The sequence below is a fragment of the Diadema setosum genome, chromosome 2 (assembly GCF_964275005.1).
Source record: "Diadema setosum chromosome 2, eeDiaSeto1, whole genome shotgun sequence".
Classification (NCBI taxonomy): Eukaryota; Metazoa; Echinodermata; class Echinoidea; order Diadematoida; family Diadematidae; genus Diadema; species Diadema setosum.
The window spans coordinates 48,378,001-48,507,954 of NC_092686.1; the positions used below are offsets into that span (position 1 = coordinate 48,378,001).

Sequence of the window (129,954 nt, forward strand, 5' to 3'; positions counted from 1 at the left end):
GATAGAAATCAACTATATAATCAACTACAGTTTGACCTCGATTTTCCGGCCTCCTTTTATCCAGAAATCTCTATTATCCGGACGCGTTCACGCAGTGAAGGACTTTTTTTTTTCATCCAAAAATTGAGAAAAAACAGTGAATTTCATGGATCTATTTCACTAATTTCAAAAGATGTGCATGATAGGTTTCTCAATATCTAATGAGGTAAAACATGTATGATTTTCACATAAAGATATACTTTATTTTTGTGAAGAAGGGACTACAATTTTGCGCAGGCTAGCATAGTTTACACCATCGTTGCAGGATACACTACCTGCCTAGCTGCCAGTGCACTGGGACGGCAGCTTGGATGGCAGCTATATACACACTGTACATTAACATTGTGTCTCCCATATCCGGCCAATTCGCTTATCCGGATGAGCACCGGATAATTGAGGTTGAACTGTATAACTCTTCATAAGACAGGGCCAAGAGCTTTATATGAACATGACACAATGATTGATCTTAAATGTTCTCAAGATTTATGCAAACATTCAGGCTGTGCTTATGCATTTACTGTCAAAGTAAAATTCATTCTGATGATAGTCAACCATGAAATAAGTGGTAGGGATTGCACCAAGTTTAATAAAGCTATAACACACTTGTGGTCAAGAGTCACCTCTATGATCATTACAAGTATTTCAAAGAACCATAAGCTATTTTGACCCCTTCAAGGCCCAAGGGGGGCACATTGTGTCCCCCACCTGATTTCTTTACTATTTGATGTACCACTGTCACATTTGACACATGAGTAGAGCAACTCATACTCTGCATGGTGCAACATCTGTGCTTTCTCAAGTTCCCTCATTGAGGGCGCTATACACTGGTGTACATAGGAAATACTAGTACAACTATATGCTACAATCATGGGTTTTCTTTATAATTTTCTTACCCCAGATGTATATAGATCTTTATTTCAGACCAATCATTTCCATATTTGCCACAAAAGGAAAGCAAGTCAAACTTCACTATCATTTATGGTTGAAATTTCTCAAGGTTACCAAATGGGGGTGCTATTCATTACAATATAAAGAAATGTATACTGTATACGCCGAATATTTCGCGAGGTGTTTATTTTCGCAAATTTCGCGAGTCAGCTGCTATTTGCGAAATTAAAAACACGCGAAAATATTGACTCTTATAATGCCGATACGAATGTGACGTACGCGTATACATTTCTCTGTTCAGTACAGGACTCCATGATCGTGAATTTAACCACTCACAAAATTGTCGGGAAGTCCCGATTCGCGAAAATTTAGACTCGCGAAATATATGGCGTATACAGTATTAGCTTTATAGGGTAAATGAATCATTCATGACACAAACAGTTCCTGGTACGATTCCATTTGATAAAGATGAATCTTAAAAGTGGTACATCTCTGAATTTTGCAAACATCTGCATTCAATCTCCAAATGTGTGGTGATTCTCTTGTTTCCTCAGGTGTTGAAATACAGGAAATTTAACATAGTAAATAAAACATGAAATCAATGTATTAAGAGCTCTGTTAAAAGAATCCCTCTTACATTCAAAGTGTGATGCAGCCTATCACAAAGAGTAACCTTGTATTTGTCCTGAAATAAACCCTTGAATGACTGCTGTCAAGTTCTGCATCAAACTTCCCAGATTTCCAGCAAGGGGAAATGATATGTTGATGGATTTCTATTTTTCTCTGTAGGAAGGATTTTCCTCATACCTTTGAAAGTAGAAATATAGGCAATATACTTCCATTCAAACTAAAGCATTTTGATCTAAAACTCAATTTTCAGACAAGATTGTTACAGTGTTCACTCTGTATGCAATGATAAATTTTTGTTCGAGATGCTCACAATGCTCTGAAAACCAGAATTACCACAATTCACATCTGCAATGTAATAAAACACATAATTGATTTCAATTGTTTATATGCCTGCTTCCATTTGTAAGCAAACAAATTATGCATATTTGCTGCATCACAATTAAAGACTAAACAAGACAGCCAGCTTGACAATATTCCAAGATAGGAGTACTGATAGGGTATATTTGATATGAGACATCACATGTTCGTAGTATACTGATACATATCAATCATAATACACAGACACAATGACAATCACTGTTCGTACTTCAATTTACCATCTCCAAATAAAGTAGCACCATGAAATCTTGCAACATAACAGATAAAGATAAAAGAACGGAGTCATTTCAAAAGCTTTGTGGTGCTTGCCTAACATAGTCTATTCACCTCTTGGGATAAAGAAGGAAGGAGAAACCCAACAAAAAGAAACACTTTGTTGCACTGGACGGCACTGTAAATGAGGCATCAAGAATAAAGAAGGGGAAAGAGCAAAGTGGGTTATGAAAACACTGCTGCTTTTGAATCCATTTTGATGGATATTGAACTACATTAAGAAGTCTACATGTCTGACAAATTATAGAAAGGAGTTCAATATTCCTGCAATTCAGAAAAGGCAGAAACTGAAATTTATGACTTCATTTCATTTGCACTCATATGTGAATCCAATTATAAATACATCTATTAAAAAATTTAATCAATATGTTGACTAGTTGGCCTTTCTGCTTTGTATTCCAAAGTAAAGTTGCAACATATAAGAAAGGAGATTTAAACTCCTGTCCACGCAGAATCTGTATTACTATTAAAGTGTTCACATAAATAACTTGATGCTCTACTGATAATGGGTGCAAAGTGGATGCTAATACATTCTGTCTGTATTGAATGTATGTGTCTACCAAGAGCAGCATACATTTCCACCAACTCTTCAGCAAAAAAAAAAAAAAGAAGCTCAACTGTAGTGTATTAGATAACTGTAGTGTGCATCAAATACCTTGACACGCTAAAATTGTATGTTTCTATCATTTCAAAACTTTCCTAATGTATCACTGCAAATTGCTGTTCTTCAAAGACAGGGGGCTTTGATTTTGTACATGCTGTGGCAAAATGTATGTACATGCATAACTCTTACTGAGGAAAAATTACAGATTGGCTTGAATTTCATTTTTTTTTTTTCAATTATAAATGTGTACTTCAGTCTTTCTCTAATGGATATAAATTGTCTTTATGTGATAAACATTTCCTTTAATGCAATAAGGCTGTAATTCATTCAGCAAATCAGTTTCATGTAAACATACATGCAATTTTAAACATTCAAGCAAAAAAAGAAAAAGAAAAAAGAAAATACAAACTGTTTTCATGAAAAAGATGACAAATGCACTTAGTACTCTGAGTTTGACTCTAGTCTTCAAATATCAATTCATTTGCAATTACCATCATACTATGGACATTAAATGCCATGACAATATCTATTTAATACTCAAGTACTCTTTTAAAAATAGAAAGAATCACACAGATGTTACAATCTCCTTTGCCTACAATCCATCTCACATCGCCAGTCCATAAGAGCCTACATACTCAGGCATAAATGTGTGCAGTAGTAAAACAGCATAAAAATGCAGAGTACATGTACTTTCAGCTTTGGTTACGATAGTGCCTACAATACTTTTTACAATCAACCTTCAGTGGCTTGGTGCATTGTGTGATATGTTCACCCATAAGATACATAAAAAAGTTTAGCCATGCCACAAGGATGCACCACTACCAATACCAGAACATATCTAACATATACAATGAGAAATATGGAAAAAAAAAATCCTCTACAATAAAGTATTGCAAGTTACATATAAGTCAGTTGCAAAGTACAAAAGTATCACGTTTTAAGCCAGACGCTTGAGGCTGTGCTATTACAAGAATCCTTTTGACTTGCCTTCCTCCTGCAATTCATCCATAAGCCAGCTGCATTGCTTTGTATCATGGTGCCTGCTCACAGGAGTGATAAACATACCAAATTTTCCACTTTGGAATGAGTAGTCAGCCTTACATCTTACATTACATCATATCTTAACAGCCCTTCACTGAGCAACAATTTACAATCAATTAGGCTACCCCAACACTCAACACAAGTCATCAATATAAGCTTTTGTGATGAAATAAATGTGCACTGACGTATCGTCGCTGGGGTGACAAGACCTTGTATCTGCAATTTCGGTGAAAATGACTTTTTTGGATTAATGGTCAAATAATGTGTTAAGTGATGTCCTGTCCAAATCCCAACTGTCTTACTCCAAAAATGAAGTCACCACGGCATGTCAAAGGAAAGGCTTTCCCATTCGCTACAGTGCATTGGCCGCCATGTTTTTTGGCTCTCCTGAACATTTGACATATTGTAGATACGAGGTCTTGTCGCCCCAGTGACGATATACACTTGTGTTCTTGCTTACCTGTAGAATGCATCTGGCATGCTTTTATTGCACTTAGAGTGGCATGGCTGGAACGGTTCATCACTACTGAAGGAAGGACAACATACCACACAATTCATACAACTTACGCAATTCACATCATTATTTTTTTTTTTTTTTTTGTAACTATTAAATTTGGCAGCACAAGGCAAGAAACACCTCCAAATATGGCACAAGGATCAATGTCAAAGATAGGTTAAGTACATAATGGCCTTTAAGACAAGCTATATCAACAAACAGCATGATACGTGTGTTTCTTCTTAGACAAATATGTAGTGTGTCTACATCGAATCACTCTAACATGCACCTGACTAAACATAATACCAGCATGATGCTGTAATATCTTAGTAATAATGTTCAAGGAAAGGTAAAATAGCTTAGTTTAGACATACCACAGTGAAAAATGAATGCTAAGATTCTGCGAAATATTACATGAAATTTCTCCAATTATTGCATTAGTTTACCTCTTGTGTGTGAATATAATTTAGTGCCGTCTTACTCATGTACACAGATTACTTCAAATTTTATATAAGCTTGGCAAGATTGTATTCAACATAGGCTACAACATTAATGATGTCAGGTATATGCTATGGTAAAAGTCTCATTCTCGACTTCAGATAATTTCCATTGAGTCTATCTTATTGCGATGCTTCCTGCTGATTGCACAATCCCCACAGTGTATAAACACATCACAATAATGCACAGGTGTGTGAATCACATTTTGGCATTAGGCTTCCCTCATACACAAATGTCATGCTTTTTTACCAGTCCTTGGCATGTAATAATATTTTGCAGGTACATTGGCAACCATTTGCTAGCAAGGAAATTAGGATTTCTTTTCTTTGCTAAGTACTAGACATAATTGTACTGCATTACATAATTTTCTGCATATGACCGTGTCTTGAAGTACTATCCAGATATACAAACAGGTGACTAAGAAATTGATGTAGCTGCAACTATGACGGTCATGTTACCTCAATCCTGCAGAAGGTGTACAATTGATCAAAAATCTTGTCACCTTTGCTCTGGCATTATCATGTATTAATGAACAATTTGACCCTGTCACAGAAAAAACAAAACTCAAACTCAAACAACCCAAAACAAAAACTACATGTTAAATTTGACACAGCCAAGTGATTCAACACTCCAGTAGTAATAGGTAACTTGAACCACTACACTAGGATAAGTACAGTGTGTTTGAGAAAACTTAGTAATTATCCATCACTTTAGTCTATGGCTGCTTTGGCCTGCCTAAACGAAATGATTATGTCCACAGGGTTATGGCCACACGGTCATTTACACACTATGAGGGGTACAACTTTTAATCTGTATTCCCTCTCAGTGTATAAGTGACAGAACAATTGAAATGAGAGCAAGCTAATTTCAGAGAAAAAAGAGAGAAAGAGAGAGTGGAGACAAACAACTTTGAGCTTGGATTTCACAGCCAGCTTCAAACTCGACACAGTTGCCATGACGACGAGCCTTTGTTGGTAGCAACCTGGTAGTCTGTCTCTCAGACATCGACCACTGGTGGAGTGAATCTCAGCTGGGGGACATCTGTGCTTCCAGTAGGCTGCAAGGCAAGAGAAAATATGGGAGACACCAGCATTTTATCATAACATCTCAATATGCCCCCTCAATATCACGATCTCAATATTACAACACAATATGTCCCCACTCCCGGGAGTATAAGGTTTAAAGGCACATAAACCCGGTGGTTTAGTCGACTGCGTACACGGGGGGCGCAAGGTGCAAGTTTCCTACAGAGACCTATGCCATCGACTCCTCTTTAGCGCTTACGCTTTGACCCATTTCCATGAGTCCGAAGAAGTCCAATCCACTGTAGTTAGTGGTCCGATAACAGTTTGGCTCATAATTCGGCTGAGGATGACATCTTTAGCAAACTTCTTCTGTGATGTCATACCAAGAAGCATGCACCCTGGCATCACTACAGACTGCGTGATGCGCAAAGACAATGAAGGCAACGCTACCTGGCAACACCTACTCTCTTCACACTTGATGACAGCTCAATTTCGGCAATCTTTGTATCAATGCTGACGGTGATCGGCACTATCATCCAACAACACCCCTGCAACTACCAGGTCTACACACCTTTAAGTTATCCCCCAAACAGACCCCAACTCAGACCTCTATCTGATCTATCCCTTAAAAAAAGTTTTGTCATCACACTCTTTTACTAATCTTATATTTACAAAGTTTCATCATCCCTAATGTGATATAATTTTTTTTTTCATTGCAGTGAGACTGGGATTTTGTGTCTATCGGGTTTTGATCAGTTGAATACTGAATCAATGTCTGTTGTACATACAAACAATGAAATATCATGATTTATACGCTGTCTTACATGCAAACTTCTATTAATCAATTGTACAATGGTGGCAATTTGTTTGTAAACAATCCCAAAGGATCTGGAATAGCAGCTCTTGTTCAAGCGGAATTTATTCCTGGCTCATTTCAATGAATTTGAGATGCATTTGATTCAAGAAAGCTTTGAAACTGATGAAGGATATGGCCAGAACATTAAAACATTTTAAGGCTGGTGAGGTTAGATACTATACTGGTCATGGTTGTATGAAGAAGTTTTGCTGGACCCATGCATGGGACTGTTTCTTGTATGTAAGCCTATGGGGGGCTAGAGGAGTACAAACATAAGGTTAGTATGAAAGAGGGCTTTACTCTGGATGCCTGTATGGCCTGTGTCTGGTGGTTTGCTTGGGTCCTGGGGTCTGTCAGTAGCTCAGTCTCCCAGTCCTCCCCCTCAGCTGGGTCAAAGCTGTACATAGGCATCAGCTGGTGCCGTAGCTTGTCCAACCTGTAAAACAGTTAATGTTAATGAAGGATAATGTGCAATCACTACTGCAATACCAGCACCCTGAATACGAGACACACTGCCCAAAGTGGAATGAACCAGAACATGAATAAACTGGCAAGCTAAACACAGCAAAATGAGGCAGCTACTTTCTCCAACTTTTCTAAAGGACAGCAGGCTATAATAGGTCTGGATATCTGGGGAAGAGGAGGCCCTGCGGGTAAACTCTTGCAGCTTTACATGTGATAATTTCAGAAAATACAAGTTCATGCAGTTATCTCTTGCAAACTAATTACTTTTCAAACACTGTTGTGCTTTAGGATACAAGAATGTGCAAGCTGCAATATTTAAAATCACAAATATATGAAACCTGGAGAGAGGACATGTTTATTGTCTGCAGCGCTTGCTTTAACAATGACCAAGGAACTTTTGATACATCATGGGCCATGCACTCTATGGTGTATATTTGATAAACAGAAACTTAATCATATAATGACTTTACCTCAGCTTTTTGCGGCAGTATTTCCCAAAGAGAATAAAGAAGGAGATGATGAGACCAATACAGACTGGCACCACAAGGAAAACTGCAATGCTAACGTGTCCTTCTCCTTCAGACGTCTTTCTCGTTGGGTCCGCCGAGTGTTGGAGGCCGCCTTCCGGAGTTGTCAGAGTCACTGTAGCTGAGCTGCACTTTGAGCAAATGGACAAGGATGATGATGAGGGTGACTGGGATGACGATGACAGAGACGTTGAAGGTAATGGTGAGGATGGCTGTGATGATGATGGCAAGAGAGAGCTGGTTGCTGATGATGCTGCCAGCGTCTGTGGTTCTGAGGCTGATGTGAGTGTTACTGTGGCTAGCGTTGGTTCTGTGCTGGTGTAGTTGCTCTTCTCTGTTACGACCGAAGTGTTTGCCTCTGATGGAGGGTTGAAGGTCACACCGACTTCTGGTGGCATGATGCCTTCAGGCTGTACAAGATCTGGTGTAGAACCATTACTGAAGAGTGGCGGCCATGTTGGAGTGAGTTTGGGTGGACTGCTAACAAAGGGTAAGGTATCCTTTATCTCAGACCCAATGACTTTATCAAGCAACCTGGTCTCATTCTGGCTAGCATCAGCAAGGATGAAGACAGCAAATATTCCAATGAATGTTAATACCTGTGACACTCCCATTCTGATTTCTTATCTGTGAGGATCTTTCATCATGTAATGGCAGCCTTCATACAGCAGCACTGGAATATGAACAGCAAGAAAAAATAGTTACATTTGTACTAACTGTATATCTATATCCATTCATTACACATTAAAATGCCATTATCTATGCATGTGCATATAGTTGTTAATTAAAGCTAAGGCCTAAATATCCTTAAGCATACTGTGATCCACAATAACAAATCAATAATGTTACCTTACACTGTTGAAAGCTATCATGGGTGCACAGTATGTGCTCGGTCACTGTTGTGTTGATGTGGGCCAAGTGCACATACATTGAACACTTCCAGTGAACTTTCAAAGGACTGTACAGTATGAGTAGGACCTCGATTATCTGGCCAGCGATCATCCGGATTCTCTGTTATCCAGATGTTGACTGGCTGACATTAAAAAAAAAAAAAAAAAAAAGTTCATGTATTTTCAGTGCCAAATCTCACTCAAAACAAACACATGTTCAACCATTATCGTGCGAACAGGACATAATCCAATCATCACAGCAGACTGTACTTTTTAACTCAGTTAGTGAGATGATGTCAATGACTGGTGCTCATCACTGGCACTGAGCGCACAGCAGTGAATATAGTACAATGCAGCAACAACACTCGACGAGTCACAATTACCATTGTGTAGTGAACTGGTATAGTAGGCTCTAACATGCGTAGTCTACCCCTAGCATGATCCTAGCATGATATGCTAGAATTTAGAAAGTACTGTATTGGAGCAAATCTCTCTTAACCGACTTTATTGATTAACCAGATGCCCACTTGCCCCCGACATGGCTGGATAATCGAGGTCCTACTGTGCACTGCATTTAACACAGAGTTCTTATTCTATCATTTTTTGAATCAGAGAGTTGTCAATAGCTGCAACAAACTACAGCTCATACGAGCTGTAACGGTTAGTTAACCACCACAAATCACCAATTAATGCCCCCACACTCCTACGCTTCAAATGACCATGAATTAGATCTTTCAGATCTGGATTTTCAAATGGGTCCCATACCACACTATCTACAATTCGTCGCTGGGTTGACAAGACCTCGTATCTCAAAAATGTCAAAATTTTTTTTTTTAGCTTAATGGTCAAATAATGGGTCAAGTGATGTCTTGGCCAAATCCTAACTGTCTTACTCCAAAAATGAAGCCACCATGACATGTCAAAGAGAAGGCTTTCCCATTCACTATAGTGCTTTGGCCGCCATGTTTTTTTGCTCTCCTGAACATTTGACAATTTTGAGATACTTACGAGGTTTTGTCACCCCAGCGACGAATTACTGTACGAGCTGAAATTTTCGCGTACAGATATTTTCGCGAATTGCTAGGAGGACATTTTCGCGTGTTGTTAATTTCGCGGTTGCGAGGGTCTAACTGAACTTAGTTAGGCCTATTCGCGCATTGTTATTTTCGCGTGTTGTTTACCTTTCGCGGTTCAAAGGCGATTTGCGAAATTTGCGAAAATAAAACCACCGCAAAAATTTCAGCTCGTACAGTATGTACTTTCATGACCGTAGTAGCAAGGTGTGACCTTCAAGGTAAATCATTCTGCAATTAACCCGTTGAGGACGAGTCCTGAGTAGGTTCGGCAAGTGTCTATGTATTGGAAATGCACGTGTTCTGGCAAAATCAGCTCATCCTCAACAGGTTAAATTATAGTTAGGCCTAAATGCAGATCAAAAATGTTTTTTATTTTGAATTTCATAAAAAAGGTACATTGTTGTAGATGCTCTACAGTCAGGATTGGCATGCGTCACTTGCAACTTGATCTCGCTTTTTGGACATTTCAAAGAGGCATTGAAAGAATATAAACCTAAAAACATTATGAGGGTCTTGCTTGGTAGGGAGGACTACTCGCTCAGATTTAAAGGGTGTGTACAGTGCAGTTCTGGTTGAGGTGAGGATAGTGGTAGCTTTTAACGTTTTGCGAGATATTCAGAAACCACTCTCTCTAACGTTGGATCTAGATGTCAATTACAGCATGCAATTCTAAGGGGTATCAAAAGTTTATTTGATGAAAATCGGTTTTGAAATGGCCGAGATATCCAAAAACAAGGTGAAACAAAGCAATCCTAATGAAAGGCGTGGCCTGTCGCCTTTTAGGTTTTATTATCATTGACATTGCTTTTTTTTTTATATCTCAGCCATTTGAAAACCAATTTTCATCAAATAAACGTTGAATCCTTCTTAAAATTAACGTTACATGCTCTTTCAATTCATATTTCATAAGAAGAGGTTTATCATTATCTCACTTAGGAATGTTCAACTTAACAATAATAACATAAATCAACATCAACATGTCAATGATCAACTAGTGCAGTGGTTAGCTAGCAGTGGTTAGCTAGCAGTGCAGTGGTAGACCCTACTCAACTGTACAGTCCCTTTAGCGTGTTAAGTTTCGGCCTGAAAGTGAAATTAGTGATGCATGAAATCGCGATGACCTATTGTATTGATGTACCGTACCCACCTGTACAACCTGCTGTGTGAATAATGGGCGGTTGATTTACTACATGTCCGAACTGGACACACATGGGACACGGCACGTCGTTGGATGGTCACCCTTCTTCCCTGCTGCTTTTCCAGCGAGACTGGAAAACACCTTTTGTGCGTGCGTACAGATTGAAAACCGACGAGAGATCGAATACAACCTGTTTTACCTGTCCACACTGATCCCTTTATAGGAAATAGAGATCTCAGAGACTCAGTGCCTGTCTATCTTCTAGACTAGTCGTGCGAAGTGAAGACATCGGGGGCCATAGGGCGCATCGAATTCAGATTCTGAATGTTTTTGTTAGGGTTTTTAACTACATATCGTCCACCCATAGATAATCTATAGTCACAGTCTACAGTCTGTGAGGTACTAGGCCTAGTGCGCTACTAAAAGACAACTTACTCTAGCGTCAGTAGCGATTTCACACGCAAACATGGACAAATTGCGGCCATTTTAGCAGCAGGCCGTTGAGGGCGTTGGGTGTCGCGAGCCAGCGTGTTGATAGAGCGAGCGTGATCCAAAGCGGAAATACAAATGAAACTAAATGAAGATTGGAAACCAGAAACACACACCCTCTTCAAATCCCACTGAGTCGTTGTCACGCAACTTACGCTCGATTCGCCGAGTTCTGTACGCTCAATAAATCGAGCGTAAGATCAATCGCAACTCTTTCTGAAACAGGTCCCCAGAGCTTGTTATACAGATTGAGTCCAAGTTGCAGAATGAAGGGCTAAGATGAGAAACCATAGCAATTGAGGGAGGTGAGGAAGGAAGAAAAAACGGAGGGAGCGGTTATATACCTACGATGTAAGATAATCACCAAGAGGGCCATGCAAGTTTGTCATTATTGAGATGCAGCACATTTGACTACAGCAGTAATAATAACAACATTTTTTTTTTGTGGGTACAAAAATACACAATCATCAATCAACCAAGATGCAATTGCATCCTCCTTAAGGAGGTGGGGTTTTTTGTTTTGTTTTTTGTTTTTGTTTTGTTTTTTGTTTTTAGTCTTTGCTTGAATACATAATATAAACTTGGGGCAGACAGCAACTGGTAAATTATTCCAAAGCTATAGGACCAGAATAAATAACAGTGTTTTGTGCAAAGGTGGTGCGTGTACGAGGTATATGGAACAAGTTTTGCTGACGAGTGGAGTAATTATGAACGTGATTGTTTTTCTTATCATAAAAACTGAGAGGGCAGTAGGAGATTCACTCACGTATAAACATCAAGGATCCAATGAAGATGAAGAAGATGCAAGTCATATATTTTCAATGATTTGTTTTCAAAATATATATATATATGTATATATTTGAATTGTGTGACGAATTTTCTTTCCAGCTACTACATTATTTTGATTCAGGGCGGATCCAGGAATTCCGTAAAGGGGGGGGGGGGGGGGGCAAAAAAAAATACTTCTGGTGCCACTTCCAGGTTTAATCACCAGACAACAAGCAATTCTGGATTATCACTGGAAGTAAACCGAGGTTATACCTTTCACTCGCACCGGCCAGCCTTATGGCCGAAATCTTACAGGGAGTATGGAAGAGTACGAAAACGAAACAGAAGAGGTCTTCAGCAGTCCTGTCATGGACTTCTAATCACCGCTGTCACCAGTCGAGCAGCCAGTAGAAAGAAGCAGAGTTCAAATACTCGAGTAGTAGTAAATAGACCTACCAAACACCAGCAATGGCTCTAACCCATTACTGTATAGAATAAGAGGAGTTGGTTTCGTTCCACCAGGGTACTGGATTTTTTTTTTCCCGGTATGTGCGTGAGGGTCTTTTCAAGCTCTTGGTATACATAATCTGACTGTCTCATATTTTCGCTGTAAAGTTGACATACGAGCCCTGAATATCAGCCTCGAGGATATTTTCCGTAAAAAGCTTTGTCGAATATGCTTCGTATTCACTTTTATCAGCTTTATTGAATATCATTCTACTTACACGCTCATCTTCTTTGACCTGCCTCTTATCATTTTCCTATACTTGGACTCTTGATGTTTATCATTAAATGATCACTTCCATAATAATTTTTTTTTTTATTGCTTATGTTTATGTACACTTTAATGCCAATCGGGGTGGCTATAAACCATAGGGTTAAATCGAGGCGAGAAAACTTGCCCGATGAGGGGTCGATTCTGGTATGTTCTCCATCTTCAAGAACAATTAGGTTTGCCTTATCAAGGAATATCCCACTCAGTGTCCGATTTTTGTCTGTTTTGTCGCATTATACCCCATAAAACATTGTGGATGTTAAAATCCCCGCAGATTACAGTGTTCTCCTCTATGTATGTTGATTATATTCCATCGTTTTTTTGTGAATATTTTACAAGGGTTGTAAAGATTAATAACTGATTTGCTATTTTGATGATGCACATCATAATTATTTTTGAATCTCAGTTTCTGCGATATACCATCATTATACAAGTTACTAGTGGTTTCATGGGATGTATATAACTAAGATAATTATTTCCTTCAATGAAACGTAAAGGGCAATTCCCTCTCAAACGAAAATTCAGGAATAGGTTAGGCCTACTGACCTGAATAATCGCATCGAGTATCATTTCATTTTTTTTTTTCAGTGAGCTTAGTGGTGATGATAGTTTATATCTTTTGACGAAAAATGCGAATAAGCATGATTACCAGTTTCACGTTCCTGCTTGGGGGAAAGCTATATGTTTGAGGCTTTAAAACTGTCTTGTGTCTTTCTTTTCTTTCAAAGTTTCGGCGATCTTCTTACTTTTCTTGGTTGTTGACTTGTTTTTTTTTCTTTAACTTCTTTTCCGGTCTCGTTTTCGCGACTTAATTAGGGATGTGTTGAAAGTTTTCCTTTATTTGGTTTGCACATTATTATGCTTTACATGCATCTGCGGAATCTTAAGATTGTCTTCTCGCTTTGAATTTTCTTTTTTTTTCTTTCTGAATATTTTGGACAACCTTTGTATATCACTGGATGAAACCCCCACAGTTTTACACATTTTGGTGTTTCCTTTTTCTTACTGCATTCTTGGAATGTAGCTTCTCCTATGTTCCTCTGCATGCAGAGGGGGCATCGAACTTTTGTTGATTAGCGGCAATACAATGCAATGGCCGAAAATTTGGCACTTGAAACAACACTGTAATATATACTAACCTTGTTCGTTGTATATGATCTGACTAAAGTATCTGATCATACCCGAGTTTATAATTCGGCTGGCATCGTTTTTGTCCTTGTAGTGAGCAATCTTAGGCCTACTGCTCTCGTAAGTAGGCCTACTAGTTTTCCGTCCGTACTCTTCACTTCAGTCTCTTACACAAAGTTACTCATTGCCTTCTCGCTCGCGCTCTGTTGTATTTCTGCCAGCATATTCTCATCACCGCGAGGCCTACCATAAAATTATGTCATCTATAACCTGGCCCTATAGCTTTTGGGGGTCTTGCGTGTCCATGACTGTCATTTTTTTTCTACTCCGTGATGCTTAGAAAAGCATTGACCTGCCTATAGTTACAGCCAGGCGCGCCGGAAGCAGTTTTGGATTGGGGGGGCAAACACTGGAGGGGGCTCACGATAGACCATACATATGTTACACAATATACACATACACACACACACACACACACACACACACATTATATACACACATATGTATGTGTGTGTGTGTGTATATATTATATATATATATATATATATATATATATATATATATATATATATATATATATATATATGTAAAGTGGCGTACGATGGGTCGGTCGAAACATTGGGGTGGGCACCTTGTGGAAAAGTAATTTTGACGGTGTGTATGCATGTCATGTGCGTGTGTGCGTGCGCAATAATGGGACTACACTACATTACGGAATGTGATACATTCAACAACGCAGTCATTGAGCAGCATTGTAAGTTTTCCTTACATGGATTATGGAATGACGGTGTGAAACGACAAATTATATACTGTCAGCAACATCAGGAGAATTGCATAACAATAAAATGCGAGCGAGCGGAGCGAGAGAGCTTGAAAATTTTGACATTTTACAGTCCCAAAACTGCCGTTTGTAGCTATATCTTTCGCTTTGGAAATTAAGGGGGGGGGGGCATCGGGCGCAACTGCTGGCAATTACTGGCGGCAACATTAGGAGAATGGCATAACCATTCAATGCGAGCGAGCGAAGCGAGCGAGCTTGAAAATTTTGACATTCTACAGTCCCCAAACTGGCGTTTGTAGCTATATCTTTCGCTTTGGAAATTAATGGGGGCGCATCGGGCGCAACTGCTGGCAATTACTGGCAGCAACATTAGGAGAATGGCATAACCATTCAATGCGAGCGAGCGAAGCGAGCGAGCCTGAAAATTGTATTATTTTGACATTCTACAGTCCCCAAACTGGCGTTTGTAGCTATATCTTTCGCTTTGGAATTTAATGGGGGCGCATCGGGGGCAACTGCTGGCAATTACTGGCAGCAACATTAGGAGAATGGCATAACCATTCAATGCGAGCGAGCTTGAAAATTTTGATATTCTACAGCCCCGAAACTGGCGTTTGTAGCTATTTGATTATCTTTCGCTTTGGAAATTAATGGGGGCGCATCGGGCGCAACTGCTGGCAATTACTGGCTGCAACATTAGGAGAATGGCATAATGATTCAATGCGAGCAAGCGAAGCGAGCGAGCTTGAAAATTTTGACATTCTACAGTCCAAAAACTGCCGTTGGAAATTAAGGAAATTAAGGGGGAGGCGCACCGGGCTCAACTGCTGGCAATTACTTGCTGCAACGTTAGGAAAATGGCATAACGAATAAATTTGACGATTAATTTTGACATTTTACATTCCCCAAACTGCCGTTTGTGGCTATAAATATATACATATATATATATATATATATATATATATATATATATATATATATATATATATATATATATTTAGCTTTGGAAATTAAGGGGGGCGGCCCAGGCGCAACTGCTGGCAATTACTGGCAGCAACATTAGGAGAATGACATAGCGATTGAATGCGAGCGAGCGAGCTTGGAAATTTTGACATTTTACAGTCCAAAAACTGCCGTTTGTAGCTATGTTTTTTTCGCGTTTATTCATTTATATACATATCTATCTTATTTTATCTATTTTTATTTATTTGTTTATTTATTTATGTATTTTCTTCTTTTTTTTTTTTTTTGGGGGGGGCTTTTTGGGGGGGCAAAAATGCGTTTTGCCCCCCCACTTTTTGGATTGGGGGGGCGGCCGCCCCCCCTGCCCCCCCACTTCCGGCGCCTATGGTTACAGCAGTTCCGGTCAGTTCTGTGTCTTCTCCGCTTAGAGATCTTATGTTGACAAGCCATGCAAAGATTTTCTCTAGACTTCTTTTGCTATTTCTAGTGGGCGCCTAGTTTGATTGTGTTGAAAATTCGTGCGCAAAAGGAGCGAAGCGTTCCCCGCCCCTGGCCTGTCAATCACGTCCCGCGTCTTGTCGACCTGTCAACCACGTCGCCGGTCGCATGCGCACGTCCTGTCAATCAATCACGTCTTGTCAAATACGTCCGTTCATCAGCGCCACCCTACGATCACGAGTAATCTTTGCCGCTTGATGTTGGCGATTCTACCCCGAAAACTTGTACGCGCAGTATGCCCGAGGGAAAAAAAAAAATACTGCTGTATTCGGGCATACAACGTGCAAATTCTCGGGGTATCTCGGTTGTGTGCGCTATGAAATGGGTTACTCTCGCGATTTTGCGTATAGTACGATCATGGCAGGCGCCATTTGGGTAACAAAACCTGAGGGTGCATAATAATTGCGCAAAGAGATTTCCCCCAGTGGTGGGAAGGAGAAAAATCTCTGACATTACTTGACCCTAGCAGTATCGCGCATGCATACGGGCCCTATGATACGGAGCGATTTCTTTCTCCCTTTCATTGTCTTTTTTTTTTTCCCAGGGGGGCATACAGAGAAAGAGATGTACATAGGACCTCATATTTCATACAGAAGTATCATTCCTGTCTAAGCATGAAATGCAATTGAAGAAAATGCCCTTTTATTTACATTCTGCAGTGACGTCCCACAAAGTTTGAGCTAACTAGGCCTTCTAATAATTACCATAATATTATGGTAATTATTACTGAGTAGTAGGCCTAGTTTGCTCAAACTTTGTGGGACGTCACTGCAGAATGGAAATAAAATGGCATAATAAACCATCATGTTTCAACGTTGTATCATTCATGATGTGCATGTGGCAGTGCTCACAGAGCCCCAAGTTTGTTTGTTTGTTGTTTTTTTTTCCTTTCGCCCCTTCTCTCTCTCCCTCGCTCCCTTCCCGTTCCAGGTCTCTTTTAGCAGTAAAGGAATTTTGATTCCTTAATTCGTATTCTCTCCGTGGCCCCCCCTTTTTTACCCTTCTCTTTAGATATCTTAATCCCACCATTCATATTTGGGGGTCGTCTGCAAAAGCTGTTTTTGTTTTTGTTTTGTTTTGTGTTTTTTTGCTACTTATTATTATTATTATCATTATTATTATTATTATTATTATTATTATTATTATTATTATTATTATTATTATTATTATTATTATTATTATTATAATTATTATTATCATTGTTATCATACTCGTCATTGATATTACATCATAATCATTAGCATTATTATTATCATTATTATCCTCATACGTGTGCAGTATACGGATCTAAACAAAGAGGGAGAAAGATAGACGGCGTTTGTCAACACAAACTTTGAGGGACTACAGATTGAAGTAAATGACATTACTTTATATTTCATTTTAATGTCTCGACAGAAAAGACGCTTCTGGATGACATTTTGAGGTCTGAAACACTACATACTGCTGTCTGCCTCCTCAAAATGGAAAAAATGAAAGGAAGGCAAAGTTCGCTCATATAAATTTTAACAGTAGGCCCTACATTATGTTCCAATCATTATTGTTGTATTACGTGTAGGTGGAATGCACACTACAAGCACTGCTTTTTAGCATTATGCCCATTTCCAACATTTTCGTTTTCTGTAAACTTATATTTTAGTGTGTATTGTGATGTAATTTACGTATTAAATTTCTGTAAAATATTTATATATTTCTGTTGGAAATTGAAAAAAAAATGAATGAATGAATGAATGAAAAGTCCAATATTGAGCGTAAGTCGTGCTTCAAGAAAAAACAAACATAAATTTAACTTTCAGTAGATTGAGCATTACTTGCGATCAATCGCACAGTTGCTCATGAAACGCAATTTGCAGTTGATTGCAACTTTCGCTCAATCTTTATGATTTTACAGACCCCTGCTTTTTTAAGGTCCCACACAGCATTCCATGTATTTATATACCTGTGTCAATTTTTTAATCATATACAAAACAAAGTACATGTCTCCACGAGGTGTTTGTGCTATGTGTAAACGATTTGTGAAATTTGATATTGAATTGAATTGAATTGAATTGAATTGCATTGAATTGAATTGAATTGAATTGAATTGAACTGAATTGAATTGAATTGAATTGAATTGAACTGAATTGAATTGAATTGAATTGAACTGAATTGAATTGAATTGAATTGAATTGAATTGAATTGAATTGAATTGAATTGAATTGAATTGAATTGAATTGAATTGAATTTAATTGAATTTAATTTAATTTAATTTAATTTGATTTAATTTAATTGAATTGATAGCCCAGTGAAAAATAGCCCGACTAGACGCCACGTGAAGCGCCTGTCGCAACTTCTGTACAGCGCGCCCGACAAGGACAGGGGAAAGACTGCACACCGCATCGCAGCCCACCGTACATCTACTTATCAGGGCCTCAGACTATCTCATCTGTTAGACACGTACACATACTGTACACAGACTAACGTTAGTTTGGCAATGCTACGTCAACGTTGTTCGTATACAAGTGAGTTGGCTCCCAGGCCCACCGAAATGTATCGCTCAAAGGTAAGTTTCGTCTGAGCTCACCTTGTTTGAGTAATTAAACTTCTCAATGACTTTGATGTTTATTTAAACGGGCTTATTTTAGAGATGTGATAAAGGTGTTGTATGTGCCAGGTATACCAAAATAATTCATATCACTTTTTCAAAATTGTGGAATTAGATTGGTCCCACATATTTCCCTTTGTGTAATGTTCACTTTCAATTCAGTTCAATAAATTTATATCTAGATTCTAGAGCCTACTTATCTTTAATTAGGCTTAGACTGTAGTGATGACAGAATTCAATATGAGTCACTATAAATTTCTCCAAGTGCTGTATTCAACAGCTTCCTTTATTTCTTTATCAGTGCATGTTTGAATGTATCCATAATTATAAATTACTTGTAAATAAGATGAAGAGTAAACATACAGCTTTCTGCGATATGGCAGTCTGTCCCTTGTGGTCATCAAACTCTGAGTGTACAAAGTAAGTGTCCAGGCATAAGGTGACCAGATGATCAGGTGTTTGCATAATGCAAATCCATACATTTTCAGATGTAGCAGAAATTAGAGTTCCCACTAGGACAATCGAATATGATTATTTCAAATAATATTGGCAAAAAGGCTAAACATATGGGAATAAAAAAAAAATTCATGAGAGAGAAATGGAAAAGAACAGTTATTTCTGATGTTAATCATGCCAGCATGTCTTTTTCATTTTTACAGTATCCGGATGATCCTGGAATGCACAATGCTGGGCGTGGTGGGTCTGTGCTGCCATCAGCCTTTGCTAAAAAGACTGACTTTACATTTGTGGAGCGTGTCAGCAATAGCTTCACTGGTTCCCTGCTAGGGATTGGATTGATTGTTGTTGGTGTTTTCATTGTGGTCCTGAATGAGGTATGGAGGAAAGGGATTGAAAAAAAAGTGTTTTTTTTTTTATTTTTTTAATTACACTGAATGAGTGTCACATGCTGGACAGAACACTGTAGTAACTCTCAAATGTAGTGAAAGGATTTATGTATGTTGATTTCTATTTCCTTAATCTGATTTTGTTCGGAAGATTTTTTTTTTTTTTTTTTTTTTTTTTTTCTTTTTTTTAGCATAACTTCGCTGGGGTGACAAGACCTTGTATCTGCAATTTTGGTGAAAATGACTTTTTTGCATTAATGGTCAGATAATCACTTAAGTGATGTCCTGTCCAAATCCTAGATGTCTTACCCCAAAAATGAAGCCACCACGGCATGTCAAAGGAATGTCTATCCCATAGGATACAGTGCTTTGGCTGCCATGTTTTTTTGCTCTCCTGAACATTTGACATTTTGTAGATACGAGGTCTTGTCGCCCCAGCGACGATACTTGAAATATGGTCAGTTTTCAACTGAACTATGAACTTGGTCTTCAGAATAATTGTTTTGTTTTGTTTTTATCTGCCGAGGTTTACAGCCTCGCATTTACTCAAAGAGAAGAAAATTTCATTTGATGCCAACAATCCAATTGCTATCTTTTTGGTTCAGTATTTATGATTGTATGATTCTGTATGATATATAAAGCTCGGGGGAAAACACTGAGGATTTATTCAATATTTAGCTTGTAGAAGCCAAGTAACAAGCTTTAAATACAATGAAGATAGAGCAGTGATGCTAAGAAGATTTCCTATTTCTTGGTGATGTACAATTTTATACTAAAGCATGAGAATCATTGTCTTCATGTGTTGTTAACATCTGAGCAAGTATTATAAATGTATGGAATTACTCATGTTGGTTACTGTTCCTTGCATTATCCAACTTTCAGGGCTTGGCTGCCCATGTGTCATGGAAGCTGGAGGAAGGCCTTAGAAACATTATACCTCTGGAGTCCAGTCAGGTGGTGTTTGCAGAAAACAACAACAAGCTTGTGCATGCGACTGGAAAACTGAGAACAACAGAAGTGAGTATAATACTATGTTCTGCTTCTAGTCCCTCTCTCCTGAATGGGGAGGTTTACACAAATATATATGTGGATTGATTGAATGCAGCAACATAAGTTGAACATCAGTGAAAGTTTGAGGAAAATTGGATACTCTGTTCAAAAGTTAGGAATTTTTCATGCTTTAGTGCCACTATGGCTGGATGAGTAGGTTGGAACAGCTTGTCACATCACACCAGAACAATGATATTTATTTTTAAATAAGAACAAGAATTTCACTATATGCCATTTTTCTACCATAATGAAAGAGCAATTGACTTACCTCTTTTAGAAACCAGGGGAAATAATATTACCCTTGATATATGCCAACAAGTCAAAGGGTATACTGTATTATTCATATACATGTTTTGAAGTCACAGATTCTATATTATTAGATGTATTGTTTTATTCTATATGTACATGCCATTGCAAATGGGTGTTATATATATGCACTGTCATTGTTTTTGTTGATATGCTGTTTTGATGTTTATGAATATGTGTTTATTGTCCACGCAGGGCTCTACGAACAACAGTGTTCAACTCACTGATGGACCCACCCAGTGAAAATAGACTAATGAATGAATAGATATAAATGAATAAAGGGACTTGTACTTTTATTTTTTTTAATCAAATTTTGTGAAATTCTCTTCATATCTTTTTAAATTGTTCTGGTGTGATGTCACAAGCAGTTGTAGCCTTCTCATACAGCCACAGCAGCACTAAAATTTTAGAAGTCCATAACTTTTGAGTGGACTATCCAGTTTTCCTCAAACTTTCACTGATATGTTCTACTAATATTGCTGAATTCACTTAATCCACATGTGTATTTTGGTAAACTTCTCCTGTAATGATTCATTTTGGACTCTTTGCACTTGTGGTAGCTCAATACTAGTTTTTAGATACCACCATTATGTACACAAGTTACTCATAATTCTGGTGTTAAGGTTTGGCGATGAAACTATACATATCAAAAACATTCGAAGTATGAATGCAGATATTGATTTTGCAACTTCTCATTTTTTCTTCAGTTCTGGATTGTGTTGACCTCTGTATCAATTGCCAGAGAAGATTATAAAACAATTTTGTAGAAATATTTTCTGAGAAACTGAAGTAGCAGAGGTACTTTTATTTTGGATAAAAATATGTTTGTATGCAATTGACAAACATTGGTCATAATCTGTCTTAGCTGAAAAAGCTTCTAACCACCTTCTTTCACATATTGGTAATTTTAAAACAGGGATTTTGGCCATGTTGATAACAAATCTGATTTCTGTCAAAGAGTTCAACAGAAGAAAAAAAAACACATCTCACATTACTTTAGATCTCTTCAAATTATCAAGTTATACTTTGGGAATAGAAAAAAAAATAAATGTGGGAAGGGTTGTTAGTTCAGGGAACCAAACATTTTCACAAACTGTTCAGTAGAGACAGATTACTCACTCATTTTTTTTGACGTCAATGTGAAATGTGCAAGAGCACAGTATATAATTGGAATAAATTTAATGTCCTTCAAAAATTGGTATGTGTACTCAATTTAAAGACTTCCTTTCACAGTTATCTGATTTGACATCATGTAGAGACAAAGTAATTGCAAATTTTTGTGGATGTATACCTGTATTATTCATGGTAATTCATTTCATAATATGTTCTCTTCATAGCCATTGGTCGACACAATATATGGCATATCTGTTCAAGCAGTCAAACTCCGTCGGCATGTTCAAATGTATCAGTGGGTAGAGCACCGGAGGTACAGTGAAGATTCAGATGAAGAGGTGCAGTATACATACAGTGAGTTGAACATTGATGTCCCTGTAGTTATATCTTGATGCTTGTCCACTTTTAACTACCGGTAATTGAAATCACCTTCATATTCTTCCTTTTTTTTTTTCTTTTTTTTTTTTTGAACAAGATGAATTGTAACTTATCTTCATCTTATGCCTCTAGCAATTATATTGAGAATCTCTTTCTACCTATGTTTCTTTGATAGTACAATGTAATGTGTTACTGTGAATGTCCAATTTCAGCTAGTTAACACTGATGAAGTATTCCATCGTGCTTCAACCCTTTTCATGTTGCTGTTACATAACATTCCAGGTTTGTTGTCTTATCCTGTGTTTAGCCAAAGAATGGAGAGCAGAGCTGATTGACAGTGACACATTTGAGAATCCTGCCAGACATACCAATAAGAAGTAAGCTCATATTTCTAATATCCCTTTTATTTTCATGATATTGAAAACAGTTTTAGCCTTAGAAGATTTTTTTTTACTTCATTCCATTGTACTTCATTCCAGAAAGGACTGTAGGTTATTGTCCCGTGAGAATTATATAAAAAAGGACCTTATACAGCAATAAATTCTGTTGATGCACACATTTAAAAAAAAAGAGAAAGAGTAATAATGTGAAAATCATTTCATCCTGACCTTTTGCCCTCTATATACAATCAAAGTTTTTTACTTTTGAGTTATCTTAAGATTGGAATTTAGAGCAAAAAATAATGAGGTGAGAAGTACATGTCTAGATAGTTTACTGGTTACTGCTGCATCAGTGCTACTTTGGCACAAATGGTACAAAAGGCATACCAGTAACTTCCAGTGCCTTATCTGTGGATAATAGCATCAAGGAGGTAGTGAGCATAATTACTTCTTTGTACTTGTGTATAGTGCACTACAAAGAATCACAAGAAAACAACTTATATGCTAAATATGTGTTCTGTCTTTTCTCTTATCTATGTCACTTGTCATTTTTTTTTGTCAGAGAGTTTTCCATCCAGGGAACCACATTTGTGGCCATTAGGGCATACCTGGGCAACTTCCAGCTGAAGGAGCCAATCAAAGAAAAGATTGACAACTTTGAGGTGCACATGGCAACCCAGCAACCCACAGACAATAGGATCAAGCTTCACAAAGGCTTCTACTACTCCTCAGTTGAACCAACCAGACCAATGGTATGTGAGGGGTCTTGGCTTTAATACTCATGCCTTGTTTAATTGGTGAAAAGATGTGACATCTGGTTGAGTTTATCTAACTTGTGCACTACATCATAGAAGACATGAAGGTTAGGCATATGGTTAAAAAATATATATATAGAAAGCTAATAGGGTATGTTGATTTGGCTTTGTTTTTAAACATGCCACTAAAGTGACATTAGTCTTAACCCATTGAGGACGAGTTCCCAAGTATACTCGGGCAGGTGTCTATGGGAAATGCATGTTGTAGCAAAGTCAGTTCGTCTTCAACGGGTTAACACAGGGTCCTTAAAATCAAATCAAATTACATCTATTATTTTATTGTGAGTTATGTCTCAGGTGCCTGCTGTGGGGTATATCTCTTTCCTTGATGTTTGTCTGGCTTGCTCTTAGTACTGTCTGAATTCTGTGACATATAGTAACCTAGGGCAACAGAAGCTTTTTTGAAGGACATTAAAGTGTGATGTCAGAAAATAGACCAAGAAAGCAGGAATGCTTATCATTTTAGTCAAGAACTACTCTCAAATCCCTGACACAAGATTGAGTTCATATTCCAATATTCAAGCCAACTTTGATAATCCCTGTGTGAAGATTTGCACTGCTGTTGCAAAAGAGCTTACTTTGTACACTTCCCATCTCCTTGTAGCAGGGAGAGATAAATGATATGTGTTGATCTTTGATATGAAGAGCGAGTACATGATGTATGTCATGGAGCTTGTTGAGGAGAGATATGTGAAATTTCTAAAGAGGGAAATGAAGCAACAGATACACAAGCAGCACAAAATGATCAATTTGAAAAGAAAAAGTCATGAAAATGTCATATTATTTTTCCTTGCCCCATGTAGATTGGAGATGTCCGTGTGACGTTTAGCTACGCTGGAGTGAGTGGACCTGACACTAGTCCATTAGGACCGGCAAACAAGGTCAGCATTACAATCTGTTTGTGGTGATACAACTTACAGGGTTAGAACATGGAATTCAGGTCTTATCATGCTTTCCTGGCAAGGCTGTTTTCCTTTTTTTTTAAAGACTAGAACAAATGAGAAAATCAAAGATAAAGAAAATCCCCAAACACATGGGGGGGGGGGGGGAAATCATTGTGGAACTGAAGTACTATCAGTTTTCAAATGCTTGATTTCTTAACCCATTGAGGACCAGTCCAGAGTATACTCGAGCATGTGTCTATGGGAAATGCGTGTTGTAGCAAAATCAGCCCGTCCTCAACAGGTTAATGAAAAAAATGGGTCAAAGCTGGAGTGATATTACATGACTTGAACCTGAAGGGTGAAGTAGATACAATGGAAAGCACATTTCTTAAGCCAAAGAAGCAAAAGGAAGCCATGTAATGTTATGAATTGTCTCAGGGATTTGGTGAGTCACAGGTGTTGTGAGCATATAGTTTTCTGATTTTCATGTTTATCATGGGCTGTATGCAACTTTGGACAGACATGGATTCAGGTATATTGTATAATGGTACACTGCATACCATTATGAAGCACTGTTATGATAAAGGTGTCTTTTCATGTAGTTCACTTTTCTTACCCATTGTTTATGTTGTGATAAACTTGTTACAGGTTAGCATCATAGCAAAGCAAACAGGGGCTATGCTTACCAGCTATATGGACCCCAGTGGAGAGTCAAGAGAGATGGTGTATATGGGAGAAAGTTCAGCAGAAGTAAGCACCTGTCATCAACTTCATTGTCCTTAAAGTCACAATGTGGGTATATAAGGCATACATATTCTGAAACAATTTTTGTCATTGAGTTTTGAGAATTCCTCATCAGGGAGTTTTACAAGGGAACTCCTCTTCACATTCAAGAGATTCTGAGATCTTGGCTGTGTAGCCCGTGACGGCTGTCGAATTCTACCTGCATATTGCCTTGGATGTATTCTGCAAGATTGTGTAGTTAGATTTCCTTAATCAATTCATTTCTATCATTGACTAATTATGCAACTTTATGTACACAATAGCTATTTGGGCCTGTTAATGCTCATGTTATCAATTGGAGTGGTGGAAAAAGTTACTACAACAATGTCTAATATTGTACAACTTGGAAAACTGCTGTTCTCAAATATATATTTTTATTTTGTTGTTTGGTTGTCTTTGCAATTTCTTACCTATCTCTGTGGTTTGAAAAATGTAACAAGAAACAAAAATTTTAGTGGACAACACACTGTGACCTTGACCTTAAAACTTCTACAAATATTCAGGCATGGTAAATACATGATTATATAATTGAAAAACAAACTTACAAACATAAAATGAGTTATTACTATACGAGTAGTTCTTCTCATTCCATGCTAATTCATGCATTATACAGATGGAAAATTTCATTTTGGGGCACATGCATGACTGTGAAATGTCCTGAGGCGTGATACTTGTCAGTCTAAAATGTTAAAATTTGGTATCAGAGGATGTACAGGACTCTCTAGGCTCAAAAGTTATGAAAGGCGAAGTCGCAGGTGATGTAATTACAGAAAAAACATGGGGGGGGGGGGGGGATTCCGTTCAAACTTGATGATTCATATTAAAATTGTAACCCCCCCAAAAAAACAAACCCCAAACATAACACATGTCCCTAGCATGTTTTTAGATATCAAAATATATTTTTATTTCTTCACTACTTTCACCTCATTGGGGTTAGAAATCATCTGGAAGTCTCCTCTAAAGTACTGTATACGCCGAATATTTCGCGAGGTTTTTATTTTCGCGAATTTCACGTGTCAGCTGCTATTCGCGAAATTAAAAACACAGGAAAATATTAACTCTAGTGCCGATATGAATGTTACGTACGCGTATACATTTCTCCGTTCAGTACAGGACTCCATGATCCCAAATTTAACCACTCGCAAAATTGTCGGGAAGTGCCAATTCGCGAAAATTTAGACACGCGAAATATATGGCGCATACAGTATTGCGTAGTGTGTTACAGATCTTCATGCAAAATGATTCTGTTTATCAGTCCTAATCAGTTCTGATCCTGGTGAATTTGATTTATTAGGAAATGCTGCTGAAACACTTCAAGATAAAGGATAACTTGACGTGGTCCCTCAGGGTTGGTGGATGGCTCATGATCTTCCTAGGATTCTCTTTCATGAGACTCATCACATATTACATCAGTAAGTATTTCAAATTTGCCTGTGTTGAAGTGATTTTAGTCAAGCAGTGCTTGACATTAGCGGTATCCCGGTGGCCCAGGGTCATGGGGACCACTGAAAATTAATGTTTGGCCACCAAATTTCCAAAAATGCTATTTTCTTTGGGCTAAATCTGGCACAGAAGATTCAAAATGAATTGTTATGCTTCTGTTTATTTTGGGCCATTGCATTTCTCTTTCAGGCCATCAAAATGTCAAATTTATAAGATTCTAGTGGCCCAAATGGGCCACTATATAGAAAAGTTAGTGAAGAGTCGTGTTGAGGGTTTGTTGATATGTTCAATCTGTGTTCTTTGTCAGTGAAGTCACTTTGAATGATGAGCAAATGTTGGATTTCAGTGAATTCAGCAAATGAAAGTTTGATTTCATCAGATATAGATCCTGAAAAAAAAAAAAAATCTTCTAATGTTGGTACCTGATGGCAGAGTTCGTATATGGTAGACACACGTTAATACTCTGTTTTTGTCTTAGGATGATACGCCATGATGAAGGTATCCATCTATAAGTGGTGGTTTCGTGGTCAATTAATGAACCCGCCATGCCATCCCTTTCTAGGTCTCTCAATTGCTGCGTAAACTTGAAGAGAACTTCATGTACAAGATTTAGTCATTACATTATTGTAGATAACCTGATGAAAAGTTCCAATACCATAGCTATTTCTAAAGGGAAACATTAAGGAGAACATGATAGGTCACGGGAAACATTAAGGAAAACATGGAGAACATGATAGGTCACAGCACACCATGTTGCTGATTACAGTCCATTATTCTGAAGTTTCGTTAATCCGAATATGAAATAAGGTTCGTTGATGCGAAAATGAAAAAAGGTTTGTCATTCTGATGGTTCATTAATCTGAAAATTACAGAAGATTCGCTATTCTTAAGGTTTGTTAATCCAAAAATGAAACTTGGTTCGTTTTTTTGAATGTTCATTGATCCAAAAAATGATATAAGGTTCATCATTCCAAAGGTTCTTTAATCCCAAAATGAAAAAGGGTTTGTTAGGTATGGTAGTATGCAATGTCTACAATATATTTTTGGATTAAGGAACCTTCGGAATAGCAAATCTTATTTCATTTTCAGATTTATAATGAACCTTCGGAATAACAAAGCTTTGAAATAATGCCACAAATGTTTGGATTAACAAGTCCTTTTTCATTTTTGGATTAATGAACCTCTAGGTTTAGGGAATTTGCATGTGTTGAAATAACAAACCTTATTTTGTTTTCGGATTAATGGACCTTCGGAGTACCGAACATCACTCCATGGGTGTATGCAAGGGGGGGGGGGGGGGGGGGTCGGGAGGGTCGTACGACCCCCCCCCCCCAAATTTTCAAAAGGTCCACTTTTTGTAAAAGACAGTTTTGTTTTTTGAGGGCTTTTTACTCTATATAGGCTTACAACGGGAAAAAAAAAAAGTGACCAGGTGGTGTTCCAGCAAATTGTCAAAAACTTCGTAAATTTCGTAACTTAGTTTTAATATGCCATAATTTACCTTATTTCTAAGCCGCACTGCCATGCCGAAAAAGGTGGTCACTTTTGTATGCACCAAATGGCCCCATTTTAAAATATAAAATTCAAAAACTCCCTACCGTGGGAGGGGGGGACACCCCCCTCCCACACCCTCCCCCCGCTCGGTCGCTCCGCTCCCTCGCAAAGGTAAAGGTCCAAAAAATTTGATTATGACCCCCCCAGAAAAAATCCTGGATACACCCCTGCACTCATATTCCAGTACCTGTTGTTGTGAAGCCATGTATGACTGTATGTCTGTATTTCAAGGGAGTTTACCAAGATTGCCCCGTGGAATGTGCATTTCAGACAGACAAGGACCAAATATTTACAGAGAACTCGATTAGCCACGTGTTGAACGTGAGCTGCTTTGCTCCGTGTGAAGCAGCAAAACTCTCCTTCATCAAGACTAAACATGCAAGGGAGTCTGTGTTAGGGACAACAACAATCTGTGCCCAGAAGAGAGCACACTCTGTACTTTTTGTGAAGGGCAAGAATGGATAGTCAGTCAAACTGCAAGCAAGACACATGCTGCAAAAATGGGTATATGATACCTAAATTTTATGGTGAATTCTGATATCCAAACAAGTTGTGTGGCACCAGAGAAATAGTTTGAAGTTAAATTGTTGTGATTTTTTTTTTTTTTTTTTTTTTTTTACTTTACAATAGGTATTGTGCACAAAAAGTTAGTTTGAAAAGGATTTGAAATAAATGAAACATATATGAGCAAACAAACAAACCAAGATGACTAAAACTTAAATGCCACAATCTCAGTTTTACCAATGGCTACATTTACTCTCATTAAAAGCGTGCAACTTCTAAAAGTTGAGTCTTTCAAGTACTGGTTAATTGTAACAGCTTTGTGAAATGCAGTACACGGCACCTGTTGATGTCAAATATTATTGAGAATTCTCATGTGTGATTGAACAATTTATATGCAGCTTTTAGAACAGCTAATTATTTGTCTTCTTTGTTTCACCCTTGCAGTGGATCTAATTCCAGCGCTTCAGAAGATTGCTGCCTTTGGTCTGACGAACTTCAACCTATGTCTCTCCTTCTCCCTGGCCATGTTCTTTGCTTCCACTCAGTATGTCATGACAAGACCTCTACGTGCACTAATTATGATGACTCTAGCATTACTGCCATTCATTATTGTCTTTATGAGGCAAAGACTATCAAAGAAAAATAATCTGAAAATATGAAAGTGTCCTATGCATGTTTTTGATAGTATTCAAAGTAGTGACATTTGCTATTTATTTCATGTTAACAAATACAAAAATTTACGTTTCCTTGTGAAGAGAGCCAGAAATCATTTCTTATCAAGGAACCTTTCTATGCGTTGCTTCCTGTTCCCTGCTTTAGTTGATTTTCGGTGATACTGTAAAAGTGGAGATTTTTTGCACATGTCATGCAACATTAAACTACCGCGAAAATAAAAGCATGTGAATTTTCTTGTTTGTCATATGTATACTATTCTGTTTTGATTCTGCAGAATTAAAAGCATGCGAAATTCGTCTTACTTATCCTAGCGTGAGTAATTTTCCACTTTTACTCTACAGACGAAGTAAAAATATTGTACGTGCTACGTATTTGACATGAAAAAGAAGGTTACACTTTCAGTGTTGGATCAGACTGTCTGCAATCATGTCAGTCTTTCTAACTGGGTTGTTTGAAGTATGGGGAATGGGAAATTTGTAACTAACAGACTCATACACATGTAGCAGGAGAGTTTTGTGTCAAAAACAAATATACAAATGAGTAGAATAACTTCAGTAGATTGATAACATTCATTAACTTTTTCCCCCTGTTTTCAAATAAACCTGACAAGCATCATAGAGCAAGCCTGCCAAGGTTGATGCTGTGAGCACTAGGGTAATACCAGATACTATGAGTATGTGGTGTTGACATCCATCATGAGAACTATAAAATCATGGAGAAGCTCGCTCTTTTTTTTTTAATTACTCAAAGTAGTTGTTTGCATTTTTGGCATCAAGAGTTTGTGAAGTGATGCTACATACATGTATTTCAAGTCAATATTAAATGTTGAAGCATGAATAGTACTCATATCATAATCATATTATGTTTTTTTTAACTTTATATGTGACTTCATGTAAACTTAACGGGGTTCAGTCTGCAACTCAAAGTGTATGAGACATGCCTTTTCACTGTGGAATACATCCTGTGAGTGTTATGATATAGGTGTACAATGTCCTCCTTTGAGTGGTGTGACACATACTCTTATCATGGTGTATATGACAGAAGTGTTTTTGGTGGTTTTTTTTTTGTGTGTGATATAAACAATCATGCACATAATTTTTAACCCGTTCAGGACAAGTCCCAAGTACAGTGAAACCCCGTTATAACGAGGTCCGTGAGACCGTTGATATTGTCTCGTTATAAACAGTTCCTCGTTATAATCGTACACACTAAAAACAAAGAAAAACATAAGCATGGAATCACATACCAATCAATCAAACTTATGAGCAGTCTTTGCGTTGTTATTACACAAGTTAATGGATCATTATTATTGAGAAAGAATAAAAAGGAATCATTTGTGAGTTGATACCAAAAGAATAAAAAAAGAAGGGGTTGAAAACGCGTTCTTTGTTTTCTTCCGAAAAATCTCTTCGCGAGTGTTGTGCATGTGTTCTTGAAAAGTGCACGGCAGGGTTGAATTTGTAATCCTTTCTAGACCTATCTCTTCCTCGAGTATTGAACCATTCTAAAAGAATAAAAATATCATTTGTGAAACACAGTATAAAATTTTGATAAACAAAATCACATTGTATTAAAAACGTTTGTTACTTTTTTTTTCTGAACATGGGTGCAAGCAGAGTAACCTGCATTATTCAGTTTATTTCACCCTGTGTGCGCCCAGTGGGATCGCGATGATTACATTTATTATTTAGGCTGTATTCCATGATGTTTGCACCAGCAGGGGATGAAAATGCGTTTTGTATTTTTCTCCCCAAAATCTCTTCGCATTTTGTACATGCGTTCTTGAAAGGTACACGACATGGTTGAATTTGTGATCCTTTTTATGCCTATCTCTTCCTCATAACGGACCATTCTGAAAGAATTGAATTATTCATTTGTAAAATACAGTGCGAAATAATAATGAACATCATGATGATTTCATTAAGTATTTCTTCTGTAATCTCTTACGTAGTGTACACATCAATGTTTCCCAACCAGCACTAAACAACTGGAAGTCGGAACTAATATGGAAAGGATTATGATAAGCTGCCCATGCATTCCAAAAACATTTTCCTCCATGTTCTGTCACCAGTTTGTTTCACAGAATGAAACATTTTTGAATGAGTATTTTTTTTTCACATTACGGACTGGTTTGAGTTAGTATCAAGTAGGCCGCCTACGCGTATCTTGAAAAAAAAATCAAATAATTATGTTCAAAGACTGAAGAACATCGGGCGGTATCCGTGTGTCTTGTCGCATGGTTTATAAGAAAACATGCAAAGAACGGTACTTAGCATTATTTTGTCACTGATCAAGGAGGATAAAAGAGGGATAACGGCGGGACGACTGAGCCTAGCACATTTGTTTCCTCTTCCCGCCTCGGATCATTCATTGATAGAGAGACGGCATGAGGATCGCTACAATAAAGCTCACGTGTTTATGCACATATAAAATCGTGATACACGCGCGCGCTATGTGGTCAGAATGACTCTGTAGAATGAGAAAGAGAACAGAAGGATAGCATGAATTCGGTTTTCAATGTTTCGTCTGTCGCGTGTTTGAAAGCGGCAGGTCAAGAAATGGAACCTCGTTGTATCCGATCAAATTGCTTATGTGTTTCTTTATCATGACGCACCGAAGATGTCCTCGTTATAACCGGAATCTCATTATAACCGAACTCGTAACCGATCCGTTTTACCATAGGTTTACACTCAAAGAAAATGGGACCGACGTGATTACCTCGTTAAAAGCGGTTCCTCGTTATAAGCGAACTTGCTATAACGGGGTTTCACTGTATACTCGGGCAAGTGTCTATGGGAAATGTGTGTTGTAGCAAAATCAGCCCATCTTCAATGGGTTAAGAGGTTGGATTAGAAACTCTTCTCCGTGTACATGTATATTGATAATCATTGTGTTTGATGTACCCAGTTGGTCTTCAGGTAAAAAAGAAAAAAAAAAAGAAAAGAAAGAAAGACAAATCAACAGTGATAAAATCATGATTTTATGAAAATGAAGTGCCTATTGATATACATTGTACAACAATCAAGAAACATGACAGCAAAGAAGATAAGTTAGAGCATTGCAACAAAACATCCCTGTGTGAAATCAGGCTAAAGCATTGTTGACCCATAGACAGTAGAAAGTAGTATGTATGGGACACTGTCAGACCAGTTTGTGTTTTTTTTTAATGTGTGTAAAATGTCAGGCTCTCTGCCTGTAAAAAAAAGAAAGAAAGAAAAAAAAAAAGAAAGAGGATTAGGCCTCTGTCACATCCTCCATTATCGATAATGTTTTGATGGTGTCCTTCAAGTGAAAATCAGGAAGCAAATTTCTTTGCCTGATGTAGCACTTCTATATCACTGTGATTTTTCCATATCCTAGGACCGGCACACACAAGTGCATCATATACATTGTGATCATGATGTGAATATCCTTTACATGTGTATGGAAATGTATATCAAGTGCTTCTAAGGTCTTGTGCCAAAAGGCTGTTGTAGGCATTAAAATTGCCTACAGGTTATGCTATTTTTTTTTTTTTTCGGGGGGGGGGGGGGGGGGGGGAGGACATAAGAGATAGGTATGTATGATAGCCATGTTGTTTATTGTCAAATGTTTACATAGATTACATGTCATATCAGCAGGCTGCCAGTACAGAGTATTTACTGTTACATTCAATTTTGTCACATTTTATATTCAAGGTAATGGTAGTGTCACAGTGAAAGCAACACAAAACAATAAATAACTAGTCTGCGTTGCCTGTGTAACCATATCCCTTGACAAGACTACACGGCTGAGCATTGAATTATATGACTGAAATAAGAAATCAATCAACTGAAGGGTACGAAGATAATGCCTATCAGCTGATAGTCTTGTCATTTTCATTTCTGTATCAAAAAAGTTCAGCATCAAAGCCTTGACAAAAGGCCAGTGTAACCAGGCTTTGATGACTTGTTCCAGAGAAAGCAAGCATTCTAGCAGTATTTAGGAACTAGCCCAGCAAGTTTTTTATTCTCCACATACTTTGGTATGACTTTGACTTTGTGATGTATTTTCAGATCCAATATTACCTGCCAATTTTTTAATGTCATTATTTCTATGTACAGAGAAATGGCTGAAATACTGTGTGTTACATGAAGGATGGTGTCAACTTATCAAGCAGTACCAATCTTTAGAGTTTTCCTTAGATATCACTGCTGATTATACGGCTTTGTCATGACGCCGACACTTTCTGGACTAGCTTGAAAACTTTTTATTTTGACGGATATTTCACTGACATGAATGTTTTTGAACCATGTGAATGGATTATGTGTATGGTTATTACACAATTTTTCCCCCTCGCCTTTGCTCAATCCTCTTTTCACTGTCCCTTCTTCATTCCTCGGTTAGCCATTTTCTGAATTCTAAAGATTAAGTTGAATTTGAGGACTTTATGGTGATTGTCTTTTTTTTTATATTGCTTGCATGTTTTTCCAGGCAAGCGTACTTGATGTCTTTCATTTGGATTATCACAATGGTCTTGTGGTAACTTATCATGTATATCTATATACAGTCTAAAGAATTTGGGAAGCTAACCCAGTGAGCATAGTGAGGTTTTAAGTGTTGTACTTGTATCTTGACTTGGTGACAACTTACATTGAAGTGGAACTAAGTCAATTGACTCTGATCAAATCATAAATGTATCAATCTGATCATTACACATAATTGGACTTAAAGTTGCATACTTGTGGTTGTAAATGAATAAATGCCTCATAATGCTCTGCAAAGAAGCATTTGTTGATGTGCCTCCTTTCTTTTATCAGAGTTGCATTGTAACATTCCAGATGTCAGTATTTCAGTAACCATTTTACAGTGTCCTTGGAATAAAAGACATGAAAAGGAAATTGAAAAAAAATAATCACTTCATGTTCACATTGTAACATTCATGTATGTATATCATAGTAAGCAATTTATCTGTTGATAATGAACTAAAGAAACACAATATAACATAACCACACACATGGTACACATTCAGAGGACTTCAAATATAGCCTTCTCCACAGTATAGTCATATATCACCTAATTCTTGCACCTTTGGTCAAGTATTTTTATGGACAGCTTTGAACATAGGCCACTTCAATCCACTGTACACCATGGCTCAAAACAAAACAAACAAAAATCTGAATCTGAATAAACCTGATATACATACACGTTGTAGGTGATTTGGTCTTCTGGACTGGTGTCTCTACAGTTGTGTACATAGTCATTCTCAGAGAAAAAAAATAAAACAATAAATTTGATCAAAGTCTGCACATTACATTTTGGTCTACAGCTTGAATTGGTCAATCAATACTACGAAATTCAAATCGTCATCAGGGGTGGATCCAGGAATTCCGTAAAGAGCGGGGCGCCTTTACAAAATTAAAGGGGGGCGCACACCCCTCTCCCAATTTTTTATAATTCCTTTTGTTTTGACAAAAAAACAAAACAAGGGGGGGGGGGGGGGGCGCGTGCGCCCGGTGCACTCCCCCCCCCCCCCCCCCAACCACTGGTCATGAACAGCATCTAGTGGAGATTGATTAAGAGGTGTTTGAATGCTTTGAAAATACATGTACTCCATGTTTGTCTGTCTGTCTGTTTTTTTTTTTTTTTTTGTGCGTGCGTATTTGTTAGCGTAAACAGTGAACTGTTATATATTGTGGACAGAAGTATGTTTGAAAACCAAACAAGGAGATACCGTTTTAGGGACCTTGGTATGTTCAGGGAGGTGAGCCCTGGTATGTTGAATCAGTATTGTCACAAGTGGCTGACAAGATATTGACAGAAATCCTCCCATTGAATGACTAAAGCTGATAACCATGGTACTGTATACGCCATATATCTCTCGAGTCTAAATATTTCGTGAATTGGGACTTCCTGACAATTTTGCGAGTGGTTAAATTCGCGATCGTGGAGGCCTGTATTGAACGGAAAAGTGTACACAAGCGTACGTCACATTCACATCGGGATCAGAGTCAATATTTTTGAGTGTCTTTAATTTCGCGAATAGCACCTGACTCGCGAAATTTGCGAAAATAAAGACCTCGCAAAACATTTGGCGTATACAGTACAATCATAGTTTGAGTGTAGCTGTAGGAAACGAAATGCATTCAGAGATAACAAAAGTCTTATCATATGTTTAACACTTTCTTAAATAACATGTCATGAATGAGGTGTACTGTACATCATTTGCAGAAATCAACTTGGGAGATCTGACCTGTGTATATATACATGTATATATTATATGTGAGTATTACAAGTACATGTAAAATAACAGAAATGTGGCCATATCTCTCTTTCAAGGAAAATTATATTTTTCTTCATCAATATTTGCATAGACACAAATTCACACTCATATATACAAACATTTCTTACATTCATATCAATTGTGCTTATAATACAATACGTTGTACTTGTTCATGATAGTTGTTCAGTTTCAAAACTTGTGATCAATTCATTAGCAAACAATAATAATGATAATAAATTGGTGTAAACTTTTCACCTAGTTCTACAGATCAAAGTGACAATAAATTAGATTTCGAATGCCCGAACTTTTTCAGCCTTTAAAATACTTACATGTATGATAACACTTTAATTAATGATACTTTGAACTCTTGCAGTTTTCGTTTATGTTCCAAGGCAATTCAACAGGATTTGAAGTTTTAGAATCATCAAAAAAGACTATGACTGTTTTGATTTTTCTGTTCCCTTGGAAGTTTAAAACACTAAATATCATTCTTGACCTAAATATCATTCTTGACCTAAGTAAGAGATCTTCTAGAAGGAAACCTTTCAGCTTTCTGTATAATGCTGCATGCAGCAAATAATTATGACAATGTAATATAAACTTCTTTTTGCCTTTAAGATGTAACTCTTCATTTACAAACAATTGCTATTCAACCACATACGTGTTTGAATAAGCATGCATACAACACTACATGTATTATGCTAGTTCTTTTCCACATGTCATGCTCACTGAAACAAAATATTGCTTTATTGATAACATTAATCGGTTGTTGGGTTTTTTTTTTTTAAATGTGTTGAGCTTTATGCTAGCTGCTCTATTCAAGTTTTAGTGGTCTGAGAAAATAATCACCAAAATGGCAGTTACACAGAATACAGTTTATACACGTACATACAGCTATTGGTACACATCCAATCATATCATTGGAGAATATACCAAATTGGACAGACTCTGGATGGGATATACCCTAGCAGCCATGATAAACAAAGCTAACTGTATTACCAGAAAGTCTCATGGAACTGGAATGGTGTTGGTGTGCTCGATTTCTCTTCACTGATTAACTACCACAGTTGGGAAGATATCAAATGGGAAGTCTGGATCTATGAATATCAACCTCACAAACATCACAATATGCAAGTCACACATTGCTAGTGATATCAACCAAGTATTTGCGTTTGATATTACTTTCATCACAGTCAGATAATGCATGGTAAAAGGCTGGGTTTATCAATTACATTGTAGATATGACCTTTCGGGACATCATCAGATTGCATGGTAGTTTGCGATTATCACAGATGTCTAAATGGTGTACTGTACCATTTACAACTTTCTTCATAGTGCATGATTGTCCCTAAATCAGCTGACACATGCTTAATAACAATCATTGTATGACCTGCACACAATACACAAATAAAACATTTAATACTGATGAATGAAAATCTAATGTTCTCATTTCTTTCAGAATGTCAATAAAAAAAAAAATGCTTCAGTGCTCTCACATGAGATTAATTTTGCTGTGCCATTTTACACAACCTTCTGCAATAACTTGTACCACAGGTTTGTAGTACATTGTAAGACATGATGTCTTTGGTCAAAGATTTACAGAATATATGGCACCTTGAAGCAAGATCAAAACTCTGGTATCACACATGCAAAGTGTTCCATGATACACTGTAAAGTTCCATATTTAGAAATATCTGCAATCATCTAATCAAGCAGCACAGATGAATGGAAGACATACAGTACATACAACGGTGTACACACATACATACGTACAAATACATGTACTGTACGTTTGTATTCTAGCCATCCACCAATTGTGTGTCACAGAGATCTCCATGCTAAATGTCAAACTTTCTCACACAGTGCCACACAAGACAGAAAGTGGTGATCACAGTTTCTATTTCTATCTTAAGAGTGAAACAACACAGCAGAGCTGACAGCACATCATGATTTTTTCCCCTTTTCATGGCACACTCTGTATTAACCTCTATCTGAAGAACACATACCTGTACAAATTAGTACATAGCAGTATGCATAATACATCTACCCACTTTTTTTTTTTCACTAAAAACAAGTAAACACACATGTACATTAAATGTTTCATCTAGAACATCTGAGAGTGATTCCAGGTACACCATGTAGAGCATGAAACACCATAATGAAGAAACTGGAAACAAGGGATAAAAATGAAAATGCACCAAACACTTTCAACAAATGCACAAACCTCCGCTGAACACATGTGAAAACCATAAATGATGCTAACATCCATTGCATTGCAAGCTTAAAAAGAAAGGAATATTGAGAGACTTTGCTTTAACAAAAGTTATGTATGCATCACCCACAGCATTCTGAGGTTTATGACAATCAAAAGAACCATCAGACTCGACACATCAATCCTTCTAGGCCAAACTCTCCACTGTAGCAATCTGTGGGACCGTTGTGCAATACACACAAATTTTGTGCATCCACACCAGACAATCTTATCATGACGCTAATCCTATTTATGTTGTAATAACCAGCAGCTCCATGAACTTTAACCGGCCACACCTGACTGTGCTTTGTTTGTTCACTAACACATCCCCTGGTGTGCTTTCTTGGCTTTTTCAATGCAGATATCACAAACTTCCACAGTGAATAGAAATCAAATATCGCAAAATCATATTTACACCCATTCTCTCGCATGATTTTCCTTTGTACTGTCACACTGGCACATGAGGGTTAAATTTTTACATTATTATCTGAATACTAACAGGCTAGCATATCATAGATTATTCATATACCACAGCAATATAAGGTTACATTGCTCTGAGGTTTTTAAAATACTTGTGCAGTGTTAACCATACATACGTACTTAAAACCTATCTGTAGTTGATGTTCTGTTAAGTAATTCATTATTCTAATAAATTTCCGTAGTGAATTTTCTCACTCATTTTGATGAACACTAGCCAACTTGTCACTGTACCATGATACAATGTATTAATTATCCAGTCATGATTGTCTTCATATTCAAGGGATTGTTTTTTCCAGTCTGGTGAAACCATGTCAATTTAACCAACTGACAGAAAAGTGGAAGCAAAATGTAATTCACTGAGATACAATATATTACCCAGATATGTGTCCAAGGTTCATTCCTCTGGAAATGCATAACTGTATTAGAATGTTCCCTGTTTTCATACATGGTTCATTATTACTACAGAATTTTGCAGTTTTAAAAAATGAGCAAAAGCTGACTTTGCATCACTGTGGCACTTGGACCAGGTACCTGACATGATAATTAAGAGCAAAGAATTGACAGTTCAAGATTATTTCCATCGAGTAGGTATATGTCATGACATGCCTCTCTGAAAAATAATCAGACACTGGCACTTGCTATGTACACTGACTCAACTTTAATTTTACTGCAATGTAAACAGAAACACAAACTGATAAACACGCAAAATCAAATAAACAACAACAACAACAACAACAACCAGAAATAAACAAAGAAACAAAACCTCAGCCAGATAAATACAGTTAGAAAAAATAGAAAAAAAGTTCCATTTACAACTAATACATACATGACTACATGCTATTGCAACTTGATATTTGACTCACAGATGTTCTGGCCTTCAAACATGGCATGGGTTACAGACTTGGTACAGTAACATAACAAACAGAGAGGAAACGGAGGGTTGTCTATCGTAGTGATTGACTCCAGTTGATTGGATTGTAGCACAGCAGCTCACGTTCCAACTTGTGTTGGTTTCTTCTGTTTATTCGCTCATCTTGTTCTTTGTTTTCCATGATCTGTGTATGGTAAATAAAATGAATACATATGCAAAGTATTGAGTAGAATCATAATACTACATTGTATGTTGCACACTGGCACTGGTCTGACGGTCCAGGACCAGTAAAAACCACTGTTGGACCAGTAACATTTTCAGGAATGGACCATTAAAATATGGAAAAACTGTGTACCTACTGGTCCGACAGACAGGTTGGACTAGTACAAAAAAAAAAAAAAAAAATGGGTTAGTATGCAGCTCTGATTAATAGATGGTCAGTGCAGTATAAAGAATGGAAGTTTTACAATGCTCAGTGATCTACTTATGCTGCACACATTCCCTAAACATTTGTCTCATTCATTACACTGGAAGTTTCAAGCATATTTGCTCGAAATATGACATGGAACACAGATTTAATCTTTTACATTTTAATAAACATAATTTACAAACTTCAATCTATCATGGCCTCTTCTTACTAGCCAATCCCGATATACCGGTAAATCATACATTGTATCTCTGTAGCATTGTACAATGCATGGAGCCCACTGCTGATATTGGAGGGGGGGGGGGGGAATATCAAGATATGCTTTGAAAGGAACAATATCTATGCAGGATCAAAGTGACTGCCAGGGAACCAAAATCAACAATGATTGAAAAGACATTTACACCAGGTACACACATGATATCTCTGTAATTCTCTCTGGGAGCCTTCTTAAAGGTAGGGGATACCTTTTACAGAACTCCTAAAATGCAGCAAAACATTAAATATGAACCTCAGTGGACTTGTTTAGGCCACTGCTTAGAAATTTGGAAGTCAACAGTTATCTACGATTTGAATAATGCACAAAACTCAACTACCATTGTACTCAGTAGTTCTGTGTGTCAGCCACACTTAAGCCTTTTTGTTGCAGTCTTCTGTATTTTTTATCTAGAAACACAAATCTAAAGTATAAGAGCTGATGTAATAACATATAGAGTGTGTGGCAAGAATGTATATAGAAATGTTTGTAAGTTTTGATGAACTTTATTCACAAAATATACATGATGGACACACATGCAGTGCATGGGTCTTCAAAGGTAGCCTAGTAATGTACTGGAATTTACGGTGAGCCCCGAAAAAAATTCAATTCAATAAAAACGGTCCATAAAAATGTACTAAATATTAACTTCCACTTTCAATACTTTATGGGAGTTTCTAAAATGATACTCTCTTCAACATACCACTGTGTTTATACAACTCTTCATTTAAGGCATGCAAATGGGATTCCCTACCTTTAAATCTGGGTGTTTGAATCTGTCAAAGTGTTATGTCAACAATGCACTGACATGCCCAGAGGAATGCATCTGTGAGGAATAGCACCTTATCAAAGCTATGTCAACAAACACCTGATAGCCTAATTACCTTGTTAAACAGTCTCATGGCCAAGTAATGAGACATGTCTGGAAAATGATGATCTTTCCTTTAATTTGCTACAAGCTGTAATGGGTCAACGTCCACACTACTGCAGTGTTACAGGAACTCAGTACAAGTTGTATTACCATGGACCTACTGTAGGTCGATGTTCAACCAAGTGACCCAACTGTTATAAAAGCACATTAAAGAACAAAGTTCACCTTCATAAACATAATGATTGAGAGAATGCAGCAATATTAGTAGAACACATCAGTGAAAGTCTGAGGAAAATCGGACAATCCGTTCAAAAGTTATGAATTTTTGAAGTTTTTGTGCAGTAACCGCTGGATGAGAAGACTACTGCAGTGTATGATGTCACATGCGTACAACAATATAGGAAAATATAAAGAAAATTTCACAAAATTTCATCTTTTGAAAAAAGTACACATTCCCTTGACTTGTTACCGACATATGTTATGGATAATATCATTCCCTCTACCTTTAGAAAGAGGCAAGTCAAGTGCTCTTTTATTATGCGAAAAAAGTGAAAATATGTTGAATTTTCTTTACATTTCTTTATACTGTTGTATGCATACGACATCACAAGCTGTAGTAGTCTCCTCATCCAGCGGTTCCAACACAAAAATTTTAAAAATTCATAACTTTTGCATCAATTGTGTAACTTCCCTCGAACTTTCACTGATGTGTTCTACTAATATTGCTGCATTCTCTCAACCTTTATGTTTATGAAGGTGAACTTGTCCTTAAAGACATACTGTATTTAGCCAGTCCTACCTGCAGCATAGCCTTACAATAGTCATTAACTTTGGTTGACTGTAATAAGTGTATATCTCTTCAAATACTACAACAGAATTGAACACAGGACAAAGTGTTTTTGAATGGTGTAAGATTCATTTCTGTTTGCCACACTGATACAATACATGTTGAGAAACATTATGCATCTACATGTAGTATACATTTTACATGCAGATTTCTAGCTCACAGATCAATTTGATTGTTTCTGCTTTAAAGACATTTTGGACCTTTGGGGCATATGGGACAAATCACGTACAGAAGTACAAAAAGTGCAATAATGTCAAGAACATGAAAACTAACTAAAACTGTAAACCAATATAATGTAAGTCAGCAAACATGAATTTACATTGCACAAACCATGTAGAGACATGATGGTATCATTCTCATTACTTACCTTTTTGTTCTCATCCCTAAATTTGTGCAGGTAGATAGCCTTCTTGACAAACGCATCCTTGTCTGCAGTAAGGCATTGTTTGTCATAAGCCACTGCTGTCTCACTCTCCTTCACTCGATCCACAAGAAACTTTCTTCTCACCGACTCCTTGTCTGACATCTGGTCTTTCAATGAACTTCTGATATGTTGCCTACGAAGATATATCAGAAATTTGAATACATCACATATCACTGAGCAAGATGAAAAATAGGTAAATAATTTTGGGCTCACAATCTTGCCTTTCTGACAAGTTTGCAGAGTATCATCTCATCCATTTTCATCAGTACCACAAATTAGTCAACAAACATTTGCTTTGGTATTTAACAGTAGGTCCCAAAAATGTCATGAAAATTTGACATCATTTTTTGAAAATCTTACTGAAGGATACTCAAATTAAAAGAGAAAGTTATTTTGCATGTTAACCATTTACTAGTATATCAGTGCAATGAAAATCATTGGTGAAATTTGACACGATAGTCAACTGTGAACGTCCAATGACAACTGGTGTACTATGAATCACGATGCATGAAGGCACTTTGAAATGTTTAGCATAGCCATTTTGCTTTAACGACCCAAATAATCTCCTCTTCAAAGTAGTTGCTTATAATTCTGCTTTTGGATGGTAAACAAAATTACAAAACAAATCATATTTCCTAAATTTGCAGAGAATATCGTCTAACTCTGTCTTTGAGGATGATCAAAGACTTTATGTCCTCACTAAATCTTCCACTGTCATTGGGCATATATTTGTTATGAGAGACAATAGAATTTATTTAATTGTCAGAAATATGTGAAGAATACAACCATGCAATATCACAATGTGATTTTGAGATAAACACAGAATATAAAGTTTAGATATTGACATACCCTTTACAGCTGAGGTAGTATTCAAAAATATTTTCTTCCTATTGTTCAAATCTTCACACAGGATTATTGCATCTTTTCCTGCTTTCATTTGAAAATCTACAAAATGTGGAGGTAGAGTCTAACTCCTTTGGTTTAGCACTTTCATGGAAAGAGCAATTAATGTCCCAGAAATTTAAAGATAACAACTTTTCTTTACCTGTACTCTTCTTGTTCCATCTTTGTGCCATAGACAGGTTTCATCCATGCTCTGTGAAATTTGTGATACTGTTCTCTTTTCATGTTCAGTGTTCTAAGCTCATTTTTGTAATGAGGGTTTGTTGTCTCCAAGCTCACAGTTCTGCCAACTTTTGGTGGGTGCAGAGGGTCAAGTCGTGGGTATGACCGTCCACCAAGGGCTGTGTGAGGAGCCTGCTTGATGTCAGGATGCTCTGTGGCTGAACCACCCCATGAGTTTGAGAACTGGCGGTATCCAATGGAAGAGTGAGACTTTCTCTCGGGCTCATCATTACTGATTGTTGGGTAGAGGACAGATGTGATGGAAGTTTGCGCTGGGGCAAGACGCGGAAGGGTTGTCATCCTCGGTCTAACTATTCCTCGATCAGGCATGACAATCTGTGGAGGTAAAAGTGTTGGATCATAAAAATATAAACTCTTTGCAGCTATTTGAATACTTCTTAGTTAGTACATTGTACTAATCTACTTATCCACTACAAACTTCTAGCGCTACTGTACAAACCACATTTTTATAATACAACAGACATTTCTAATAATCATAATAATTGTAATAGTCAACTTGTTAAGCATAGATTAAAAGTTTTGTTTACAGTGTATATTGCCTCATTGGACCAGTCTGGTAGTGGTATTCTGTAAGCTGTCTATAGAAATAAAAATATATTTCTAAAGAAACCAAATAAAAGTACAATAAACAGGATCAAAAAAGCATAAACCAATTACTGCTTATGACTGCTGGGCTAGAGTGGTGTTGAAATAAAAAAGAGTATGTATGAAACACAAAATAAACATTTCTTGTGTAGATACAGTTATACATTTCTTTTTTATATTATCATTAAACTACAAGTAGGGGTAGACTTTGACTTGGCCGAAAGATCGATCTGAATCTGGTCGTCAGGATATGTTGTGCGGAGACTGCGTCGAGCTTCACGGAATCCCCTCCTATACGGAGAAAGCTGATCACGTCAAAAAAATAAATAAATGAAAGACTTCTGGACAGACAGATTTTTCTGTCTAAACGTTAGGCCCTGACCTAACAGTTTGAAAGCAATAGTCACTACGTGACACTAGTACTACTGACACTGTACAACGGTACAAAAGCATGTGTGGAAGGGTAGCCCGACCAGACGCTGTTAAGGATGGTACAGTATTGGTGGAGATGAGAATTGGGCTTTTTGCGAGATAACAAGAAAACACTTAAATGTCTTATGATAATAGTACAGGGCATACCATTTTAAGAGGAATTCAAAGTTTATTTGATGAAAATCAGGTTTGGAATGACTGAAACATCAAAAAAACAAAGTAAAACAAAGTGATCGTAATAAAGTGTGGGTCCCACACTTTATCAGAATCGCTCTTTTTTTGATATCTCAGCCATTCCAGTCACTAACCGGATAGAAAAGCATCGGGATGCTATCGAAATCGACCCAACCCTGAACTTGCTGAAGTCTATACTGTCCCCCAACAATTTGTGCGTTTTTTAATAGTAACAGCGAGATAATGCTTATCAATCATTTTTGTGAAGTCATTTGTGAAGACGAGTTTAGTCACATGATCGATACTGCTACTGTTTCTAGCACTAGTCTCGTTAGACAGAAAGATCCGTCTGTCCGGAGGACTCTTTTATATTTTGTCCTCCGTAGGGGATCCGTGAAGCCAGACGCAGTCTCCGCGGAACATTCCCCGACGGACAGATACAGACCGATCTTTCGGTCAATAGTCTCGTTAGACCCCGTTTTGGTTAGATCATTAGACCTTCAACTTCCAAGATTGCTAGGTACTGAGCTTGGCATAATTGCCTTATTATTTAAGTGTCATTGTCAATTCAAAATATTCAGAAGTATCTGGGGAAAAGCGTGGGATAAAATCCGACAGCTCGACAGATCGGCAGGCGAGTTACGTTGGAAACAAACAAACTACGGAGTATTGTGCGGCGTGCGGCCGAAGTTCTGGCGAGGGATCGTCCGGGAGGGGCCAGGGGGACGACAGCAGCTGGAGGCGGAGCAGGTATCGCGACACCAATCTAAAAGTTTGGAAACAAAATAAGTGTTCGAAACAGAGGTATAATGAACATTATCATACTTACCAGAGAAAATGAGTCTAGTGCGTTAGTTTCATGGTAATATCGCGGACAGACACTTTCTTCCACCTTACAAACTTAGTTTTAATATTCCTTCGCTCAGGTCCTTCTTTAGGCTTCTTCCCAATCAAATCGTCCCTTATTCCTTTGCGGGATATACAATCGCTACAATACACGCACACACGTTAAACGTACTCACGTACGTACAATGCCCGGTGTTTAGTGTGTATGGTCACGTGACTTTAACGTTGCTAGGATCTCGGACGGCTTTTGCTTGCGCTCGACCAATTCACTTGACGCACAGGTGGTGGTGAGCAAACCAAAGATCAGCATAATGGAAAGGCGTGGTGAGATGAGGTAGGGGGCACCTCTCTGGTCTGACGTTTGGTTTGTGCGCCACTTCACAACCACCCATTATACTATATTGCACTACAATAGTTTGTAAAATAATTTAGTAGGTGCAAGGGATGTCAGAGGTAAAACAACTCTTTCATACAGCGAGCCTATTGTTTTGATTTATTTCACTGTAGGACCTATATTGTCCTAGAACAACTCAGAGCTATAACGGGGTGGGGGGGGGGGGGGGACTGAGGGGCGCTATAATCTGTAGAGGCTGAATCCTCCGAGAGTCATGTACCTGGAGGCATCTTTCCCTCGCGATGGAAGGAGTCGATCCAACTAATCCCACTCTTTAACACTGGTGGAAATCCTCCCCAGTAAATTACCGACCTTTCGAGATTTTTATTGCCATGATCATGTTTCAAAAGTCCTTGAAATTGTCGTCCAAAATCAAAATCTTTATTCAAAATCAAATGGCTTGCTGTCCGCAGCACAGTCATCGGTTTCCGAGATGAACAATCAACTACAACAGCCTTCCTGAAGGTAACGGATGACTGGTCATTCCCTATCGACAGGAGTCTCTACACCAAAGCAATCTTTTTTTCTTTTTTTTTTAATATATACTTAAAAGGGTTTTTGTTACGGAGGACCCGTTCATTTATACGTTGCAAAAGCTGAAGCAAATGGCTTCATGAAGCCATTTGCTTCACGCTGGACGCCTGTCTTGCTTGGCTCCACCAAACACTTTTTAATTCAACCATTTCTGAACTTTCAAATACTGTGCCCCGTACACCGCGATGTTCCACATGGCTCTACCCTGTATGGGGCCTGCATACTAGCTGTTTGTGATATACACATACCAATGATATAGTTAGACAAGTAGAGAATCGTTGTATACAGTTATACGCGGACGACACGGTTTTGTATTTTTACATACTGATCCTTCCGAAATCGAGAAAATTTAAACCGTGATCTCAAGCATGTGTATGTTTGGATGTGTTGGAACAAACTGAGTTTAAACCCCAAAAGACAAAGAGTTTTTTTTTTTTTTTCCATTGGCTCCAGTAGTTTACAAGCAAGGCGTTCTACTCTCCGTATAAGATTGCGCGGACAGGTGATTAAGCATTAAGAGACTGTTAAATATCTTGGTGTCATCCTTGATCAACGAATGAAATGGGGTGTTCATATAAATCAAATATGCAGAAGATTAGTATATAATATTGGTCAGTTATATATGTCGACTTCGTCATTTTCTTAATGAAACCTGCCTTAAATTAGTGTATAATCCTTTAATTCTTCCAATTTTGGATTACGCGGATTTGATTTCTGATTCGTCAATATGAAATACACTCTGAAATTACAATAGTTACAAAATATAGTAGAGCAGGCAAGAAATTCATCAGAGGTTGACTGGATGTCTTTCAAGATAAGACGTTAAAAGCGCATGTATTCCATGGTTTTTAAGTGTCTGCATGACTTATAGGTGCTCCTTACCTTAAAGATTCGTTTAGATTTGTTCAGCATAATCATGCCCTTCGTTCGAATGAACATTTTTTATTGCCAGAGCCCAAGAGCTGTACTGCATAATGTTTAAGTACAGAGTAAAACTTGCAGCTACAGCGATTTAATGCTGGAATATTAGTCCTCTTCCAGTTTAACCGTTTTTAACAAGGTGATAAATGATTTTGTTCCCATGCTTTTATGATTTTCAAGGACGTATAGACCAATATTACATGTATTTTCATCAATGATTGAAAAATTCACAGACACATATTTTTAGGTCAATTTTGGTAGATCGGTGAGGGGGGAGGGGGAGGGGTTAGAGGAGAAAGGGCGTAGTGTTTTTTTATTCATTCTAATTGTATGTACATCATGGGCGTAAATCCCGGGGGGGATGGGGGGGATATATCCCCCCCTGAAATGGAGGAGGGGGGGATGGCCTGTACAATCATCATGAATTTTGAGGAAAAAAATGGAGGAAGCAGAAATGTAATTGTAACAATTTTGACATAATTATTGCATGACGTTTGTACGCCGGCCTTCAGACAGGTGTCATAGCTGAACAGTATTCTATCTTGTAGGAAAATGTATACATAATTTTCTCAAGCGCTCGCTCGCTTCGCTCGCTCGCGAAGAAAGTAACATCGACATACAGTCACTGTAAAGTATGGCTCAGACGTTGACAACGTCAAATAGTATAGGCCTACATGTAAACATGCTATGACGCGAGTAACTGGGGACCATCTGCAAAATATGTACGAAAACAAACAAACAAACAAACAATAACAAAAACTATATCGTCATAATTGAACCCCCTCCATTTCCTGAATCATTCCTGAGAAACGACAGTGACTGATTACTCAGTCAGGATACATCTATGGGCATTCCCAGGGAAGATCAGGGGCGTCGAATCTATCGGGGGGGGGGGGGGGGGGCAAAGGGGCATTTGCCCCGCCCCTACGGAAGTGTTTAGGCAGACAAATCATTTATCCCCCAAGCAATTTCCGAGATGAGGACAAATCTCGAACTTTCTTAACGGAAAATTGTCCAAATATCGCCAGAACTATGCACCAGATCGTTGTATTGCAATCATAAACATGCAAAAGCTCCGCTATACAGGATCCCTTTCGATAGACTTTGTACACTTTTGAGATTGACGTATATTTCCCTAATTTATCAAAGAGTGCGCAGCAGATCTTTCACTTAACAAAAGCACCCTCATATGCAGAGGCGTCGATGGGGGGGGGGGGGATGGTTCCCCCGTAAAAGTGGGACAAACAAAAGCGAAAAATATAGCTACAAACGGCAGTGTTTGGAGTGTAAAATGTCAAAATTTTAAAGCTCGCTCGCTCCGCTCGCTCGCATTTAATCGCTATGCCCAAGGAGGTTCAAGAGAATGGAGTCACAACTGTCGTATTTCCTTTGAAGTCACGTTTGATGCCGCCACTCGAAAGTATTTGAAGCATGTGGCAAACTGGATCTGCCGCGCAGATAGGAAGACAATTGACTCATGTCTCATTGCATAATCATCAGCCACTTTCTAACGAAAATATGTCTTTGTGATGGTAATTACTTTTCGCCATCCCTACTTATGAAAGATAGTTGGTATATACTGGTAAAGACACGGGGATGCGCGAATAGAAATTGCGCAAAAAATGATGAAATGAAAATGAAAATTACTCGACTGGCCGTGCCCGGCCACTAATCTGATATATCTATTAATATATAATTATACTCGAAGACTATTCCATATCAGTTTTATTTGGAGGAATCAAGTGGAAAAGCGATAAAACCGGCTTTCCAGGAGGGTACAGTTTTAAACACTTTCACATGATACAGCTCTGATTTATACTTTTGCACATATTTCTTGAAAGGATTGACCTTTGTTTAATGAGCTTTATCATTAAGTGAGATTTCGTTTCATTTAATAGATAAACAAGCAAAATATAGCCAACATTAATTTAACGTTCAAAATGAATCTTCAGATTGCTCAGCAAGACGGCGGCATCAAACCCCGCCACCAAAGGCGCAGATGCACCTGTGGAATTCTTTTGTACATCAATAGAAAAGTGACAACTGTTTGAATAATTACAGCCAGTTGGAACTCCATCTCTTAAACCTCCTTGCTATGCCATTCTCCTGATGCTGCTGCCTGTGAATGGCAGCAGTTGCGCCCGGTGCGCCCCGGCCCCTTAATTTCCAAAGCGAAAAATATAGCTACAAACTACAAACGGCAGTTTTTGGACTGTAAAATGTCAAAATTTTTAAGCTCGCTCGCTTCGCTCGCTCGCATTTAATCATTATGCCATTCTCCTGATGTTGCAGCTAGTAATTGCCAGCAGTTTTCGCCCGATGCGCCCCCCTTAATTTCCAAAGCGAAAAATATAGCTACAAACGGCAGTTTGGGGACTGTAAAATGTCAAAATTTTCAAGCTCGCTCCCTTCGTTCGCTCGCATTTAATCATTATGCCATTCTCCTGATGTTGCTGCTAGTAATTGCCAGTAGTTTTCGCCCGGTGCGCCTCCTTAATTTCCAAGGCGAAAAAATACCAGCCACAAACGACAGTTTGGGGGACTGTAAAATGTCAAAATTTCCAAGCTCGCTCGCTTCGCTCGCTCGCATTTAATCATTATGCCATTCTCCTGATGTTGCTGCTAGTAATTGCCAGTAGTTTTCGCCCGGTGCGCCCCCCTTAATTTCCAAAGCGAAAAAATACAGCCACAACGGACAGTTTTGGGGACTGTAAAATATCAAAATTTTCAAGCTCACTCGCTTCGCTCGCTCGCATTTAATCGTTATGCCATTCTCCTGACGTTGCTGCTAGTAATTGCCAGTAGTTTTCGCCCGGTGCGCCCCCCTTAATTTCCAAAGCGAAAAAATACAGCCACAAAGGACAGTTTTTGGGACTGTAAAATATCAAAATTTTCAAGCTCACTCGCTTCGCTCGCTCGCATTTAATCGTTATGCCATTCTTCTGATGTTACTGCCGGCAGTTGCGCCCGGTGTGTCCCCCCCCCCTTGATTTCCAAAGCGAAAAAATACAGCCCAAACGACAGTTTGAGGACTGTAAAATGTCAAAATTTTCAAACTCGCTCGCTTTCATTTAATCGTTATGCCCATTCTCCTGATGTTGCATGCTGCCAGTAATTGCCAGCAGTTGTGCCGGTGCGCCCCCTTTAATTTCCAAAGCGAAAAATATAGCTACAAACGACAGTTTTGGGACTGTAAAAAGTCAAAATTTTCAAGCTCACTCGCTTCGCCCGCTCGTATTCAATCATTATGCCATTCCCCTGATGTTGCTGCCAGTAACTGCCAGTAGTTGCACCCGGTGCACCCCCTTAAAGGTCCATCAGTTTACCTTTGGGAGCAGTGATTTTAAAAATGTGCAAGATATCACATTTGATGCATATGTGTAGGTCAGTTGTATCACAAAACATCCTGCCATATAAAATTTTCGCAATGAAGCCTAAAATGTAAGGAGATATCACTATTTTTCTCAATAAACCATAACTGTAGACGGTTTAGTCTGGTAACATTCTTATTATAACTATTGTTCACATTTTGTATATTTAACAATACTTAACATCGATTACACTGATTCAAATTTTTACATTGGTTGTTTCTAGCCCTAACTCATATTTTGGAACTATTTTGAAGCACTAATGCTGGGTTTTCGTTCCATCTGCAAATGGTAAATTATGCCTTTAATTTCCAAAGCGAAAAAAAAAGTACAGCCAAAAGCGGCAGTTTTGGGACTGTAAAATGTCAAAATTTTCAAGCTCGCTCGCTTCACTCGCTGGCATTTAATTGTTATGCCATTCTCCTGATGTTGCTGCCAGTAATTGCCAGCAGTTGCACCCGGTGCGCCCCCCCCCCCTTAATTTCCAAAGCAAAAAAATACAGCCACAAACGGCAGTTTTTGGACTGTAAAATGTCAAAATTTTCAAGCTCGCTCGCTTCGCTCGCTCGCATCGCTCGCTCGCATTTAATCGCTATACATTCTCCTGATGTTGCTGCCAGTGATTGACAACAGTTGCGCCCGGTGCGGCCCCCCTTGATTTCCAAAGCGAAGAAGTATAGCTACAAACGGCAGTTTTTAGCATGTAAAAGCATTATGTCAAAATTTTCAAGCTCGCTCGCTCCGCTCGCTCGCATTTAATCGCTATGCCATTTTCCTGATGCTGCTGCCAGTGATTGACAGCAGTTGCGCACGGTGTGCCACCCCCTTAATTTCCAAAGCGAAGAATATAGCTACAAACGGCAGTTTTTGGACTGTAAAATGTCAAAATTTTCAATATAAAAGATTTCACCGTGGGAGGGAGAAACCCCCTTACCATACCCTCCCCCCCCCCCCCTCGCTTGCTTCGCTCCCTCACGATCTCATAACCGCTCCCCCAAGAATCAAATCCTGTCTACGCCGGTGATAGGCCCCACTACTTAGTAGGCCTTCGCAGTGATGTCGCACAGGCGGAGCAAGAGCTGAAATACCACGATTTAGTCATTCAATAATATATTGTGAATATTTCATTTTCTATTGGTTTTTTTAAGAAAAAACAAACAAAAATTTCACCATAAGTGTGCACCAGATCGCTGAATTTCAGGTCTGAAAATGCAAAATCTTCCTCGTGTGGGAGAGGGACACCCCCCCCCCCCCCCATACACACCCTCCCCCCGTTAACCCGGTCGCTCTCTCTCACAGATATTTCAAAAACAAAAAATGTCTTCATACTTTTAAGGTCTGATTTTCCGCCGCAAGTCATCTGACAAGCAAAAGAAAGCAACAATAAGAACAAAAAGTCTCCATATTTTTGGTGCCACTTTCCTCCCACTTTATATTTCATGCAAAAGAGTGGGACATCCGATCCCTGTAAAATGTGCGTGTGGGGGGGGGGGGGGGGGGGGGAGAGAAGCTTCTCCCCCCCCCCCCCCCCCACAAGGCTGCGCCGGTCCGGTTATGGGCTTGTAAGCGTGGTGATGGTGACCATCCCCCCCCCCCCCCCACTCCTCAGTACGGATTTACGCCGTTGATGTACATGTACTTTTTTTTCCCCCAATCGATATATAGTTGTATTTTTGTTGTTGTATTGCTTGTATTATTGAAAATGACTTATTTTTATGTATACGTATCATTGCTGTTTATATGGTTTTCTGTACCCCTCGGTAGAACAGCAGTGTCTTGTAAGCACAACTGAACTGGGCAATCCAGCCGTATCCCAGTTGTGTGATAATCTATTTTGTGTATTTATTTTTTATGCTGATTTTATGCGGAAAATAAATACATTACAATACAATTCCGAAGGTTCGTTATTCCAAAAGTTTGTATTACAGAGTAGTTTGTATTTTAGGTTATTTCGAAAAAAAAAAACAAAAAAAAAAAAAACGAACCGTCGGAATTACAAGCCTCTTTCTTTTTATGCCTCCGCAACGAAGTGGCCGGAGGCATTATGTTTTCGGGTCGTCCGTCCGTCCGTCCGTACGTACGTCCGTCCTTCCCGTTTTGTTTTTGTCGATATCTCAAGAACCGTGTGGTGGTTTTACATCAAACTTGGTATGAGGGTATATCCTTGGGGGATAATACTTTGTGTGGATTTTAGGGTCACAGGGTCAAAGGTCAAATGTCACAGGTTATTTTGTGAAAAAAATTGAAATTTCATGTTTTTCTCCATATCTCGCAAATGGTTCAAGGTATCTTCATGGAACTTAGTATATATGCTTGTACCGATGGGCAGTGATTATCTAGAGAAGTTGGGGGTCATGGGTCAAAGGTCAGGGGGGTCAAAGGTCAAGGTCAACTTCTCAAAATATCACTACTTTCCTTATATTTATGCAATGAATGAAGGTTTTTTTTTTTTTTTTACTTGATGTACTTGATGTATACGTGTATTACCCAATATATGTTCTGTGAAAAAAATTGAAATTTCATGTTTTTCTCCATATCTCGCAAATGGTTCAAGGTATCTTCATGGAACTTAGTATATATGCTTGTACCGATGGGCAGTGATTATCTAGAGAAGTTGGGGGTCATGGGTCAAAGGTCAGGGGGGTCAAAGGTCAAGGTCAACTTCTCAAAATATCACTACTTTCCTTATATTTATGCAATGAATGAAGGTTTTTTTTTTTAACTTGATGTATACGTGTATTACCCAATATATGTTCTGTGGGAGGTTTCTTGCCAAAAGGTCAAAGGTCAAAAGGTCAAAGGTCAAGTGAAAGTGCTGAATTGCACTTTTTCCTCCATATCTCAAAAGTAACTGAAGGTATCATCATGAAACTTACATATTTATGCATGTTCAACCTAACAGTGATTCTCTTTGGAACTGTGAGGTCAAAGGTTCAAAGGCCAGGTTTAGATAATGCTATTTTCCCATTTGATACTGAAATTATACTTTTTCTCAATACCTTGAAAAATTACTCAATGCATAAACTTATAAAAGGGTCAAAAGGCAAGTAAAAATCATCAGTTCCCCAAATACCTGCACTCTGACATTTTAATCATTCATCCAATTGAACCTAGTTCTAGGAAAGTGAACATTCAGCACATTTGTGTCAAACCTGTCATTTTAATATTTTGCCAATTGTTTGAAACTGTCATCACACATTGTCAAGACATTGTACTATAGACCTATTAGGAGAACCATGCATTATGGCGGAGGCATATCAGTCGCCGTAGCGATATATCTAGTTCTTTTTTTTTTCTTTCGGATGATGAACGATCCTTCGGAATAAGGAATCTTATTCTATTTTTCGGAAGTTTTGCAAAAGTTCGGAATGAAGGACCTTCGGATTAACGAACTGTAACCCTATAATCACCTTTGCACAGTATTTAGGATTCGAAATCAACTCAAATGCTACTTTGGGCAGAAAAGGTAAAGGAGAATGAACATGTCACGGAAGAAAGTTCAACTTTTTTCTCTTTATATCTTTCAAACATGCTGCTCACTCACTCTCACTTACTCTCTCTCTCTTTTTTCTTTTCTCCGCTTTTCAATCCCTTCTCGGCCTCGGCAAAAAACTAATAATAATAGTATGAGTAACTACAGTGGTATCAGCAAAAGTTGAACATGCCGGTGACTTTACGCGGGAGTCAATTCAAAATGTCTCCCTCTGGCAGTAGCGGGAAATCTCAAAGGCTGAAAGCCTATCGCTGCATGGGGGTTACTAGAAAAGTTATCTGTCATACACTGCGTCATCAAACTTCAAGAACTGAAGCTTTGAGAAGTGCACTTCTTCCATATTCGAGCTGGTATCACCAGCATCCATTCCTTTAACAACAGCAATGAAATCAACAATAACAGGCGCGGTGGAGCACCCCAATTTGCATCTCATTATCGCCCCGTTCTATTTGAATTTCCAACGGGCATCCACGGCTGCCCGAAACTGTGTGCATGAAAAAGTCAAATCTTTACTTTCTCCTTGTGCCGCTATGCGTGCCGCTAGTAAACTCAAACTTCCCACACTATCTAAGTTTTTAAAAACCTTCCTTTTGATGAAAAAATTATGAAATTTGCTGCACTAGAACTTGAGATATTAAAGCGTTTTGAAAATCACCTCTCACAAAACAGTTCTAGAATCATGCCTACTCGGAAAAGTAAATACACTACAGCACACTGCACAGCATTAGGACTTTTTAAAAAGATGTAAACTTATGTGCACACGCTTAAACAAGAATAAATAAAAGTGAATCCCGGGAAAGCAGCAATACACACGACTGTATCAGTAGAACAAATCAATTTGAAGGAAAATCTGCCAATCTGTTCAAAAGTTGAGTTTTCAGTGTTGGTGCAGACATTGCTGGATGAGAAGACTTTAGTGCTTTGTGACATCATATATATGATAATTATGTGTATACATTGTATAGAAAATTCAACACAATTTCACTCTTCTAGCATAATGGAAGAACACTGAACTTGCTTCTTACAGAAAGACAAGTTGAGGGAATGTATACTAACTGAAAAAAAGAAAAAAATGTTTTGTGGAGATTTCTTTGCATTATTTTTTTTTTATATTGTTGTGCATACTGACATCACAAACTGTAGTAATCTTCCCATCCAGCGATGGCTGTGCCAAAAATGCATTCACTCAATCCCCGTGTACATTTGGGTTTCACTCCCCTTTAAGGCCGACTCCACACATACTCAAACACACCCATGACACACACACACACACACACACACACACACACACACACACACACACACAAAAGGTTCGTTTACAATTGTTCATAGAAATGCATTGTTTTTTCATCCTCCAAACTTCTGAAGTCGTGTCTTCATAACTACACTTAGCCAAAAAAAAAGTAAAAATTTGTCAAGTTTATATTTCTCATAGAATATATGCCTAAAAGCTAATGTATTATACAACTTGTATATCATATGAAAGCTAATTCAATAGGCTATCAACCTGGTAGGTTAATAGAAAAACAAAATAAACTTTATGCCTGAGTGAACATCTTTGTTTTTCTCCTCCAAGGCATAAAAATAAAAATTGCAAATATGAACAACACGCCATTCATGCCTAAGTGCTCTTCTATGTAACAAGAAGAAAAGGGTAAGTTTAACACCATAAAAAAAGCCATAAATGAAGTTGCACAAATAAACCTATAATCTATATAATATCTTTGAAGCCAAAAAGATCAATAAAGGCTTAAAGATAATGGAGGAATATGAGGAATCTTCTGTTAATTTCAAATTCAAATGAAATGAGTGAAGAAGAAATGTAAACAAAAATGGTAGGAATTTGGATTTCTCAAGTTAGGAAAATTGTAAATAATATTTGGCTCTTGAATTTGTCTCAAGAATTCTTAGACTGCTAAATTAAAAGAATGAAATAAAGATATTCTGTTCATTTAATCATCTTTGTGCCCTTACCCTCTATGTCACATGAATTGTGAGTTGACAGAAAATCCGCATTTTCCTCCTTAAGTTTAAGAACTTAATTTTGTTTGAGGTCAGAAAGAAACAAACAAACCTTTTTTTTTTTTCATTCATGTGTTTCATTGTGTTAAACTGATCTTTTGTTATCATTGCTATCTTGAAGGTATTTGCAAATGAAAGACACGTCAATTGTTGCAATTTTCAATTTTGTGCCTTGGAGGACAAAAACGAATGTATTCATTCACGTGTAAATTTACCTTTATATTGACCTACTACATGTACTAGGTTGATAGCCAAATTAATTACCAAATAATTACCTTCAATTACCGTACCAGTTAATTACCTTTAATGCGATATATATAATAAATTGATTTTTGTCAAAATCTTCTATGAAAAATATGTACTAGAAAAAGTGTCTACTTTTTTGTTTTGCCGAGTGTATTACCGTATACGCTGTTATTTTCGCATACAGATGTGTTTGCGAATGAGGAGCTCAGGGACGTTTTTGTGAGATGTTGTTTTCGCGAATTGACAAAGAGGTCTTCATAAGCGCATGACAACTGTACTACCTTAGTATATGGTGACAATTTAATGTTGTTAAATTCACGAAAATCAAACCCTCACGAAATAACTGCTTATACAGTATTGTACTTTGTCTGCATGGACTGACATCCTTTGCTTTTTAGGCATTTCCACTCATGGCATGTGCATGTACAGAATAGTCAGCACTGCTATCTGTTACATAATCAAAAATAAATTGATTGCATCCCGTACCACTGAGCAAATATTTTCTTGTGCCCATGAAAAAAAAAAAAAAAAAAAAGTGTTTCTCTCTCTCCTCTTCAATCTTTCTGATTGCATTCCCTCAATATGATAAGAAACATTCAAAACAGCAAAGTTTCTCTCAGCATATTACCTTGCACATGTATTTATAGAGTTGGTAGTTCTCCCTTCTCATACATTGTAGAGCTCCAGGAACACACATACTTCACTTGTCTTGTACATCATACTATATAATTGTGTTCAATTTTATAGAATTAAGTCTCATACAATACTCCAAATAGAATGTATTCTGCAATGATTTTATTTTAATGTGTTTTCAAAGTCCACTGATATTCACAAAATCAAATTAATACTGTACACAAATATTGCCTCTCATAAGACAAATGCAACACATCATCATGTTCCTCAGGCAAACATTTATGTTCAGGTCATATAATCTTCTTTCATATATTTGCTACAAAATGACAAAAGAGGGTGGTCTGTAAAGATGATGACTCAATGAAGAAATGCATCATAAACCCACAAGCAAAGATTGATTAAAATCTAACTTGAACTTAAACTTGACCTACAGCATGTCCTAAGAATTTATTGTGCTCACTTCCCTCCACAGTTTCTAAACAGAACGGCATACAATGTATAACCTTTGATTGCATGAAGTGAGTTAAATTTACATGTTTGAAAATATTGCACATACTTCAGTCCATAGTCTATGCTACTGGATCTTTGACGAAATCATATAAAAGATATCAAGAATTAAAAAATATAATGAATATATAAATATCAAATCATCATCATCAAAAAAAAAAAAAAAAATAGCTTCAACAGATCAGCTGTTCTGGGATTGTATCACAGCATTTTCTTGTGCAAGGAAAAGATTGTAAAATTTCGAGAAAAAGTACACAAATAATTAAGCAAAGTGAGTCTTATCTATGAGATCTGATTATCAAAAATTTAAGATTAGTAATTCTACCAATCTTCTGAGGATATTCAAAGAAAGAAGGCCCTGAATACAGAATGTGAGTGAGGTAACACTGTACATGCTTGCTCTGCAAAGAACACTTTAACCCACTGAGGTTGGTTTGATTTTGCTACAACACGCATTTCCCATAGATGCTTGCCCGAGTATACTAGGGACTTGTCCTCAACGGGTTCAGGAACTTGATTCCTTTGCTGAATGGCTCAATACAACCAAGTGTGAATACTAAATTGGCAAACAAATAACAAATGATTCTCAATGTTCAAGAACAAATACACACAAACACAGACAAACATAACAATAAAAGCCGACAGCTCTTCTGTCAGCTGTATTGTTCCCCTGACTAATGACAAAACTTGAGGTTCATCTTCATCTAATGGTGAATTTCGGTCATCTGTCTTGTGAACAGTCATCCAGCATTCTCTCAAAACTATTAGTTCTGATAAACTCTTGTTGTCCAAGTCTACTGGCATTCCTTGAGAAAAAGTTTGTCTGTGGATTCCACTGTATGCCAAAGTTCAGCCGGAGGTAGTCCAGAACAGCGCTGGTGCTGGTGAGGGTGTTGAAATTAACTTTCTCTGATCCCGGGAGGTACATATCTCCTAGCATCTGAATCAGATGGTGGTGGAAGTATGTAAAATGAGTCCCTAGACCCACGGATATATCAACCTATATAGGACAAAAGAGACAAAATGACTGATGAACACACTGAATACAGTTTCATCCATAGTAACCCAAAATTATACACTCTGTGATCTGCTGAATCATCAATCTACAGATGAAATATTATGGTAATGCAATGCTGCACACTGGCACTGGACCAATGGTCCAGGACCAGTAAATTAAGTGTTGGACCAACAACTTTTTAGGAATAAACCAGTAAAAGATAGAAAAACTGGGTAGCTACTGGTCAGACAGACAGGTTGGACCAATAGAAAAAATGGGTTAATGTGCAGCCCTGGGTAATGGAAAACTATGTATAAATTGACTGAATTCATTGATTGTTGATTGATCTGCTTTATATAGGAAATTTCTTTGAAACAAGCAACAATAAAAAAAAAAAAAGCGTAGTATGCGTAGTGGTAGTCGCTTTAATAATGATTAAATTTATAACGATAATAACAATTATTATTTGTATCATGTATCACCGAGGTTAGTACTTCAATGTTCTACTTATCATTATTGTCATCTTTAGAATGATGATAATAATAACAGTAATCATTATCATCATCACCAGGATTAACATTATTACTTTTATATCATTATTATAATGGTTATTATTGTCACTAATTACCATAAAAAAGTACTACTTACATAATATTACATGTATCTTCTTCTCTATTACAATCAGCAACATGAATATGTTGTTGAAATCATCATAAAAGATAATGAATTAATTCCAAGGGCATTTCAGGCTTAATCTTGGCAAGCATGTTGTACCTACCCAATCCTGGATACATTGATAAGGAGTCTCGGTGTAGCCTGCATACATAGCTGGGTTGCGCATCATGCCTCTTGCTGCCATTACACCTGTGGTAAACACCAAACAATATGATTATGGAAAAATCAAGATGTCAATTGTGATGAAGAGTCTCCTTCAGTGACTGTGTAGGTCAAATGTTGTATCAAGTTCTCTTCACATCTATATTTAATTGAAATAAGGAGCTGCATGAATGAGTTGACTAGAACTAGAATGTAAACATCGGTAGAGCATCTGCCTTTGACCCAAGCAGCCTGGGTTCGATACCCGAGTCTCACTGAGCAATGTTGTGTGTAATAATACCGTCCCCGCTAGCAAGAGGCAAAACACTCTCTCCCTCGAATAGGACATAAAATGGAGGGACCATGTGTGAGAGAGTCACAACTCACACATGTAAAATATCCTGTTTCATTCATTCATCACAAAGAGCAGGGTGTTTAACCCGGTGAAGTGGTCCCGTCTCACTTCCAACTGGACTCCATGGAAGACCAGCTAATATAGCTGAATATGGGCTATCCAGCCATCTTCTCAGATGGAAAATGAACAACCAAACGAACATCTTCATGGAAGCACACACAAAGATGCAAATAAAAACTTGACTGACTCAATAAAATGGGGAAATACTAGAGCAGCTACTTGTTTTTTCTTTTTAAATAAATCTAGTTTTACTGCAAATCTTTGCCAAAGAAAAACGTAGGACAGATCATACCATCGACTCCTGTGTCCCTAGCAACCCTGTTTACATCGTCCATGGTCTTGATGTCACCATTTGCAATGACTGGAACTCCAACGCTTTCCTTGATGATGCGAACAGCATTGTGATCTGCCGGTTCTCCTCTCTGCTCCGTTGTACGACCATGCACCGTGATCCATGACACTCCTGTGTGTTCAGCTCTCCTACAAAGCTCAACTGTGTCTCTGTCCATCAAGTGATAAAATTCAGTGCAGATTTTTTTTTGCATTGTTTTGTTTCTTTTTTAATCTGAGTTTGTATTCCACATTCAAACGGCCTCACAAGCAGTAGAAAATTGGTTTTAACTAGACTGTGTGCAAAATAAATTGATATTTCATAAGCTCTTGGCTGTTCATTAGCTGATATAATAAACTACGGTCTTCAGCTGAATTCATACGATCAGATCGTTTTACCATTGCCATGGTGAAGAGACAGCTATTCATGAATGGCATGCTTAAGTTGTCAGTAGCTCTGTTTAAGGCATGTGGAAGAGATCATGCTTTAAGACGACTGCATAATATACAGTCAAAATATGAAATGAGTGCCTACATGATATGGTAAAGAAAATGCTACTGATAACATATCTGTTCTATGTTTTGCATCACGGATGCTGCTTAACCACAAATCAATGACAAGTAGAATCACACATCACACGTAATTCACCAGAACAAGTAAATATCTGGCTAATCAATTAGCCACGTAATTCACCAGAAGAAGGAAATATCTCGCTAATTAATTAGCCAGATAGGTTTTATCCTTGTATCCTTATATCCCTGTTCTGGCGAATTATGTGTGATGTATTTTTCTACTAGTCAATTGATCTGTGGTCAAGCAACATCCATGATGTAAAGATCTAAAAAACAAAAGAAGAAAGAAATAGTGGTGTCCCTCAAAAATGATAAAAAAAAACCCCAAAGAAACATTCAAATAACAACAGAGCATTTGGCATTTCTTACACAAACATTTTAGTTTTTAAAGGTCAAAACAAGTGTAACATCAAATTTCTCAACTCTGCAGTGATTCTCAGTAAACATATGTTACCATGATACTGTTGTATGTAATCTGCTAATGCAGATATTAAATCCACAGCAATGCCAGTAAATCATGTCGTGCATTCAAACCTGATATCACGGTGAATTCTAATCTTGATTGATGTGGTGAAGTCCGACTTGGTCACCCTATTGATGGTTTGCCTCACCATGTCCTTCACAAGGTCTGCTTTCTTAATCAGCTTGGCTCCATATCCCTCAGCCATTGCCCACCTACAACATGAGGGGAGAAAAAGTTGTCAAGGGACAAGCTTGACTTTTCAAAGTATTCTTTACTATACTTGGCTAGTCGAACATGGGCCTTAGAAGTCTTCCATGGTAATATTCATTGATAGTTATTGATCATTATCTGTAAAGAGGAAGGCCTTGAATTTCAAGCAAGGTTTTGACTGATGATAATCAGTATTAGGTCCATCCTATAAATCCATGTTATTAATTGGCAGCATGTCATGTCCAGGCACTGTTTTCAATATGATTCTTGACACTGATACATATTCTTTAAAACAAAATTGTAATTGATGTTAAAAACTTGCTTGCTGTGCTTGATCCATATTACATAACTTTTCATTGCTTTACTCAAATATTACAACTTAAGTCTTTAGTATTAATTAGTGAGAATGGACATCAACAGCTATTTGACTGCACTAACCTTTGTGGACAGCCACAGTTGAGATCTACTCCATCAGCATACCTGTAATGCACAGATATTTGCAGTTATTAGGTGATACACTTTATATGGCTGTATGATATGGCACTAATCTAATTGCCATGAAATAAAGAGCACTTGTCACCTCCACTGTGACCTTCCTCTTTTGTTAGCTTACAATGCATTACATCACTTTGGTGAGAAATGAAAATTACCTGTTGAATTCTCCTGAAATGTGTTTCAAGGAGAAAAGGTATTCTTGAACCTTTTAGTCACATTAATGCCCCATACATTATGTAAATGCCTAGTTCATGAGCCTTCACATATTCTCACAATAAAACTTGCATTTCTCTTTTGTTTCTATTGTATGAGTTTAATTATATGTGTTACTTTTAATATGATAATTTTACATAATTGTTCTTGAGGTTTATGAAATGAGCAAATCACTAGCAGAGATCCATTCTTCAGATACCAACAATGTAATAGAAAAAATGACTAAAATTATTATTGAAGGTTTATTCATAATATAAATATTAATATAAATATTAATACAGTAGTATTATAAATACCAAATAATATTCAATATACACCAAAAGTCTACATTATCTCGTAAACAAGTGCCATTTTGCCTTAAGCTTAGTGTACAACTGTTAATCATCCCTTGTTTTTGCACTCTTCAATCACCAATCATTCTGATAAGCATAATTATGATTAGTATACCAGGTCTGTAAATTTGACAAATTACAACAAAACAGCTAATCTTTGAATAGTATCCATCCTGTCAAATGATTTCAGCTTTATGTAGTCTCATGTAGTGAGATAATTCATGAGATTGAGTAGCCGAGTCTCTGTAAACTTACGGTGCAATTATTTCTGCTGCATCAGCCAGATCCTTGGCATTGCTGGCTGCAAACTGGACAATCAATGGCCTGTCTCCTGTTTGAATCATAGTAGATCAGTTTAAAAGGAGATCAATGTTTAGACTCTACTTGTCAAACATGACAAAAAACACACACTCTGAGACATGTTTAATGCTGAAAAAAAAAATCACCCAAAAAAACAAACATTTGATACACCTTGATACAGTAATTCTAGGTATGAAGACATAAGATGGAGAAGAGGATAAATGCCCCTCTATGGAGTCCCCCAATGTTGTACAGGCTAACATTCCCACATCCATATCAGGGAGATTCCACTCAGCAATCATGGAGATATCTGTGTGGTATGTACATTTCAATGGCTGAAAATACTTAGCCAAATCAGGGAGATTTTAATATCCTCTTATTCTTGACATTTTCAGGGAGACTCCTGCAGAATCAGGGAGACATGGCAGCTCTGTTGTCAACATGTAGTTTAAGTGAATATTCTCACTTTTTATTCCAATAAACAAATGATTCAAAATGTTACGCTCAGTAAACACTCCTCTAGTTTATTGGAGAAACAAATGAAAAGCAGTTGACTACCAAAGTTTGAAAAAGTAAAGATGTACTAGTATCACAAAATGCAGACATACACTACTCAACTAGTAGTACTCACTTTGATTGGTTGTGAACTCACTATCTCTGGCTTTGACCGAGTTGACAAATGAGTTGGATACTATCATAGGCGTGAAAGTCAGATCACATCCATAACTGGCAAATAAAAGAGAGTAAATTGATTGTTATTAAAAGCGATGAAGACATTAATTACAGTGTGGAGTCATGGCTAGAGAATTATGGGTCAAAGCCTGTCACTGTGCAGATGAGACATACCTGTACTTGTCAACAGCATGTAAGGTTTTAATCCATTACACCAGTCATGAATCTTATAACATACTTGCATTGTAGTCACTTAGAAGATACAAGTGTATTTCTTGATTGCATGCATATAAAGTAATACATGTAATGTTCCATCTGCCCCCTGAAACCAAATATTGGCATGAAGTCATCTAGATTTATGAACAAGTTTTATTTTTGAATCCATCAAGGCACTTTTGTCTACTAAACTTGCTTCTAGGAGCTCTGAGTCCTGAAGAAGAAATACTGGGATTACATGTGGGCTAAGATGACAAGCTGACACCCTACACATATTGACTAATCAATCATGAATATCAATGATATATGCCAAGTTTGACTACAATCATACATCGTATCCACCAATGCAAAACTGTTCCCATTGATCTCATCCCCCGAAAGAAAAACTTGTAATGTGTAAATGGATACAACATACTGCATACATCTATAATCATAAAGTGTATTACAGCTCATACATTTTGTAATTTGGTATTTTATGCAAAAACAAGCATACAAACACACACACACACACACACAAACCATGTGCAACATAGTCTATGCACATTAGTACAGTACTGTAACATGTTGCAGTATAATCATTTCAACCAGTATTGGATGGCTGAAATTGCAGTAAAATCCAACTATACCTCTTTACAAGTGTCCTGAAAGCCAGCCTGTAGAAGAAGCATAAAACCCAGTGGGTAAATGGGCAAGGAGAATGACAGAAAGAGAGAAAAAAAAGTTGAAATGACATAGAAATAACAAAATAGATTACTACAACTGTAGTACATTCAATTAAATTCTATTCAATTTATTCATTTCATAAAATCACATATAAAATATTTACATAGATGTGTGAGTCAAAGGAGGAAATCAAGCAAAAGCCTAGGGCTTGGAAATGGAGATTTCCTTTACAATGTTATAGTTTAAAATCAGTTTTGAATGAAACATATATATATATCAAAATGTACTTAAAACAGAACTTAGATTAGAGGCTGTTACAAAATCAACAATACACTATGATGGAAACAGGAAACGAAACAACGACTGAACTAATACAACATAATACAATACAATAAAAAACAAAATAAACATGCAGGATAATTGCCAAAGGTTTGTATGGGAATTGCACAATTTTCATCGTTCATACATGCCAATGCTTAATACAAAAAGTTAAAAAAGCATAATGAACATGATAAATAATATCAACTGCTATTGATAAATATGGGAATGTATAATTAAGTGGGATCTATTCATATAGATTTGGGAGGGCTCTTTTTTAATTTGGCTAATAACTACAGAGAATACCAAGTACATGTACTATAGTAGCAGGTAACTTCTAATGATGTGTACTTGAAGCTACTAGGTGTAACAAAAACATTTCCCACATTTGATCCTGAATAGTTTGAAAACTACATATCAGATAGCACTGTCATTGATATGAGTAATAGCTGAATAGTGTACAATGTAGGTTTTGTAGGTTTCAAACTTGATTGGATTATTTCTCCAATGTAGTCACAATTGGGTGGTAATTTATCTAGTAGCATTGCATTTATGCCGTATTGGATTAGGTAAGGTTTTAGCTGAGTTTAGGCATAGGCCTATTCACTTTGAAATGTTTAAACACAAATTCTGAATTCTGATTGAGAAATAGATCTACATTGTAGAGTAGTACTAGTAGAATTGGCAAATACCATAGAAAAGCAATTTTACATCAGAATGTCTTTTTGTTTGTTGGGTTGCACAAGAGCAAAGTACCGGTACATCAATAGAATAGTAACATTAATGCAGAGCCATATACACATCCCCTTATATACATACAACTGTGATATGCATAATACTAGCCCAACCAGACGCCGTGCGCCAGCACGGCATGTGTATGTTACAGCGTCAGGGGCAGCTAAGGGCTGTGTAAATTTATATTAATGCATTGCCATTACGACCTTTTGTATTCTTTTTGTCACGTTGATTGATCTACAGTAGACTTTTAACTGTGAATCAGTAGCAACAATACTCTCAAGCTAGCTAGAGAGAGTCCACTTACTATGTACTATGTAAGATTTCTAGTGCGTTTATGGTTTGATGGCTGTGGTCTATCCTAGACAGACTGTCACTGCACTGACCATGCTGACTGTACTGTTTAAAGAGGAAATCCAGTCCATATATAAGTTAGTCTGATAAAAAAAAAAGTAAAATCGGAAAGAATTCCATCTGTACCCCCCACTAACCTAGTACACAGTGTGGAAGGACTCTGGGGTCAGTGTTACCTGAGGACATCAAGATCAACATTACCCTAACCTTAACCTTACCCTAACTCTAAAGCCACCTAATTTAATCATATTACTGAATATACATTCATGTATCACTTGATTTTTTTCCCCAATTTTAGCGGGGGTAGGGGGGGTACACATGGAACTCTTGCCGTAAAATCTTATGAGTTCAACATTAAAAATTTGACTGAAATTGGATGAAAAATAAGGAAGTTATGACAGTATGAAGTTTTGTTTATTTGTGCAAAACAGTTCTTGTACAGTGGACATGAATATGCAAATGAGTGAGTTAACGTTAACCCATAGAGCTGTATTATACGTACTAGAGTGCGGACTCGTCATATGCACGCACGTTAAGGCTCTGTGATCGCATAGAGCACGATCCGCCATTACTAAGAGTGGCAAGTACAGTGCGAATCGCTTGTGTATTAGCAATGTACTGTTGCGTTGACAACCGCGATGAAAATCAACGATTTGAGTGATAATTTGATAATCTCATTCACAAAACCACGCGTAACGCAATATAATTGCTATTTTTAATGTAAATTAAAGCTAAATAATTATCTCCTCAGTAGTGTATCAATTTTCATACGCTGAGCACTGATTGTTCATCGCGGACATTCAAGTGCAGCTACGCAGCTAATTAGTTCTGATTGATCGAGTGGTGAACGCGACTTGAAGATAATTTGTAACCCCGGGGGCGGGAATCAGTGGCACCCTGAACTGCTACTGTGATTATTTCTTATTCAGCATATTTTTTTTTTTTTTTTTCAGGGGGTCATGGTGGCATACAATTATTATTATCATTATTATTATTATTATTATTTTTTTTTTTTTTTTTTGGGGGGGGGGGGGGGCAGGTCCCCCATACCTACAGCCCTGCATGGGGACACTGCCATTACATTTACAGGTCCTGTATAAACAATGCGTGTAAAAGGGGATGTTTTTCACGGATGGGCGATGTACGCGCGTATGGGTAGCAAAATCGCTGAAATCAGAGGAAAAGGCCATACTTTTACAGAAGTAGCTAGGTTACTTGAAAAAAGGTAGCTTCAGAGTGAATTTGGTGTATTCTGAGATCAAAGGATCATTACTTGCACACACACACACACAAACATAATGGATACCTAACAAACATAAATACACACACATACACATCCATAACACATCCATAACAAACACAAGTAGGCCTACACACACACACATACACATCCATAACAAACACAAATACACACACACACACACACTTACTGAAGGCCCCCACCTCAACCTTAATTAGGAATACAATAATTTTGAATGGGACATAGTGAATATGCCTGCTATTTGCCCCCCCCCCCCCCGCACACACAAACACACACACACACACACTCTCTCTCACACACACACACACACACACACACACAAAGTCCTAAACATATCACACAAATGAATACATTGCAACTGATTGACAAATTGCCCTACATCGACGTAAATAAGCACTGAATTGATCAGTGTTTTAGTAGTAGCCATGATAAAAAATCATGGGCGTACATACTCGAGCAGGATTCGAACCCACGACCTCCTGATCACCGGACAGGCGTCATCTCCACTAGACCACCGAGCTTTCGCCCGACAGCAAGTGTTGGTTCTAATCCTTATAGCATGCAGCGGGTACTGCTTTTGTTATTCAAATTTATGAAGTAAAAACTACTTCATAAATTTGAATAACAAAAGCAGTACCCGCTGCATGCTGTAAGGATTAGAACCAACACTTGCTGTCGGGCGAAAGCTCGGTGGTCTAGTGGAGATGACGCCTGTCCGGTGATCAGGAGGTCGTGGGTTCGAATCCTGCTCGAGTATGTACGCCCATGATTTTTTATCATGGCTACTACTAAAACACTGATCAATTCAGTGCTTATTTACGTCGATGTAGGGCAATTTGTCAATCAGTTGCAATGAAAACATCACGACGGAAGAACTTCATAAATTTAAATGAATACATGTATTACAGAGCTATATATTCTATATGCATTTAATCTTGTCATGGGATATTAATTCTCAAATTATTGGACATACATCATAAACGGCTGTTAGAAAATCTGTAATACAAAATACAGAATTATTTATAGCCCAAGCCAAGTACACACTGGCAATATCGTCTGCATGCACAATTTTGGCAGATGCAGTGCGCGTGCATTAAATGCACTTGCCACTCTTAGTAATGGCGGCGAGCTCTCCATGCGATCGCAGCGATTTAAATGAGTACGCCCTCTAGCGATATGTAAATACAGTTCTATCTATGCATTAACCATGCATGTCATACCCTCACAATTTTCCATTGATTGTGTACATAAAAAAAAATGACAAAAAATCAATGTTTCTGTCATTGAAGTCTGAAAAATGATGTTATTCCTGGTTGAATAACTTCAGAATAGTGATTAGTTAGATATATGAGGGTTTGAGCCTCGGGCATAATTGCGTTTGAATGAAAAACTGGAAATTTCAAAATTTTGTGTACAAACTATAAATTTAGATCTAGTCTAGATCTATGGACTGGTAAAGTTGTGAGGGAATGACATGCTCACTTAAATTTTGCCATTTGCATCATATTGACTGTTCAAGAACTGTTTCCCCCCAAAATAGGGAAACTTCAAAATGTCATAACTTCCTTATTTTTCATCCGATTTCAATCAAAATTATACCGTTGAACTCATAATATTTTACTCTTTCTTATCGGACTATTGTTTGGACTGGATTTCCCCTTTAAAATGTTTAAAAGCGATAACATGTTAATCAAGTTACAACTCACTTTGAATATCTGACCATAGGAGCACACATTTTGACAGGCTTTCCGAGCAAAGACATCTCTCGAAACAGATCCATGGGTGACAATGGATTACCTTCAGAATTCACCTGCAGTTCGTAATCTGTCCATTCGACAGCGTCATTCTCTGCGAGTGCGGCTGCGTCTCCTGGACCTGATTCCATCTCTGACTCCATTGACTAACATGTAAAAGAACACATGGGACTAAGTAAGACTAAGAGAGGGCTAAAATGGAATGGAATTAAGACTTTCCACTAAGGCTCTGACTTCACAGCGAATAACTCGTGTCTCTGTATTTTGGAGAAGGACCCGATGCGTTATGAAATGAAATATGCTAATGAGCCTGTCGTCCACTTGATTATGTCGTAAAATGATGTGGCACTGATGGGCGTAGCGCACGCCGCCATAGTATAGAGCTAGCACGCCACGAGAGACACGAGGAGCTGAGGTGGAGGCCGAGGAGACGCATAATGTACGTAGACATAATCTACTAGTAAATGTACGTGGTCAACCATAGGTGCGAGTTATACAAACACAATGTACGTCGGCCGAAACGCCTACGTAAGGTGTGGTAGTCTTTTTACAAAGGCCCAAATAGCATGGTGAATTGATGATAATGATGATGATGATGAAGTGATGATGATGGTGGTGATGAAGTTCTAAGATGAAGAAGAAGAAAGAAGAACAAGAACAAGAAAAAGTACCGGTATAGTCTCACCTTCATGTAGACACACACTGCACAGTTAAGGCTGTAAGATCTTTTACCAAAGGCAAAGAGTCAGTAATTTTATAATGCATTACTAATTTGTCAGATTTTTGGCATAAGTGTAATTCTAGAGTACTATATAATTTCCAGTCAAAATGTGGAAGAAATGTCTGAATCTAAAAATTGTAGCGTGGAGTAGCAACAACGGGCATGCAATGTCATCTTATGGAATATGGTCTGTAAATACAGACTACAGAACGTTGTCGAGTTCGCGCGGATGTGAACGGCGCGAAAAATTGATTGTGTTGTTGAACCGTACACCAAGACATCTATCTATTCCCATGTGCGGGTGGTTCGTTTATCGTTTACTTATCGACTTGTATTTTGAATGTATTATTCCATAATAACTGCCAGAGGGGTTTTAAACAATAATATTAGAATTTTGAAATGTTCAGATGATTTCTAAAATGATAACACTGTACTTTTTACAGATACTTGCGCACAAAGCAGACGACAGATATCCGATAGGCAATGCACAAAAAAAAAAAAAAAAATTATAGCAGAAAAGTACTATATCATACTATGTATGCCCGGTTAGCTCAGTCGGTAGAGCATGGGACTCTTAATCCCAGGGTCGTGGGTTCGAGCCCCACATTGGGCGAAATCTTTTTTGTTTTTGTTTATATTATATTAATCCAACATCTGTGATGGTGATTTGAAGATGATGTATCATAATTAACAATCTTCACTATATTTTCATGATATCGTACATGTATTTCCAAAAGAGCGACTAGTGCCTCTTTTGGTTGATTAGCATGCATATTGCATTATGCTTTTATACGGAAGATGTAATAATGAAGTACATGTATATAGAATGTATATTATAATGTTTGTGTATACATACTCTTTTTAGGAAATCGACTTGGCGAGATAATGTTGTCATGTCAACACACACTAAAATTTTGGAAGTCAACTTTGCGAGATACTCTATGACCATTTCGACTTATCAAACATAATGATTATGGTATACGTAGACCTAAGTCGACATGGTAAGTTTCATATCTTGACGTGTCGACATGACAGGAATCAGTCGACTCGCTGATGAAGTAGGCCTACTAGCTCGCCATGTCCATCGTCAAGTCGAAGGGCAGTTAGAAAACTTGCCTTATGGAAATATATCGGTCTCCTTCATGTTGTCAACAGTGATTTGTTTTTCAAGTCAAATTCAATAGGCCTAGGTATACTGATAACTCAAACCATACACACAATGGTAGAAGCTCTATATAAGAGTTTAATTAATTTAATTTAATTTAATTTAATTTAATTTAATTCCATTTAATTTGATTTAATTTAATTTAATCTGAGTTGAGCTGAGTTGAGTTGAGTTTATTAACAACATACATGTGAATATGATAACATGAAATTACATAGGATAAGATACAATAACATGAAAATCTTTTATGAGAATACAATGATTACAAGGTACTTACAGCTATGCATGCATATATTTTACACAGTGGCGTATCTAGGGAAAACGGCGCCCGGGGCAAGCACGAAAATTGCGCCCCTAATTTCTGATAAAGTGTTCAACCCCAACCCCACCCCGGTATATAGGGACTTTAAACAAAGTCCACATGATGCTTTTTCAAGCATTTAAAAGGGATCTTTTGAGGGTGATTTAAATGTAATGAATTGTGGTAGATTTTGGCGAGCGAGCGCAACGAGCGAGCCGAAAATTTTTGTATTTCAGCTTACAAAACATGGAATTCTTGTCATTTTTTGCTTACCAAATCTTACAATTCTAATCAAGATATAGTGACAGCCTTATAGATATCGATTTATACCCCAAAACCGGGAATTTAAAAAATACTCTAAACTAGTGCGCGCGAGTGAGCTGAAATTTGTAAATGTCCTCGTCATCATCACGTATTGTTCTTATCTTTTCTTATATAAATTTTGGCGAGCGAGCGCAGCGAGCGAGCCGAAAATTTTTGTATTTCAGCTTACAAAACATGGAATTCTTGTCATGTTTTGCTTATTTAATCTCACAATTATAGTGACGACCTTATAGATAACGATTTATACCAACAAACTGAGGATTTGAAAAAATACTCTAAATTAGTACGAGCGAGTGAGCCGAAATTTGTATATTTCCGCGTCATCATTGCATTTTGTTCTTATCTTGTTTGATTTGTTGTTGTTTTTTTGCGCCCCCCCCCCCCCGTATGTTCGAAACCGTTGACGCCCTCTTTTGATCCAATTGGCGATCGCTTCAGAACGAATGAAATTGCAGCCGCTGCTCCGTGAAACATTTTGCCTGCTTATATAAAATGACATGTGTGAACACAATAGACACTGTCATTTTGTCATCATCACGTTTTGTTCTTACCTTCTTTTTTATATAAATTTTGGCGAGCGAGCGCAGCGAGCGAGCCGAAAATTGTTGTATTTCAGCTCATAGAACATGGAATTTTTGTGTGAACACAATAAACATTGTCATTTTGTCCGCGTCATCATCATGTTTTGTTTTTATCTTGTTTGATTTGGTTTTCTGCCCCCCCCCCCCACCATTCTCCCTCCCCCTTCCGGGCGAGTTTTTTTTTTTTCTTCTTCTTCTTTTTCTTCTTCTTTTCTTTTTTTTTTTTCTTCTTCTTCTTCGTTTTTTTTCGTTTTTTTTTCTTCTTCTTCGTTTTTTTTCTTTTTTTTTCTTCTTCTTCGTTTTTTTTTTGTTTTTTTGCGCCCCCAAGGAGTGGCGCCCAGGGCACGTGCCCCCCTTGCCCCCCCCCCTAGATACGCCACTGATTTTACATACTTATATCTATCTTACATAAGAATACATGTGGTATGATTTAGTTTCATTGTGATATATTTATCACTGAAAAGGCAAAAAGAATGAATAAGTATGTAATATAGACATATATGCATAGACAAAGATTCTGAACAAAAAACAGAACAGAAAACAGAAGATAATGTCGTTGAAGGGGAACCAAAATTTAGCACAAGTGCTAGTCGAGAATGGTTCTCCAATTATAGCTACATTTAAGATGCTTATTGCAAGGTCTACCCTTCTAAAGTAACCATATACTATAAAAGTACATTAAACTAAATATTTGAATATTCTTTTCATTATCCTAAACTTTATCTAACAAGTGATCTTTTTTTTAGATTTCGTCGAAATGAAGATCTTGTTCTTTCCTCTTGAATATTTTGGGGCAAACTATTCCAGAACTTTGACCCGACAAAAGATATAGAAAAATAAATGTACCATGCGTCGTTTTACATTTCGGGAGTCTAAGCATGGAATGATCTTTGCCTCCAGTCCTGTATGCATGATTCATTGGCTCATAATATTGTGGGTAGAATGTGGTAAATGTCCCGTGTGTAGATCATTATACAAAGGTTGACACTGCAAGCTTATGCAGGTCAAAAACTCCTCCTAGACTGGTGAATTATGGGCTAGAACTTGTAAATGAAAATGTAGGCCTAATTGCTCTCACGGCCATTTTTTATGCTAAAAATATACAATTTAAGTGGCTTCTAATTTGGAATTGGGTACTTCCCCAGACTTCAATTCCATAAAGTAGGCCCTATATGTGATTGTAACTTGCATGGAATTTCCCAGTTTGTATAAAAGCGAGAAATATTTTCAAACAGTGTTTGTTACTGCTGCAGGCACAACAAAATAAAAAAAATGATAATTATGCCTAACATTGCATGTAGCTATAGGACATACTCTTCCCGTTAGCCCTACCCCCCCCCCCCCCGATTTAGAAACTATGTTCAACCCCTTCGATTAGGCTATCCCATACGACATTAGAACAGTCCCAACTATTGATAGATATAGGTCTACTTCACTGTTTATAATCGGATTATTTTGAAAACTTGTTAAAGATTTTGTATGCATATAGTATATGGGTCATTCAATTTGAGACATGCACGCAGAGAAAGCAGTGGACTCCGATTTTTAATTAAGTTATTGAAACTGCCTCTGTCTTACACTCGAGACTCAGTGGACAGTTCCAGCACATTTCTTTTCATATTTCACTTCACATTGAAATGATACATAGGACCCCATGGTAAACAAAACAAGAAAAAAAGACAAACAGGCAAGATACAAAATAATAAATGATAAAGCAGGCCTATGTTATTGTATACGATATCTATGTATACAATAATATATCATTATATAAAAGACTATTTTCATAAGATGTAAAAGACATTATATACCATCAATTCCGCAGCGAAATCAAAGCTTGTAACCGTGGGTTCCATGAACATGAATTATAGGCCTACGTCTCGCAATGGAGATAGCCAGATACTGATAACATATGATAATGAAAGCTAAAAAACAAGGTATAGAGGTCCAACTAAGGCAAGGGCAAAATAAGTAAAAGAAATGAGAAAGAAAAAAGAAGAAGAATAGGGGAAAGGGGATAATTAAAAAAACAACAACAAACAAACAAACAAACAAACAAAAAACAAAAAACAAAAAACTGGCAAAAAAAAACCCCGACATACATCATGGAACATAATAAGGCCTTTACATACGATTATAATCTACCATCAAGTTCATAACGAATTCAAAGTACATGTATGAAAATAAAATAAGTGTAGGCCTATAGGAGCATAACGCTTAAACCAGGTGTTAAGCAAGTGCACACTTTTTCAAATTTATGAAGTTCTTCCGTCGAGATGTTTTCATTGCAACTGATTGACAAATTGCCCTACATCGACGTAAATAAGCACTGAATTGATCAGTGTTTTAGTAGTAGCCATGATAAAAAAATCATGGGCGTACATACTCGAGCAGGATTCGAACCCACGACCTCCTGATCAGGAGGTCGTGGGTTCGAATCCTGCTCGAGTATGTACGCCCATGGGATCAGGAGGTCGTGGGTTCGAATCCTGCTCGAGTATGTACGCCCATGATTTTTTATCATGGCTACTACTAAAACACTGATCAATTCAGTGCTTATTTACGTCGATGTAGGGCAATTTGTCAATCAGTTGCAATAAGTGCACACTTCTCTAAAATTAATACTGATCCTTCATGCATTAAGAGAGGATAAAGGTTAGGGCATAAAAGTGTTCACGTCTGGAAAATTATAATCATTGGATATAGCACTGATTTGAGGTTGTTGTTGTTGTTTTTTTGTGTATGAAAATGAACAGAGAAAAGGAACATTGATTAAATCTCCCTTGATCCTTAAAGACCATTCCAGAATTTGGATCCGGTGAAAATAAAGAACTGTTTGCTGAGCTAAGGGTGTGCGAGTACTTGTGGATTTTGATAAAAAATATCGATAACGAATCTCCTGTACATTCTGCAAATGTGAAGACGAACTGGAGGAAAGACAGGAAAATCATTTAGGGCTCACATATTAGATAAAAGAGGTCACTGCATCATTTTCCAAACAGTGCGAAAATACACCAGGGCCTTGTTGTATGAAAAGTTATAATTCATTATAACGGTTGATCTTTACCATAAGTCCATGGCAGCCTGTGTAGTTATGAAATTTATAATTGATTACCGTATATCTTTTGAGAAAACGGGGCCCATAGGGCTGGACTGCACTTACTCGGAAAAAAGGGAAGAACGAAGTATAGGCCCCTATAATACAACAAATTGCAATAATGATCAAGGTCTATTATTTTTCTATCGTAAGAATATTTCAATTTATATATAGTTCGCTTGATAAGTAATCTACATACATGACTTTTGTACAGGTAGAAATTTCGTGTGAAAACAACTATTAGTACATGTATTTCTACACTCTCGAGAAGCCTACATTAAAGTTACTGAACATGTAAAAAAAAAAGCTGTGGACAATATCTTTGGGCCCTTCCTGATACGGTGGCTGCGCTCCACTTTGCTCTACTACTAGCATAGCAACACACCTGTTCGCGAACATACTGGAGTAGAAGGCTCTGTTCGAGAAGAGGGTTATAGCGCCCTCAATGACACTGCATTGTACTTACGCGGCCATTCCGTAGTCAAGGCAACTGACAACGCAATGGGTGTTTGGGTACACTCGTACGTCACCCTTTCACATGTGTTTTGGTTGCTCGACCGGTGATTGCCACACAAAAACTAGACAACACAAACAGTGGACCATTGAAGTGAATGGAAGTGTGATATACGGCCGGGGGTACGTAGACACGTACGTTAATGTAGCAAGAGGACTTGGATCGACAGGTAGCACCGAGAGCTGGCACCGAAAGAGCAACGGCTTCTGCCTTTCACTTCAGACATTTAATTATACGAATCAGAGTAGAACCTAGGTACCATCAATAATTATGAGTGGAATGCAGATGTCATCGAGACAACCGTATCCCTGGCCTAAGCTGGAAAATGACGATGATTTCAAGGGACAAAGGCAGCATACCCACAGTGTAAGTCTACATCATTTGTGTCACTCACTCACTGTCACATTAACGCTAATGCAGAGTTCTAACATTAACCATGGCATTAGGGCATAATGCATTAGGGCATTATGCCATTATTAGCGTTAGCTCTAGGCCCTACCGTTACTTGTGTAGAAACTATGCCTAATGAAATATTCAGAGGACGGTAAGTTTGTAGTAACGAGGTCGTTAGAACCTACTATAAAAGACTGTCCTGGTCTGGATTTTAGGGGGCCAAATTATTTTAGTAGGTCCTAAATGTTAGGCGTTTAACTTCAGAGCTGGGGAACTTCAGCACGGGCCACAGGCACAACCCCTAACCTAATGTCAATCCTATCCCCAGTAAAAATCTCTAACAAGTTAACCCTCAACACTAACGTTACACTCCACCCAGTTCTAGCCTCTAACATAACGTTAGGCCTATTGCCCTGGCTAGATAGACACCGTTCTATAGCCACCTAAGTAAAGTTAATCATATCAGAATTCTCCTTTGATACATACGTACAATTGTAGATATCTAGACACTCTAGAGTTCTATCTTTATCACTTTTTTTTTTTTTCAATCTTAGTGGGGGTAACATGGTTGTGCTGAAGTTGGAAGCCTAATGACATAGCGTTAAGAAGATAATTTAGCCCCCTAACGTTAAAAGTAAAACCCAGGATTGCCCCATAAAATGAGAATAGATATCTTGGATCTTTATTTTTGTATGAGTAGGCCTAGACCTCCCAAACATCTCTTGTGGAGTTTTAACTGGAGGTTGGGTTAGAGGGTGACTTTAAGAAAAGGAATGAGAAGGAAGGGTCCTTCTTATCACTATATCAGCTTGCTAAGTCTTTGTTAACTGTGTGCTCTGATGCCAATCGCGATGTGCTGTCTATCTAGTGCTACTACATGTAGATATCTACTTCTCTCAATTATCTAGATGCAGTTCTGATAATAGTAATACTTGCCTCTATCCGACTAACGTTAAAATCCATCTTCCAGAGCCTCCATTTGCTTCACTATCCCTAATTCAATGTCATGTAGGGTATCTGCAGTTATGACAGATAGGCTCCCATATGATTATCTTAGATTTTACCTCATAAATCATGTTTTCCCTCTGTCTAGGTTGGTATATTTCCTGTAGACTCTAGGTGAGCTACAGTACATTGAACTCCTGTTAATATGTATAACGAAGTCCCTGAGACCGGCAGATTTCTTCTGTTATATCAAAATTTCATTACAACCGAACAAATAAACAATACAAAGACATAGAGCTGATAATTTTGCAACCTGGATTTTAATTTCGTTGTAACCGGAATTGCGTTATAACCGTGTTCATTTTAACAGGAGTGCACTGTATCTAAATTAACGTTTTACATTTTCACTTTGATTCAACTCTAAGACAGTTCTCATTGTCTAAAATTTCCTTCTCACATATAGAATTAGTAGAAAACAATAACTTTGAATAAACACACATCAAGCTCATTTTTACTTTTCTTGTGTGTAAATTTGATTACCATCAAATGCAGAACACACATGGCCAGCCCACACATATAGCCCAGACCAAAGACCCGTGGAACAGACTCAACTCAACATGCACACTGGCAAGTTCAAGGAGAGAAATCTTCCATCATGATCCACAGGTAAGTCCAATATAAGACCTGATTAGGCAACTTTATTGTTACTGTATGTTGCACTTTACTTCAGGGGTCTGTTTGATAAAGAGAGGATTAAAATTTCACACAATATTGTTAGTGACAAATATTGCAGTTGTTATGGCAGCGGGGTAAAGAGCAAACACCTACTCAGTCACTTCAAGTTGTTGTTGAACTGTAACTGCAACTCTTCCAATGTACGGTAAATAGCAAAAATCTTTACAAAACACCCTTGTCTACTCTTCACATTTATAGCCAAACAGTACATGTGTTGAAACCTCTATTTTTTTTTTAGTGCAGTTTTATGCATAGGAAAACTGATTTCTATCACTCTAAAGTCTGTTAATTGTTTGAGAACTTGAGAATGAGAAAGAGTGACTGATTTTAATCATTTTATTTTTTATTCCTCAGGCTCCCCGTGACAGCCTGGATTTCATCCAGAAAGCCTACTATGATCATCACAATGAGCTGCTGAAGTCTAAGGCAGAGACTCTGATGCAGCCAGAGACCCTAGGAGTAGATCATGGGTGAGTAGTTTGAGATGCCTCTATTGAATGATTGTCAGTCTGCTTTCAGTATCTAGGTGCTTCTCACCCCAACCCCAAATCCCTTTATTCCCATGGCTGTAAATAAACATTCCTGATTACAAAGACAAAGGTCTACCCCTGCCCCTCCCGGACTTTAAAACCAGGATGTTCTCCTACCCCAACTGGGCTGAGACAATGGAACTTAATGAACGTAAGATAATCACATCTGAATAGACTTCAAAATCCTTATGGGTAACAATTAACGCATGGTTTGTATAACAGACTTAAGCTGAAGTCAAAAGGTCATTGTTTGCTTGGGGATAGAGGCACCCTAATCCATGGTCAATGGTCATGGTCTGAGAGGGATTCACTGTAACAAACATAGTTACCATGGCTGTTGTCAAGAAGAACTTGGATGTGACCAGCAAGCATGTACACAATATTTCAGAGTGTGTGTAATAGACTGCTTTGCAGGCACGTTAGACAGAACCCCTGTTTTTTTTTTTTTTTTTTTTTTAAATGATTGTTGTGTACGAACTGAAGTTCAGTCAGTGATCTGATACAAGTTTGCTGCAAATAGCACGCACCACACTGCCCAGAGAATAACTCTGTAGAGTTGGTAAAGTTATGAATGAAATTATGACTTGGTAAAGTTTCAGTTCAGCCGTCACTGAGTGACTGCTACAGTTCGTGACGTCACATATGTGACGGGTGTGATTTTTGAATAAAGAAATAAACTAGACTAAACTATGCACACCAATACAAAGAAAATATATATTTACAGAGAATTTCACAAAATTTCATTAAAAAAGTACACATTGTCTTGATTTTGTTACTGACACATGTTATGGGTAATGCTGTTCCACTGTTTGTAGAAAGAGGTATCAGTAAGCCAAGTGCTCCTTCAATATGCTAAAAAAGTAAAAAAAAAAAGTAAAAAAAAAGTTTCCTTTATATGGTTTCTATACATGACATCACAGTGTTGTAGTCTTCTCATCCAGTGATGGTTACTCTGAAACTTAAAAAGATTACTTTTTAGAAGGTTCTCCAATTTTCCTGAAACTTCTCTGATGTGTTCTAATATTGCTGCATTCCCTCAATTCTCACATATATCTGACTTTCATTCTCCTTAAATGAAATCAGGAAATAACTATGTGACAAGCTTTCAATATTTTTTTTATTTATTTTTATTTTTTACCATAATGGACAATCTGCATGAAGTTTGATCTAGAAACATGTTTGTCCATGATTACATTTTAATCAATTTTATATCATTGTTTTTCTATCTGACAGACGCACTTTGAAAAACAGACCCACTCAGATGAAGCAGGCAACCACTGCTGCTTCACCCACCGGTCAGCTGAGAGTGGTCAGTATCCACAACCCGAAGAAGGAGAGTACACACAGTGTGAAGGGAGCTGTCGAGAGCCACCACACTCCGGCCACCAACCAGGGTTTCTCAAGAAAACATGACGGAACATTCTACTCCACATAAGCACCGTCTCTCCTCCGGCCAACTTAGATATTTTATATTAATGATTTATTTATCATGTTTTTAGGAGAGTATTGCACCATCTCAGTATGAGTGTATGTCATTTGCTGCCTAATATTCAGCCAGTCGATATGACATAGCATGGCATATATGATCCTGGCTATCATACAAGAAGGGATTCACTTTCAGAGAAACATCATAAAAGAGTTGGTAAATTTGAAAGTGCACTGACCTTGAATGATACCAGTTGAAGAATTAAAGGCATTCATTTGAATATTGTAGTAAGATGCTGCATGTGAATGCTTATGTACTGTTGTGATACTTTCAAACAAAGACCTAGTACTGCATAGAAAAAAAATCAGAATATATGAAAGTGATAAAAATAAATATTCTCATAAAATATAGACATCAACAACATCATAGCGCTGTAGACATGTCTACCACTTGGCACAAAAGTGCTGTCATTTTGAAAGCTACTAAATCGCAGGTCCTATGCGCACAAAATTTGATTGCATGAGGTCGCGAATATGTGGTTTTTTTCACTAATAGCTGTAGTTTTGTTGTTGCCGGCAAGCAATATGTGTGAAGTGAGTAGTGAATGTACATGTTCTCACTACACTGCCATCCAATCACTCAGCATCTGTCCAAAATTTGATGAGAGCAGCTCTGTTGTACATGTATAATCACATGTCACAGGTTATATAAACAATTTATCTACTTCATCACATTGTATGTGTAGTTAATCTTATGTTGGTCTTCAGTAGCCATTGTTGATTAGAATTGACACGTTGTAAATAGCGAAACCTATTTTGTGTTCCTCGTTGTATATCTCTCTTCCAACTTAACAATACAATATTTCTGACACTCATTGATATTTTCCATTGTTTCTTTTCTTGACTGTATTATTAGTGAACACAATGAAGAACAAAGACAGTGTAAATGGGGGGGGGGGGGGAGGGGTAGTATTTTGGAAAGAGGGGAAAAGATGGAGAGGGAAAATGGGAAGGCAGGATGTTGTGTGTGTGTGTGTGTGTGTTGAGGAAGAGGTGCTTATATTAGAAATTATTCATGATGATGCGTAACACTTTTCTTGTGAGGAGGGTAGGGGGAAATGGCACAGAGGTGTAATACTGTACAAACACCAAGGTGGTTATATGCGTATTATGATCGTTGCTTTTCCTCTTATAGCAATGCAGTAAAGCATTCTGTGACACCTTGAGGTCATTCTTAGGTTATCATTACATTCCTCAGTCTGTAACATACTTCAGATTACGGAAATTCCTGTAATGAAAAAAAAAAAGTTGGGCATAGAGTGGATAATAGTAATTCGCTGTTTAAGTTGTTTGTTTTGTTTAGAAATAGTCATTATTTTGTCTTATACATCACATATCTTTTGTCAATCATGTTTTGGGTGTCTGGATGAGTATTTCAGATCAATAAATGTCACATTAAAGTTAGCTTTGAACAAATACTGCCTAAAGTAAAAAAAAAAAAAAAAAAGAATGGTAGATGTGAACATTGGCTAAATATGAAAATTACAGACTTTAAAGGTACATGTACATGTATTAAATTTTCATGTAACAAGTACGGTACGTGTACATGAGTTGCAGCCACACTTGGAAATCTGATAAGGAGGTGATGTCACTGCCTCAGAAATCTCCCTCTCTCATGAACATAGACCACTAAATTAACAATTTTAAATACTCTGCATCATATTGTTGCCTTGCAATAAACTTGCAAGAATTACATTTAGGAGAAAAGGGATTTGGGTTTTTTTAATCATCAACCAAGAAACTACAGTCAAACCTGTCTTAGCGGCCACCTGCTTATAGCAGCCACTGAAAAATGCCATGGACGAAATTCCTGTATTATGGACCCTTTATATAGCGGCCACTCATTTTGTATCTTGTGGTGAAAATCTACCCGCGTATAGTGGCCACAAAAATTTAGCTGAACCGTTAAATCAGCCAGGAATACAATGTCCTTTACGTTCATTGCATGAATTCTACCAAGTCCTAGCTCAGTCACAATCATTCAGACACGATTGACAAAATTAATGAAGCTCCAAGCCACGAAAAGCTGTCTAATTATCACCAAGAGAATTGATCTAGGCTTCAGCAATGCCGCCCTCAATAGATGCTATAAAGTACAAGGCAAAGACAACTCCTAATAACATCTTAGAATTTTACTAAAATGCTGAATAATTAGCATTTAAAGGGAAGATAAACCCCAAGAACAATGTGGATTGAGTGAAAGCAGCAACATTAGTAGAACACATCAGTGAAAGTTTGAAGAAAATCGGACAATCGATGCAAAAGTTATGAATTTTTAAAGTTTTGGTGTTGGAACCGCTGGATGAGGAGACTACTAGAGGTTATGACGTATGAGTGGACTACAATATCAAGAAAATATAAAGAAAATACTACAAAAATCCATTTTTCATGAAAATTACAAATTCCATCAACTTGATATTGACATATGTTAAGGGTAGCAATTATTCCCCCTGCTTTCTGAAAGCGGTTGGTCCACTGCTCTTTCATAATTCTAGAAAAGTGAATTTTTGTTGAATATCCTTTATATTTTCTTTGTATTGTTGTCCACTCATACGTCATATCCTCTAGTAGTCTCCTCATCCAGCGGTTCCAACACCAAAACTTTAAAAATTCATAACTTTTGCATCGATTGTCCGATTTTCCTCAAACTTTCACTGATGTGTTCTACTAATGTTGCTGCTTTCACTCAATCCACATTGCTCTTTGGGTTTACCTTCCCTTTAAGTTCCTTTGAATAAGGACAATATGGTACTTGTCTGTAGACAGAAGCAGGCAAAGAAAAAAAAAAGATAAAATGAAGTGAATTGTACAATAAAAATCCCCATATTAGCTGCACATGCAAACTTATTTGCTGGTTGTTGTTTAGTAAGAATAACATGCGATATTTTCTGTTCTTATAAAATGCAGGTGTTGAAATTCAAAATGGCCACAAACCTGTCTATAGTGGCCACTTTTGTTGTTTCCCTTGGATGGCCACAATAAACAGGTTTGACTGTAGTTATGATTCTATTTTTGTGTACATACCAACAGGAGAACTGATGATGCCACCCCCTTCTATGATTTGCATATAATGTGGTTGCAACAAGAATCACTGTTCAGTTAGATAACTTTATAAACCGACATCAAATTTTGATGAATCTTTTGCCTTTGTGATTTTGTTTGATTTCACTTATCTATTACTTTCAGCCAACTTGAACATATACAGGAGTGACATTGTAGCTTACAATCAGTAACTAGAAAAAGCACTCTGAGAGTGCAGACCTCCGCCAAGCAGCTACTTTCCACTGATGATCTTGCTCTTCACAAAGAGATTTTTCTCCTATCCACCACTGGGCAAAAAGCTCTTTGGGCTCTTCCATAGAGATCAGTGATTTCCACCCATAGGTATACATGCTGAAAAATTGCCCGATTTCCCAATATAGAAGCCTTTGCTACCTCATAAACCTTCAGCTGTGCGGCGCGCATCTCACCCTAGCAGAAACTAGAGCACGCACTTTAGTGCGCGTTTGAAAATCTAAAAAATGTGCAGCTTGAACTCCCAAGTTCATTGACCCTATCTGTCAAAATATGAAAAATCCTTCATAAATTCCCATAAAATTCTCGGATCACTACCAAAATTTAATCATTTGTTACTTTAGTCATTCTCAACCTTTCCTGCAAGTTTCATCAAAATTTGTTAACTACTTTTTGAGCTTTTTTGCACACGGACAAACAAACCAACCAACAAACCAATGTTAATAAAAACATAACCTCCTCCCTTGGCGGAGGTAATAATTCATACATGTTATAGGTCTTCCAGCCTGTCATGTTCACTGCTTATATAGTGCCACTGATCATGTTGTCACAGTTTGTGTAAAATAAATTAAGTATGAGTGTGCTATTGATCCAGCTTGGCACTCCCATCAATGTTTCACTCCTGCAGGCATCATATCACTCTTATCAAACTCACTCCACGGCAGAACCATCTTCATCTCAGGGACACTGGAAAAGGAGAACCATAACTCATATCAACTTTCTGAATTTCTTTTTGCCTTTTTTGAAACATGTTCTTTTTATCCAGAATAAATACAAACATACTGTATTGATGCTTTACAATCTGCTGTACACAAGTATAGCCGTGAAAGAAAATGCACTGATACATTAGTTGAGAAACAAGTGGCCATGGCTTGAGGTTACTAACGAAGAGAAACTGATAGACCTGCTGACATAGTCATTCCTACAAATAAAAAGTAAAGTCCTAGCAATATGCATCCAGTAAAACAAATCACTTCTCTTACATTGATAACTCATGTAGAGGACTACATGAAAATGCTTGCCTCACAAAAAAACCCCCGAAAAAACATGTAAATGGTTGTGAAATACTGCACAACAGAGGAACACCTACCGTCTACTTGTCTACTCATGCATTTACAGTCAGGAAAATGCTGCTATTACTAAACGTACAAATGAAATGGTTCTGTACCAAGCACACCAAAAATTACATCCATAAGATTTTAACTACCTGTAATGCACTGCCAAGTTGAAAATATTTTCTCACATCATTATAAAGAGCAGAATCTTACATTTACATTGTATTAAAGTGTAATGGTATACAAATAATGAATGTTTGTGAGTGCAATGGACAGAATATCTCAGGAGGCGAAAAATGAAATGAATGATCCATTCAACGAGGCGCAGCCGAGTTGAATGGATCAATTTTATCTTTCACCGAATGAAATATTCTGTCCATTGCACGAATGAAAAACATTATTTGTTTTATATAACGCCTAAAATAGATCCTTGTCATTTGATGTTTCATTTATTTAGAAACAAGAGAGAATCTGCGATCGCGAGAGTGCTCACTGAGCGCTTTACGCTGGCACGCTGTCGCATACACACACTGCAAACGCAAGCGCGTTTAACACGCGCAGTGTGCCTGGTTCTCAGCGAGCATGCAATGGAGCAAATCGTATGGATCCAAAATTGCACGGATGATGACATCATAGTGAAATGGGCCGAATAATCAATGTCAAACAACCAATCAAATGACAAGGATCTCTTCTGGCGTTATATAATAAAGAATATATCTGACACAGAATATGAAGGGGACAGGTGTGAGCACTTTTGTAGGTGAACAAAACGTAAATTAAAAACCCAACACAACATGAGCTTTAAAGATTCACATAAAATTTACTGTGATAAATATGTAACATCTTTGATATAGTTGTAAATCATTTCTTGTTCAAAGATGCAACAGTTCATCAGTAACAATGCATCAAGTCCGTGGATCAAAATCTGTCTAGAAAATAACAATGCCACCTAAAAATCCATAACAACTCATTCTCAACTGAAAATGGTAACAAGAGCTTTTTACAAACATTGAATATGAACAAGATATCAAAGCAATATTTCACACCTTAACCTGATTTCTTTCTTCACCCATTAGTATCTCCATTTGCAACCTGGCGGCTTAATGTTAAGGTGGTCACTTTGCTACTGCTTGCACAAAGTCATTCATCTTTCAAACTAGAAAAGCACTTGGAGAGAGGAGACCTCCGCCAAGCAGTTAATTTTCACCCATACACGAATGCTGAAAATTCCCCAATTTCACAATGTTAAAGAAGCCTCACAGTTGTATACCCTCATTAGCCTCTTGCTGCATATCTCGAGCAGAGCATGCACTTTAGTGCACGTATGTAAACCTCAAATATGCCCAGCTTGAGCTCCCAAGTTCAATGACCCCATTTGCCAAAAGATTAAAAAAATCCTTCAAAAATTCATAAAAATTCCTGGCAAAATTGAATCATTCATTACTTATGTCATTATCAACTTAATAATATTTGATATAATTTAATATTCTTGTTTATATCTCTAAGATTTTTAATGTTTGTATAATGTTAGCATTGTCTGGGGCAAATTATTTATATAGGGCCCCATTTTTTCTCTCTTCTTTCTTTCTTTAAAACAACAACAACATTATAAAATCTTTCTGCAAGTTTCATCAAAATCTGTTCATAACTTCTTGAGTTATTTTGAAAACAGACAGACAAACAAACAAACACTGACAAAAACATAACCTCCTTGGTGGAGGTAATGATAGCACAAATATGTGTGATATCAGCCTCTGGTGGATGTCACACAACAAACCACAATTCACTGAATTCTTCACTGAAAGCATAGTGAATTGGACATTCCGGAATTTCAGTTAGGTACATTGTATGTATTCCTTCACACACATTTGAGAAATGTATCACCAACTCAATATTACAGCCTTATTAATTTTTGTTGTGTTCACAATCTCAGTATTTTATTTTGTTTTGAGATTGTTATTGATGTGTATGTGTGTGTATTTCACACTATTTAAAGAGCAACTTTGTAGAAAAATCTGATTGAGTAATGATCAATTAGAGACAGGCAAAAGGGCATGATACATGTTAGGCAACTTAACAACAACACTAGTAATATGAACCTAGTGTCGTAGCAAAATCACACATCAAGTTCATGTAATAAAAAAAAAATCTATACATGTACAAAACTCCCTGATACTGTGCTTACAAAATGCAGCTTAAGCTTTGAACAGGTGACCAATGCTGTATAAAGTTCTTGTTGGTGAAGAATGATTTGTAATCTCCACTTTTTATATTTTCTAGGTCATCAAAGATAAGTACATAAACATAATCAATTTTACACCAAAATGTTACACCATGCAAGTTCTCTTTAAGCACTAGCCTCATGCTGTGTGGCAGGTAAAACATCTCTCCAGGATTATCCTTATTACCCTTTACATAGTACAATGCCTGATTACGCCATTTTTGTTGCTAAATCAATCTGCAAAATCGTAATCAACACAATGTGGAAATGAAAACGTTAAACTGGCTTGCTACACCTCACAGTCATTGTACAGTGCACTCCCACTACAACGAACACGGTTATAACGAAATTTCGTTATAACGAAGTAAAACTTCTGGTCCCAAAATTATCGCCATTAATGTCTATGGTACAAAATGCGCTTATAACGAACACGGTTATAGCGAAATTTTTGTTATAACGAAGTCTTTTCCGAGCCCCACGGACAAAGAAAAACAAAAGAAATGTGCTCCGTTATAACGAAATGCGGATCGCCTTCGAAAATTCGTAGCGGAACAAGCATGGGTGAATGCTTCACATCACGGTGTGTTCGCTCCGTGTATCACGCACAGTTTCCGTCAATTTTATGCTCCCTTTAATGTAATATCCAAACGAAATTTAAAAGGTACAGTATACCATTCCGTTTCACATATCTGCACAGTGTAAGATGAGTATTTAACAAACAGAATATGATAATAAGCGTGGTTTCCTTGTTTTTGTTATATATTGTATTTGTTCGGTTATAACGAAATTTCGTTATAACGAAAGAAAACTGCCGGTCCCGAGCATTTCGTTATAACGGGAGTGCACTGTATTGAGAGTGAAATACAAACTATGACCCTTACCTGTGCATCATACACTGATGAACCAACATTTCAATGCACCTAACACTAAGAAAGGGGTTTGTATTTCAGGGAAAAAAACCAAAACAAAACAAAACAAACAAACAAACAAACAAGCAAACATAAAAAAAAATAGTATAATAGTATGTATAAACATATTTTGCATTGACTATGGTGTAGACTCTGAAATTCAGCCATCCAAGCATAATGAAACTTTCAGCCTTGCTACAGCATTGCAGAAAAAGCAATTTACCACACTTTTACGTCACAGGCTTTTTGCAAGTTATTATCAGAGGTTGCCTACTGTGGCTTTACAATAAAATAAATGACACTAGCCAATGACATCCATCACCGCTGTACATTGAAGGCCACATGAACAGTTACCATTACTCATATCAAATGGTTATTATCATGACTCTGGACTGTAACAATATTCTTCTGTTTACAACCCAGCTGAGCATCATTACCCAAGAGATATCAACATTTTCTCAGGGCAGGATGTGGAGATTTTTTAGATTGGTGCCAATTTTGAGACTTCTTATCTAAGGTTGTTTCTTTTTCTTTCTTTTCGACTCCTCAGATACATACTGACATCATTTACAAACATCTGCAACATTGATACAAAAAATGAGGCCATGTTCCAAATTGTAAAAATAATTTATTTGTGTGTGTTTTGATATAAGTCATGCATAAGTCTACCTTTACGTGCATTTATACTCATAAAAATGACTTCACATGTATCATACAGATCATGACTTCAAGCAAATATTCCATAATATACAAAGTATAACACAAGATAACACAATTGTCAGATAGCTCCCTGAGTTGTAATTGGCCAAGCTCATCAAGAAAACTTGTATGTGGAGGGAATATATTTGTTAAATTGGGTGATTTCAAGGCGCTTTGAGACATTCCCTGCCATTAACCGTTTTCAGCCACTTATTGACACACCAAATTTGGTTTGCACACTAAACTGTGTCACACACACTGTAATGATAAAATCTGTTGCATATAGATTTAAAAAAATGTCATAGGGAATATATTTCATGAAAGACCTGTGGGACAAGGTTTATGAAAAGTGAAAGACACTTTATCAGCCATGTGTACAATTTTACCATTTATACCGCATGATCACGTTGCATATTCTGTCAGTCTATAGTTACTGCTGTGGAACGTTACTCCTACAAACAGTTCACAATACCAAACAAGAGGTTGATACTTTATTTAATGATGGCTGATCAGGAATACGAGCTTTGCTTATCAAATTCACTATATAAATACACTATGTTAACAATTGATAACATGATTTATTGGCATTAAAAAAAAAATCATGTTAACCATGAAACATCTGGCAAAAGCCACAAACATCAACTTGGCAACTGACAGACACTAACATGAAACTATTTAGTCAAAAAAACATGTCTTTCTATGGTACACAGTTAACTTCAAGACTGCATAATACAAACTACGACTGCTTCACAAAGAAAAAAATGTTTGCTGCAGTGAAATGAGAAACACCACTGACATTTGATGGTGTGTAACATACTTCGCTTGCTTTGGTTGTGTAATAATCTCAATAGACAATATCCAAGGAACATATCTAAATTGAGGCACACATAGACTTACATACCATATTTGTGCTACATGAAAAAAGACTCAAAAACCTATCCAAGCAAACCAGGAATATTGCAATGTGTCTGCTCTTTCACCTCCTCAACCACACATCCCACTTGGTGAAATCTACAAGTCTGCTTACCATCCTGCTTCTGATGGGTCAAGAGTCTGAAACTCTCTCCTTGGATGAGACAGATAATTCAGGGTGGGATATATGTTCTCTCCTTCGGTATTACTCTTCCTCCCTCACCAGACAATTATCTACCTCTGATTCAAGGCAGACTCATAATGGACACACATTGACCAGCAGGAATCATGTTACTTCACATATCATCTGCACGCAGCTCTTTCCAGTTCTGACCTTACATGACCCAACATCTGTCTGTATGGTCAGTCTGGATGATTGCAGCCATTTTAGCACACTCAGGTCAGTCTTGTCCAATGTATTGGCCAAACATTAGTTATAAACATGACTGTCAAGACCCTGTGTTTCTGAGTCACATGACACCATTTAGTGCCTAAAGGGAATGAACCAGTATCCGATGACAGTGACAGTGCACACAGACACTGGTTTCAGTTTGTCTCATGAGTCTGGGATGATGCCGTTTTCTCTGATTGGTGGTAGAGGCACGGACTGACTGATGGTCAAGATGTCCCGGTGGTGGACTGGTTCTAACTTCCTTGGCCTCTGGATGATGGCAGGACTGGAATGACCTCCGAACCTCTGCTGGATTATTACATTCCTGATCAGAGTCTGTCAAGGAAAATAAAAAAAGTTCATTCCAAACATTAAACAAAATCTGGAAGGTGATGGGAACATTCAAATTAATTACTCAGATATAAACGTATCTCTCATCTGCCACATCTATGTCAAGATCTTCTTTCACAGAATCCGCAGGCTTAAAAATCAAAACAAAGCGGCCTACAAGTCATTTGGCATACATACAAATGACAAGAAGAGATGCTAACATCTGGACACAAACAAATGGCAGCTATTTCAGTGACATTCAAATATGCCTACTGGTGACACTTTGGTGTGGACTGCATGGTACATGTATGTTAGGGGTATGATTCAAGGAATAAAACTATGCCCAAAGAAGAGAAAGCAGTATAAAACTGAAACGTTGAAAGCAGGGAAACAATAGCAAAGATGAAGCTTTAGCAATTAATGACTTTCATTCTTCTGCAGAAATCACAAAACCCACAAAAAACCACAAAACCAACAATTTAACTATTCAAACACCCCCCCCAAAAAAAAAGAAATACAGGAGGAATTTGTATTTTGCACGCTGTAGACATTTGTCCATGCCATGAAGTGTACACAGAATGAGCATAAAATAGGAGCTAATCATCCCCTCCCATTCAATACTTATCATGCAGAAAGGGTTTAACCCTATTCTAACTGGGCTATTTGAGACCAAGTTTTTACTGAGGGGGGGTCAATTTGACCCCCCCTTCAGATCTCGGCCACAAATCGTGCAATCGCTGCGAAATTTTGCCTGAAGATAGAGCTGGATGTCAACTACAAGGTAACATGGTCATACAATAGAAAAATATTGCCTTTCTATTTCTAATAAATGAATTATGCAAATTTGTGCATGAAATCATATTTTCACCTATAACTCCATTAAAAAGACTGGAGGATTGCTAAATTTTTGTGTCAGAATTCCTCAAGACACACCAAATAATTTTCTTGAAAAAAATTAGCACAATCGAAGTTAATTTCTTTTGTTTTTTATTGTTTTGTTAATTTCTTATGTATTTTATTGTTTTTTCGACTTTTGTTTTCTATTGTTTTTTTGCCAAAATTTGTTGCAGGCACTTTTTCAGGCTTATCTACACTAGAATTGATTAATTTCAATGGTTAAAAGTTGAAATAATCTAATTTATATCAATTTAACCAAAAAACACAATTTGCATTGGATTTGCACACGATATCATGAATTTGAGCTGTTTTTTGGTTGACATGCATATGCAAAACATTACGTAACTTCAAAACGGTGTACCCGGACGTCGCAAATTTGGTCTCAAAATATGCGGGAGACTTCAATGAAAAAAGTCGTGAAACGACGCGGCAAAATCTTTGCGCGTTGCAAAATCGTGGCGCGAAACGTCGAGGGGGGGAGATGAGAATTGGGCTTTAAACTTTTTGCGAGATACCAAGAAAACACTTCTGATTTAGTACAGAGCATACCATTTTAGGAGGAATTCAAGGTTTATTTGATGAAAATCGGGTTTGGAATGACTGAAACATCCAAAAACAAAGTAAAACAAAGCAATCATAATAAAGTGTGGGTCCCACACTTTATTAGAATCGCTCTTTCTTGGATATCTCAGCCATTTCAAAACCAATTTTCATCAAATAAACGTTGAATCCCTCATAGAATTACATGCTCTTTCATATTTCATTAAGAGGTTTCTCATTATATCACCAAAAAATGTTAGAAACCTGAAATTAGGTTTCAACCAAAACTGTACGATCCCTTTAACAGATTACCTCCATCTAGTTTCATTCATGCATGAAGGCCATTCAAATTCAAATCAAGGGAGTGTGACTGAATCCGGTCTTCCAATGCACTAACTAAACATCATTTGTGAGGCTCTTATGGTAAGAGAACAGATTACAGATCACAAGAATAGAGTAATCCACCGTGAGCAGCAAAGGGGTTATCATCTACAATTAATTCTTTAGGGTTGAGTCTTGAGTTAGTCTTGAGCAGCCAACCATCAATACCTCCAGGTGGTTGTCAGTACAAAGCGGATGTAAAAGCTGTTGTGAGCATCACATACAATGCTGAACACTGCCAATAATAGTTCCAATATAGCAATAGGAAAACTCTTCAACTCTTGTCAAGTTGTGTAACAAGTGTCTCATGTAAGAGATTCTTTAGTAATAACTAGTCAGTCAGTGAACTCATGATTATATATCTTAAACAACAATCAACATCTATAGCAAGATTCTCCTATTTGTATATACCGGTAGTGAACTCTCCATATATTCCTCTTACAATCGGGACAATAAGGAAAGCAGTCACAATTGATTTTGTTGTTGTTGTTGTTGTTAATCAATTCTCTCATATTCACCGCTGGAATCCAGTATCATTTAATCACTCTTTTCTTTTGTTGTTGTTGTTGTTGAGATTTTTGTCATTTTGAAGAAGACATGAAGAATAGACAAAGTGCATTGTTGAGGGCACTCACAGTATTTGTAACTCTTTAACTGTTTTTCTTGTACTTGAATGTTTCATAGATTTTAAAACGTATCACTCTGTAAAGGGAGAGAACATTTGAATTCTTTTTTTCTTTTTTTTTTTCATGGAGTATTGATCTTGGCAAAGGACTATGTACTGTGTCTTGAGCTGTCAAGCCAAACAAACATGTGAAGTTATAACATTGACTGACCTTCCATTTTTTCTTGACATCTCTCTTTGTCTTAGCCTTGCTACAAGGCAACACCTTCTCAACAAGGAGAGCCTCCACCTCCTTGGTCACCATGTTGGCAATGCTGTCCATGTGAATGAGACGTGTGCCTCGCTTGAACTTGTGCACCACTACATTCTCTATGGTGCTCTTCCTGCGCAGCTGTGGCCGGTTGTTACTGGCAAAATAATGATCATAGTAGAGGACATAGTGAGTGTAGAACATGATTTCAACAATTTTTTATCTTGAATGACATTGATCCTCATTTTGATAGCAGTAAAAGTGCTAATAATGATGCTGCTGAAGATAATCTACTATCTAGAATAAAAAAAACAACAAAAAGAATAACGATAATAATGATAATGATAACGATAATCACCACCATCATCATCATCACCAAAACAACAACTATAAAAGCACTACGAGAGCACAGACCTCGGCCAAGCAGCTCATTTCCACCAATGCACGAATGCTAAAATTGCCCAATTTCCCAATGATAAAGTTTACATCATCAGCTTCCTGCTGCATGCACCTAGAGCTAGGCAAAACTCAAATATGTGCAGTTTGAACTCCCAAGTTCATTGACCATATTTGCCAAAAGATTAAAAGATCCTTAAAAATGCATAAAATTTCCTGGATCACTACAAAAATTTGATCATCTGCTCCTTGTGACATTATCAACTTTTCCTGTAAGTTTCATCCAAATTCTTTCACAACTTTTTGAGTTATTTTGCAAACAGACAGACAAACCAATGTCAGCAAAGACATAACCTCCTTGGCGGAGGTAATACTGTGGACTCTCATTATAACAAAGTCCTCCGCACTGTCAGTTTTCTTTCGTTATATCAAAATTTCGTTATAACCGAACAAAAAACAAAAAACAAAACTAGATATATCGCTACGGCGACTGATATGCCTCCGCCATAATGCATGGTTCTCCTAATAGGTCTATAGTACAATGTCTTAACAATGTGTAATGACAGTTTCACACAATTGGCAAAATATTAAAATGACAGGTTTGACACAAATGTGCTGAATGTTCACTTTCCTAGAACTAGGTTCAATTGGATGAATGATTGAAATGTCAGAGTGCAGGTATTTGGGGAACTGATGATTTTTACTTGACTTTTGACCCTTTTATAAGTTTATGCATTGAGTAATTTTTCAAGGTATTGAGAAAAAGTATAATTTCAGTATCAAATGGGAAAATAGCATTATCTAAACCTGGCCTTTGACCTTTGACCTCACAGTTCCAAAGAGAATCACTGTTAGATTGAACATGCATAAATATGTAAGTTTCATGATGATACCTTGAGTTACTTTTGAGATATGGAGGAAAAAGTGCAATTCAGCACTTTCACTTGACCTTTGACCTTTTGGCAGGAAACCTCCCACAGAATATATATTGGGTAATACATGTATACATCAAGTTAAAAAAAGAAACAAACCTTCATTCATTGCATAAATATAAGGAAAGTAGTGATATTTTGAGAAGTTGACCTTGACCTTGACCCCCTGACCTTTGACCCATGACCCCCAACTTCTCTAGATAATCACTGCCCATCGGTACAAGCATATACTAAGTTCCATGAAGATACCTTGAACCATTTGCGAGATATGGAGAAAAACATGAAATTTCAATTTTTTTTTCACAAAATAACCTGTGACCTTTGACCTTTGACCCTGTGACCCTAAAATCCACACAAAGTATTATCCGGACGGATCCGGACGGACGGACGGACGGACGACCCGAAAACATAATGCCTCCGGCCACTTCGTTGTGGAGGCATAAAAATAAGAACACATAGAGCAGATAATTTTGCGACCTGGATTTATATTTTATTGTAAGTGAAATTTCGTTATAACCGTGTTTGTTATAACGGATGTGCACTGTAATGATAATCATGATGGTGATATAATTATTGATATTATCTTTCGTTATACTCATCACCCAAGAAATACAAAATAAACCTTTATGTTTGGCATGTTTACATCATACTTAACATTCTGACAAACACATCCCGAAAGTGCATCCAGTCTTATCAGCATACATGTGAGGGATGTAAGAACACATGACAGCAAGATGAAGCCATAATGATGTTCTAAACAGATTGATATGCAAACTGCTAGCCAGGCAAGCAGACAAGAGGAGGTCAGAGTACTTACTGCTTCTTTGAAGTCTGAGGGGGCTCTTCGCTTTCAATATTTCCTGCTCGCTGTTTGACCTTGATTTTTACTGAGTATTCCTTCCGATGCTTGGCCAGAGTTGTTCTCAAAATTGACCGCTCCACGTTCAGCACAATCATAGCCCACTGAGAAGGGGGGAAATAAATACAGGTTTTGGACTGGTCAAGAAGGGTGGAAGCTCTCTAGAAGTAACATTTGTAATGTTTAGTGGACTAACAAAGTGAACAGGATGTATCAATGATTAATACATCTGCAAAGATGCTGACATTATACAAATAGTGAATGGTCACAAGTGCGATGGTACAAGATTTCACACGAGGTGAAAAATAGAGGCGCTCTATTCACCGAGTGCGAAATCTTGTTCCATTGCACGAGTAAAGACCTTACACTATTTGTTTTATACAACACCTCGAACGTCAACAGATTTGGTCAACACAGATTCTTGAATTTAGCACAAGAAATGGAAGTCATTTTCTGTGTTTGTTTGTTTGTTCATTTCCATCTGAGAAGATGGCTGGATAGCCCATATTCAGCTTCGTTAAGCTGGTCTTCCATGGGATCCAGTTGGATGTGAGGTGGGACCACTTTACCGGGTTAAACACCCTGCTCTTTGCGATGAATGAATAGAGCGGGATCTTTTACGAGCATGAGTTGTGACTCTCTCACACACGGGACCTCCATTTTATGTCCTATCCGAGGGACAGAGAGTTTTGCCTCTGGCTAGAGGGGACGGCATGCTTACACACAACATTGCTAAGTCCAGACTCGGGTTCGAACCCAGCCCTTAGGATTGTGAGGCAGACGCGGTACCGACTGAGCCAACTCACCGCCCCTGTGAAAGACGAATGAGTAGCCGCAAAGTCGCAGTCACCGTGTACGTACATACGTGAAACAAAGTTGTTTACAAAAATAAGTGACAAAAGTACGCGCCTGTAATTGTTGAGTGCGCGCGGCAAATGTTTGTTTATTGTGACATCAGAGCCGTGCGACAGAACAAAAACTTCGAGTCAATCTTGAGTTTAACACGGGAGTCAATGGAAATGGGTGACGTCAGCCATGCGCTATCCATTTTTTCTCAAACAAAATTGCACGGCTGACAGCCAGAGCATGCGATGGAACGTTTCACTAAATGTCACGTGATGGGCAATCGACCAATCGGATAGCTACATTCTAAATGGGTGTTGTATAAAACTCAAAGTTAGTTTACATGTTTGACTCGAAGCATTTTGAAAAGCCTCTTGAAGCTAATTTTTTATTCAGATCATATCTTTTCATACCTGTCTTTTCCACTCCATGCGTGATCTCTCCTCGATGATGTCAAAAGTCCGAGCCATCATTGCAATGACCATATTTAGCATGAGAACTGAGACAAACCACATAAAGATGACGAAGAGAACTATTGCCAACCATGGCATGCGACACTGGTAGAGAAGATTCCACTGTGGGGGAGAAAGAGAAAGAGGAAAACAAAATAATCATCAGAAATTAATAACATGGTTGCCAAATGACAGAATGCCCATCAAGTCTAGGGGGCATGTTATTTTGAGAATAGAATTTAAGAAATCAGAGAATGGCAATCTAGACAAATTTAGTAGCATCCCAACTATGGGCAGAACAGTTGTAGTAACGAGTTATATTGTTTATGCTACTCTTAAACATACAAGATGTGAACATTCATGCATTCTGTGATAACCTTGAACGAAATGAAGTACATGTCTGAGTATGGATGCCAATACCTAACACTGCTTAAAATGTGCTGCTATGAAATATGAACCCACATCCGAAAAAGAATAAAACAAGAATTTAGCAGTGACGTATTGTCCAGTTTATTTACAACTACCACATTAAATTGCATTCCAAACTTACTTCAAATTCACCCACAGTCATGATGAAGGTTGAGATAAATGTTTCTGGGACTGTGCTGAAGGAACTGGTCTCTGCACCACTGTCTATAAACAGGAAGAAAAATGCTGCAAGAAAAAAAAAAACAAACAGAATTGTGAATACTTTATCAATTCTGCACATGCCAACCCTGTTGTATCTTACTAACTGGTAGAAAACTGATATACTATCTCACCAGTACTTGATTAGAATTACCTTCAAGTTATATGACTTCTTGTGATATCAGTAGTTATGTTTCTCTTCAGTAGTCCATTACATCCTATCATTTCGAAAATAGGGGACCGTCGGAACTTGATATGCTTTATGATATTTTAATGTGATGTACAGTATGGAACATGGAAATTTGGTGAGAGTTTGAGATGCAACAGTGTCGTGTACGACAGTCAGCTGTTAAGAGATGTATCTGTGTCGTGAAAGACAGTGGGTTGTGATAGGTAACAATGTTGTGTGTGACAGTGGCTGTTAGGGTGTAAGATCTTCTGATTTTTTTTTTTTTAAAGTAATACCTACCTTGAGCAAACACTGCTAAGATGATGAAGTAGATAACAGAGAAACGGAAAAGATCTCCTCCTAACATCTTGAAAAAGACTACCACCATGGGTCCTAGACTCGGGTAGCCCCTGTAAAGGTTTCAAAGACAAAATGAAATCACAAAAGTCCAAAATTACATTAAAATTGCACAAACAGCCCTGAATTTCTCTGTCTATGAAAGTAACAAGCAGCAATACGTCATGTACTGGATAGAATATCTGTTGATTACTGCAGTATATGTCTGAACAAAAGTCAACATTGCAACTCTCACCTGAAGAAGAAGAGGAGGTAGGACCAGGAGAGTGGGACGATGATCATGACCATATAGTTCTCAGCTCTCTCTAGTCCCAGTAACCGTACAGGTATACAGGCAAAGAGCAGGAAGATGGAGATCATGAAGAGAGCTTTTGTTGGGAAGTCCAGCTACAGACACAGATAGAGCAAGAGAAAGACTTTGAGACATCATTCATTGAATTGCCACTGAGTGTCTCTTGATAACTACTGATTCATTGAAGTATTGACCAGTAGTAGACTTTAATAATATGTATATATTTTGATATAGTACAGTGTACTCCTGTTATAAAGAACAAAAAAATTGTTAAAATGGAGTAAAATCTAAGGTGCTAAAACCATCATCTACATGTCTTTATATTGTTTGCCTACAACAGAATTTCAATAGAACAAAAGAAGACTGCCAGTCCTGAGGACTTTGTTGTAACAGGAGTCGGCAGTATCTAAAGAGAAGTCGGCAGTATCTAAAGAGAAGTCGGCAAAGATACAGATATACCCTTCACACGAAGATCATCAGAAGACCTCACATTAGTATCAAGAACATAAATACTTTCATTATTCTGTGTGTAATGTGGGATATCTCTCCTGGAAAGGTAACAATATAAAGTCTGCAATTCCCAGCAATAAGCAGTAGAAAAGCTGTAGAATAAACTTTGGAAACACTGGTAATACAAATAAGAGATATATTCTACAGAGGCCATATTCTCTCTGTTCATTTGCTTCATTTTTGCATTACTTAAAAACTGAACATTAAATATTTCCAAATACATACACTCAGCAAAAAAAAAAAAAAAAAAAAAAAAAGAAAGAAGAAAGTGAACACTTTTTCCAGCACATATTTTCATAAAAGATTTTGATCAAAATCATTGTGTCATATACTGTATTAAAGATTATTTAATTGGCTATCAACCTGGTAGGTTAATACAAAGGGAAATTCCATGCATGAGTGAACACATTCATTTTTGTCTTTCAAGACACAAAAGTAACAAGAGACCCGCGGGTCTAGCGCTCACCTGAGTATCGCAAGTTCACCTTTCACGCAGTCACTAATCTAAATTATTCACAGCTTTACTAAAATTACAATTCAGGCCCCCATTTGGACCTTCCCAAACCCCCCCCCCCCCCCCCCCCCCCCCGCCCCCAAGAGGGGCAACCCTGGATCTGCCATGAACAAACATTAATGTACTCACTCATAGTATTATCTTAGAGAAGATTTTTAAAGATTCCTTCATTTTGGGGGGTTTGGGCCCCCCTGGGGGCCCCTGGGTGGGGCATGGTGCCCATTTTAACAAAATGAGATCCTAACCCCCTAGGGATGCTACCTGCCAAGTTTGGTGAAAATGGGTCATGGGGTTCTCAAGAAGAAGATGAAAATGTACAATTTAGGCCCCATTAGGACCCCTCCCCACCCCCCTCCCCTGGGTCCCAAGGGGGGCACCCCTGATTCTGCCATGAACAAACTTGAAACTACAGTCATCAATGTACTAACTCATAGTATTAATTTAGCTCTATCACTTCTGGTTCTAGAGAAGAAGATTTTTTACAGATTCCTTAATTTTGGGGGGTTTGGGCCCCCCTGGGGGCCCCCTGGGTGGGGCATGGTGCCCATTTTAACAAATTGAGTTCCTAACCCCCTAGGGATGCTACCTGCCAAGTTTGATGAAAATGGGTCTTGGGGTTTTCAAGAAGAAGATGAAAATGTAAAAAGTTTACGCACGACGGACGACGGATGCCGGACGACGGACGACGCACGACGGACGCCGGACGAAGGGCGATCGCAATAGCTCACTTGAGCCTTTGGCTCAGGTGAGCTAAAAATTGCAAAAATTGACATTATGTCATTCATTTGTAAACCTCCTTCAAGATAGCAATGACAACAAAAGACGAATTTAACACAATGAGAGACGTGAATGAAAAAGAAAAAAAATTTTCATCTCCTTGTATCGCTTTATATCCTCAAACAAAATCAAAGTGGGAAACTAAAGGGGAAAAATAAGAGTTTTCTGTCGAATCTAACTTGAAAAGACACAGGGAGTAAGCTGCAAAGGTGATAAATGGACAGACTTTCTTTATTTCATTCTTTTGATTTAGGGATTTAAGGATTCATGAGACAAATTCAAGAACCAAATATCATTTTCAAAATTCTTAATTTGAAATAACATTTGAAATTTCTACCATTTTTGTTAATATTGCCTCTTTCATAACATTTGAATTTGGATTTGACATAAGATTCTTAATTTTCCCTATATCTTTTCACCTTTCTTTATCTTTGCAGGCTACAAAGTCATTATAGAGACTATAGAATGATTTTTGAAACTTGATTTGTATATTCTGTTGTTTTGGATTGTCTTCTGCACATTATACGCATGAATGACAACTTGTCCATTTTTGCAATTTTTACTTTTGTGCTTTGGAAGAGAAAAATGAATGTGTTCACTCATGCTTAACGTTTGCCTTTTTATTGACCTACCAGGTTGATAGCCAATTAAATTACCTTTAACATGGTATACAAAACAGTAATGTTTAGCCAAATCTTCTATGAGAAATACATGTATGAACTTGAAAAAGTGTTTACTTTCTTTTCTTTTTTTGCTGAGTGTATATACATCAATAATTATACTTTCTTCAGTAATGTGAATTCATTTGTGTTCATCACACTTACCAAACTCTTGAGATAATCTACTATCGACCCCCTTGACTTGACCTCCAGAAGCTCTGTGATGGTTTTTGCCAAACAGCCAATCAGGACACAAACTTCACTAACGTAACGGGCCTGGTGTGTGTGTGTGTAGGGGGGGGGGGCGGAGAGAAATGAGTCATGAAATGTTACTGCCTTTGTCTTTCAGTCCAGGTATTGGTTGTGTGGGTTTTTTTTTTTTTTTAAATCAAATCACATTAACGAATCTCATATTTATGTCTTTCAAGCAATAACATTTTTAATGTCTTTATAGCATCTGGTAGTAAGAGTCAAACCAAGGATACACAATCATGTAACACACTCTGCTTCCATCCTACATGTATGCCTTCTTTCTCATTTATCTTATCCTCCATTATTGCACCATTGCATTGTGTTTCTATAAATGGAATGAACCTTCCCAGGTAATACCTCTTTGTTGTACCAAAGATATTGAAATACACAGGAAAAGTTTATCATAAATACAAAATACCAGCTAGACACGATCAAATAAGGTGTGGTTGATAAAAGTGAATTCAGGGACAAAATGCACCCTATTTGTAAGCTGGACATGCTTCCATTAAACCTAGAGAGATCATATTTGTGTTGCAATAAATTAAAAAAGACAGACATGATTCAAGTGGACATGAAACTCCAGCCCTCTGTTCACAACCTATGAGCATATTTTGAGCAGATCTCTCCTTGTGAATTACAGGATTGCAGTGAAACATGTTAGTTCATTCTGATAAAAAAATGAAAGACATTAAATATATTCAATACAATATCTTTAATTTCTTATTCTCATTACATGTCACTATGGATTAATATTTACAGGTGCAAGCAAGCCATGTGACACTAACCTTTGACCATGGGTCACTGCCAGTCATGAAACCATCGGGCGGTCTGAGAAGGACGGCGACGAACAGCAGACAAAGATGAAGCATGGCCCAGAACTGTTTGAACAAAAACTGGGCCTGTGTGTTTGTGGGGGTGGGGACGAAGTACACACCAATTCTTGATTTTAAGATTCAGTTATCTTGGCTTTAATGAGATTTTATCTTCATTCTGGTTTTAACAGTGTTTTTTTTGAACATACAGATGTGAGTTAACATAATTGTTTCTATATATCATTCATCCCTCAAGCAAATTCTTAGCATGTAAACCACATATTTCCACATTAAACTTGAGGGGAAAAAAAATTAAATTTGCAATTGTCGCTTGCTCATAAAATCTATCACTAACACACAAGTTTTTGACAAGGATGACTGCAAATTATCCTACACTACTGTAAACTAGATTTTTTTTTGCGCATTTCGCATGACCAGAAACTAGCATGAAAATAAAAGCATGTAAATATCTTTGCTTGTTTATATAATATACCACTATGTAACATCTTGATCCAATGGAATGAAGAAAAACCACAAAATTCATCTCACTTGGAAGAGCATGAAAAATTACTCTCACAAAATATCCCCTTTTACAGTACTTTATCCAAAGTCACTTTAGCTGTCATTTGAGTCCATTATTATCATTTTTTTTTTTTTTTTTTTTTTTTTTTTAGAGAGAGAGAGAGAAATTACCCTGTAGACTTGGCTAAAGCAAACAAACAAGAACAGATTCATCATCAAAGATGGAAGAGCCCAGAATCAATGGACAAGAAATGTACAGTTCAATCTCTTTGTACTTGTTGTCATTCTGTAAAGTCAGATATGATCTCAGTATCAACTTACATCCCTGGGAACGTTACAAAGATTGATGATAATAAATTTGATATGTAGTCTAACAACATCTTTCCAGTGATATACACTGTTTGTATCTACTGTTGTATAGCAAGGCATAGACTGAGAAGTACTGTTAGAAGACCTTGATATGGCAAAACAACGTATGTCCAAAATTCATGAAAATTGATTGTCTCATATTTCAGCTTATTTCAGCTTATTTTAGCATCATCTAACTCTTGACCAAATCTTGAAATCAGAACCCATTCTGTTACTGAGATATGATGCTCCCTCCCAGTGGGAATTGCTCAAATTTTGTTGGCAAAAACAATGTAAGCGGTGATACCCTTGCCCTGCTCAACACACGTTGGGCACAACGGCGTAGCCAGGATTTGATCTTGGGGGGGTGGTTAGTCTGCGAGGGAGCGAAGCGACCGAGCCCGAGCGAGCGGAGCGAGCGAGGGGGGGGAGGGTGTGGGAGGGGGATGTCCCCCCTCCCACGGTAAGAACTTTTTGCATTTTGATGTTGTAAATGGTGCAATTTCATGCATGTTTTTGCTCGTTTTATCGACGTGAAACAGTCCCACTTGTTTAAGGTAGCAATATATTTTAGTGTAGATTATTATTGAACAATTTGCCTATAAAATGGTATAATTTAAATACACTTTTTGTATTAATTCTTTTCACTGAATATCATGAACGCGACTGAACCCGAGCGAGCAGAGCGAGCGAGGGGGGAGGGGAGGGTGTGGGAGGGGGGTGTCCCCCCTCCCACAGTAAGAACTTTTTGCATTTTGATGTTGTAAATGGTGCAATTTGATGCGTGTTTTTGCGCATTTTATTGACGAGGAACAGTCCCACTTGTTTAAGGTAGCAGTATATTTTGATGTAGATTATTATTGAACAATTTGCCTATAAAATGGTACAATTTAAATACACTTCTTGTGTTCATTCTTTTCACTGAATATCATGAACGCGACTGAACCCGAGTGAGCGGAGCGAGCGAGGGGGGAGGGGAGGGTGTGGGAGGGGGGTTTTCTCCCCTCCCACAGTGAGAACTTTTTGCATTTTAATGTTGCAAATGGTGCAATTTGATGCATGTTTTTGCGTGTTTTAACGAGTTGAAAATATTTTAGTGTAGATTATTATTGAACAATTTGCCTATAGAATGGTATATCATTTAAATAATCTTCTTGTATTAATTCTTACACTGAATATCATGAACGCTGTCTGCAGTTCAGCAATCAAACAGAAAAAGCATGCACACGAGGGTGTAGATAGGGGCATATCCCCTCCCACACGAAGGTGATTTTGCATTTTCAGACCTGAAATTCAGCGATCTGGTGCAAATTTTTGGTGCAATACTTTTTCATCGAAGTGTTAAAATCACGGAATTTACTCTTATTCCGAATGTGCACCATCTGTGTGTATGTATAAAGTCTAGTGAGGTAGAGCTTAGGGGAAGGGGGATTCCCCCTCCCGCTTGCGGAGCTTTTGCGTTTTTAGCATTGAATTAAAGCGATCTGGGTATAGCCACAGTCTACTTCTATGCATGGCGGGGGGGGGGGGGGGGGGGGGGGGGGGAGGGGCGGGCGAGCAGGGAGAAGGCGTGGGCGAGTGTTATCTCCACCCTTCCCTTCCGAAGGAGCTTTTGCCTTTTTAAGGTTGAAATTTAGATATCTCGTATACGCATATTTGATGGAATCAACATTTGGGAAATAATAAAAAAAAAAAAAAACATTTATTGGTTATTTTTTTTATTTTTTTTTGATTGAATCATTTCTTTATTCAAGAAAATGTTTATACATAACCAGGTCAATTATACCTTTAGGTAATTGCAGGTATACATCGAAAGTTACAAATCACAATTTTAAGAACATACAATACAACTAACATCCGTGAGATTAATGCGCCAGCATCAACAATAATATTCAACACTAACAATCATTATAACATTTATATCAATTCTATAAAAAATTAAAAAAAAATTATATCGGACATTTATGGAAACTCCATACTCCGAACGGACCAATAATTGGTCGATGTTCTGCATTTTTTTTCCCGATTTCGTTTTATACAAAATCAAAAACTTCATTAACTTTCCCACTGAGAAATATCCGTGGTCCTAAAAACTGCAGTGGGCTTTCTTTCAGTATGATAATAACAATATAAAGTATTACACTTATACTCCACTTATATAAAATATTACACTTATAACTCTACTAATTAACAAACTTTAACATTTTGCATGCTGTAGGGAAAGACCAATGAACTGAGAGTTGAAGCATATTCTGATAGATGTGTATCTATATATAATTTTTTGTTGTTGTTTTGATGACGTTTAATTGTCTGCATAAGGGGTATTGATGACCTTGTGTCCACTGAGGTCATAACCAAGGTTACATAAAAAAAAAAAAATCAAATATTTCAGGAGAGGGTTAAAACAAGGAAGAAATATAACTGGGAATAGAGGGTCATTCCCACAAAGGGCCGGAAACATATCTCTGAAGCCTGCTGTACAATCACTTGATGTAATCTAATGTGATACCACCTGGAAGTTGTCCAGGGAGGAAAGGGTCGATTAAAAGGGGAAATTCCCCTTATACATGAGGGAACCTTGAGTTTTGGGAATATAAGTGATAAGTCTTGTGCACTCAGAATTATTCATATTTTTTTTTTGTAAATCTAAAAAGTGTACTAAGCTAGGGAAAGAGGCACAGAGGGGGAGGGTTTGGGAGGGGGAAACCCCCTCCCAAGCACGAGAGATTTTGCATATTTTGAATTGAAGTTCAACGATCTGGTGCACACTTTGAGTGAAATATTCAAAAAAATATCTTATTTGATGAAAGGTTGCAAAGGAGACCCGCTCATACAGTATGCACGCATTTTTTTTCCCGCCTCCCAATCCCCGGTCCAAATCTTGGGGGGGGGGGGGGGGGCGATCGCCCCCCCCCGCTACGCCAGTGGTCGGGCATGGACTTGGCAAAACAACGCATCTACATGCAATACATTGTTTTGCCATCTACATGTTTATGCAGTAATAGGCTGCATGCCGTGTGCGGCTGCAGAAATGCATGCATATTGACGTTGTAGGACATTATACGTGTTTCAGGTGATAGAGAGTTACGTTGTTTTGCCGTAGCATTGGCAATAGCATGGTTATGTTGAGACGGCAAAACAATTAACGTATGTCTTGATTAAATGCAAATTATTCTAAAAATAAAGGGTCTAGTGAAATCAATTTGCATTCACTGTATTACTGATACTGTTGGTCCTTCCAGGGTAAGATATGAAGTGTCTAACGAAAAACAGAAAAACAGCTGTAGGTTTGCAAACTTCAAACTCAATTTACTAGAAATGATGTTGCATATAGATACATTGTTTTGCCATCTCAAGGCCCTAGAGAGATGACCTACCTTACAGTATTTCTTCCACTTGACTTCTAGAAGCTCACTGATGACTTGACCTTCCAACATCTTGAGATGGTGAATACTTTCATTCTCAACAATCACACTCAGTGCTGAGTCATCATCTATAATGGAAGTGGATGGTATCAGTTACAGGTATGATTTACCATTTACAGATGAAACAAAAACTCAGCATTAGTGCTTTTAAAAATAGTTCTAAATGTGAGTTAGGGATAGAAACAACTACTGAAAAAATCTGAATCAGTAAAATCAATGTTAAGCATTGTTAAACATACAAAATGTGAACAATAGTTATAATAAAAATAATTCCAGGCTAAACCATCTACAGTTACAGTTTATTGAGAAAATGCAGATATCTCCTTATATTTCAGGCTTCATTGCAAAAATGTTATATGATAGGATGTTTTGTGGTACAACAGACCCACACATATATGCATTAAATGTCATATCCTGATATTTTTTTAAATCACTTCTCAAAAAGGTAAACAGGAGCTTTAAATGAAATAAAGATTACACATATGTAGTCGACTAGTTAAGTCGTGAAACTGATTTTTTATTTGTGTTTTTTCCATTATGTCAGTGTTCCCAATTTAATCAAACAACATAACAAAACTTGTGGGGTCATCTTACCATCTCTCCTTTTTTGGAGGGGGGTGGGATGAAAATGTCTAGCAGGATACTAGTACCGCAATATTAGCTTTTATGAAGATGTTTCCATGGCACCAAAACAACAGTCATGAAGATTGGTTATCAACACTTGCAATTGTTTGACTTCTTGCATTTAATCATTATCAGTGATTTTGACAGGTTTGGCATCTATTTGGTCATACCTGACAGTCCAACTTTAAAGGCACATGGTCCCGGTGGTTTAGTCGAATGCGAACGCAGGCGCACAGCCCAAGTTCTTATAGAGACCTACGCTATCGACTCCTCTTTAGCGCTTACACTTTAGCCCATTTCCCCAAGTTCGAAGAAGTCCGATCCCCTGTAGTCAGTGGTCCGATAACAGTTCGGCTCATGATTAAGCTGAGGGGGATGACAGCTTTAGCAAACTTCTTTTTGTGATGTCATAATAAGAAGCACATATGCACGCACTCTGGCATTACTACAGACTGCGTGATGCGTAGAGAAGACAACGAAGGCAACATTACCTAGCAACAACTACGCGCATTACTCTTGATGACAGCTCAACTTCGGCAATCTTCGTATCAATGCTAACGGTGATCGGCAGTATCATCAACAGCGCCCTCTACACTACCGGGACTATGCGCCTTTAAGTGTATAGATGGTGGTTATTGAATTTTCTTGAATGATTTTTACCTCACCTTGCTTGTGAGTTTGTTGGCGATTAACAACACTGACATATCATCAAACCACTTTGATTAAATGCAAGAATATGAAGATAGCACAAGTTTAGTAGTTTCCTGTGGAAGGACCTATGTATGGTTTAACCCCTCTGTACTCAGAGAGGTAACTGTCAAATCAAATTCAAGGTTAGCTTGAAGAAGACCATACAAACAGTAATCACACACATACACAGATACAGACTAAATAAGTCAAATTTTATCAATAGGTCAATAATGTAATGACAAGTAGATCACTTTCATAATGCACTGTATTACCATCTGAAAAAAGTATTGCTTTATGACTTGTCAATACAATATTTACTGCAGTGTGTACAAATAGTGATTGTTGACTCAAGCTGATTGCACTTCATATCTACTGTTCAGTGTTGATATGTAGTTGAAAATTTTGCATGATGCACACTTCGGTTTGCAATCGAAATGCTCCTTGGAGATTAAATTTGAGAAGACCACTGTCCTATCCGGCACAAATTCTTGTGACATGCTCAGTGACAAGTCATGCCTCTCAGCTCAGCCATGAAACAGGTTTGTGCAACAACCCTAAATAGTTTGATACTTTACACATTAAAAGCATATCAGTTTTATATAACTTAATTGTGCCATAAAGGGACAACTCTGCACTTTTTAATGATCATTACATTTGTGCTCCCAGATCAAGTGCAATTTCTGTGTTTTCAAAATATCTCTTGACTATCACACTATCTTGGTCAATACTGTAAATCGCTCCTTCTTCCTGGAAGTTACATAATTCGTCTGTATAAAAAGACTGTTTAGACAGATTTTTCGCAAGTTTGGCGTAGGAAAATTCACATTAAACACAGAGTGTAAATACTTACTGACTTTCCCGTTCTCATCAATGGAATCTAACAGGGATAGTGGATATGCCACGTAGGCCACCTTCCCATATGTCCACTGAGTATCACTGGAGAGGTCCAGGAGAGCTGTGAAGAGCTCTTCTCTGCCTAGACGGAAGGACAGCTGCAGCGGTGTTAGTCCCGCTGCATTGCGAATGGTGTAGGAAGCCGGCATCTTGTTGTGGTGGATCGCATGATAGAACATCAGCTGTTTGGAGAGATACCGGTGAGCTTATGTTAATATACGCTTCATGCTTGCAGGGGACAGGGTAAAATAGTATTTGATTTATCAAAAATGCTTTTCAGGACAGAATATCTACTGCATAACTTTGACTCACTCTGATAATCAAGCCCACTAAACCTAGCAAAAAAAAAAAAAAAAAAAAATCAATTACATGACATTTTTTGGTATCGGTAAGAATTCTTGTTCATTTAATTTGTCATGAAGAATAACTCCTTCTTTTCTTACACCTTCTGTCATGTTGCACAATGTTTATCCCAAACCTAATCATCCTGAAGCATGAATTTGCATCATATGACTTCATTGATGAAAAGTTTGTTAGGCTAAATATCTAAGACAAAATGATATCTAATATCAACAACAATCTTACATCCATGAGCTCCTTGCCTCCAAAAAGGCATAACAGTTTGGATTACTCTCCACAAAGATTACCTCTCAACATACCTTCTGGTTATGAATGATGGCCATGTGAACGATGGTATTCCCAAAGGAATCCTTAGCATTAGGATGACACCTGCCCTCGCCTGGTTTTCGCCTTAGTGACTGATCAATGAGATAATCGTAGAGTTCAATGCGACCAAAACTGGCACAGAATGCCAGAGGGTATTCGCCAAGGTATGCCGGACCCTCATAGCGGGATTTGGTATGGGCTATGTATTTCTGCTCCTTCAGGTCGTCTGGGCGAAAGAAGCGCCCTCGTGCCCTCTGGTCAAGTCGCGCTCTGTACCTCCCAACCAGCAGTTTGACCGACTTCACATCATTGTTGACAATGGCAAGATGTAGCGCACTCTCTCCTGTCATAAAACAAGTAAATATGTGATATCATCATGTCATGATGACTAGGTCATTTCCATGTGTATTCAAGACACAAAATATACAGCTCAAGCATCTTAGGTAGAGGCATACATATTTTGAATTTAAAAACCAATGAAAAAACATATATATTACTTGTATTTGCACACATTATCGTTTATAAGAAGTGATATGGGCTTGCTAACTGATGAATTATGCCGTGAGATTTGTGGGAGATCCAAAAGAAAAAATTGATTTGAGTAAATCAGCAGTGACAAACAAGCAGTGAGCTTTTGTAGAAAATGGAACAAACTTAAATTATACAGCTGATTAGATTAACTGTGAACAGCAACGACAACAACAACAAAAATGTTCTTCAAACTATGATCTAAAGGGGACAGAGAAAGATAAGATACAGGAATGTACATGCAGTGACCAAGACTCACCGTAAAAGTCACTACCCTCATAGACATCTAAAACCAGCTTTGGGTAGAGTTCTAACAGGTGTCTGGCGATCTCACTGTGCATGGGTGTGTCATTCAAGTAACACAGGTGGAGAATGGTCTCCCCTATGGCTCCTCTCTGATAGAGATCAAAGCACAACTCATGCTCCTCAAACTTGTTGATGGCTCCATCCTGGTAGTTCTTGAAGTTCTCCATCAAATCATGGTCATTTATTGAGTTCTGGGTATCAGATGGAAACAAAGCAAAAAAACGATAGTAATCAACCTCAAGAAGGAGAGTATGTCTCTTTTCCTTTAAACATTTTATAATTACTTGTAAAATTTGAGATGCAGCAGTCAAAGTGCTCATAATGTATGCATGCAAACCATAACCAGCACTACAGATATGAATCCATGGAAATGGTGCCTTTACCAGTCTCAGAGAGGCACCAGTCTCAGAAAGGGGCAGAATGGAGCATACAAATAGGAGTCCCCAAGATACTCGCATACACCAGTTCATATCAGCTAGGACCATACAATTATCATTTGAAATTAAGATGAATGTACGTTTGTCCTTAAACTCAATTTGGTCTTCATGTGAAATCAGGACCAGGTAATACAACACAAAATCATGATGAACTATAAAAAAGGATAGGCTGAATCATGATGCCAATATATGGTTTGCTTTAATATCCAGAGAAGTGAAATACCCATGTGTCATTGAAAATCTACTTTCTCTACAGTAGGTTACTAGTAAATGCAAGATAAATTAAAGGACAAGTTCACCTTCATAGACATGTGGGTTTTGTGAATGCAGCAATACTAGTAGAACACATCAGTGAGAGTTTGAGGAAAATCGGACAATCCGTTCAAAAGTTATGAATTTTTGAAGTTTCTGCTCAGTCACGACTGGATGAGAAGACTACTATAGCTGGTGATGTCACATGTGTACAACGACATAAAGAAAGTATAAAGCAAATTCAACAAATTTTTATTTTTCTCGTGTAACAAAAGAACACTCGACTTCTCTCTTTCAGAAGGCAAGGGGAATAATATTACCCCTAACATACGTCAGTAACAAGTTGAAGAAATGTGCACTTTATTCAAAAAGTAAAGTTTTGGGAAATTCTCTTTTTATTTTCCTTTTATCGTTGTACGCATGTGACATCATACACTGTGGTAGTCTTCTCATCCAGCAGTGACTGCGCAGATTCTTAAAAAATTCATAACTTTTGAACGGATTGTCCAATTTTCCCCAAACTTTCACTGATGTGTTCTACTAATATTGTTGCCTTCACTCAACCCACATGTCTATGAAGGTGGACTTGTCCTTTAAGTATGAAGAAATTAAATTATCACAGGTGTTTTTTTTTTTTTTTTTTTTTCACAATCTCAGAGTACCAAGAGAATTTTGCACTGGGTACAGAGAGAGTCTGAACAAAAAGTAAATAGTGCATCCACTTTTCCTTTACCTTGTTTCCTTCAAGGACCTCCCACTTGTATCGAGCAAACTCCTCTCGGCTGACGGATCGACCACGCCCGCCATCATACAGCATCTTTTCCACCTGCTGGACGATAAAATCTCGGAAGTCCTCAACTGATAGTCGCCCCTCTCGCATCTTCTGGTAGGTTGTGACCAGGATGCCCCCGCCATTGAGGTATAGCAGCTGGTACATGGGGTTCTCCTCTGCAGCCTCATTTTGTTTGCGCCACTCAGCGTCCGGGTCCGTGGCCTTGAGAGCCCCCTGGAGCGCTGCCCTGAAGCGGCGCAACATGGAGTTGGCTTGCTCAGGATGTCACACACAAAATGTTGCCCTGGTCAGATGTTTGTGAGATTAGAAAATCATCAAAGAATAATCAATTTTTCATATACAATGGTTGCTGGGGACAATCAAATAAACTGAAACAAGTACATTTTATGAAATGAATAAATAAACAAGTACAAGGTACATTTCGTGAAATTAATAAATTGAATTGAATTGAATTGATGAAATACAAACCAAAACCTTTGTTTCTTTGACTGAACGACACTAGTCAGAAGCGGATCTAGGGGGGGGGGGGTTGGGGGGTTGCAACCCCCCCCCCCCCAAAAAAAAAAAAAAAAAAAAAAAAAAATCCGGGGACCATTTTTTTTTTTATCTTATCTTTTTTTTTAAACTTGTAATTTTATTTTTTTCTATTTATGGCAATGACCTCTATACCAAAAATAGTGGTGTTTTAGATGCAAGAAAACACCATTTTCACACACAGATTTTCAAAAATTCTCCCTACTGTGGGAGGGGGGACACCCCCCTCTCACACCCTCCCCCCTCGCTCGCTCCGCTCACTCGGGCTCGGTCGCTACGCTCCCTTGCATACCGCCCCCAACCCCCTTCTTTATAAAAAGCTAGATCTGCCCCTGCTAGTAAATCTACTTGAAACAGTTAACATAGAGGGAGAAAGTGAGTGAGTCACAATAAACAAACCATATCAAAACAAAAACACACGAACAACTACAACAACAATGAGATATGAATCTCGTCACTCGAAGACAAGTTAGGAGATACGCTGGGGATATATCAGCCACCCATACAACAACAAAAAGGATGCGTCATAGCAACTTGATCTGAGATATGTTCGTGGCGTTCTTTCAGTATTTAAAAGCAACAAAGTTTTGTATAATCCTACTGGTATTGCATTCTTTACTCTTGTCCTTCTTAAGCCTGTTTTGATTGTATACCATTTTGTTTTATATATTTTGTACCCATATTTCAAAGTTGGGAAAGTCTTTCATCTACTTTGGGGCCTTTTCCCCAACAAGCCTGAAAGGGCTTCAATTGGTCCCCCACAATGAATATGTTTATACTATGACTTGAAACTGTGATGATAAAAAAGGAATGTTTGGTTCTATTAAAAAAGAAAATCATTAATTTGGTACAAAATCACCCAAAACATTATTCTTATTTAATGTCAAAATCACCAGTTGAAGATGAATTTTGTACCAAAATCATTAGCAGGGAAGTGATCACAGAACCAGATATGGTTCCTTTTGGCACACCATAGCAAAAAAACAAAAACAAAAACAAAAAACTGGACCATTGCTGATACAATGTACCATGTTCAATGTAAACGGACCTTTAGCCACTGAGCTACATTTGTATACGTCTCCATGAAGAACACATGTTGAACGTGAGCTTATTATTATATGAAAGATAAATCAAGAACATATTCATCTGGATTACATTCTCATATGGACATGAATGTGGGTCTCGCACAGCAATGCTAATACCAGCACGAACTTGAAATGACAAAGATGATAATGATAATCCCAGGGGGCTAGTGTTAATCAATAGGGAAAAAGTCGCCACAACAAACGGTGGAGCTCGGTTCAGCAGACAACATTCAACATCGAGCCTAGCACCAGCAACCGGAAATACATCATAACTTTGAGGTGAACCTCAATCGACTGATTTCAAGTTCAGTTTTATGGTCAGTGCTAATGCTGAGATAGTTAGCAGTAGCACTAGCACTAGCATGCACTGAACTTGAAATCTCCATCAATGTAGCTGTATCACCAAAGCATCAACTTCTGGTGATCACAACATTGATGGTTTACAAGTACACATGTACTCTTGGTATTAATATCATTTATAATTGAAGTTTGAGGAGGATCTTGCCTTAAATTATCAGCATACAGCCACAGAACATGCAAAGCACTATACAGCCATGTAGATCGCAACAGGGATGCAGTTCCTCTTATCTACAATGTATGACAGGACCTACAATTTTGTACACATTCCACACAGGACGCATTTTATAATTCACCAAAGTCAACCCACACAGAGGTAATTGTCCAGGGGGTACTGAGTAATTGCCCTTGACCCTTCTGATTATGTCTGACTGTTGAGTAAATGATAGTGAAAATACATGTTAATTATGATAACACTACTTTGATTAGTCCTTTTGTAAAAGCACTGAAGGATTATATGGCAACCTTCTCCACATGAATATTTACAATGCCATTTTCTATTGCTGATATTCAACAAATCTCTTACACTCAATGATGACTTTGTGAAGGCAAACGAATGATCCAGGAATGTTGTCACTGATATGTGAATCCATGAGATTCTACAGTGTACGTCAAATTTTATGACCATTCATATATATACACACATGAATATTTACAATGCCATTTTCTATTGCTGATATTCAACAAATCTCTTACACTCAATGGTGACTTTGTGAAGGCAAACGAATGATCCAGGAATGCTGTCACTAATATGTGAATCCATGAGATTCTACAGTGTACGTTAAATTCCATGACCATTCATATATTCTGTAACCAAGTTAGAATCACAGTTTGTATTGCATACAAAAAATGTACACTCAAAGAACTAAACAACTCATGTGAGTCCCTCTCTATACTAGAATTGCTGCGGGGTACGTACATTGTATTCAGCTTGAGCCATTGACATGCCACAATCAGTGAATGGTACCCTCGAGCACAGTTGCTGTCAAGGAAAAAGGAACAGCCTGCCACTATACAATTGTAGGTAGTGGAGCTATTGTTCATGAACAATGGTAGCATTCCAAAATTGCATTGCGGAGAGTCAAAAGCGTCTTTCACTTTGGAAGGTCATTTATGCGATAAACAGCATGGAATGGCTGCATACATTTATACTGAACGTTATACATATATTTATACTGGTGCTGCATACATTTATACTGGTGCCTTTAACTGTCAACCTACACATGTGTGGACTATTAGACATTTAGGGAGGTTACTCACACAGGGAGGCACACAACAAATACAATGCAGTACCCAGTATATTTTAAGATTGAATAGTATTGAGGAAGCAGCATGGCAGCACAAGCTGTTCAGGCCTTGTGTTTCTAACTTGCATGAAATCCACAGCAAAGACAAGATACCGATAATCAGAGTGGCAGCAGCAAAAAGTGCAGTGACTTCAGTATGTACATGTACACAGTAAGTACACAGTATTTCATTTTATTTTTTTTCCCCTTATAGTTTTCCCTTGTACATGGATGATAGATTCAATGTCAGGTTCTACAGCATCATGTGATATTACCAGCTACTGTCTCATAATTTCTTTTTCTGTTTACAAATATTCTCACATGCTTCGACGATTCATATCATAGAGCAGCACACACAACAACCCACTAACACACCTGCACAGCACGGTGGTTACTATGGCAACTATAAGCCACGCACATGCAAGCTTTGCAATGTATTCATAGATTGAGTACTGTTCTGTTTAATTGCTCTATTCTCATCAGACCCTACACCATTGATCTAGTCTAGCTGAGGCAGCACGACGCAGGGATCGTCTCAAGGGCATCCTGTCTCTAATGGGCAGTCATGCATCAGTGACACAGAAAATTAATTTTCCAATCTTCATTTGCAGAAAATATCCATGACTGTTGTTATTTTCAAGTAATTGTGTATGAAGAAGAAAATTACAGTGCTTCATGTTGATATTAATAATGCAACTCTATGTGAGACTATTTTCATGACTTTTGATTGGTGTTCTATACCTGGTACTCTTCTTCACAAATTGATGTATTTCTATACAACTTGTATGAGATAAGCTGACATGGAGTGTCTTTCTGTAGCTCACAGCCACACTCTCTTCCACAGCTTGTTTTTCAATCATTTATGAGTGTATATAGATGCAGAAAAAGAGAATGGTGCATGTGTCTAAACATGTGCATGCATGTGTGCAATATCGATACACAATGCTAAACATAACCTTGAGTGTGTAATGCCCTTGATGCATGGTACACACACCTACCGAGTACCATTGTTGTATGACGGCCTTGACATTAGCAATGGCCCAGTGGCCCAGGGCCACTTAGAATTGATGTTGAGTCACCAAATTTATCTTTTAGTGGTCCAATTGGGCAATTATATTCAAAATGGGTTGTTATATTGTACTTTGACTTTTATTTCAGGCCACTACTTAGTGTACATGTCCATTTTCTTGCCACCAATAATTAAGATTTTTAAGATTTTAGTGGCCTAAACAGGCCACGAAACAAAAGAAACAAAGCAAATTGGCCCTGGGTATGAAATACTCTGGTCTCTGTTGATGAGATCTTGCTTACAAGTGTTCAATCTTCATAAAAATATATTCTGTAATGCAAGCACTAAAGATTGTTAAAATGTAGGTGCAAACATTAGTCTGTTTGAGGTTTGAAAGGTAGTAGCTACCTAAACTGGATATGCAATGACTGGGGGGGGGGGGGGGGATCACAGTGATTTAAAGTTATAAAATGGTAGTATGACTTGACAGACATCCTAGAGTGTAAAATAGTCATAATCTATCCCTTTCAACAAACACAAATCTTAAGAAACATACATTATTCACATGCAATAATATGCAGATAAAATCTGTTATAATCTTAAGTTGTTGAAATGGAAAAAATATACTGCTCATTTAGATTTAATACGAACTTATGTCTTGTGAACTGAGAAGGTTTTTTTTTTTTTTTTTTAAATTCAAACTACCACTGATACCCATTATCTGTACATAAAATATCTCAACATAAAATGTATTGGAATGATAGAATACTTCATATTTCTTCCTTAAATATGGATAGCTTCAATCGATGTTGATCACTCCAGCACAAATGCAGTTTACCTATAGATGTGATACAAGAATGTGGACTTGCAAATATTAGAATATTGCTGAATTTGTGGGGTAAATGAAATCCCATGTCATACCAACATACAATTAACACACAGTGAGGTACTTGCTGAATGTAACTGATTCAAATCTTTTCTTTTCCTGCCTGGGACGTGACACAAATTTCTTTTTCCAGTATACACTAAAGTGTAATATTGCAAACAAACTTGTTTTCATGCACATAAAACAATGTTTTGTCCTAGTCCACTTTTCAAACAGAACAGTCTAGATCTAGAAATTGGAACTAAAATACAAGTACTTCATAGAGGATATATATATTTTTTTCTGGCTGCAATCCCACATCTAATTTGGTATTAAAAGATTATGTAACTACCTTATAAGCCTCTTTGAACACTTTATGTCATCTACATACAGCTGTACATTGTATTATACATGTAAGCTGTATAATTGACATAGACTCTGTATTTATGCATGTTTGCAACTAGGCTAAGTTATATCCTTTGAATAAACTGTTTGTTGTATGGTGATAACTTGTCTGGGGAAAGAGCTTGCAGGAATTTGCTAATTATTGTCAACAACGACAACAACAAAAAATGTATCATTAAAGATATTTTGGTAGTAGTATACTGCCCTCACAGATTCCTGTCCATAGCTCAGCCACCTGTCATTCATGGACAACTGAAAAAATCCCCTCCCAACCCCTAGAAAAGCCATGTTAAAGACTCTGTCAACAGCATCCACCTTATTCGATCAGTCACTTTTTTTCATCCACTTTAGGTGGCTGCTAGAGGCAAGTTTGACAGATTATGAGATGATCTCAGCACTGTGTAATGTATAGATGTGTGTGAGAGGATGTGCCCAATATTTCTTTTAGGGAAATATGCAGTCTGTTTGCATCGATCTCTATGTAAAACTTTAGAATTCAATTTAACGTTAATTAAGGATATGGTGGTAGAAAGTGAACACGTGATTGTGTTAAAGGGAAGGTAAACCCGAAGAGCAACGTGGATTGAGTGAAAGCAGCAACATTAGTAGAACACATCAGTGAAAGTTTGAGAAAAATCGGACAATCGATGCAAAAGTTATGAATTTTTAAAGTTTTGGTGTTGGAACTGCTGGATGAGGAGACTACTAGAGGATATGACGTATGAGTGGACAACAATACAAAGAAAATATAAAGGATATTCAACAAAAATTCACTTTTCTAGAATTATGAAAGAGCAGTGGACCAACCGCTTTCAGAAAGCAGGGGGAATAATTGCTACCCTTAACATATGTCAATATCAATTTGATGGAATTTGTAATTTTCATGAAAAATGGATTTTTGTAGTATTTTCTTTATATTTTCTTGATATTGTAGTCCACTCATACGTCATAACCTCTAGCAGTCTCCTCATCCAGCGGTTCCAACACCAAAACTTTAAGAATTCATAACTTTTGCATCGATTGTCCGATTTTCTTCAAACTTTTACTGATGTGTTCTACTAATGTTGCTGCTTTCACTCAATCCACATTGTTCTTGGGGTTTATCTTCCCTTTAAGTAGCAATGTGCCCCCACCCCTTCGAGTTGCATTTTCCCACCTTTTTAAAAATGGTTTATTCTTTATTCTTGTTGTTTCAGGGGGGGGGGGGTATGCCCTGGTGGCCCCTCGCTAGTTCATGGTCCCACAATAAACCAGGCTTAATTGGTGATGACCTGTGAACTACATGTATGTACCTACACTTGCCACGAGAGGTGACTGTTCTTATACAGCAAGAACCTACACTATCTTGTAGGTATTTTGAAATACATACAATTGTAGCTGGAATACTTGGAAGATCCCATTTTATTCCCTAGTGCTTCTTTTATCATATTGATTCCTGTGTACTGTGTAGTGCTGGTAGTGTGTACAGTACAAACTCATTAATACTCTAGGTGTTTTCACTGTTTCTGTTCTAGAGTGAGGTACGTCTTGTCATAAAATTGATTTATATGCTTCAAGCAACTAAAAAATTGTATTTTCATGGAATTACGTACTTGGTAATCAGAGTATGAACATCTTTCATGATGGGCTCTCTACTCACAATTGCACTCTCACTGGCAATCATGCACTATTTGCTGAACATTAGAAAGGAAACCTAAACCCAATGCAAAGAGAAACTATATGTGGATTGATATAAAGCAGTGCTAACATTAGAACACATCTGTGAAAGTTTGAGGAAAATCGGACAATCAGTGCAAAAGTTATGAATTTGTAAAGTTATGGTGTTGGAACCACTGGATGAGGAGACTACTACAAGTGGACAATAGGGTGTCATGTGTCGACAACATAATATAGGGATTATACACAATATAATATAGGGATTTCACACACACACAAAAATTTCATGAAAATTACACATTCCATCAACTTGATAATGACATGTACATGTATGTTAAAGATATCAATAATTCCCCTGCTTTCTGAAAGCAGTTAGTGAGTTAGTCAAGTGCTCTTTTATTATGCTAGAAAAGTGAATTTTTGTGGAATTCCCTTTATATTTTCTTTATTCATTGTTGTCCACACATACAAAGTTGTAAAACTACATCATATCCAGCTGTTCCAACACTAAAACTTCAAAAATTCATAACATTTGCATCAATTGTCCGATTTTCCTCAAACTTTCACTGTTTTCTACCACTGATGTTGCTGCTTTCACGCAATCCCACATTTCTCTTGACTTTGCCTTTGGGTTTACTTTTTATCAATTTTGATAATATCCCATATTGAAGCAAAGACTAACGTTAGAGTTGACATTCAGTCATATCAGTTACCTAGCGCGTATGATCTAAATAAAATGCTAAACCACAACCAAAACAGTTAGTATAGATCTATGTCTTGTCTTCACTTTTTGAAGCTTACTTCGTGGCAGCAGCAGTACTGCCCGGCTAGCCGAGTTTTGCGATGTTTGCCTGCAGCATGCAGGCGCTGGGGAGAGCAAGGGGTACGCCGTACGATTACATTGGGGCACACAGACTATTCGTACAGTACAGTATTACGTGACATTTCGATTAGGGCCTAGAATCTACACGATAAAATTTCAATGTGGAATTTCTGCTACCGTTGACAACTAGGTCTAAGTTTGTCGAACGTGTGTAATAACTGAGTACAAATATTTCAGATAATCTTTTACTTACATTTTATTAGCACGATGAATTTCCGGCTTGGAGCATAGCGGGAATGGAAAAATCCGTAGGAAGCCAGAGGTTTTCAACCCGTTGCGAAGGTACACAATACAACCAGTCGGACGTACACACACACACGAAACACACACTACTGACTACACGATGGACCAACCACTTCCATCCCCTGTCCAAAGGCGTGGAGAACAATGCACTTCTTTCATTGAGACGCCACACACGTCCAACTACTCATACACACACTATACAAGGGGTACGCCGTACGCCGTACACGGCGCCTCCCGACACCTGTTGCATGCACTTTGCGGATCACATTACGCAACGGTTTTTTAGGTGTCAAGTGCCAGTTTTGTTGTTAGATAATCCAAGTTTGTTTGTTTTTGATTTGTTTCTTTTTTCTTTGCTGCAGTGGTTGTAGTTTATTCAACCTCTACGACCCTCATTGTGACATTTCTTTGATTTTTCTTAAATCATTATTTTCCAAAATAATGTACTCTGGAAAACGATTTGCACATGTAACACGAAAATAAAGAAACACACTATACGAACTTGATTATATATATATATATATATATATATATATATATATATATATATATAATATCAGCATCTTTTAATCAGCATCTTTTACGCTTACAAAACTTCTATTAGTTCTTCGGACAGAGTTGCACGACTCGACACTTTGATCAAATCCCAAACTTGTATAATGAAGTCAATCTCTATAATGCCTGAATAACACAATCATGATTCAGTCGTATACTGGCAGGACAAAACACACACACACACACACACACACACACACACACACACACACACACATACACACATGGGGTACTCAGCAAAAGAGCATTAGAATAAAATAAAATGCTTTCATATTACAACTGGTATGTAAAGTCTTTTGTTTTGATCCTGGAATCTATACATAATAAAAACTAACGCACCTCACTCAAATTTCAACTCGTTTGAATAAAAAGATCATACAATTTGAGTTGTCTCCACCAGACATGACAGCGGCTATAAACTGTATGTTCTGTGCTAAAGACACAAACATGTCAAATTTTGCATATTGTGATGTTTGTTTGTTTGGTTTATTTCTGCATTTTCTTTCTCTGAATACAATTGCAAATGAAAACAAAATGATACAGATACATACAAATCAATACAAAGAAAAATCATTTTCGTAACAACATTCAGTCTGAAGTGGCATAATTATGAATCAAAATAACATATTAAGGCATACTGTATCTATTAACAAAGGAGAAATCAATACAGGGGACCGTCATCATAAGCAGAGCTTGACGTGGATGAGGCCCTATCTGAATATGTGATACCAGTGTAATACAACACCAATTATATATCTACTCATAAAACTCTTAATCTTAATACACAAAACACATTTTGCTACAGAAAAAAAAAACAGAAAAGAAAAATAGTGACTTGGCGCTTTAGAACAAGAAAAGAAAAAAAAAAAACAGCACGCAGCACCATTGACTGCTGCATGGTATAGTAGACAATAAACGTGTAGGTGTGTGCGAGTGACAGTGCGTCGTGTGTGCAGGTGACAGTGCAAGAGAGAATAAAGGCTGTAGCATGCCTATTTTGGGGGTAAGGTATACGCTTTAATGAATGTATGCAATATCATTAGGCCAAAAAAAAAAAATGGTTTGTTTGCCCTTCGCGACCGACCGAAAATCACGGAAATTTCGGGTCGCGTTTTTTTTTTTTTTTTTTTTTTTTTTTTTTTTTTGCTCTTTCAAGTTTATTTTTTTCCACAAATTTCATCCTCTACAAATTTGTGAATGGTTTTAAACCCCAAAAAGAATTTATAAAAAGTCTTAAAATGTTTTTTTTTTTTTTTCATCTCATCGACCCGTCGTAATTGTGTTCGGGCCGCGCGGGTCCACAGGCTACGTTTTATAGCATGCATTGCATGCTACAATGTAGCTACCTTTTTGGCTCACATGCGTGCACGCGCACGAAATCCAATCAATGCATGTATATATAAATATGCACTTAGTAGAGGGCTGCACACTGGCGACCAGTTATTCGCGCAAGCGCTAGCTTTCGCATTGGCGCTGCTCTCGCACTGCCATGCCGTGCAATACATGCAAAGCATGTACAGTGTAACTGCTTTTCGTCATGTTCGTTTGATTGTGATCGGCAGTCATGCCAGACAAGAAGCATTGATAGAATAAGAAGCGCACGCATTTCTGGGTCATTTTACTCACGATCTGATCCCGGCTTCGCAGCAGCGTGGCAGTTGACATGTTAGAACTAATTTACTTGTGTCGATTTTTAGAAAAGTAAAAACATATTCGATATTCAGCGATACAATAAATGGATCTGATTGCGTTCAGTTTCATTTTACACAGTCATTTCACAAATTAATATTTTCATTCGTTCAGAATGATCTCACAATGAAGATAGGCGCAAAAAGGATCACGAAATCGGCCCTTCCGTGTACTTTTTAAGAACGCATGCACAAAATGTGAAGAGATAATACTAGGGAGAAAAAAAAAAATCATGAAATCATCGCAGTCCCGCTTACATATTTGAGGTAGAAATCGTCCCAAAAAGGATCATGAATTCGGCCGTCCGCGTCGTATACACCTTTCAAAAGCTCATGTACGAAATGCGAAGAGATTATAGAGGAGAAAAAAACAAATAAAGGACACATTTGGTACGTGCATGATAAAAGATTACAGCCGAATAAAAATTCATGAAATCAACGCAATCCCGTTGAAATTTGAGGAAATGATAGGCGCAAAAAGGATCTTGAATTCAGTCCTGCATGCCGTGTTGGTTATCAAAACGCATGCACAAATGCGACGAGATTATCGGGAGAAAAATAGAAATCACATTTTTACCCTTCTGGTGCGTTTACAAAAGATTACATCCGAAGTAAGTAATGAAATCGCCACAAACCCGCTGATATTTGAGGTAGAAATAGGCGCAAAAAGGAACGTGAATTCGGCCGTGTCGTATAAGAACGCATGTACGAAATGGGAAGGGATTAGCGGGAGAAAAATTAAGGACACATTTTCATCCCCTTTTGGCGCTTGCATCATATAGATTACAGCCGAGTAGTAATTCATGAAAATTTCGCAATCCCGTTGAAATTTGAGAAAACAATAATAGGCGCAAAAAGAATCTCGAATTCGGCCCTGCATGCAGTGTATAGTTTTGAAAACGCATGCACAAATGCGAAGAGATTATCGGGAGAAAAATAAAGAACGCATTTTCAACCCTTCTGGTGCATGTATCACAAAAGATTACAGCCGAAATAACGAAATATCGCAATCCCGCTGATATTTGATGTAGAAATAGGCGCTAAAAGGATCGTAAATTCGGCCGTGTCGTATACGCATGTACGAAATGCGAAGAGATATATAGGGAGAAAAATACAGGACACATTTTCAGCCCCTTTTGGCCCGTGCATCATAAAGATTACAGCCGAATAATAATTCATAAAATCATCGCAATCCCGTTGAAGTTTGAGGAAACAATAGGCGCAAAAAGAATCCTGATTTTTGGCCGTGTCGTATATCTTTTAAGAACGCATTTACGGAATGCGAAGAGATTATGGGGAGAAAAATAAAGAACGCATTTTCAACCATTCTAGCTGGTGCGTGCATCACAAAAGATTACATCCGAAGTAATTTATGAAATCGTCACAATCCCGCTGACATTTGAGGTAGAAATAGGCGCAAAAAAGTATCATGAATTCGGCCGTGTGGTACATCTTTTAAGAACGCACTTAAGAAATTCGAAGAGTTTATCGGGAAAAAATAAAGGACGCATTTTCAACCCCTTTTGGCGCGTGCATCGTAAAATATTACAGCCGAAATAATTTATGAAATCGTCACAATCCCGCTAATATTTGAGGTGGAAATGGGCGCAAAAAGGATTGCGAATTCGGCCCCGCATGTCGTGTACCTTTCAAGAACGCATGCACAAATGCGAAGAGATTATCGGGAGAAAAATAAAGAACCCCTTGTATCGCGTGCATCAGAAATTATCACAGCTAAAATAATTCATTAAATCATCGCAATCCAACTGACCACCAAGAGCAGGTTACGCAGCAAGTTCGTGCGCTGATGTTTAGAAAAAGTCACAAACGCATTTTGATACAATCTGATTTTGTTCATTATCATTTTACACTAATTCACAAACAAACATTCTAATTTTTTCCTGTCTTTGTTTTTAAATCTCTTGTGCAATAAATAATGCAAGTTTAAAAAAAAAATATTAATCTGTAAAATGTACATGGGGGGGGGGGACATCCATAAAAAACAAGAAAATAAGTTAGCAAGTCATTTAATGTTTTTTATGTTGTCGTTGTTGACCGGTAAATTTTCTCTTTGGACCTGTAAAAAAATCAAAATGGTAAAACGGGGCATTTACCGGTCCGACAGAGACAGGTCGGACCGGCAGAAAAAAAATGGGTTTAGTGTGCAGCCCTTCACAAGATGGCTACTTTTGCAGCATCCGTTACCAGCTGTCATGGCACCAAAACTGTTTGGAGTTCAGTTGCCAGCATCTCACTGGAAGGTACTTTTTTGGAGCTGTTTGCAAAATTTAACAAAGATGAACGTTATAAGTGTTTGTCAGTGAGTGTTTCTGCCTCTCGTACCGGGCCCTGGCAAGACGTAAATTTGAATGAATCTCTTGGAGTTTTGAGTGCATTGACATGGAAAAAAGGTACCCTGTATAAAAAAAAAAAAAAAAAAAAAAAAAAAAAAGCGACCTACCGACCCTCTTGGGTTTTGACAATTAAGGGCAAACAAGCAATTTTTTTTTTTTTGGCCTTATCAAAGAAAGGAACGGGAGGGAATGAAAAAAAAACACTTTGCATTGATCAGGGCTGACTGAGACTTCAAAAAAAAGAAAAAATACATTGATCAAAGACTACTAACTGGAAACATATTTCAATAATAAATACTTTTTTAAATGAGCTTTAAAGGAAAACAGTGAAGTACACTGCTTTAATTGATCAGGTAGGTTATTCCAGACATCGGGACCGTAATGTCTAATTGATTTCTGAGCTAAAACAGTTTTGGGGTTTACAAGGTGAAAATCTGTCGAACGGCGAGTTGGATATGTGTGTATAGTCGAATTTAAGTGAAAAATATTATGAAATAAAGAGGGAAGTTGATTTGTTGCATACTTGTACATAAATATACCTGTTTGTAAGATGTGGATGTCCTGAAGCTTCAAAGTATGCAAACGATGAAATAAAGGATCTGTATGAGATAAATATGTGGAATTAGTAATAACACGAATAGCACGCTTTTAGAGTAAATACAATGAATTCAGTTTGGTAATACTACAATTTCCCCATACAATATTTGAATACAATATGTGAGGCAAAATTAAAGAATTATATAAAATAATCAGGGATCGTTCTGATAAGAGATCTTTGAACTTCCAGAGTACACCAATATTTCTTGATAGGGTCCTTTGTAAACAGGATTACATTTGAAAATATATTATCAATAAGAGTTTTTGATGTACTAGAAATTCTTGTTGGGTTGTTGATATGTGGTTGAAATGAGAAAGTTGCCAATAAACTTAGCAACTGCATTGTATGATTATCAGAATTATTTAAAAGATCAATATTAAAATCTCCCATTATAAAAGTGTCTTTCTTTTCCTGAGAAATAATACTCAGAATTTGATCAAAATTTTCTAAAAAACAATCAATGTTATTTCTTGGGGACCTATATATATTACCTATTATTATATTTTTTGCTTTACTATTCACAATTTCTACAAAAATATCTTCCGTACCCTCGATATGTAAGTCATGCCTGACTTTTATATCAATGTTATTTCTAATGTAGAAAGCAACCCCACCTCCCTTGCCTAAGTAACGATCAGAACGATACATTCGATAATGCTCTAAAGTAAACATTGGTGGTGAATTTGTATTAAGCCAAGTTTCTGATATGCCAATTATACTAAATTGAAAATTTTGTAAAGAGGAAAGAAATGATTCTATGGAATCAAAATTCTTATTTAAACTTCTGGCATTTATGTGAAGAAGACTAAACAAATCCAAAAATGATTGAAATTTATTTTGTTTTATGAGCGCATTAAACTCGGCAGTTGTGTAATAAATATTTTCGGAGTCATTCAAACTTTGATCATCAAAGATCATACCATGAGGGATCATTGTCGGTGTGGGGGTATGAGTAGAAATTGAAGGGTTGTGGGAAGAGGTTTGAGTGCAAGTGCAGGTGTCTGTGTGTGCATGTGCGCTGAGCGTGCGTGCGTGTGCATTCATCTTGAGTGTATGTGATAAAGAGTGAAGCGTCTAAATTATTTACTTGAAACTAGAGTCACCGTATACAGAACTAAAAAAATATACAATGTCTGGAATATGCGGGAAGAATTAATGGGTAAAAAAAAAAAAACCTACAACAGTATTTGGCAGTCTGTCAGGGGTACCAAAATGAGTAATTATATACAGCAAATATTATCTAAATAATTACTTTTTATATATTTACGAGAAAAAAAAACCCAAAGTGATTGCGAAGAGAATCACGATACATACGAGTCTCATTGAACCCAGAGTGTTTGAGCAAGAAGATGACAGGAGCAGTGACATTGGTGTATTGACTAAAAAAAAAAAAAAAAAAAAAATCAAGCTGGTATAACAATCTCAGCTCTGGAGAGGTACAAAAAAAAAATGGAATTTAGCAGCAAATAGCCTTGTGTGAAATACTGAAATTATTGTGAGCTATTACGAAACCAAAGGAGCTAACAGTATACAACTTAATACGGTTAATGAACTGAGAGAAACTTGGTGGGCTTAAAGTCATTGGACAAGGGTCGTCGTACTGGACTAAAATTCCCGTGCATATCTTTTATTATCTTTCAAAAAAAAATATCAAATTTATGGCAGTTAAACCAACTCGGTGTTTGCAGCACCAGGGATAAAATAAATGCACTGACATATTCATGCAGTAACATGCTGTCTTTAACACTGTGAAAGTGCTAGTTGTTTGATTACCCTCTTTTAATAGAGGGTCACACACACAAAAAAAGAAATGGAACAGAACCTGGCTGCACATACAGTTGTATATTCGTATATAATGTGGAATGACGATCGAGTTGTCGCCTCAGGATTGGAATATTGCTATGTGGCATTGAACAACGTACTGAGTTGAATTCTCCGGGAAAACCCGGAAGACCAAGAGTCATTAACCGCAGGCTGGAAACTAATATAACACCTGACATGTTCGCATTACTTTGTGGTTCAACATTTGGCTAAATGGATGTTTGTGAATAGGTCTACCAGGATGGAATAGAATAGTAAGACACTCTCGTTCAAATGTCTTGACAATCTGAGCCTGGATAAACTTAATTGTAATGGAATTATAATGATTGATACGAAATAGGGACAGCCACAATGGGCAGTGCATACTGTGAAAATCCGAGTTGTCTCAATACTTTGTCATTTAGAGGGGCTCACGAGAACAATGAAACCGTGCCGCATGCACTGGCGGGCGGTTTTGTGCAAAATGGGAATGACAAACGAGTTCTTGTCTGATGAATTGAAATAGTAGAAGTATAGATGACTTAGTTAGTTGAATGCAAAACCTGGTCGAGCCAGTCATTGACCGTGGGCCAATAATAGAAGTACACACAGTATCTTGTCGGTCAGTGAAAAAAAAATCTCTCAGATTAAATTCAGTTTATCTAAATAGATGTTTACCAAATACCATAGATGGAACAGAACACTGAACATTCTAACTGATGCATACTGTATCCAAGTCTTAAACATCTTGTCTTCACACGTTGTAAAGGCATTAGTTGTTTCATTACACTCTCTTTAGAGGGACACATAAAAGAAGTGGAATGGAACCTGGCTACACATAACATCGTATATAATGTGGAATGACGATCGAGTTGTCGCCTTAGGATCGGAATGTTGCTAGTTGGCATTAAACAACGTACTGAGTTGAATTCTCCAGGAAAACCTGGAAGACCGAGAGTCATTAACCGCGGGCCAGAAAAAGGATAATATAGCACCTGTCATGTTCACATTACTTTGTGGTTCAACATTTGGCTAAATGGATGTTTGTAAATGCCAAGATGGAATAGAACACTAAGACACTCTCTTGACAATCAGAGCTTGCATGGATGAACTTAATTGTAATGGAATTATAATGATTGATACGAAATAGGGACAGCCACAATGGGAGGTGCATACTGTGAAAACCCGAATTGTCTCAATACTTTGTCATTTAGAAGGGCTCATGAGAAGAATGAAACCTTGCCGCATGTATTGGCAGGCGGTTTCGTGTATAATGGGGAATGACAATCGATGTATCACTCCTTGATTGATATATAACAACCATATATAATAGAGATGTTGTTACGACCAAAATCACTCTGAGAATGATCGCACAAAAGAAACAATCAACTAATATTCAGGCGGTTTATTAACAGTGATATTGTGGGTACAGACTCGTTATCGGTTTCACATCAGTACAATAATGATCAATAAAACAATTATAAATCGGTAATGGAATCACTTACAGGCAATATCCCTGGAAATCAAATAATCCTTTGAGAATGTCCAGAAACGATGTTCGATGCACAAATTAATGGTCCTTGATGCACCGATGAATGATTCCTCCAATGTAAATCCAGAGGCACTGATTGCAATAATCCACGTTATAGATCCGGGGTAAAATCCACGATAATGGCCACGGCGAAATGTGCAAAATCCAAACGTTATGACGACCACGTCCAGTTGATGCGTTGAATGATGATTCACTTTATGATGTCCAGCAAGGAATCCAGCCCGTCACAGCTTTGCCGTAATAATGTCCGTTGACACTAAAATATGGAGTCTCTCTCCAATGTAGGCAAATTAATTCTCTGCAGGCAAAATGTCTCCCAGGCCTTATCTCCACAAACACAGTTTGTATAGCAGGTCAGCAGGTAACACAGGACTGACTATAACAAGTCGCTTCAGAGCCAAAAGTGACGTAACTCTCAGAGCAGAGGTGTTGGGTACTCTGCCTACTGCAGAATTTCTCCAGCTTATATACTATCCATTCATCCCTTTCTAGTACATTCTGTAATTTTCTCCCACCTGGGGCCACATACCTGAACATACTAGCAAGTCCAAATTCCAGGAATCCTGGATGACTCATTGTCTAACTATGTGCATAACATCATTGCCAAAATTAACTACCAATCACATTGGGCTACAAGGGCAGTGCCTCACTCAGCCAGCACTTCCTAGAATTTTCTGGAATGAGTGAAATCATTCTAGATTGAGTGAGCTATAATGTATTTCCTGTCACATGCATACATGTACTGTAGCTACATTGTATACCTTTTAGAAAATTCTCCACTGATCTGGTCAGCCTGTATGTACTATATCTATATCATATAGAATGTTCTCCATTAATCTGGTCACCCTGTGTATATACACATTAAAACAACCATGCATACAGCCATGATACATGTACATAACTACTTGTGTGTACATTTGTGACAATGTATAGATTGTTTTGTATAGTATTAGGGACCCTATATATACGTATCAACATATGTTTCACTTCATCAGCGGCTTTTTCAGTCGATATGTATATGGCAATGTATAATATCAACAGTGCATATCCTGAGTTTGGAATTATCAAATCGAATAGTCTTCATTATAAAGAAGGAGCTATTGTCATAATTGTAAACTCCTTTGGTCATCATTGATCTTATTCAAGCTTTCCAGATTGATAATGCATATTGTTACTTCGTAACATTTTATAATTTGCTTTGTTGAACCAAATGTGGAGTTTCAACAAGCTATACACCTTTTAATCATAATGTCTCATATTATACCAAACAATGAATATCGTTTTGTTTGTAAAAGTATTAAGTGTGAATTGTGAAATGTCGAACATGATTCTTTCTTATCTTACCTGATAACATAGCCTTATACATGGTGAGGAGTTTAGTCATTGCTTATACGTGATTAGAAAAATAAATATGGATTAAAAAATAATGTGATGAGTTCTATCTTTGTTCTTTTCTCAACGCCTTAAGCACACAAAACTTACTAACAATAGATCCTCGGATGGTGGCACACAACGCCACCCCGAGGCTTGCAAACTGATATCTCTCACAAGGAGCTGGTGTTGCGAGTGCTATTATTATGCAAATGTTGCTCCTACGTACAAGTACTTCATCAAAAGAATCGAACCGTCCTCTCTGCATAACATTAAAATACGACTTTATAATATACAAACTCATTCAAGTCAGCAGCAAGATTATTAATGTTTTTCATTTTTTCATCCTTTCTCCTGGAAATCTACCACATACCAGTTTATTTAGTTTTTATTTTGTATGTTTTGTTATTTTATTTTGTTACTTTTTTCTCAAAGGTGTAAAAGGAAGATGACAACCACTTTGTCATACTGTTCTGCTGTCTAAAACCTGCATCATTTCACACACAGATAGACCCGCACGCATGCACACACACACTCACCCTCACACATGTTTTCTATCTTATTCTCACTTACAAAGATTATAATACATATATACATGTATATATATATATATATATATATATATATATATATATATAAGACAGATATTCAAATCGCGATAAATGAAATCAGGACTCTCTTTCACTGCTGTACACTGCCGTCTTTTTCTGCTGATGAACATTGTTAAATGAGACGGCAAGCATCAGACAAAAGCCAATATACACTTGTCTTAATCAATTGTAACATATTTTATTTCAGTATAAATCGACGATCACACATCTCCATCATTGTCCATATAAGAATCATGACTCAATATGATACGATGGTAATCTATCTCATCCAATGCAGTGGATAGGATATGGGATTACAGCTTGGCAAATGGTGCCTGTAATGAAGTGCCACCATCGCGCTAAAATGCAGCATATACTTTCCATCGAGTTCCTCATTTTATCTGTAGAATTGCATAGTTCACAAAACATACATGATCAAACAGGACTTGCTAATCATAAAAGAACAAAATAAGATTTTTCTGTACCGTTTACGAATATCAAAACTTGAATTAGATTTTGCAATGAATAAAAACATTAAATACAGAGAACTTATGCACGTATTTCCAGGTTAAGCTATCAGGGGTTTAAAAACATGATATTTTACGGAATATATAGTCCTTGTATTTCTTAAAAAACCAACATCGAGAAATCTGAAAGTCGTCAGAATCGGTACTTCTATCTCATGAACAAAAACCTCATCAATTGATTTTGTAAAATGCTCAGTGAATTTAAAAGTACCAGAGGGCACGATTTCCTCACAACACAGGGAATTCCAGTCGTTCATATTATCATATTTTACAGTAAGCTTCTTGTGTGTATTTTGTCGATTGTTCCTAGAATTTTCTTATACCCATTACTATATTATACTTTAATGGCAAGTAATATTTCAATTATTTACAATCAAGCCATCCTCTTGAAGAATCATCATCATCATCATCTTTTTGTTGAGATAATCCCAGATGTTATTATCATCGTCGACATTCAATCATTACGCAGTCAATTTTTATTCACATAACCTTACATACAGATCTTTCATACACAGCATGATTTAAAAAAAAATGTGGAAAGTGGAAAGACACAGTTTTTATGCACTTCCAGGAAAATCTAACCAGATGTTTGATGTGATTTTCGCTACCAACAGTCACCGACATTATAAGGTTAAGGTTAATTAGACATGGATATAGTTATGTCATTGTCCATTGTGACACTCACAGCTGTCACTCGTTCTAATGAAAGAAAATATTTGAATGTCGACAATTTCATCGTATAGTTATCA

General features: G+C 37.5%; 6 protein-coding genes and 1 non-coding gene across 8 annotated transcripts; 3 read left to right on the plus strand and 4 right to left on the minus strand.

The window, feature by feature from the left end:
* Positions 1-5,432: 5,432 nt before the first annotated feature.
* LOC140246088 (uncharacterized) lies at positions 5,433-10,855 on the minus strand. The gene is made up of 4 exons (XM_072325535.1): positions 10,834-10,855; positions 7,664-8,393; positions 7,029-7,164; positions 5,433-5,904 (listed from the first exon to the last, which is right to left on the minus strand). The coding sequence occupies exons 2-4, from the start codon at positions 8,332-8,334 to the stop codon at positions 5,845-5,847; spliced, it is 867 nt and encodes a 288-aa protein (XP_072181636.1). The 5' UTR covers positions 8,335-8,393; positions 10,834-10,855; the 3' UTR covers positions 5,433-5,844.
* An 8,629-nt stretch (positions 10,856-19,484) lies between these two features.
* LOC140246089 (transmembrane protein 43-like) lies at positions 19,485-30,284 on the plus strand. The gene is made up of 9 exons (XM_072325536.1): positions 19,485-19,640; positions 20,535-20,669; positions 22,346-22,475; positions 22,807-22,876; positions 23,442-23,631; positions 24,498-24,575; positions 25,227-25,328; positions 26,656-26,773; positions 29,307-30,284. Exons 1-9 carry the CDS (start codon positions 19,485-19,487, stop codon positions 29,519-29,521), a joined length of 1,194 nt encoding a protein of 397 aa, XP_072181637.1. The 3' UTR covers positions 29,522-30,284.
* An 8,836-nt stretch (positions 30,285-39,120) lies between these two features.
* On the minus strand, positions 39,121-45,509 carry LOC140246090 (uncharacterized). Its single transcript, XM_072325537.1, has 4 exons — positions 45,369-45,509; positions 43,248-43,663; positions 42,146-42,335; positions 39,121-39,564 (listed from the first exon to the last, which is right to left on the minus strand). Exons 2-4 carry the CDS (start codon positions 43,655-43,657, stop codon positions 39,454-39,456), a joined length of 711 nt encoding a protein of 236 aa, XP_072181638.1. The 5' UTR covers positions 43,658-43,663; positions 45,369-45,509; the 3' UTR covers positions 39,121-39,453.
* An 11,145-nt stretch (positions 45,510-56,654) lies between these two features.
* Positions 56,655-68,990, minus strand: LOC140246091 (tRNA-dihydrouridine(20a/20b) synthase [NAD(P)+]-like). Of its 2 annotated transcripts, XM_072325538.1 has the most exons (9): positions 68,573-68,990; positions 64,162-64,188; positions 63,279-63,373; positions 62,603-62,678; positions 61,746-61,787; positions 61,169-61,309; positions 60,024-60,232; positions 59,279-59,364; positions 56,655-58,503 (listed from the first exon to the last, which is right to left on the minus strand). In XM_072325538.1, exons 1-9 carry the CDS (start codon positions 68,761-68,763, stop codon positions 58,225-58,227), a joined length of 1,146 nt encoding a protein of 381 aa, XP_072181639.1. In that variant the 5' UTR covers positions 68,764-68,990; the 3' UTR covers positions 56,655-58,224. The 2 variants fall into 2 exon arrangements, with proteins under 2 accessions (XP_072181639.1, XP_072181640.1); XM_072325539.1 differs by lacking the exon at positions 64,162-64,188.
* Positions 68,991-69,881: 891 nt separating this feature from the next.
* Trnak-cuu (transfer RNA lysine (anticodon CUU)) lies at positions 69,882-69,954 on the plus strand. Its single transcript has one exon. It is a non-coding gene; the product is annotated as a tRNA-Lys (tRNA).
* Positions 69,955-75,359: 5,405 nt separating this feature from the next.
* LOC140246092 (protein CFAP276-like) lies at positions 75,360-80,220 on the plus strand. Its single transcript, XM_072325541.1, has 4 exons — positions 75,360-75,686; positions 77,211-77,324; positions 77,748-77,863; positions 79,157-80,220. The coding sequence occupies exons 1-4, from the start codon at positions 75,591-75,593 to the stop codon at positions 79,356-79,358; spliced, it is 528 nt and encodes a 175-aa protein (XP_072181642.1). The 5' UTR covers positions 75,360-75,590; the 3' UTR covers positions 79,359-80,220.
* Positions 80,221-89,053: 8,833 nt separating this feature from the next.
* Positions 89,054-118,203, minus strand: LOC140245899 (transient receptor potential cation channel subfamily V member 6-like). Its single transcript, XM_072325379.1, has 15 exons — positions 118,121-118,203; positions 109,788-110,130; positions 108,319-108,556; positions 107,525-107,874; positions 106,822-107,047; positions 104,610-104,725; positions 100,336-100,449; positions 99,464-99,574; positions 96,782-96,933; positions 96,490-96,599; positions 95,944-96,047; positions 95,355-95,516; positions 94,057-94,202; positions 91,873-92,068; positions 89,054-89,224 (listed from the first exon to the last, which is right to left on the minus strand). The coding sequence occupies exons 2-15, from the start codon at positions 110,088-110,090 to the stop codon at positions 89,054-89,056; spliced, it is 2,499 nt and encodes an 832-aa protein (XP_072181480.1). The 5' UTR covers positions 110,091-110,130; positions 118,121-118,203.
* Positions 118,204-129,954: the final 11,751 nt, after the last annotated feature.

Excerpts from the sequence above, each read along its gene's own strand:
- LOC140246088 (XM_072325535.1), bottom strand. The coding sequence starts at position 8,334 with ATGGGAGTGTCACAGGTATTAACATTCATTGGAATATTTGCTGTCTTC. Across the intron at positions 7,165-7,663 it reads TACTGCCGCAAAAAGCTGAG|GTTGGACAAGCTACGGCACC; the intron begins GTAAAGTCATTA and ends ACTGTTTTACAG. Across the intron at positions 5,905-7,028 it reads AGGCCATACAGGCATCCAGA|CCTACTGGAAGCACAGATGT; the intron begins GTAAAGCCCTCT and ends CTTGCCTTGCAG.
- LOC140246089 (XM_072325536.1), top strand. The coding sequence starts at position 19,485 with ATGCACAATGCTGGGCGTGGTGGGTCTGTGCTGCCATCAGCCTTTGCT. Across the intron at positions 22,877-23,441 it reads GCCAGACATACCAATAAGAA|AGAGTTTTCCATCCAGGGAA; the intron begins GTAAGCTCATAT and ends TTTTTTTGTCAG. Across the intron at positions 25,329-26,655 it reads TGGGAGAAAGTTCAGCAGAA|GAAATGCTGCTGAAACACTT; the intron begins GTAAGCACCTGT and ends TTGATTTATTAG.
- LOC140246090 (XM_072325537.1), bottom strand. The coding sequence starts at position 43,657 with ATGCCTGATCGAGGAATAGTTAGACCGAGGATGACAACCCTTCCGCGT. Across the intron at positions 42,336-43,247 it reads ATGGAACAAGAAGAGTACAG|GCAACATATCAGAAGTTCAT; the intron begins GTAAAGAAAAGT and ends ATATCTTCGTAG. Across the intron at positions 39,565-42,145 it reads TTAGGGATGAGAACAAAAAG|ATCATGGAAAACAAAGAACA; the intron begins GTAAGTAATGAG and ends TACCATACACAG.
- LOC140246091 (XM_072325538.1), bottom strand. The coding sequence starts at position 68,763 with ATGGAGTCAGAGATGGAATCAGGTCCAGGAGACGCAGCCGCACTCGCA. Across the intron at positions 62,679-63,278 it reads TGAGTTCACAACCAATCAAA|GAGACAGGCCATTGATTGTC; the intron begins GTGAGTACTACT and ends TGATTCAAACAG. Across the intron at positions 60,233-61,168 it reads AGAATTCACCGTGATATCAG|AGACACAGTTGAGCTTTGTA; the intron begins GTTTGAATGCAC and ends CTTGATGGACAG.
- LOC140246092 (XM_072325541.1), top strand. The coding sequence starts at position 75,591 with ATGAGTGGAATGCAGATGTCATCGAGACAACCGTATCCCTGGCCTAAG. Across the intron at positions 77,325-77,747 it reads TCTTCCATCATGATCCACAG|GCTCCCCGTGACAGCCTGGA; the intron begins GTAAGTCCAATA and ends TTTATTCCTCAG. Across the intron at positions 77,864-79,156 it reads ACCCTAGGAGTAGATCATGG|ACGCACTTTGAAAAACAGAC; the intron begins GTGAGTAGTTTG and ends TCTATCTGACAG.
- LOC140245899 (XM_072325379.1), bottom strand. The coding sequence starts at position 110,090 with ATGTTGCGCCGCTTCAGGGCAGCGCTCCAGGGGGCTCTCAAGGCCACG. Across the intron at positions 94,203-95,354 it reads GCATGGAGTGGAAAAGACAG|TGGGCTATGATTGTGCTGAA; the intron begins GTATGAAAAGAT and ends CCCCCTTCTCAG. Across the intron at positions 92,069-94,056 it reads CCTCAGACTTCAAAGAAGCA|TAACAACCGGCCACAGCTGC; the intron begins GTAAGTACTCTG and ends TTATTTTGCCAG.